The sequence below is a fragment of the Dysidea avara genome, chromosome 5 (genome assembly GCF_963678975.1).
Source record: "Dysidea avara chromosome 5, odDysAvar1.4, whole genome shotgun sequence".
NCBI lineage: Eukaryota > Metazoa > Porifera > Demospongiae > Dictyoceratida > Dysideidae > Dysidea > Dysidea avara.
Genome location: NC_089276.1, coordinates 32670333 through 32814511, shown reverse-complemented (window position 1 = coordinate 32814511; position 144179 = coordinate 32670333). Strand labels below are relative to the sequence as shown.

General features: G+C 37.8%; 10 protein-coding genes and 9 non-coding genes across 21 annotated transcripts; 14 read left to right on the top strand and 5 right to left on the bottom strand.

The window, feature by feature from the left end:
- Positions 1-8410: 8410 nt before the first annotated feature.
- On the bottom strand, positions 8411-14639 carry LOC136255941 (uncharacterized). The gene is made up of 2 exons (XM_066048852.1): positions 14293-14639; positions 8411-10125 (listed from the first exon to the last, which is right to left on the bottom strand). The coding sequence occupies exons 1-2, from the start codon at positions 14316-14318 to the stop codon at positions 8532-8534; spliced, it is 1620 nt and encodes a 539-aa protein (XP_065904924.1). The 5' UTR covers positions 14319-14639; the 3' UTR covers positions 8411-8531.
- A 57-nt stretch (positions 14640-14696) lies between these two features.
- Positions 14697-41465, top strand: LOC136255943 (exosome complex component 10-like). 2 transcript variants are annotated; one of them, XM_066048856.1, is made up of 12 exons: positions 14698-14894; positions 15784-15920; positions 16369-16513; positions 16570-16644; positions 17220-17385; positions 17724-17872; positions 18246-18356; positions 19212-19355; positions 19451-19641; positions 19764-19920; positions 41113-41285; positions 41338-41465. In XM_066048856.1, exons 1-11 carry the CDS (start codon positions 14781-14783, stop codon positions 41167-41169), a joined length of 1446 nt encoding a protein of 481 aa, XP_065904928.1. In that variant the 5' UTR covers positions 14698-14780; the 3' UTR covers positions 41170-41285; positions 41338-41465. The 2 variants fall into 2 exon arrangements, with proteins under 2 accessions (XP_065904927.1, XP_065904928.1); XM_066048855.1 differs by lacking the exons at positions 41113-41285; positions 41338-41465 and adding an exon at positions 25426-25581 and having other exon boundaries at positions 14697-14894.
- Positions 20600-20671, top strand: Trnac-gca (transfer RNA cysteine (anticodon GCA)). The gene has a single exon. It is a non-coding gene; the product is annotated as a tRNA-Cys (tRNA).
- On the top strand, positions 22628-22699 carry Trnac-gca (transfer RNA cysteine (anticodon GCA)). Its single transcript has one exon. It is a non-coding gene; the product is annotated as a tRNA-Cys (tRNA).
- Positions 23823-23894, top strand: Trnac-gca (transfer RNA cysteine (anticodon GCA)). Its single transcript has one exon. It is a non-coding gene; the product is annotated as a tRNA-Cys (tRNA).
- Positions 24848-24919, top strand: Trnac-gca (transfer RNA cysteine (anticodon GCA)). The gene has a single exon. It is a non-coding gene; the product is annotated as a tRNA-Cys (tRNA).
- LOC136255949 (uncharacterized) lies at positions 27034-35136 on the bottom strand. The gene is made up of 5 exons (XM_066048868.1): positions 33716-35136; positions 27972-28127; positions 27732-27911; positions 27551-27680; positions 27034-27493 (listed from the first exon to the last, which is right to left on the bottom strand). Exons 1-5 carry the CDS (start codon positions 33785-33787, stop codon positions 27321-27323), a joined length of 711 nt encoding a protein of 236 aa, XP_065904940.1. The 5' UTR covers positions 33788-35136; the 3' UTR covers positions 27034-27320.
- Positions 41466-61119: 19654 nt separating the features above from the next.
- LOC136255203 (uncharacterized) lies at positions 61120-62058 on the top strand. Its single transcript, XM_066047925.1, has one exon. It carries the CDS (start codon positions 61120-61122, stop codon positions 62056-62058), a length of 939 nt encoding a protein of 312 aa, XP_065903997.1.
- Positions 62059-72038: 9980 nt separating this feature from the next.
- On the bottom strand, positions 72039-76632 carry LOC136255202 (uncharacterized). The gene is made up of 3 exons (XM_066047924.1): positions 75882-76632; positions 74272-75828; positions 72039-73972 (listed from the first exon to the last, which is right to left on the bottom strand). Exons 1-3 carry the CDS (start codon positions 76630-76632, stop codon positions 72039-72041), a joined length of 4242 nt encoding a protein of 1413 aa, XP_065903996.1.
- Positions 76633-106620: 29988 nt separating this feature from the next.
- LOC136255945 (uncharacterized) lies at positions 106621-112512 on the bottom strand. 2 transcript variants are annotated; one of them, XM_066048857.1, is made up of 2 exons: positions 112308-112512; positions 106621-108341 (listed from the first exon to the last, which is right to left on the bottom strand). In XM_066048857.1, the coding sequence occupies exons 1-2, from the start codon at positions 112331-112333 to the stop codon at positions 107369-107371; spliced, it is 999 nt and encodes a 332-aa protein (XP_065904929.1). In that variant the 5' UTR covers positions 112334-112512; the 3' UTR covers positions 106621-107368. The 2 variants fall into 2 exon arrangements, with proteins under 2 accessions (XP_065904929.1, XP_065904930.1); XM_066048858.1 differs by lacking the exon at positions 112308-112512 and adding an exon at positions 109963-110014.
- A 139-nt stretch (positions 112513-112651) lies between these two features.
- On the top strand, positions 112652-140685 carry LOC136255940 (exosome complex component 10-like). The gene is made up of 19 exons (XM_066048851.1): positions 112652-112849; positions 113751-113887; positions 114345-114489; positions 114546-114620; positions 115199-115364; positions 115700-115848; positions 116250-116360; positions 117206-117349; positions 117445-117635; positions 117758-117914; positions 135416-135505; positions 136577-136644; positions 136692-136742; positions 136791-136905; positions 137991-138296; positions 138575-138763; positions 139509-139739; positions 140447-140508; positions 140560-140685. Exons 1-19 carry the CDS (start codon positions 112736-112738, stop codon positions 140591-140593), a joined length of 2535 nt encoding a protein of 844 aa, XP_065904923.1. The 5' UTR covers positions 112652-112735; the 3' UTR covers positions 140594-140685.
- Trnac-gca (transfer RNA cysteine (anticodon GCA)) lies at positions 118583-118654 on the top strand. The gene has a single exon. It is a non-coding gene; the product is annotated as a tRNA-Cys (tRNA).
- LOC136256751 (uncharacterized) lies at positions 118758-121268 on the top strand. The gene is made up of 2 exons (XM_066049768.1): positions 118758-119959; positions 120210-121268. Exon 1 carries the CDS (start codon positions 118921-118923, stop codon positions 119920-119922), a length of 1002 nt encoding a protein of 333 aa, XP_065905840.1. The 5' UTR covers positions 118758-118920; the 3' UTR covers positions 119923-119959; positions 120210-121268.
- On the bottom strand, positions 120464-122478 carry LOC136256750 (uncharacterized). The gene is made up of 6 exons (XM_066049767.1): positions 122257-122478; positions 121692-122206; positions 121407-121637; positions 121119-121347; positions 121015-121068; positions 120464-120956 (listed from the first exon to the last, which is right to left on the bottom strand). The coding sequence occupies exons 2-6, from the start codon at positions 122100-122102 to the stop codon at positions 120658-120660; spliced, it is 1224 nt and encodes a 407-aa protein (XP_065905839.1). The 5' UTR covers positions 122103-122206; positions 122257-122478; the 3' UTR covers positions 120464-120657.
- On the top strand, positions 125725-125796 carry Trnac-gca (transfer RNA cysteine (anticodon GCA)). The gene has a single exon. It is a non-coding gene; the product is annotated as a tRNA-Cys (tRNA).
- Positions 129596-129667, top strand: Trnac-gca (transfer RNA cysteine (anticodon GCA)). Its single transcript has one exon. It is a non-coding gene; the product is annotated as a tRNA-Cys (tRNA).
- Positions 130782-130853, top strand: Trnac-gca (transfer RNA cysteine (anticodon GCA)). The gene has a single exon. It is a non-coding gene; the product is annotated as a tRNA-Cys (tRNA).
- Positions 131817-131888, top strand: Trnac-gca (transfer RNA cysteine (anticodon GCA)). Its single transcript has one exon. It is a non-coding gene; the product is annotated as a tRNA-Cys (tRNA).
- A 1246-nt stretch (positions 140686-141931) lies between the features above and the next one.
- LOC136255950 (uncharacterized) lies at positions 141932-143557 on the top strand. The gene is made up of 4 exons (XM_066048869.1): positions 141932-141995; positions 142778-143011; positions 143329-143380; positions 143429-143557. Exons 1-4 carry the CDS (start codon positions 141936-141938, stop codon positions 143482-143484), a joined length of 402 nt encoding a protein of 133 aa, XP_065904941.1. The 5' UTR covers positions 141932-141935; the 3' UTR covers positions 143485-143557.
- Positions 143558-144179: the final 622 nt, after the last annotated feature.

The following is a 144179-nucleotide window of genomic DNA, read 5'->3' as shown; positions in this document are numbered from 1 at the left end:
TGCAATGTTAGATGTCACTTCAGCCCCCCCTGCAATCAATCCAGCCACTATGAAAAATATGGACGTACCTTACTATACATGATATTCAGTACAGGGAAGCCAAATATGTGCTACTGCAAAAATGGACACCTTGTGCTGTTTGCAAAAAGAAATAGGACACAAAAGAGGAAAACTCCATGATGTATGTATTGTATGTACTGTGGTATTCTAATAGGCATCTGTCATGATCTGTGCATGTGCTTCTTGTACTATTCTTTGTTTGTAATGCTGTGTAATGGGACTGAACATAGCTGAAAACAAAGCATAATGGCCACTTAACTCTTCAGTAGATGATAGTTGGGACGTGTGTTTAGATGCTAAATTAACTTTATGCTATGTCTACATTGTCTAGTGCCATTCCTTCTTTTGATTGATACAGTATGTGCTAGTTCACCAGTCGTAATTATGTTTAAAAAGGGAATTTTAATTTTGATTAGTGTTCATAAAGTAAAAAAAAAGTAGTAAAACAAGGAACAAGGGAGGTCACCTATTCCTGCACATATAGTAGTGAGCACTTATTCCCTACTTCAGTACTATGACTGAATTAGGGATGTGATGTCTACTAGTATATCTACAGATGTATAGGAGACCTCACTTGTTCCTTGTTCCTTGTTTTACTATTTTTTATTTTTATGATTGAGATTATTACTTGCTATATAGTACTACAGTAGTGTATGTAAAATCCTTATTTTTTAACCAAGTAGGAACCCAAGTGATATAGGAGTGAAATTAATGATGATAATGTAGCTATGTGGGAAAATTACCAAATTTTCCTGTGTTTATCTCTAGTTTTATCACTTGGTTCTCTACATCAGTTTTAAATAATAATTTTTAAAATGCACTGTTAACTTTTTGTTATAGCTATGGTGTACACGTGTTACTATTCCATTACTGCAGATTATCGTACATGACTGTTGTGTTAGAGTGTCTGCTTTATTAGAGTGTCTTGATCTCACTGGTGACTTAATTGAGCCTCTGTTCTGAGCGTTATTGACATGCCTTGGTACTGTATACATAGCTGGTAATTTTCAATGTGTTTTAATTTTTAGATATTTCGAAGAGGCCCTTCTATTCGAAAATAAATTCCCACATCCGGTTGTTCTTCAAAAATAAATTCCCACAAGTGAAAGCAACGGTCCAACTTTCGGCGATACGCTTGTATATTCCTCAAATTTAATTAGCTCTGTATTACTGATAATAATGGGTAAACTGTGGCATTACTGTGCCAATAACCAGAAAACAGGTGATCCAGAATGTGAATTGATGCCGTCTGCTCTAGAATCTATGGTAGATAGCTAACTAGATACCATCAAGCATGATCGAGCCAGTATAAATTTGCTTCACTGGAGATTCCCCCAATCTCCTCTCCAGTACACAGGGATGGGGTTATTCTTTCAGTAAGCCAGTTTTGACAAACATTCATGTATCTTCATAATTGTGATTGATGCAAATTTATGTTTTCGTAAATAACCCGCTATACGGTAATAAGACAATTAAGTGGTGTGGTCTGTACACATTGAGTCATTTAGCCTCTCTAGCTTATAACTGTGGACTGGCAGGCAGAGCAAAAAATGGATTTTTGCACAATTTTTGTGATTCAATATTGGTGCTTCTGTACAGGTTTTCTTAAATTGAACAATAAAGTTAATTTAGAAGCACTAAGACTCTTCCATAAAAGCTGGAGAATGTTGATATAGTGGTTTTTAGTGATAACATTTTGGTGAGTGCCCTTTTGTTTTGAGGTGGACCCAATATGTCTTTACTGTATGATTAATACTTTATGTCTTGAACACTCCATTGTATGCTGTAATTGCTTGCTTTTGTGTTATAGTTCTGAATGCATGCATTTGTATTGCAATTTGATGTTTATTTGAATGACTAAAACATACTATGTTTATACAGGGTAAAGACAAAATTTACAAACAATTTGATAACTTGCTACTGTATCACTGTCATCTTCCTACTAACAAACATTATTATTGGTGGTTTAGTATATAACTCGTACTATAGTCCATACAACCAGCAACCGGTAGCTAACAAGGACTACACGTTTAATAATAGACATTATATTAGAGAAGTTGTAATTGAACATACTCCCAAGAAGGCACTGCAAGAGACTGATACCTATGATGACAGTAAACTGCAAGAGATGGTTGGCAATGGAGTAACAGATAACTTTAGTAGCAATAGTAACATTGAAGGTAAAAGTTTAACTCCTAACAAAGATGTGTTGTCTCATAAAGCATCATACGGTTACGTTTTACCTTATCGACTATATGAACAACAGACAGCAGCTGCCAGGAACCTGTGGGGGCTACAGTATTGGGCTAATACTGCTGGAATGAAGGTTGTAGAACCATTTTTTATGAATTATGGGATGTCATTTGAACCAATGGTTGCTGGACTGTCACATCCAGCAAGATTTGGTGACCTCTATGACAGGGATTTCTGGAATGAGCAATCATCAAAGAGAAAAAGTTCAGAGCTAGTGTCTTGGGAAGACTTCATAGCACATGCTTCCAGAGAGACTATTCTTGTAGTTGTTACAACACCAAAATCAAACCGACGTAATTCGGTTAAAGATACTGTAGTCAATGTTATCGATAATCCTAGTAGTAATACTAACTCACAAGAATGTGTTGGAATTGAATTTCCAGGTGAAGCAATGTCGTATTTTAAAAAGGAAGGATTTAAGTTTGTTCGTAAAGTGTATATCATATTTGCTAATTCATCTCCAATGGCTGTGACCACATTTACACAACACATACTTGGCTCCTACCTTCCCAATAGTGTTACAGTTATATTTTCTCATTGGAAGGGCATACGGAGTGGGAGAGTGAATTTAAAAGATGTTAAACTAACCAATGACAACACGGTTGCTGTAGGGCTACTGCCCAGCAGAAGGACAGTTGAAGAGAGTGAACAATATTTGCAAAAATTGAAGCGTGATAGTAGAGTCAAATATGATGGTGGGAAATACTTTGGTGTGATGGTTCGAGTCGAAAAAGTATTCACACATTTTATTGACTACAAAGAATATAGTTCAGAAAAGTTCTGGAATTACTTGACGGACTGTGCATCTACCCTGACAAGTTTAAAACAGTTTCAGGTTCATAATAACTGGGGAAGAATGTTTGCTAGTGATATGGGAAAATTTGGAAGTCTGACAATCCAAAGAATGTCTTCAGGTGCACAAGGAAAAAATATTGCAAAGATCTACAAGACTTTCTTCACTACAGTATTTGGTGAGGACAGTTGGACTATTGAGCAGTTCGAGGGTAGTTTTAACAAATACCTCAACATCAGTGACCCAGTCCATATTGCCTTATGGCGTGCAATAAATAGCCAAAGCCATTTGAGCAGTGAATTTGAATACGAGTTAATTCTGATAAATTTCATTGATCATTTACTGCACAAGTACATTTATGTAATCATTTATGAACAACCAACCTGAAAACCTCTGCAAGACACAAACTGTGTAGCATGCACGAAAACATCCAATATAGCTATTAGGCCACACCAAATGAGAATGTCGTTTCTCAATAATAAATTAGGACTATTGGTTTTATTTTATCAATCTAAAATCACCAGAAACAACAAAGAGGCATTTTTCTATTATGCAGTGGAAACCCTACATATCCAGGCCCTTGATCCCAGTGTTGCCATGTTGTGAATAAAGTTCACAGATTTATGAACTCTTTGTCTTGTTTGTGAACCTGAAATAATGTATGAACCTTTTGGAACTTTTTGTCTTCTTTGCATGTGAACCAAAATAATCTACAGACTTTTTATGAACTTTTGGCAATCTCAGGCTGTGACCATTTATTTTATTTTTATTTTATTTTTTTGCTCTTTAGTGTCTTACTATATAGTATGTACAAGTTCAGATGGATCCTGAAAAACAGCTAAAAATTAAAAGTGATATTTTTTCTCAAGAAAGTTAAACATTTCAGCCTACCAGATGATCGCAAAGGTGTCAACAAAAGACACATATGATTTAGCTCCATTATAAGTTCGGGGAAGGGACATTGTACTTATATGGCTTCCCCTAGGAAATGTTTGGTGAAAATTTTGATTGGCCTCATGAATCTCAGTTGAAGAAGTGGAGAGTTGTGTACAACTGCGGGAAATTTTAACATATGCCTCACTCACGCTATCCAAACCAGAGCAGAAATACTCACATATACAGTGAGAAGGACTTTTTTAAGTGTTTGGGATTAATAAGTTCCATTCCTACTTCAGTTTACCATGTATACTGATCATAAAACTTTACAAACATTGTTCAATCCTAACAAGTCACTTTCAACTATGGTCTCACAATGCATTTAAAGATGGGACATTGTCTATGTATGTGTATAGACCATCCAGGTAAAGCTCATTGTAATGCTGATGCATTAAGCCGTTTACCTCTACCTGACTGTCCTGAGAGCACACCAGTTCCAGCTGAGGTAGTTTTGATGTTAGGAAAGATAGACTCTACACCAATTACAGTTTCCCAGATTCGTACTTGCACATGCAGTGACTCATTGCTGTCGAAGGTCTACCACTACGTCAGTTTGGTTGGTCAACAAGTGTTCCAGCTAAACTACAATCTAAAAGAGATGAATTGTCCACGACTGATTAATATATGTTGTGGGAAGCCGAATGGTTATTCCACCCTCAGAGAGAAAGCCACTGTTGGAGGAACTACATGAAGCTCATCCAGGCACATCTCGAATGAAGAGTAGAGCACGCATCCTGATGTGGTAGCCTATAGTAAGTACACATTGAGTTGGATCCTCAAAAACATTTAATAACTAATGGATACAATTACACATGATCTTGAAATTTGGCTCATTTGTAGTGCTGCTTGGCCCGCTAAAAATCTTTCGTTTAAATTTCTGACATGATATTTACAGCCAATCAAAATTTTCACCATACATGGGAAGCCATAAAAGTACAGTGTTCATTACAACCCTTTTCTGAACTTGTAATGGAGCCAAATTGTTGTTGACTCCTTTGCTGTCACCATTAATCATCTGGTTGGCTGAAATGTTTACTCTCTTCAGAAAAGAATCCACTTGCAAACATTGTTTAATCCTGACAAGTCAATTTCAACTATGGTCTCACAACACATTCAAAGATGGGCATTGACATTGTCTATGTACGCGTATAGTGTCGAGCACTGTCCGGGTAAAGCTCATTGTAATGCTGATGCATTAAGCCGTTTACCTCTACCTGACTGACCTGAGAGCACACCAGTTCCAGCTGAGGTAGTTTTGATGTTAGAAAAAAATAGACTCTACACCAATTACAGTTTCCCAGATTCATACTTGGGCACGCAGTGACTCATTGTTGTCAAAGATCTACTGCTACATTCAATTTGGTTGGCCAACAAGTGTTCCAGCTGAGCTACAATCTTACTTTGTCAAAAGAGTTATTGTCCATGACCATGACTGATCAATGTTTGTTGTGGGGAAGCCGATTGGTTATTCCACCCCCAGGGAGAAAGCCACTGTTGGAGGAAGTACATGAGGCACATCTCAAAAGAAGAGTAGAGCACGCACCCTGAATTGATAAGGACATTGAGCAAAAAGTGAAATATTGTGTGCCATGTCAAGCTAGTAGGCCTGCTTCTCCTTCAGCTCCTCTACAACCATATATGGTCATGGCCGGATAAACCCTGGTCAGATTACATCTTGATAATACAGGAAAACAAAAATGTTCCTATTTGTCATAAATGCACACTTCAAATGGCTAGCTGTATTTCCAGTATCATCATCAACCTCAGAAGTGGCCATGGATAAACTTCCAATCCCGTTAATTTGCTACTCATAGTATTCCACTTCTCTAGTGACAGACAATGCTTCCATTTTCATTAGTGCTGAGATGAAGAAATTTTGGCTGAGTAATGGTATCCACCACATACCATCATTGCCATACCATCCAGCTACTAATGGTCTTGCTGAACATGCCATCCAGACCAGGGCCGCCCAGAGAAATTAAGGGGCCCAGGGCAAAGAGTTAAAGTGGGGCCCTTCACCCAAGTTGTAAGGTGAAGACCAAAAAAAAAAAAAAAAAAAAAAAAGGTCACAACCTGCTGGCAATGACAATAACTACCCATCACCAACCATATCTCCTTATCTATAAGCTTGCTAAACTGCTCCTCTGAAGAATACTGTGACTGCTCTATTAGAGTATTTAGATCTGACTGCTCTATTAGAGTATATCGATCTTTTAAATAGGTATTCAGGGGGCCCTTCATGGAGCCTCCTGGGGCCCCTTTCAGGCTGGGGCCCGGGGCAAAATGCCCCAGTTGCCCCCCCCCCCCCCCCTGTGGGCGGCCCTGATCCAGACTTTTAAAGCACATATGGACTCTGGATCTATTCAATTCTATATAGCATTGCAATGATAGTATATGATTTGTATGTCTGTGAGTCATTTAATTTTGTGTAGTATTGTATAATACTGTTTATCCATTTTTTTGAAAATTAATCCAATAAATGAATGTGTTACAATGTAATACTCTCAATAGCACCTTGATGTATTATTTTGAAATACTTCAAGCGATTAGCCCTATATAGCTATATAATCTCATTCTCTGATTGTCGGTTCTTTGAAAGTACAACCATAGGCAATCAAAAGCCCTGACTCAAATGTAGAATCAATCAAACATTAAATGTGCAAAGCTAGCAAACAAAATTAAATGCCAGATTTTTAGAAAGTAGTTTCTAAAAATTGTTAGTTAAATAATAAGGCATCTGAGGACAATTCTGAGAATTTAGAAGCTCTAAAATCTATTTTTAGTTGGCTATAAGGTGTTAGTAATTAATGATTTAAACTGTAACTGTATAACAAGTTGTGACTAAGCTATAGCTTTGAATGCTCTATTAGAGTAGTTACTTGACTGCTCTATTAGAGTGTCTCAATCGTTTTTAGTACAATAGGAGGTGAAAGTACAGTGTTACTGATTATAATGTAAGTCAACTATATGAAATTGCATGCATGCTTGCAGTACTGAAATACAATGGTATGTATAGCTAGTTGTTTGCTATGATCCATGACCAGGTCTGACTATGACAAATTGTCAATATATATCTACAACAATAATAGAGCTACGTAGTCAGACTGCCACTGTCTAGAGATTTCTGTAAAAACCACAGAAACCCACTTAGATCTGCCATTGATGATAATTGTGTTTATACAAGATATGTTCATATACATCAAAGTACTCACAAGTCTTTCATAATAAAAGCCAGGCACTGCAGTTAGTTGTTATATACTCCTGTTGTGATATCTTTAGACTTATATCAACATTAGTGCTTTTATTGTAAAATGTAAGGCGGAGGCATTTCATGCTGCTCAGTAGACAGGAGACATAGGAGCCGATGAATGATACAACATGTGTAGCAACTTCAATACTCAACAACTGAAACCCACAATACACCTACACAAAGTGAAGGTCCCACCACTTTGCATATCTGATTCCAATACCTGAAACACTTTGTTGCTGTCAAGGCTGGAAACATGCACCAATCCCAAGAAATTATGTACATGTGTGGTAGCCATTACTGATTGGTTTCCAAATTTTCTGTTGCACTCATACTTGAATCTAAGGGGTCTGGGGGCATGCTCCACCAGGAACTGATATTTTTTGAAAATAATGTATTCTGAGGTTGAAACTGGTATAACAACTTTCAACCAAAAAATTATGAAACTATTATGCTGACACTGCCAAGGGACTAGATATTATGTAGCTAGTTGTTTATGGGATGACTTAACAAGAAGTACAAGATTTTCTTTTATAGAGTTTAATGGCAGAATTTTCAGTGTGATAGGTAACAAGCTGAGGTTTAGAAAGTGGCCAGCTCATATAGTGGTCTTTTTGAAAAGTCATTAATGAACCCTTTAAGAAGGTTTATGTTATACATATGCATGTTAATGTTGAGCTGAGGAGACCGCAAAAACATTTAATAACTCATTACACTAGCTCTTGAAATTTGGCTCATTTGTATACTGCTTGACCCACTAAAAATTCATTCAAATATCAAACACAATATTTATGACCAATTTTTCATCATACATTTCCCATAGGATACCATAAACATGCATAGTCTAATATTGGTTTGACCATTTCCTAAACTTGTAGTGGAGCTAAACCACACATCTCTCTTGGCATCTTTACTGCCAAAACTTATCTGGTTGGCTGAAACGTTATCCTCTTGAGAAACTATTTTTTATTTATAGCTGTTTTCCCAGGACTTAGCGTAACGTGCATGCACTATAGCAGTTTTACTTCTAACTTCATAAGCCTTTAATAATCCTATGCATACAGACTACGATGCACCCGTTGATTCACTGAAGAGCTAAGTCCTTTTCTTTGCTTTATTTCATTACCTATACATTTACACCTGTACCTTCTACCAGTGTACACATAACATTTATTGCATGCAATAGTTCATGTGGTATATGAATTAGATAATAAAATTGATGGTCAGATGTTCACAAATGGTTTAGCCTTTCAAATTAAAATTTTCCCCATAATAGCAATGTTTAATAATACAGTGTTCTTTAGCATTAGGGTGAAAATTCTTGTAAAATGATATAGCGACTTGTTGAAATGTTGATCCACCACCAACTAACACTAGACAGTCAGATTTGGCAGCAATGGTGCGTTGTATTTGAGCAATATGGACTGGGTCACTGATGTTGAGGTATTTGTTAAAACTACCCTCGAACTCCTCAATAGTCCAACTGTCCTCACCAAATACTGTAGTGAAGAAAGTCTTGTAGGTCTTTGCAATATTTTTTCCTTGTGCACCTGAAGACATTCTTTGGATTGTCAGACTTCCAAATTTTCCCATATCACTAGCAAACATTCTTCCCCAGTTATTATGAACCTGAAACTGTTTTAAACTTGTCAAGGTAGATGCACAGTCCGTCAAGTAATTCCAGAACTTTTCTGAACTATATTCTTTGTAGTCAATAAAATGTGTGAATACTTTTTCAACTCGAACCATCACACCAAAGTATTTCCCACCATCATATTTGACTCTACTATCAAGCTTCAATTTTTGCAAATATTGTTCACTCTCTTCAACTGTCCTTCTGCTGGGCAGTAGCCCTACAGCAACCGTGTTGTCATTGGTTAGTTTAACATCTTTTAAATTCACTCTCCCACTCCGTATGCCCTTCCAATGAGAAAATATAACTGTAACACTATTGGGAAGGTAGGAGCCAAGTATGTGTTGTGTAAATGTGGTCACAGCCATTGGAGATGAATTAGCAAATATGATACACACTTTACGAACAAACTTAAATCCTTCCTTTTTAAAATATGACATTGCTTCATCTGGAAATTCAATTCCAACACATTCTTGTGAGTTAGTATTACTACTAGGATTATCGATAACATTGACTACAGTATCTTTAACCGAATTACGTCGGTTTGATTTTGGTGTTGTAACAACTACAAGAATAGTCTCTCTGGAAGCATGTGTTATGAAGTCTTCCCAAGACACTAGCTCTGAACTTTTTCTCTTTGATGATTGCTCATTCCAGAAATCCCTGTCATAGAGGTCACCAAATCTTGCTGGATGTGACAGTCCAGCAACCATTGGTTCAAATGACATCCCATAATTTATAAAAAATGGTTCTACAACCTTCATTCCAGCAGTATTAGCCCAATACTGTAGCCCCCACAGGTTCCTGGCAGCTGCTGTCTGTTGTTCATATAGTCGATAAGGTAAAACATAACCGTATGATGCTTTATGAGACAACACATCTTTGTTAGGAGTTAAACTTTTACCTTCAATGTTACTATTGCTACTAAAGTTATCTGTTACTCTATTTCCAACCATCTCTTGCAGTTTACTGTCATCATAGGTATCAGCCTCTTGCAGTGCCTTCTTGGGAGTATGTTCAGTTACAACTTCTCTAACATAATGTCTGTTATTAAATGTGTAGTCCTTGTTAGCTACCGGTTGCTGGTTGTCTGGACTATAGTACGAGTTATACACTAAACCACCAATAATAATGTTTGTTAGTAGGAAGATGACAGTGATACAGTAGCAAGTCATCAAATTGTTTGTAAATTTTGTCTTTACCCTGTATAAACATAGTATGTTTTAGTCATTCAAATAAACATCAAATTGCAATACAAACACATGCATTCAGAACTATAACACAAAAGCAAGCAATTACAGCATACAATGAAGTGTTCAAGACATAAAGTATTAATCATACAGTAAAGACGTATTGGGTCCCCCTCAAAACAAAAAGACACCCACCAAAATGTTACCACTAAAAACCACTATATCAACATTCTCTAGCTTTTATGGAAGAGTCTTAATGCTTCTATTGATTGTTCAATCTAAGAAAACCTGTACAGAAGCACCAATATTGAGTCACAAAAATTGTGCCAAAACCCATTTTTTGCTCTGCTTGCCAGTCCACAGTTATAAGCTAAGAGAGACTAAATGGCTCAATGTGTACAGACCACACCACTTAAATGTCTTATTACGTATAGCAGGTTATTTTCGAAACAGAAAATTTCAAACAAGAAGATTAATCTGAATTTCAAGGATTTTAATTTTGAACAGTGCATATTTTGAAGTCGGGGTGTATTTCAAATAAATGTAAATTCATGTCACAATTATGAAGATACGTGAATGTTTGCCAAAACTGGCTTACTGAAAGAATAACCCCATCCCTGTGTACTGGAGAGAAGATTGGGGGAGTCTTCAGTGGAGCAAATTTATACTGGCTCGATCGTGCTCGATGGTATCTAGCTAGCTATCTACCATAGATTCTAGAGCAGACGGCATCAATTCCCATTCTGGATCACGTGTTTTCTGGTTATTGGCACAGTAATGATACAGTTTACCCATTATCATCAGCAATACTGAGCTAAAACTCGAGGAATACACAAGCGAATCGCCGAAAATTGGACCGTTGCTTTCACTTGTGGGAATTTATTTTTGAAGAACAACCGGATGTGGGAATTTATTTTCGAATAGAAGGGCCTCTTTGAAATATCTAAAAATTAAAACACTTTGAAAATTACCAGCTACATATACGGTATATGCAGAAAACAAGGCATGTCAATAACTCTCAGCAAACTTATAACAGAGGCTCAATTAAGTCACCAGTGAGATCAAGACACTCTAATAAAGCAGTCACCCTAATACAACAGTCATGTACGATAATCTACAGTAATGGAATAGTAACATGTGTACACCAGAGCTATAACAAAAAGTTAACAGTGCATTTTAAAAATTATTATTTAAAACTGATGTAGAGAACCAAGTGATAAAACTAGAGATAAACACAGGAAAATTTGGTAATTTTACCACATAGCTATGTTATCGTCATTCATTTCACTCCTATATCACTTGGGTTCCTACTTCGGTTAAAAAAATACGGATTTTACATACACTACTGTAGTACTAGCAAGTAATAATCTCAATCATAAAAATAAAAAATAGTAAAACAAGGAACAAGGAACAAGGGAGGTCTCCTATACATCTGTAGATATACTAGTGGACATCACATCCCTAATTCATTCATAGTACTGAAGTAGGGAATAAGCGCTCACTACTATATGTGTAGGAATAGGTGACCTCCCTTGTACCTTGTTTTACTACTTTTATGAACCCTAATCAAATTAAAATTCCCTTTTTAAACATAATTACGACTGGTGAACTAGCACATACCGTATCAAAAGAAGGAATGGCACTAGACATAGCATAAAGTTAATTTAGCATCTAAACACACGTCCCAACTATCATCTACTGAAGAGTTAAGTGGCCATTATGCTTTGTTTTCAGCTATGTTCAGTCCCACTACACGGCATTACAAACAAAGAATAGTACAAGAAGCACACAGATCATGACAGATGCCTATTAGAATACTACAGTACATACAATACATACATCATGGAGTTTTCCTCTTTTGTGTCCTATTTCTTTTTGCAAACAGTAAAAGGTGCCCATTTTTGCAGTAGCACATATTTGGCTTCCCTGTACTGAATATCATGTATAGTAAGGTATGTCCATATTTTTCATAGTGACTGGGTTGATTGTAGGGTGGCTAAAGTGACATCTAACAGTGCAAAAACAAACCCATAGCCTTAGCTGTTATCAACTAGTGCTTGCATGAAGGTATCATAGTCAGTCACCAGAAAATTTCACTAAATATATACGATACGTATATATTTTTAACTTTGTAGTAACCAACTTATTGAAAGCATTTAACATACAGTAAGAGTGGGAACTTCAGCTAAGAGAGATAACTATTATTCTTGCCCATCATCCCTATAAAACAATTCAGATAACAGTTAATGCCTGTAAGCACATAATACACTTTGTGTCCCCTTGCATTTAGCTTGGTCTTTATTACAAACAATGTGACAAGACTGAAACTGGGGGAGTCAGTGGGTGGCCCATTGACTTGGATAGTAAGCCCCAGATGTGATCCAGGGATGCACTAAACCTACATTTCAGGCACTATTAATTGGTTGTGTTATAGCAGACAACAGCAAAAGGTAATAAAGCTTTGTTCATAAACACTGTTAAATGAATGCACAAGCTGGGCATGGATGATTTGTAACGTTGTTCACTGTGCAGTGACATTGAAAACTAACAAGAATTGTATATACATGGATAATACGAAAATGTTTACTGTATGGGGGGGGAGGGGTTGATGAGCGTAACTTTCACGGATTTCATGTCTCACTGCCTAAATTTGGTAATCAGCTATTATGAAATCGTCATTATTAAACTTTACACTGAATACAGAAACACCAACACCAGAACAAAATTAATTCAACTAGTTAAGATACATTTGAAGTTGTTACAAGATACTGAACTTACAAATGTTGGACCGTATAATTATCAATAATACAAATAGTTTGGAATTAGCATGCAATTAGGGATCATAGAAATAAAAAGTTATGAAACAAGGGAGGTCACCTACACTTGCGGATATACTAGTGGACATTTAATCCCTATACCCATGTCTGAGTTAGAAACTAATTGTCCATTAGTATATCTGCTGGTATATTACTTTCTATGCCTGATACTTAATATTCTACTGTACTTGTTTGTTCTCTTTTTTGCATAATTGATACTTATGACTGGTGAACCAGTACATGCCACATCAAAAGAAAGAATAGCACCTGACTTCATCTTACTGAACATGTGCCCATTACTGAAAAGTGAAATTGTCATTACACTACATTTTCAGTTACCTGTATGTTGAGCCTGTTACAAAGTGATATACAAGCAAAGGACAATACGCAAAGTGCCTCTGCAGTCAATCCAGAAACTATGGACGATTTCCATTAGAGTAGCCATCATGCACAGCCACAAATCAACACCTTGTACTGTCAGCAAGAACATAAAGGACACAGGTAAGTCCATGATGCATACATTGTAAGTACTGCAGTATTCCAAAGGAACCTGTAGGACTGAAGCAACATCTAACAGTGAAAAAAATCATGCATATAGCCTTATTCATTATTGAGTTACGTATGCTTGTCTGAAGGCATCAGGCAGGCAGGCAGGCAGTTAGTCAGTCAGTAGAAAATTGTGCAAAATATATTGACAGCAGATTAAATTTTTCACCAAGAACACAAAGCTCCATGAATGAACTACCAAATTTCATTATTGGACTTGAGTGGTCTTCTTTTGCTGGCTGCTTATCCCAAACACAGTGGTGATCTGTACAAGTGGTCTGGGGCCCTAATGGAGCTCAAGCCAGCCTAGAGATGGCTGTACAGTTCCGTGGTACTGAATAAGGACCTGCAACCAGATGATTAGTGGTAACAGCAAAGGTGTCAACAACAGACACGTATGGTTTAGCACCATTATAAGTTCGGGAAAGGGCTGTAATGGACACTACACTTTAATGGCTTCACCGTAGGAATGTATGGTGAAAATTTTGATTGGCCATAAATATTACGTCAGACATTTGAACGAAAAGAAATTTAGAAATATATTTAGCGGATCAAGTAGTACTACAAATGAACCAAATTTCAAGATTGTGTGCAATTGCTTCCATGAGTTATTAATTTTTTTGAGGATCCAGCTCAACACGTACATACCCAGAGATCCACAATGTGTGGGCCAGGCTTGGTACATACTGTTTTTGGAGGGTGACCACTGGATTATGAACTTTTATGAACAAATTTATTTTTTCACATGAACATTTGGAGCAATCATCTGGCAACACCGCTTGATCCATGCAGGCTTATTACAAGGACAATGTACTTACGGTATTGTGCGTTCCATTCTCTTCATTGAATGCTTCTGTTTAGATACATCGAGAGACCATCAGAGACGCTTTATGAGGTCACGTCTAGCTTTGTTTAGTAATAATCTATGGTCAGACAGTTGTCAGAGAACATCACTTGCGCGAAAATGTGAGAAGCCCTCGGAGAAGCCGTTGTGTTGCACCATAGATATCTATGGTTGCACGGCTTCTTCTGTTCTTTGACGATGCACTCGACGATGCATGACGATGATCATGAATGTCGTAGAGTAATAGAAACACCGGTTTCTTCAGTATGCTAACATTTTGCGATGGATACAATCTTAATTTCTACATGTAGTTAAAATGGTCTCAAAACAGCTCGCAAAACAGCCACTTCTCAGTCTCAATGTTTAAGCGCCTATAATTTTAATTTTATAGTTTTGGGGTGCTCATTAATTAGACTCACCAAGACTCGTGCAAACGTGAGTGAAGTAGTCCACAACGCTTAAATGGCTGACGAAAGCAAGAAGGCCAGTAGTGACGAAGATGGAAGCGAAGAAAGTGATAATGAAGAAGAAGAAGAGTTTCTGCCTGGTTTTGATACGTTTCAGGATTACTCCAAAGTTAGTCTGAGCATGGCGTTTATTATATGTGGATTTAGCTAATTTGTCACGTGGATGTTTAATGCACATGTCAATGTTAGTACCTACCCCTATTTGCAGAACACAAATTATTCATAATAAAGTGTTCATAATAAACTGAGTTTCTAGAGTCAGAGGTGCTTGTAGAGTTATACAAGACCTTAGCATGTCCAATACTGGAATAGCTATGGCAACCTTGTCGGGGGGGAGACTTTTGTTTTAGATCAAAGAAGAGTTGAAAGCGTCCAATCATAGATACAATAATGCTTACTGAGATTGGAAATGGAAGTATGCTACGTCATCATTTGTGTACAAAATCCCCAATGTTATGTCACAGCCTTTGATGTTATCCATTTCGCCTTGTTGCGTTGGTACAGATAACTCACTTTCTGTACAAGTTTCACTTCAACTACTTTGCTACGAGGTTGTATTACACACTAATGGAGTCGCTAGACTGCAATATACTGAGGTAAAAAGTTTCTGCTGGTTGTAAATTTCATTTTTGTAACTGTCAGTCGAAAGCGCGGGTCAGACTCGATGAAATATGGGCTTGTATCTTTCACCTGTGAGTATTCAAACTAATTTGTATGCTGAGCGCATGTCTCATGGCCATAACTAAGTAGTGCCTACTTTATCTATGGTCCAATGAAGGCTGTGCCTCTACTCTGGAAAGTCTCCGCTCCAGTCCCATTTTGTTAAACCCCCTAACACATGTATTGTCTCGAAGTTTGAATTCCCCTTTGTATAGAAACCCAGCTAATAAAGCCACTGTACACACATCAATATTTTAATTGAATTGCATGTGTTAATTGAATGTTGGTAAACTCCCTCTGGTTGTCTTCCCATAAGTACTGGAAGTGTTCCTTTACAGCAACTGTTGTCAATGGTGGTGAAGGCAACTAGGGAATGTCACTCTTTGCCAGCAGCTGATGAAGACTATGAATATTACTCTAGCTATCCATCCTTCACTGAGTTTACTGCCAAGATGGGACAGCGGATTACTAAAAGGTGATTGAGTGCTCTCTAGCACTTATAGTAGTACTGGGTATAAAGGAGACTTGCAAACTAGAGATATCTGTTATCCGGACATCCGGATAGTAATTTGAAGCTATCAGGATAGCAATGCAGTTAAATTAATCATTTCACCCTATTCATTACTAAAAGCCCAGTTGTCATAATATCACGACTGTAATGTTTGTTCTAATCGAATTATGAATAAAGCGGCCGTGTTCATGATGTCACTATTCATAGGATATCTGGAAATATTTTGTTCAAGATATCCAGACAGAAAATAGCTGTTTGAGCCCTATTGTAAACCTCTGAGTATGACAAATGAATTTTTATCCCTTTCTTTTGTTGGGGGGGGGGGGGTTACATCAGTTGGATACTGGATAGCCTGTATAGTATTGCTATTGATATACAGTACTGTGTTGTTTCTTGTCATTTAATTTTCTAGTATTGCCAGAATTACTAAATACCATCACATTACTGGTCCCTGGCCATCTGGTGGGATCCAATTAGGATCATCAAGTAAATCACATGATCATGGAGATTTGTTTGAAGCTGTGGTGGAGGCCAATGACACTTTACTGGAGCAAGTAGTATGTAAAGGATAAGATTTTGATTGGCTGGTTTAAATCCCTCTCTTCTTTTGCAGGATAATCTATTAGATGAAGCCACAGGAGTAAAGAAGGCTGGCCAAGCACTGTCTGGAACATTGGACAGCAAAAAGGTTTGTTAAAATTATAAGTGCTCTATGTATAAGGTGCATACACAGTACATATGTTGTAGTTGGAAGTGTATGACGTGCAAAATATTGAAGAAGGTGTGTCTCCACTCAAGTACAAGTTACGTAGAGTTGGAGATGACATGTAATATAGCAGGAATCAAATTAAATTTTATTATTAAAATGTCCCATTGTTATCTGTGTATTGTGTGTTGTATACTTCAAATGATTCCTTTTTACCTTTAACGCTGCGACGTGTTGTTTAGTTAGTTAAGGTACAGGTTATGCTAACCTTGGTACAGTGATTGTTGAGTGGTGTTGGAAGCAATGCAGTGCAACTTCTCTTAAAAGGACCTCCATGTAAAGGACACTAGACTTTAACCCTCAGTAAATAAATGACAGTTTCTGATCTTCGTATTACAGTCTATATCTCTACCAATACATTTTTTACCTCTGAAAAAAGGCAACCTGTTTATAATGGTAAAATTGTATCAAATTCAGTTGGTCCAAAAATGTCTGTTATGTAATGTACCTGCATGTAGAAGTCCCTTCGTACTTATTAATATTACTTGTATCCCCAGGTGGAGCAGTCACTACAGAGGGGACATGTTAAAAAAGTCAGCTACATCCATTCCTCCAATATGATGAGACCTCAACTGAAGTGGGCTGACAAGATTGACAACTCCAACACTCCATTCCGACCAATCATCAAGCACAAACCAAATGCCCTGAAGCCACTACCATCAAGTAAACAATACATGTGTTAATATGTATAGTGTGGTGTGTGTCATTACATGATGTAAGTTGTACTTGTTGTGGCTTTTAGTATTGTTGTTGTAAAAGAGGAAGATTGGTCACACATCACAAACGTGTGGCGTTTTGGCTTGTGTGACTGTACAGTGAAACATAGTCCTGGTGATTTAGGGCTTGCCGTGAGGCAGGTGTGGCGGTCTGATGATGCATGACCTTATTCTTTGTCTTTGTGTAGATGATGTACAATATCATGTGTTGGCAACCTATTTAGTTTTTTGTATTGTATTATTTTCAATTGTGGGTTTCAGTATTACTACCCATGTGTCATATAGTTGATGTACAGGATGGTGCCACTATCAGTAGTTTCATTAGTGCCGTGAGAGATAAGGTGACCTCTATTAAGAGTTATGGACACCCATATCGATATGAACTAGAGAAATTTGAGCCAATTACAGAACAGCTGGAGATAAATGACCCACAGGTAACGTGTTGTCATTTGTTTTAACTTCTGCATGTCTTATTTTGTGGGGTTGGTATTTGAGGGTCTCTCACAGTGTTGATAATCAGGACCCTTATTATCCATAGTCCCATTTGTACTAGTCTACATTAATACGTACATATTATTTAGGCCCCTGAAATCACAACACCTTCATTATTGCATGGTCCTTGTTGTAACCTGAAATCAGTACAACATGATACTATGTGTTGAATCAGTATAGAAAATCTTACACTCTAAAATAACAAACTGTGTGTGAAAAGGACACACCATGCACACTGATGAAAATATACATAGTCTTATGTTCACAGTACTGTATGTTTCAATTGTGGTTGTGAGTTTACTGATGATGTAACAGCATCCAGGAGCCCTCAGTGATGTTCCCTTGACCATGGTGACTAGTGTAGAACAGCTACAAGAGCTCAGTAAACTACTGATTGGTGTAAAGGAGTTTGCTGTTGATCTGGAGGTGAGTGTGTTGTTATTATGCATATATATGTAGCTGAGTATATAGCTCCGTACTGCCATCATGAATAAGACAATTTGTGCTGTAGACTTCAGTAATCCACATACGTAGCATAATTACTCCAAGATACCAGTCTTCTAAAGATCAGCTACAGTATAAATTTCATGTATTTTTTTCTTCTTTTTTGCACACGTACAAAAGCTGCCATATAACTCAAAACACGTTGTCTGATTGTCCTGAAATCTGGCAGTAAAGAAGGCAAGACACACACAAGCAAGTCCCAAAGTCTGCTTGTGGTGGCTGGCTTTGGGGCTTTACAAAAGGGACTGACATTGATCGATATCACATGTTACAGCAATTCCTTGGCTTCCACCTTTACCCTGGCTTTCTTGAGTATAATTATGTGCATATGTATTTTTGTGAAGTGACATTCATCTCATGAATTGTGTCTGTACAAAGAGTGTATGTACGTATACATTGGAGTCGGTGTACATATGTTTGGTTGAACAGAGCTCTGAATGAGCATTAAAACCTTTACATATAAACTGGTACAAAACCATTCAGATAATGTATAGTACTGCACAGCTCTAGTCAGTTCACTGTATAAGCCTGTCATTTTAACAATTGTGTGCATCGTTTGGTTTCAGTGATTTTCAGACTGATATGAGTTGTACGTATCTGCTCTTGCTTGTATGTAAATAACTTCAAACTGTGTTAATTGTTTAGGCAGGTAACACTCTTTGTGTTTGTGTCTTTCTGTGTGTGTTAGGACAAGCAAGAGCTCAGAGGGACAGACAATAGCAGTGTTCGTATCTTTTAGTAAACTGTTTTACAGTGTATGTATGCCTTTCCCTACAGCATCACTCCTACCGATCCTTCCTTGGGATAACGTGTCTGATGCAGTTATCTACTCGTAACCATGACTACATAATTGATATCCTGGAGTTGAGGGATCACATGCACATTCTCAATGAATCATTTACTAATCCTCGTATTGTAAAGGTGTGTGTGTAGTGTAGTATTGTGTAAACAGCTAAAGAGCTTAGACTATTATACCAGTTTAGTGCATACAGTAAGTGTTGTCACTCCCACTGCAGGTGCTTCATGGAGCAAACTGGGACATCATATGGTTACAGAGAGACCTCGGACTATATGTGGTGAATATGTTTGATACCCACCAGGCCAGTCGCATGTTACAGCTACCCAAGAACTCGCTGGCCTTCTTGTTAAAATACTGTTGTGATGTTGATGCTGATAAGAGATATCAACTAGCTGATTGGAGGATTAGGTGAGATATGGGAGCAGGGCTTGCAGTTGTAGGAAACCTCATTGTAAATAAGACCACCTCATTGTGAAGTAATGCATGCACACGTGTATATTATAGCACGCTCTACCACTTATTTCACTCAGGCCCCTCCCAGAGGAGATGTTACACTATGCCAGAGAGGACACACACTATCTACTCTACATATATGACCGGATGAGGAACGAGCTGATTAGGCGTAGCAACAATGATAATAACTTGTTAAGGACTGTCATCAGCCGTAGCACTGAAATCTGCCTCAAGGTACAGTTGTGTTCTATTGAATTAGTCTTTCCCCAGTCCATTCCTAAAATCCATTCCTCCTAAATAAAGTACCATGTTCCATATTAAAGTGATCAAATACATGCAGAAGCTCAAATATACGGCAGGTACTTCATCCCAAGCTCTGCAATACATGTCTAAATGCCAGGGTACTTAAACCTAGGCGGTGGATATAAGTATAAACACTGGGTACTACAATTCTATACTGCTTCACCTCGTGTTTCATTGGTGTAAGTGAAGATTCCAAACTGTCGAGTCGATTATAAATTTTCTTTATCCACTGCGCCTTGTGTGCTCTGAGGAATAAACAGTTGGTCACCGAATGATTTATAGGAAGTAAACACCTGGGCTTCTTACAGATAAATACAGTTTGTAGAAAAACTGAGTGGCTATTATTGGCTATTAAATGGCAGTGTCATATTGTATGTACAAACTGTACCAGCCACGTACTGTCCATTTTGTATGTAGTTTGTTTGAATTGTACTGTGTAAATGGAAAACCCATTAACCATACTTGTATACCATTTTCTATTCCACCTAAGACCATTCCTATACCATCCTCCATACTCCAATCAGTCATCACACTCAATACAGTCAAGCAGACATTAGTTAAGGTTTCCTAGCCTACTAATAGTGGATGATTGCTAGTTGTTGTCAGTGTTGGGGGTATAGCTCAGTGGTAGAGCATTTGACTGCAGATCAAGAGGTCCCTAGTTCAAATTTGGGTGCCCCCTAGATGTTCTTTTTTTGTTTTTTGTTTTATTTGCTTTGCTTGTTTTTTGTTTTTGTTTTTTGTTTTTTTTAGATGTGACATGTTAGTACTAGTGTATGACATTTTTGGTTGCGCTATCATGATAATACATACAAAATGATATGAATTGATATTTTAGTAACTTTCATTTCACTGATATGTTTAGAACTCCTGTCTGAACTACATACAGGGTGTAGTGTGTCAAAATGTGTGTAAGATTCCAGAACAACAAATAAATGCTTGACCAGATCTTTGACAGTTGCTGCTCCCCTAAGAATTTTTAGGGAAATGTTTCTGATATGAATTACAGTGCACTACAAAAGCCAACTCTTTGAGGATTATGTAATAGTTATACCACAGCTTCGAGGGATTTGCTGATACATATATATATATATATATATATATATATATATATATATATACTTGAGAGCCGCAGGCCCAAGGGCTATCCCTAGCAGTTGTGGTATAAGTGATATATATATGTATCACTCGGGATACATGCACTCACCTAATACGTAGGTGCAAGAACTAGCAAGCACTCACCCTGTTTGATTTATACACTAGTCTGTTTCAATATCTGGTGATCAATCTTATCATGGGCCAGTAGCCTTCAGAACATTATTTATACGTACTTCATTATGCTTCAGCACACAGTGTTCACAAACTTACAATTAATTGTGGAATCTGCATTCGTAAGTTATGGTACTGCCCAAGCGCAACATCGCACTCACTCGCACACGCAACTTTGCTTGAGATTTTAAACATCGCTAATTAAGGGGCGTGGCAACTGTTTCGTTCTCAAGAATTGCAAACGAAACAGTTGCCACGCCCCTTCATTAGCAATTTTTTAAATCTCAAGCAAAGTTGCGTGTGCAAGTGAGTGCGATGTTGCGCTTGGGCTGTACCATATGACTGTTACTAAGTGCCTGTAGTTTATTATCACTGTACAAATTGATCTTTCTGTTATTTTGCTGTAGCTTTGAAGTTTCGGCTTCTAGGGATAAAACTTTTCCTATGGCTATCTAGGAATTAAAGGATGCACTCATCCGCAAATAAAGTTTTGGTTTGAGTAGAAGAAGTGTTGTAATTGACCTGAAAGACATAATCAAGTACGTGTACAAATATATTGTATAGAAAATTATTGATATACATTGTAGCTCATGATAGAGCGGTAGAGCATTTGACTGCAGATCAAGAGGTCCCTAGTTCAAATCTGGTAGATTTTGTTTTGTTTTTGTTTATTTGTTTCGTTTTCTTCTTTTTTGTTATGAATATGCTTGTTTTAGCATCCTTAGTAACTGTGTTGAAGCATGTATTGAGCCCTTGAACGCATTTACATATGAGTGCACATATGTGCTTAAGATTCCTGTACATTTTTACTCTACTTTCTTGTTCAAAAATCTTCTTTTAAAGATGAACATTCCTTCTTAGGCATGTGAATAATATTCTTACAAAGTAAAACAACATACATGTACATGTAGTGTGTGTAGTGTGCAGTAAAATTTTGTGGTGACGTCGTTAGGTTGACGGACTTCTAATTTTACGAATACTTGCAGACTTTATAAGTGCCAGCTAGGCACACTTAGTCAGTGCTTTTGAATCCTTGTTCGAGATTGTAATTCATTCACTACTGTATCTAGTTCCATCCATGATCACCACATATACAATTGTAGCAGTTGTAGTGGTCTCCACTGGAGCATTCACACATCGTAAAATTAAAAATCTGTTACTTGAATGTACCCACCATAGATTTTGTTAGGTTGTATGACTTGTGTCTATGTATAATGCCAGATACGGAAAATTTATATCCTTGCTGCGTACAAGAATGTATCCGCATATTTGTTGAGCACTTGTCTTCACCATCCAGGCAATAAAGTCTTCAAGTGTTCCTGGCCTACTATGTACTAATAGTGGATAATAGTTAGTTGTTATCAGTGTTGGGGGTATAGCTCAGTGGTAGAGCATTTGACTGCAGATCAAGAGGTCCCTAGTTCAAATCTGGGTGCCCCCTGGGTATGCATTTTTTTAATTTAATTTTTTTTTTTTCACGTTTTGTGTGCAGAGTTACGTAATTTGCTTTGTTTGTTACAACAAAGCTATACTGAAGCATTGAGTACTTTTTAAATGATGTGTAACATACGTACGTACTGTATCAAATAACCATTCGGTCATGTTGCCATTATGACATCTCAGTGTTAGCCCTTAAAACTGCATAATCCAGAGAACTGGATCTAATATATGTGTCTTAGACAAAGCACTGTAACTTTTGAAGCACAGTTTCTATTGCTACACAATTTACACTATTCTACTCATGATGTAATAAGGATTAAAATAGTAACTAAGGTTTTACTTTAACACTAAACTCTCAGCCAAAAACTTACTGTGTAAGCACCTTCCAGCAAATAAAACATGCAAACCATTTACACACCTTTATAAAATGATCTACAACTTGATGGCGGTTGCTCCTACCAACTTTTAGACAAATTTTGCTTGCTTCTCCATTAAATTCTCCATCAGGCCATATACGTATGACTCATGTGATTAAACCCACAATCAAAACTAACATGTGGCAAGAAGATCGATTTGCGGAATTGCGCATAATCCTTCAATGCTTCATAACAAGTACATATGTCTTTGTACTGTAGTTACAGTGTTCATTTAAACTTCTCCAAGTAGCCCAGTGAACAGACTTTCAACCAATTTAGTTTTAGGCTGTAGGAGTCAAGTTACCTTATTAAAAGCTGTAAATACAAATTCCCCAAAAGTTCTGTGTAGGTTTAAGGGTTAACGTACAAACAGTTTGGTTATGGAATCATTTTTTCCTGGACCTGTTGTGCACTGAAACTGGCATATCGCTCTTGTGCTGTTATGTCTATAATTCTTGTCCATGTGTATGAGTGTGCTCAAGATTCCTTCCAGCCACTCCATTAGCAGCATGTTGCTTTATGCAAAGTCTTACCATTATCACCTGGGAGGTTGAGACAATTAAGTGCTTGTTTGGTTGTAAACTGATTCTTCTCCCAAAGTGGGAATGTTTCACTGATACAAATTACAATGTAATGTAAAAGGCTGGTAATGAAGGTGCAAACTCTTTTAGTGGTTATATGAGATAATTGTTAGTTATTATCAGTGTTGGGGGTATAGCTCAGTGGTAGAGCATTTGACTGCAGATCAAGAGGTCCCTAGTTCAAATCTGGGTGCCCCCGGGATGATTTTTTCTGTGTTGTTTTATATGTTTCTTTCGTATACGTGTGTACAGTTCAATTGGTTTGTTTGTTTTTTTGCAACAGTAATATTAATGCTGTGCTAAAGTATGTAGTGTATGCATACGTACCTTTCTGACAACACACATATGTATCAAATTATTGCCTCAAATTATGGCTAGTCTCATATAAAAAACCTGGTCCCATTTAGTAGCCGGGGGTATACAGCATCATAACAAAAATAAATGCTGAGTCGCAAATAAATGTCTAGTGCAGCCATTATTTTTAACAATTCCGGATGGTGTTATAGACGATGAAGTGAAGAACATTTTATAGATTTCCTTTTAAGCTTAAATCTGTGAAATATGCTGCATCAAGGAGAGTCCAAGAGAGTACAACACCAAGGTGTGAAGTTGACTCGTGAATTCTGATGAGGTATATAAACACCAGTCTCGTTTATAGCCCAGGTAAAAAAATGCTTGAAAGAAATAAACTCATGGGCCATAATACAGTGTATCAACATGATGATAGTTGAGTGTGTAGTGTTATACTATTTAACAGTGTCTGGTGTATCTCTAAGCTTATTCACTTCCCACACAGCAATTCAATAATTATTGGAAGTGGTGGATTGGATGTTGGCAATTTCTCCCTCTACACAGTTTGCACTCATCTAGAATTATAGCATGTCAAAAGTTGTGTGTGCATGTGTGCTTAAGATTCCAATCCATTCCGTTGTTTAACATCAAATTTTACTGAAGATATATAGTACCAGTAAAGTGGCTGTGAAGTGGGCACATGTACATAGTGCATGTGCCCACTTCACAAACACTTTTATTTTTCAAATGTGGCTTATCCTGTTTCCCATGGCCCCTTCAATTGAATCTCCACATCATCCAGGAGTGAAGTCTTGTTTCTGGCTTACTATGTACTATAATTGCTAGTTGTTATCAGTGTTGGGGGGTATAGCTTAGTCGTAGAGCATTTGACTGCAGATCAAGAGGTCCCTAGTTCAAATCTAGGTGCCCCCTGGTTTTATGTTGTTTTTTTCTCCTCTTTGTGTCACATACTGGCGATTGTGTTTTAAATCTTTTCCCGTAGCTGTGTATTATACTGCAATGAACTGTGGTGTGTCCCATATAAATGCCAGGTCCTGTTTAGTTGCTAATGATATGGAGCGTTTTGACAGAAATACATACCAGGTATCAAATTGGCACCTAGTGTAGACTATTCTGTACTGTGGAGAATAGTACCAAAGTAAAAAGTATTTATTGGCTTAGTTGTTATCGGTGTTGGGGGTATAGCTCAGTGGTAGAGCATTTGACTACAGATCAAGAGGTCCCTAGTGGTATTTTTGGCCCGAAAAATCCAAACTCCATGATCCCTAACATACAGTACTACCATACTGTATGATAAACTACACATACTTATCTAGTTTCACAAGTGCAAAAGCCTATTAAGTTGTCTCATTGTGTTCACATCATGAACTGGGGAATTTATCAAGGTATAATTTGTGGTCTATATTCACTCATGCTAGGAAGAAAGAAGGCTATTCAAGCTTAGAAATGGTGATGATAAAGTTACATTTTATCACAGCATACAAATAAAAAGCAATCCTTACTCACGTATGATAGTGAAACAAAACAAAATACTCTCCAAGAAAAGGCAAATAAGATGATTTCTGTATCACTGATCACACAAAATACTCAAGTGATTAGTTGGAATTAAACATTGTGTTGTGTATTCAAGGCTCATCATTAGAGCCTGCCAAAAATTCTAGATCTACATACTTCTGGTTCAACGTTGTTAGTCCAGTTTCACTCACTTATATAGTGGTTCTTATACAAACTGATTGTGGGTTTTAGTTTAACAATACAAAACAGTTCATGTACAATATCAACAACAATTAACAATACTTTACACTTTATACAGACCATCTCCATGTTCTCGCATGTATAATAACATAATCTAGTAACCAAGCTAACATCAGTGCAATTCGTGTATGATAGTTAGGTGGTATACCGAAATGATGTAAGTGTGCAGGTAAGTTAAACCATAGATAATATATACCTCCGGACACAGGATAGGAAACAACTGTTTTTCACACCTACAGTTCACGCCTTGCAGATGGAAACCGAACGCCACAATCACTTCGTACAAAATGGATGCTTCACGTGCTGCTGCTACTGGACCAAGTTCTGAACTGATTAGTTCACTACAGAAAGTTATTTCGAGCGTTTTGAATGATGATGGATTTACAATACCGACAGAGGAATGTAAGAGATGCTTAGTGATAGCGAAGTCTCGTGAAGATTTGTTTCATCAAACATCGCCCAGCTGTCGTAGTCACGTGAAATGGTTAGCTGACCAGTTGAATAAACTTATAAATAATGCTAAAAAGCGAGGGTCCAGGGTAATTAATGAAGGAAAGCTCTGGAGCACTTATCACAAGTTGCGTACCTCAGTTTCATTTGAGCAAACATGGGAAAAGTTTTTGGACACACAAGTTGGCAAAGGAACCCTTGTTGTATCAGCATATAACAGACATGGTTTTTGAACTCTGTATCAAGAGCAACATGCCAACTGAAACTACTAGGGTAAGCGAAGAGTCTGATGGCCAGCAAAAGTTAAGCTTTGAAGAGGAGAATGCGTTACGTTATGTGGGTGACTATGTCATAAGAAACTTATTGCAGAAAACCAAGGACAGTGGTGTCCAGCACATTCTTAGTGACTTGAAGGATGATGGTGTCACCATTTCAGAGGGACCAGCACAGGAATGGGTTAACTCTATTAACAGAGGAGGGCTCACAAGGATCACAACTGAAGCATTCAGAGTTTTTTACGCCATTGAAATGTGTGTGAGGAGACACCTGTCAACTGATAACCCTGGGATATTGAGTAACATCCGAGAGGAATTAAGAAACAGTCTGTTGAAAGATGAAGATGTTCTTTTCTATTGGTGCCGTGCCAGGCAGATTAAGGGTGATGATGCAGCTGACAGAAGCTTAGCTTTGATTATTAACTTATGGATAACCATCAGAGCAAACTCGTTCTCCAAGAACGTCATGGAAATGTACAAACAGAGTACACAAAAAGGAACTGGTAAATCTAAATCGTTACGCAGTACTCTGTCTTCATAGCTTGTTGACATTATATGTTTGTTGTTAAAATTTACATTTTATTACATAATTATAATATTTACATTTTATTGGTATAAACAAAACGGTACAATTAACATTTTGTGGTCAATATAAACAAAAGGGGCTGTACATTGTGCAATTGAGATTGGTGTATAGATCACATAATATTACTTTGATGATTGCCTGTGTCTCTTCTTTAAGGGTGCATTCAAATCAACCGACTCAAGATCGTAACTCTTCCGTTTGCACCGACGACAATTTCCAGTAATATCTTTCAGCCAGATGGTATTTATCACACGGATTCCTTTAGTGTTCTTGAGGAACTGGGTAACCGTCGGATTCTCCGTACTCTTACCACACTGCCAAACAAATTCTCGAGAGCATCTTGGCTCAGTTTTTCACTCAGAAAACTGTTGACCCCCTCCATTTCAAATAAATACGGAATAAGTTTCAAGAATGAGGAAACTGCAAGTAAAGCGTGCAGTAAACATGTTGGAATGCATATACAAAGGCATTATCTACCTGTTATCCTAATGCCTTGCTCCGTTATGCTGCTGAGCACCATTTGCTTTTTATCCTCTGGGTCACAATCCTTCCGGTCATTGACATTTCTCTTCCAGTGGTCCAGGTACATTAATAGTTCTCTTAAAAACTGTGTAGGAAAACATGAAAACACTCAAGTATTATTACTAGCAAATCTTACAGTCAATCTAAATTCATTGGGACCATGATATGGCTGTAGAAATGGCTTCCTGCTTCTCTTGCCAGCTGAATATGAGGACACATTAAAACAATTGAAAAACTTGTCAAACTTTGCAATGAAATATGAAGTCTCAAAGCCATCTCCCCCATTGAGTTGTATTGCTTTGGACACCGAATCACTCTAAACCTTCAAGAAACACATGTAAAAAACATGTACACTATATGTATTACAAACCTATACCGCCAAATCAACGTGCATCTTTGAAAAACTGGTAAGCTTGATGTGCTCATAAGTCAATTTCAGCACTAGAGACGGACCTGGTGTTGTTGTCTGAGCACCAGCATTCCTGTAATATAATTCCACCACCAGTTGCCAATCAATCGAATACCCATTGCACTGCAGTAAAACAACATAAGAACAATGCATACAAGCCCATTTTATTCTTACCCAAAGTTTTCCCCTTGCAAAGCAATTCCTTATGGTTTTAACAGGAGTTCATAAGCCCGTAGGGCGAGGAGTATACAACGACCAAATAGCGAAATCTAAATTAACGTAGGCGATCCACTGTCATAGCAACCCTGTATCTAATAATAGTAACTATCTATTTATTTGATATACCGTATACGGGTATATTTGTTTTTTCTTTGCGCGAGAATGGCAGATAAAGAGCCCTGTACGCCTTCTCAGGTGAAACGGCCCTCCTCTCAGATAGATACTCCTAAGATACCAAGGGTTACATGAAATATGGTTGAAATAATTCCGTATAAGGCGATTTTATTTATAGTAGAGCTTGTTGCCATGCCACTACTCCTACGTTAATTTAGATTATGCATTTTGTACTATCGGTATGGTCGTTGTATACTCCTCGCCCTACGGGCTTATGAACTCCTGGTTTTAATAAGGTGAGATGGGTCGGATATGAAAAATATTGGTGGTTTTCCTGGACAAAACACATTCACTGTCTTGTACGTCAATTCTTTCTTAGTACCATGTAGTGAAAACATACGACAGTTGTTACTGGTTCCATCACAGGTGACTGACACTACAGTTAGGCCCAAGCGAGTTAAACGAAAATGCATTGGTGAAATAGTGGAAATAGCTGTGCATCCTTGGTACTAGCAGCTGGGAACTGGGCATAAGCAAACTTCAGACAATTGAAAAGTCTCCTCACCATTATTACTAGCATACATTTTGCCAGTGGTCTTTGCATATTACTGCTGGGGTCCTTGAACTTCTGCTCTGCTGCCACTAGGCTTGCGTCTATTATGCCAGCATAATCTTGAGAATAATAGGTCACCAATTTTGTGAGAATAATTCCGGAATAATCGGACAGTTACAGGCATAATTTTAGAATAATCGGACAGCCACGGGAATACTCGATAGAATTAGGGGGCGTGTCTCTTCTTGCTTACCTAGAAGAAAGAGTTAAACGATATAAAGCTTACAGGAGTGCCGCCTGAAAGGAGCTGAAAAGCCTTTAAAAGATCAATATACTCTAATAGAACGTCCAAATACTCTAATAGAGCAGTGAGATCGTTTCTTGTTAAGGCCACATCAACTTGAATTAATGTTTCTTGGGCGAAAGATAGGTAAACATGGGGTCGGTAGATAGGCAAAATAAAAATAAAAATAGTTTTTTCTAAACTTAAACTAAAGCTAAACATGCCATTCACAGTATATATAACCATGCAAAGAATAATACATACTTTAATGCAGTATTATATATCAACACCCAAAAAAGTAAATAGCTCAAGTTATTTTACAACAAAAAATAAAAATAGCTAAGTTTTTACTTGCAATAACCAAATTCGCTCCACGCTTTACTGATACGGAAGACCAGCAATACATTGATACCATTTCCTTCCACTCACGTGACCAAACACGTAATCTTAAAAGTTAACATAAACATTGTTTCAAGAAATTAAATGGGTCGTTCGGGCCCGAGAAACATGAAATTAAGTTGAAGTGGCCTAACAATAATCTGCAGCCAGAATCAGGAATTTAACTGCATTGATTATCTGCAATTCTGAAACTTGTACATCTTATACCAGTGTATCTTCTTCAAGTTTTTGTGCTTTATTATCTACCTAACTTAGTAGCTATACGGGTCATTCCATACCAAATCAACCAAAAAAAATCCCGACCCCTTCGGATTTTCATGAAATTTGGCATAGACATGGACTCTACTAAGAAACTTTCTCACACCAAAATTTGGCCCATTCTGTTAATCTCCCTTTAAGATATGACCGCTCAAAGTTTATTAGAAAATATTACAGCAGCTTACACAGGTTTAATAAAATGGCCATAACTTTGTCAGTGATTGCCATAGCACATTTCTGTTTAGATATTTGGAATGCTTGTTAAATTCTCTTTCATGTGATATATAAATCATTATAATTACTCAAAGGAAAAGGTCAAACCACAAAAATGTGACTTTTTCCTTTAATCTCAGTTTTTTCAAAAACGGATATTTTAATTGCTTTAATTTTTTGTTCAAATATTCTTCTAATAGCCTTCTTTCATGCCAGTAAGTTTGAAGTTGGGATGACAAGTAGACCATGAGTTATGGCTACATACGTAATTCTTATTGATGTTTACATGCTACAGGGGATAGAACTATGAGCACTACTATAACAATACAAACTTTTAAATTCAATTATAGTATGAAATCTCATCAGAATGTGGTCAAGTTGTAATACACATATAGTTGGAGGCATAGTACACAGGTATAATCGATTAAACAAAAGTATTAATACTCTCTATTGCTGAAGGCACACCAATTATACCCATGTTATGTATATCAATTCAGTTACACTGAAACCTCTCTAATCCAGAATAGCTCCATAATCTGACATTGTTTTGTATACCAAAAATACTTTCTATGTGATACTACCTCAATAATCCCACATCCTTGCTAATCTAACACACTTTTTATCCCAATGAGCGTCGGATTATAGAGGTTTCACTGTATGATAACTGGTGCAAATATCGTCAAAAGTCCATAATAGAGATTGTATACCATAATTATATTGGGAAGATTTGGTGGTAAATTATCTTATGGTACTGTAAGTTTGGTAAGGAAAAGGGTTTAAGTTTGGTAAGGAAAAGGGTTTAAGTTTTCATTACTTCGCCAAACAACTCCCCTGACAAACTTCTCTGCTATTCCGTTCACATGTATAATTTGTTTTGTAAGATCTGTATGCAAAGTTGTTTGACATAACAGCTACATTTCATAAAATCACAAGACAGTTCCAGTGCAAAGAAAAACCCAGAGGGGAATAGTGCACTGTTCCAAAATCTGATAATGTTTTTTAAAATTTTGTAACTCAGTAATAGAATGTGCTATGGCCATGTAATCTGGAGTAGTTACACACAATTGGACACTGATAATGTAAACCAATTTTCTTGAATTTTTGCAAGTTGAATATGAGGTGTAAATTACAGACCAACAACTCCTGATTTTTCATGAAAAATGCATCAAGTCAGTGACAGTTTAAGATATCCTACAGTACACTTACAACATTTAGTGTTTGCCTATGGTATAGCAAAAAATTTACATGGCGTTTTTATTACCGCTTTAGAATAAGTTATGCAAGCAATTACGTGAAAAGTTAAATATGCATCAACTACTACATACTTGCATAGGGATCCAACTTCTTTTCACTAAATATATATATTATTATTGTACATACAAAAGTTACTTAGCATAGCTTATTTGATAGGGTATAGCGTATACGTATACTGCTTAATCTATGCAGACTAAAATTTTATAATTTCATCAATTTTAAAAATATGATAATCTGGTCTAAATTTGGTTCATTAGTTCATGAAAAGCAACACAAAGTGTGTGAAGTGGTAGGATTTGTTGAAAATAAAGTTAAGTATTCTAGTATATCAGTACATGATTCCATTCATTTGTGGACATATATAGTACCACTTTCAGTGTTGTACGGTCAATAAGGATTAATCAGAATATGGTGTCTGATGGTGAACTACTGCACGTATGTCCAGCAATGAATGCAACCCACTGACACTCAAAAGTTTCAGACAATGAAAGTATTCTTTTGCAAATTTATTTGTTTGGTAGAGCTGGGCGATATACTGGTATTGTTAGTAATCTGTGATATTATTTAAGTCATACTGGTTTTGATACTGTCTGTTTTTTTAAATACCGCCATACCGTCTGGGCACTATGGCCTCCCTGTGGGCTTGTTTCATCCCATATTTAGAAGCTAACCAGACATGTGACAATGTTTGTAGGATGTAGTCAGCTAACCAAACTATGTAAACAAGTTTGTTTGTGGTAATTTGTATCTGAGGTTTGCTGACCTACCATGGGTATTTGGTACTTTTTTTGAGGTAAATGGCAGTTACTTTAATACTAATGGCTTTTACATTAATACTGTGATATTTAGTAATACCGTGATACTTTTTATGAAAGGCATACCGTTTGCGGTTTTTCATTACCGCCAACACTATTTTTTGGTTTTGAAATATGCAACGATGCTTTTGTCTGTGCTGATGTCCATAAATATTATGAAATTTTCTGTGTTACTGGTGCAATACATTTTTGATAATTCATGCCGATATACAGAGTAAATATATAATGGTCTTGATCTCACAGACAGTCTATACTCTACCGCCTAAATTGCTATAGTATCTCTGATGACAAGGCAATGCTATTATGCTATATAGTCTGTGTTGTTCCCATCTGGAGTTTTCCTTGTGACTTTATGAAGTATACGTCAGACAGGCACTATACAGAATAATAACAGAAAAGTTTAGCGGAGAAATTGTTTGGAAAATTACCAAATTAAAACCCTCCTATTATGAAGTTTCACAATTTTGTCAAACTATTTTCCTCACCAAACTTAAGCACCAAACCTATGGTACAAAATCTCTATTATGGACTTTTGACAGTATTTCCACCAGTTATCATAACTACATTGATATACATAAAATGGGTATAATTGGTATGCCTTCAGCAATAGAGAGTATTACTACTTCTGTTTAATCTCCAACTATATGTGTATTACAACTTGACCACATTCTGATGAGATTTCATACTATAATTGAATTTAAATGTTTGTATTGTTATAGTAGTGTTCATAGTTCTATCCCCTGTAGCATGTAAACATCAATAAGAATTACGTATGTAGCCATAACTCATGGTCTACTTGTCATCCCAACTTCAAACTTACTGGCATGAAAGAAGGCTATTAGAAGAATATTTGAACAAAAAATAAAAGCAATTAAAATATCTGATTTTGAAAAAACTGAGATTAAAGGAAAAAGTCACATTTTTGTGGTTTGACCTTTTCCTTTGAGTAATTATAATGATTTATATATCACTTGAAAGAGAATTTAATAAACATTCCAAATATCTAAACAGAAATGTGCTGTGGCAATCACTGACGAAGTTATGGCCATTTTATTAAACCTGTGTAAGCTGCTGTAATATTTTCTAATAAACTTTGAGCGGTCATATCTTAAAGGGAGATTAACAGAATGGGCCAAATTTTGGTGTGAGAAAGTTTCTTAGTAGAGTCCATGTCTATGCCAAATTTCATGAAAATCCAAAGGGGTCGGGATTTTTTTTGGTTGATTTGGTATGGAATGACCCATACAGTAGTTACAACGTATTATTATAATACACTAATAAGTAAATACACTTGAATTATTACTGTAGATAGTTATTCTAAGTCTGCTGTAACTATTATGGATAGAAAATGATGTGTAAGGTGGAATGCTTTATATATGGCTATTAATAATTCGGACAAAACTAGTTATAGCAGCATCTTAAAAACTAATCGACTAGCCACAGATATAATATATTGAATGAGAATAATTATGGAATAATAGGCTGGATACAAGAATAACGAAAAGAATGATAGGAGAATTTTTTGGGATATTCTGGAAAGAATAATAGGTACAATTTTGAGCATAATAGGCTCAGGCCTAGCTGCCACCAACAAATTGTTCACCTCTCCCAAATCTGCGTAGCCAGTTAAACAGCCTGTGCTCTTGTCATACACCAACCCTTCTTTAATATACATCTCGTCAATCACAATTCCCACATACTTTGAGAGGTGAGGTGGCTTTTGTTGCTTGATTTGGTCTAACAGCTGCAGATCAGTTGAATGACCAAAGCCTACACCAGCAGGAGCAAAATGTTTGTAATCCCTGAGAGTTCTTTCTGACGGTAATGATAGTTTCTCAGTGTTTTACAGCAGCCACTGGAGCAGTGGTGCAAGTAAAGACACCATCGAATTATTGGTGGATGCCATCGCATGGATCGAGAATCCTTCAGGGAAGCTGCTTGTAGCTGCTGTTGCCAAAAAAATTCTTTAAATTTGCATTCACTAGCATCATCACTTGATAGGCTATGCTTCTTCATAATAGTCAGCTGGTCGTTATACATAGTAGCACCCACTCTAACTCCTTCTTCTTGTATCATGTCACTGACCTTCTTTCGTAATGACTGTATTTCTCGTTCCTTCCTTCTCACTACATCATGCAAATTTTTTATCTTTCTCAGAGCTGGTCAAACATTCGTGACTTGAAGCTTCACATGACTCTGTCCTTAGCTGGGGCTGCTTACAGGTTTTTGCAATTGAATTCGTCGCCTTTGCGATTGAATTCGTCCCGTTTGCAATTGAATTCGTCGGTATTGCAATTGAATTCGTCCCGTTTGCAATTGAATTCGTCGGTTTTGCAATTGAATTCGTCGGTTTTGCAGTTGAATTAGTCGGTTTTGCAATAGAATTCGTCGCGTTTGCATTACAATTCATCATAAACAAAACGGCTCCAAGAAACCAACCCGTTCATTAAGAGATGAACTATTTATGCCTTGGAGAGTTACACTTGAGACACTAGAAGGTAATTGAAGCTGGTAGTACGCGAAGTTGATAGCTGTCTGACAAGTTAATTAACTTGCTCGCGAGTGACCACACCCATCGCGAATGGCGTAGTAGAGTTTGGAATGTTGCTGGATAGGCTGTAGAGGAGAATTATTGCCTTATAAAGAGTTGTTTACTACCGTTGTACTTGAACAAGTTCTTGTAGCAGCTGCTACATCATGTTTTCGTGTTTGTTCCAGCTGCCATTCTTGTTACGGACGAATTTAACTGCAAAAGCGACGAATTCAATTGCAAAAGCGACGAATTCAATTGCAAACGGGACGAATTCAATTGCAAAAGCGACGAATTCAATTGCAAACGGGACGAATTCAATTGCAACAGCGACGAACTCAATTGCAAACGGGACGAATTCAATTGCAAAGTCACCGAATTCAATTGCAAAAACCTGTAAGCAGTCGATTGAGGCTACTTCTGATTATGTTCCTGTATTGTTTGCATACTCCACATCTATTTCCTGAATTCCCATCTGGAAGTTTCCACAAGCATTTCACATGACATATTGTAGAGTGACGCTGATCATAATACGCAACAACTGACGATCCTATTGTGCAAAAAAATTACATAAAAATCATTTATTGCCAACACTTTCCTTGAAGATTTGTAAAAACACCTTGGTGCTTCAGGATTAGTGGATGAACTTAGCATCAGGGTTTCCCTCACACAAGTTCTGAGGTTCGTCCACAACATCTTCAGCTGGTTCATCTTCGGTGATATAACTATCCGTCTGGCATGATGCATCACACATTATGGGCTTCTTGGCAACAGTTTCCTCCTCAGGGCTATAAAGCGGATCATATTAAGTAGACTTGTCCTTGGTTAGTCCAATATCCATAATGTTGACCGGTACCTCCTTGCTGTTGACTGGTAGCTCATCATTGTGGGCTGGTACTTCATCACTGCTGGCTGGTAGCTCATCGTTGTGGGTTAGTACCTTGTTACTGCTGGCTGGTAGCTCATCACTGCTGGCTTGTACTTTATCTGGTATATCCTCATTGCCTAAAGCTTTCTTTGATGACTTTTTTTGCGATGCTCCCTTAGGCACATACTTCAAAAACTTGTGTCCCATTTATTTCAAATCTACAACATACACAAGCTTGTCAGCAAAATTTATACACAAAACTGCACATAGGGATACTTACCCTAGTCAATAACACTGAAAGCTTTTTGCCACCTTACATCCCTAACCAAATATGGGTACACAAACTTTTTTAACTCAGAAAAAGACTCTTTTCTACCTGAATTGAATAAAACATACATAATTAAAAAGTTTACATCGAAACTGTACACAGTTAGCCACCATAACGCTGCAAACCTACTTATAGGCTCCACACTATCACGTGGCGAAAGTTGCAGGTTCACAAGTGTACAAATTTTATACAAGATGGTTACAAAACCATCCCTATAATAAAATAACCTTAACAAAAGTGTTACCTGGCAGTTATTAGGCAAGTAAAACCTCTGTAAACATCGATTCAGAGCAATAAGAGCAACAGAACTCCACCACAAGGAAATAAATAAATTTGCGCAACCGTCTTATTTCAGGAAACTATTTCCGTGTTACGGTTATCGACACCTATCGAAGGTGTCGATAGCCATGGCGAGGAGTGTATATCACAATCCATTGTGCTGCCATTTCCAATCCTGTGTCCAGAGGTATATATTATCTATGATTTATCCAACAACCATAAACAATTGTCCATGGTGTTCCTATAGAGAGATAAAAGGATCTATATCTTTAGTAGCACTAAGGACCTTACAAAATTACCAATTCATGTGGGTTGGTCCTACCCACCTTCCCCTCCTTTAAGGTTGTAAAGACTAAAACCCACAATAATTTTGTAAATGTACTATTATATAAGTAGTGACATATAACAATACTGCCCGAGAGCGTGGGTGTACATATCAGGCAAATCACGAGGGCACGTGATACAACTGATATGTACCATGTAGGCTAATAGCCTACTGTGGTGGGCGACTAATCACCCAAGCCAATACGAGGCAGCCCGCTGGATTTATTATATAGAGAGTCTTGTAAAATTCGATTATGGGTCAGCAGCAAGTAACATTGCAGTTATGTTTGTTAACATAAATGGGAAAATCCTATGAATATCACGGAAACACTCAATTTTGTGATTTAACAAGTGTTTCAAAGTGCTACATCGTTTAACTACTGTTTACAATGTTTTCTAAACATCCAGAAGGGTAAGCTTCGCTGTAGAGTGGTTACCTCGTGATATACGAAAAGTGGGCGTGGTACGTAATCAAACACGCGGACACGCGATTGCAAATTAACCATGACACTAGTTCTCACCTTAAACTTCTGTTTGTCAACTCATAGGGTGGTAAGGGTGTCGAATTGCCTTCGTATGAGTGCTGTAGAATGCAAAATCGGGTTCATGGTTTTCATCACGTGAGTAATAATAAACTCCCACAATCGAATACTGCCAGGATTCTTATAAAAACAAACAACGTTACCTCATCAGATATATCAAGGCCATGGTACATTTAATGTATCATGGCCAGCCATGGTTTATTTTAAATGTACCATAGCCAGCCATGGTTTAACTTAAATGTACCATGGCCAGCCAGGGTTTATAAGATATGTACCCTGGAATTTGGCTTTGAAGTTAGGTGGTTTCATGGTACATATAACAATACTTTATGTGTTTAGCAGTTCCTAGAAAAAGATTATGCATTGGATCAATGAGAATTTTTGGCAGGCTCCAATGAGCCTTGAGTATACAATACAATGTTTAATTCAAACTAGTCCCACACTAGTAAGTGTTTTGTGTGATCAAATGCAATAAGGCAAGCTATTGATTGGCTTAACTCAGATTATAAAATGATAGCTTTGTATTTGACACTTGAGATATTAAATGGTGTGATTTCCTAAGCCTTGTAAGTAATTTCAGGACTGTGTCCCTGTGACATATCTTAAGTATCTAATGCAGCTATCAATGTTTTGTCCCACTACAGGTAGAAGTGGGGGTTAGGTGGAGATTGGAGGGTGGGGGGGAGGGGATTGACTGTTAGCCTTGCCCCAAGCAGTGGGGACATTTGACCAAAGCCGATATATAGTTTAGCTTTAACACTCTCCCTACCATTCCCATGGTCTTTCACTGGGGGATCAGTGTGGGGATTCGACAGGGAAAATGGTGCCAGGTAGTGGAGATTAGAACTTTTAATTGTTCTAATCTCCACCTATCCTCCACCTTTGTCCATTTTCATAGTAGTGGGGCAAACATTTGATACGTAGGTGCATAATAGTGTTGGGTGATATCACATATTTAATAATCTAGATATTTGCTACCAAATAATCTAGATTTTCGATTTAATCTCGATATTTGTAACATTTTGTGAATGATTGTTGTACCAGATAAAAACAGTAAAAGGACATAAAGTCTTATAAATTATTAGTTAAAAAGGTTAACATGTTGACCTTCTCAGGGTTTAGTAAGGATCGTTTATCAGTAACAATGTTTCCTAAACGCTAAATAATCATTCAAATGGACAGCTGGTGGCACAAATGCACAAATATTTCCTTGCTAACACTGATGGTAGGGAAGGAAGCAAAATTTCTCCTCCACCACTTTAATGGGTTTGAATCTGCATCTGGCTTTGGGGACTGCATCAATTTCCTTCTTCACCTTGTCTTCCAAACTAGTCCTACTGCCAGTGTCAGCACTTCTGCTTTCTGTGGTTTGTTTAAGGATACTCCCCAGGGTAACCTTTTTCTTCTTTGCTGGAGGCTCATGTGTCCCATGTGTGGCAATTGTTAAGTCTACTCTAGCATCTCCATCTTCTCTTTCTTTCGTAGCTATTGCCATAGCTTCAACAGTTATGCTATTCTTGATTGTACCCAAGTCTTTACTGTCAATGAAATTGGTTTTGAAACGTGGGTCTACAAAGCCTGCCATATCAAGTAGTTTGTTAACCTCGGGATCAGTATACTTGTCTTCTAAGTAAGCCATGACTTTAGACTTGATATCCTTTGTAAGCTGAACATCTTCTTCTTTGACAGATAGAATATCTGTACAGAAATGATCTAGTATTGGTTTAATGGCTGACACTGTGACATGCTTTTCAGCAGATAATACATCAGTAAAGTTCTTTAAACCTGACAAAGCATTGTTAACACCATTCAAAACTTCTTTGTCTTGCCAGGTAGTTAATGGCATGTATTTTTGTCTTTGCTAAGTACTTGTCGAATAACATCTTCTTGTTCTATTACACACTCCACCATCATTTGGTTAGATCCCCACCTTGTTAGACAATTAGTAACAAGTGTATGCTCTGGCAGGTTCAAGCTTGTTTGAATGGCAGATAAGTCTTGTTTTTTTAAAGCTGTGAGAAAAGGCTGAGGCTATTTTTTTACATAATCCGAATGCTCTTGCCATGTGATCATCCCCTTTTGTTGAATTTGTCACTGCTAAATTCAGATTGTGTCCGAAACAGGAGAGATGTGTCCAATTCAGTATGCTAACTGCGGAAAGGATATTGGATCCATTATCAGTGGTGATGCAAACTTGCTTGGTTTCATTCAGTTCCCATGATTTTAGTGTTTCACATAAGCCCTCAGACAAGTTTTCACCTGTATGTGATTCAGGGAAGTAGAGAGTTTGAAGGCATTTACTTTGAATTTGCAGGTCTCATTGATGTAGTGAACAGTGACTCCATAGAAGCTTTCTCTTTATCATCATGGGACTCAGTTGTTGACTCATTCTGAAGATCTCTTACTGACTTGAAAATGATAGGGTGGTGTAATTTGAGATGCTGAAATAAATTAGTAGTGTTGGAGCCCTTAGTTGCTACTGTATTATAACACTTCTTGCAGACAGGTTTCTGTAGATCCTTGGGCTTACCATCACCACCAGGAACAAAACCAAAATAAGACCAGACAGGTGATTTAGTTTTACCTGGCTTTGAAATTAAATTAACAGGATTACTAATAGATGTGGTAGTACTGTCTCTGTCACGCTCTGGCCATTTTACCTGCTACATGCTATTGCACCTGACTCTCACTCGCTACTGGCTTTTACACCTGCCTGCTGCTGTACACAACACAACAGCTCATTAATTGAAACACAATGTGAAAACCACTAGTAGACAAATTAAGTTGGCTGCACTAATCAAAAAATCGATGTTGGCTACATAACAAGATGTATATTCAATTAGTGACAAATATCTAGATTAATTCAGTAATCCATTAATCGCCCAACACTAGTGCATAACACCTCAGTGAACCATGTTGTGTGCTATACCATCAGTTATCAAGTAACACTTCAAGAGTTAGTATGTTACCAAATGAGATTTAGCGTAGTGCTGTTGTATTTCTCAATGTCTGTCATTATTTAAAAACTAAAACCCACAATCAATGTATACATGTAAAGGTATATATGTGACTGTCTCAGCAAAAACCTGACTTGTTCACACAATTTAAAAAAAATAAACAGTTTCCAAGGAATGGACCACCAAAGTTTGAACCTTCTGTGGTGTGTAGCTTTGGAATTATAGCGATAAGCAGTAGGAAGAGCAAGGTAATCGATTTGTACAGTGACTATACTGAAAATAAACTACAGGCGCTTACATTCGCAGCCATAACTTCTGTTTGGATTAGTCTACAACGTTGCAATTTGGCTTTGAGAGTTCACCATGGATCAGTACATCAACCAAGGTGTAGTATTAGCCCTGTAGATACTTGCGCATAAAGATAGATATGAAGGCAGTTTTGTAGAAGAAACGATGACAATCTTGTTTACATTCACCACATCGTAAACAAACGCATGTGACACGCACACTATTGGAGCTAGAGAAACGAAACAAAGATTTTTGAACTCTCCATGAACAGTCGAATAAAATGGTATATAGTTTTAAACAATTTGAGTCTTCCTTCTTCAAGTACTGGCCCGATTAAAACTTGCGTAGTTTTTTTGTAGCATGCATAATTTTACGAATTATTTTTAAGTTTCGATTTTCTCAATACATGCTTGTGCGAACAAGTCAGGTTTTTGCTGAGACGGTCACATATAAGAGCTATTCCAAAAAAAAAAATTTTTTTTCACATTCATAATATTGTAAGGCTACCAATGAGCCTACTATTCTTAATACAATGTTATAGTTGGTAAGTGGACACTCAAGTTATCTAAACCTCCATGTTCTCAGGCAATGGTTAAAATGTTCAGATAAGTGAATTGTTTGCATAACTGAAGCCCATACATAGATATTTGTTGACATCCTCTAATAGAGCAGTCATTTATTGAACGTCAACACTTAGGCAATACATTTTGGTGATACAACGACCTCAGCCGTCAATCACTTTGCTAGCAATACTTTTTGATTAGAACTACGCATGCTTCAGATTTAGTCAATGATCAACTACTAATAGGATTGTTGTCAACCTGTGTAATATCTAGTGATGTGTACTGTGTTCTTTGTGTTTACTGTGTGTGGTGTAATAATAGGTGACTAAGTTGATTGGACGTACTGGCTCCCAGGGGCATGTACACAAGTCAGAGTAGAGTTTCTTGATGACTCAAACTGTGCCATTATCCACTATGTGAAGGGACCAGTTTGTTAGGGTGATATGTTGTGTTTACTGGAGTCTAAAAGAGAAGCTAGAAGATCACGCTAGATGGTAAGAAGCAGTGTCCTGTCAGTTCTACATTAATATCATCTTATTGTTCTAGGAGAGATCCAACACATTGCTACAATAAGGACACAAGTTTTCATACAAATTATACAATATTTGTGTAATTTTGTCATTAATATGTCAAACTTGTCAGATTAAAAAGAAATAATAAGATATTATATATTATATTTTGTTTTGTCTTACACTACCAATACACTTACAGTGGTTTGTTCCTGGGGAACACTGGCTATCTGAACTTCAGCTTGAAATTTTAGACATATTTATTGTTCCAAATGTAATAGTCGAATAGAGTTTAGTTGTACAACTGGGGGGGTGGAGGATGGTAGGTTATGGAGCAGGGGATGTCACAAACTAAAGGTTCTTCATATTTATAGTCCCTAGAGGTGCACTGATATCAATATCATTATTGGTACCGATATCATTATCGGTAAAAAGTTGACTTTAGCAGATGTGAGCAGATAATGCACATAAGTACTATAATTGTCCGAAGTATTCTATAGTTGACTTGGTAGCACAATGATTAAAGCATGAGTCTCAAATTGCAAAGGTTTTCAAGATGGTCAGGGTTCAAAACCTCAGTTGGTCACACTTTCTTACATACCTTTTTATCAACCTTTTCACAATTCTTTTTTTTTTTCTTTACATAGGTTTTAGTGACCACCTTTTAAGCTTTTTGCCTCATTTTATTGTAGTGTCCATACTGAAAACCTTTTATATTCAGATATCGGTGTAGAGCATTATTATCTAAATCATATTGCTTCCTATTAGGGATCTGTGACATACAAAGGACTATTTCATTTACAAACTATTTCTAGCAGGTTAAATCAAATGTGCTGATGTGAATACAAGCTCGCCAAGCGCTAAAGTCTTGTATAAAATTTTGGGGTGTGGACACGTACTACTCCTTCTGATCTGTAACTGACTAACTGTTCCATACATATGAAGCCGCTGAAAGGCTTTGGTGTAGCAAATGGATATGCCACGTGATTCCTTGGATTTGTACAACAGACTGTCTCAGTCCTTCCCGAAATTATGGCATACATAATTACCTCACTCGCCGAAGCTCGCTGCATCGATCAACTGACGGGAGAGCTATTTCCTAATCCTCTTTCTTCTGAAGTGTAGCTAAGCCTATTGATTGCTGAAGCCATAGATAGTATAGTAAAACCATTAACTTTTGCCATTATGCTGTAGCGATTACTATTATAAGGGCAGGCCACAGTCGTCTTAAAATAGATAAGTCACGCCCATAATAATTACAAGTCCATATATAGTATAACATACTTCCTTTGTCACAGTTAGCTACGCCCAGTCTCTGAAAGAAAACTGAAGTTCCCTTCTTGTAGAATTCTAGATCGTTCACTTGCTAGTGACACAAGACTTACTAGTATACAGTCAGTGGATTTAGCGACAGTTTAAATGGCCGAAGAAAACAAGGATCCCGGCGGTAAGTGGCTCTCCTCATATGGTCGTGGTTGTGTACCGTTGAAATAATTATATTGGCAGATAGTATTAAAGACTGCATCAACCTTATATACAGCAGTTAGCTATAGCTGTTTATTGAACTAATGACAGGCCGGCGATCATGCCGATGATTAGTCTGGCGCCGCCCGCCTCTTCGCAAAAAGTAAGGGTCTGGTGAAATACAAATACCTAATCATTTCAAAAGGAATTCAATTAGACAGCGTACGTATTGCTTGTTACGTCGGATGATTGCACTTCAATTCGAACAAAAGCATTGTGTTGCCAAGGCGATTTCTGTGTGAACGTCATTGGCATGCACTAATTGGCTAGCGCCGAATCTGGGCGCTAGAAATGATTTAGTATCTGTATTTCACCAGACCCTTACTTTTTGCGAAGGGGCGGGCGGCGCCAGACTAGCCGATGATATGCGTGTGCTCGACTAAGTGGGTAGGGCTGTGTTGAGGACAAAACCTCAATAATGAATGTTTAAGCGCCTCTCTAAATAATACGTTTTACTATCCCCATCTTAGCTATCGATTAGATATTATAAACGACTGCTCCTATCCGAAGGGTCTGGGGACTCGACAATAGAAAGGCTGTGTTTGGGTAGGTTCGAGGGTAGGTGAGTGTAGATTGTCCCTTGACCACTTTCATAAGAGGTGCGTTGTCAGTAGTCTCGTCCCCGCAGACCCATTCTCAGGGGTGGCGCTTATCGATTAGAGATTATAAGCGCTACCCCGGAGAATGGGTCTGCGAGGACGAGACTACGGTGTCAGTGCTGGAATAGCCACAGATGATTTCATTCCTTTCTTAAAGGCATAGTTTCAGACTCGTCATCCCACTGTAGCCAATTGTCACTATTATTATTATTATTAGCACTTTACAGCTCGCTTTACAGTGACCAGCACTGAAGGTCTGACAGCAACATGTGCTACAGCCTTAAGATTACCTAACCTAATTTCAGGGACTTAGACCTAATGACTTGACTTACTGACTGACTGACTGAAAAGGTGTAACAGAAAAGGGGCTAAAGTAAGAAAGAAAAAAATCCCTCCAACTCCAGGATTCGAACTGCAGGTCACCCAATGTCTAGTCGGGGCCACACTCAGTCTTCCTCCAGGAGGGATGGATTTTCTTCCTTAAACCTAAAGTATTTATTATTAGCACTTTACAGTGACCACCACTGAAGGTCTGACAGCAACATGTGCTGCAGCCTTAGGATTACCTAACCTAATTTCAGGGACTTAGACCTAATGACTGACTGACTGACTGAAAAGGTGTAACAGAAAAGAGGCCAGAGTAAGGAAAAAAATCCCTCCAACCCCAGGATTCGAACTGCAGGTCACCCAATGTCTAGTCGGGGCCACACTCAGTCTTCCTCCAGGAGGGATGGATTTTCGTAAACTAGTTTGTAATGATCAAAATAGTTGTTGCTTTCTTCACACCTGTTATGAACATGGTTAAAGGACAATCAACGCTCACCTACCCAAGCACAGAACTTTTCTATTGTAGAGTCCGATCCCCAGGCTCTTCGGATAGGAGCAGGTGTTTATTTAATATCTCTAATCGATAAGCACTTTGCAGAGAAATCTGCCACCTGGAGTCTTGCTTGATGCATAAATAGGTATCAATTAAAGTGCGTGCATATAGTATAGTGATCAAATCTGCTGAAGTCTGAATTCTTCAAATTTTTCTTACGTCAAAATTTCGTGGCATATGGTATCGATTAGATATTATAAACGACTGCTCCTATCCAAAGAGTCTGGGGACTCGACAATAGAAAAGCTCTGTATTTGGGTAGGTTCGAGGGTAGGCGAGTGTAGATTGTCCCTTGACCTCTTTCATAAGAGGTACGGTATCAGTAGTCTCGTCCGGGGTGGCGCTTATAATCTTTAATCGATAAGTGCCACCCCGGAGAATGGGTCTACGAGGACGAGACTTACGGTGTCAGTGCCAGAATAGCCACAGATGACTTCATTCCTTTCTTAAAGGCATAGCTTCAGACTCGTCATCCCACTGCAGCCAATTGTCATAAACTAGTTTGTAATGATCAAAATAGTTGTTGCTCTCTTCACACCTGTTATGAACATGATGGAGTCTTGCTTGATGCATAAATAAGTATCAATTAAAGTGCGTGCATACAGTATAGTGTTACTATGCATAATATATAGTGATTATCCTCCACTAGACTGTAGGCTGATTTCATTTCATTTTGTTTCCTGTTTCGATTCCAGTGTTTTTAATTATCCAGTTAGATGGAGTCAATATTAGTGTTAATTAAAATTAAAACTATTCGTGAGTGCCATAATTGTCTGACCACATTGTGTAAACATGGCTTCATGCTGTTGATAACCCATGGTTTACAATCTATATAGACATTGCAGCTACACAGCAACTGACTTTGTTGTTGTGCATCAGATTAGCTACGTATTCTACAGTCTACAGAGTCATACAGACTAACTGTATGTTATAGTTGAAGCACCATCGCACGTGTGTACGAAAAATGCAGCATGAGGTGGCATGTCAAGAGGCTAATACAGCATGAGGCAAAGCCGAGTGCTGTATTTGCCTCGAGACATCCCTCGAGTGCTGTATTTTTTGTACACACAAGCATAGGCGGTGCTTTAAGTGTTATATTGTACTTCCTGGTCGTCTGGCTCAGAGTGATTTTCTCTAGTACTCAAACTGCTGTGATTTTTGGTGATCAGGATATCAGTAAGTGTTTATATAATCTATTTCTAGTTGTAGAATGAACTAATAGGATTAGTTAGGCTGGTTTTAGCAATTTACAGTGTCATGCACGTGATCAATCATGCTGCCTTAGTGGAGTTGTGCTTAAATATCTTCGTGATCAGACGATCAGTAAGTGTTTACACAGTCTATTTCTAGCCGTTGAACGAACTGGTAGGATTAGTTTGGCTGTTTTAGCGATTTACAGTGTGTTGTTTTCATGGCATTCCATAAATAGGTCTCCGCTTAACTGTATTTGCCCAATTAAGTGCATAACTGTACTGTATGACTCATACAGTACAGTTATGCAGCTAATAAGTAGTGTATGGACAATACAATACACCACATCACTTTGATCCTCCCATGCAAGTACAATATTGTGAAATTATGTATTTGTAGACGCCACATATTGTGTAGGAGGCCATATGCATTCATACATATCCATGGCATAGATTTCTTCACTGTACACAGGTATACGCAATGGATACATTACTAACACAAACTCTGTGCAACCTATATTACATATCTCTTTTCTGACATTATATCATTTATACTACTATGCACCAGTAAGCCAATCATTATTCTCATTATAATATTGTAGTCAATGCACCCCTGCATGTGATTCTTCACTATAGTGTATGCTAATGTGACAACAATGACTAAGAAACTAGAGTCCTGACACATGTTGTAAGACAAGTTAGACAACAGCTGCTCAAAATTAGGAATGAGTGTGATGTATACTCTTGTCCACAGCCAAAATCAGTCAGGTAAATACTCTAATAATGCAGTCAACTGTGTCTGATAACAAGAAAGCTTACACTAAGCCACTAATATAAATTATCTACAACAATTGTCAATAAAATGAATCCATTGCTGAATTAATAAAAAGTACACAAACTAGATAATAAAAATTGAAAAATTTAAAAGGGGAGTAGAGATCGCTGAAGTAGTCATGAAACAAGAAGGGATTGCTGAGGTGGTAATATTTAAACCATATCCTTATTTTGACACTCCGGCATGAATTTTAGTTACATGCTTTGTCATTTTGAGACAAGTCAAAATAAGGATTTGTGGTTTAAATATTACCACCCCAGCGATCCCTTCTTGTTTCATGGCTTTTTCAGCAATCCCTATTCCCCTTTTAAATTTTTTATTCATCTAGTTATAATACTAATCCCTTTTCCATATAGCATCATTTGTGAACAGAGCTGATCCCCATCTATGTACTCGGACTAATACAAGGGTATGGTATAGCTATGATCACTTGGTTAATTGTGAAGTCATGGTTGTTGCTGCACATATTAATTGCACGCTACAAAACAAAACCTATCTCATGATCAAATTCCCCACCATTGAGCATTATTCATTATTCTGCATCAAATGGGCATACAATAAATCCCATATTATTCTCACAGCACTGTAGCAATGATTTTTGGATTTTGGGGGCCAAATAACTAAACCACAGACTAAAAACCACACATGAAAACAACCTTCAGCATGCTCCCATTAATAGGATTCTTGGCTACATGACACACGATCGTGTGCCTTGATTTTATTGTAGCATTGAAGCATAAAATGTGTAGTGTAATATTCTGTGTTCCAATCCAGTCTCTGTATATATAATTGATATCATAGTACCTAAACTTCAATAAATACTAGGGATGCAACAATACAGGTAAATACCATATTGTGTGTTGTCTTAAAAAATATTGCAATATATTGCTGTATTGCAATATTTGGATTAGGGCCTTTGGTGATGTTGAAGTGCTATATTTGTGTAAATAACTCATGGTTTTCAGCTTCATAAGATACGGCAGATAGCATTAGTGTAATGTGGTGTATACCCACCAGCCAAAAGCTGCTTATAATGGCCAACAGTTATTAAATAGGTATTACAGTACAAGTACAGAAGGCAGTACTACAACCAGTACTGTTTGTTTAGGATATGTGGCCTCTAAAACATCAACAATTACATTCCGGTAGCTTTGATGCCCACCCTTCAGCAGTGAAATCTGCCACCTGGAGTCTTGCTTGATGCATAAACAGGCAGTGCGTGCATATATTATAGTGTAACTGTACATAATATAGTGATTGTCCATCACTAGACTGTAGGCTGATTTCGTTTTGTTTCATTTCATTTCCCATTTCGATTCCAGTTTTTATACCTATCCAATTACAACCCTGCAACAATATTATGCAATATATCGATATGTTTCATCACACATATTGTATTGATAGAAAATATTGATATATTGATACATTGTTGCACCCCTAATAAATACCATACTATTCATGGACGTCCTCACAAAAAATAGAAACCAGCCTCACAACAACTTCATGGTACCATATAGTAAAAAAACTTTGGCGGTAAAAAAGTGTGACAAAACCCCTCTGTTGAAAAAGTTGGCAGAAAAAACTGGTGATTGAAATAATATTCACCAAAGTTTTTACTGTACGGTACGTAAGGATAACGACAAGGTGTCAACTCATCAGTAGTGTAATAGGTAGCTAGCATTGTACATTGTTTTTGTAGCAGTACTTTTGTAGTTACTGATCTATTGACGTGCTAGCAAATACGTGCTTCACTTAGTCTGGCATGGCTGCCCCTTCGCAAACAGGAAGGTGAAGGGGCGGCCGCACCAGACTATGCTTTGCTATCTCCTGCGATGACCTTATTTACTTTTTCAGTGAATTCCAGTAGCAGAGGTTATCATGTATATCAAAGTATTGGGCTAAATCTATCGCGAGATAATGAACTAGCTGACTTGCTAATGAGAAGCCGGTTGGAAATGCTATCCCAAGGGAGTGCTCAGTAACAAACTGTGGGACACATTCCTAGGAAGATCTCCAAAGTCAGCTCGATCTTTATTGCGTGGTGGGGCTAAGAGCTGACCTTCATCTCAAGTTCTAGTTTAATACTTAATGTGCTCATATCTAAAATAATTGGCAAAAAAACTTTGGCAAATTGAACGCTATTCACCAAATTCGCCAAAAATTTTTGCCGCCAAAGTTTTCTTACTATACTGTATGTTGGTAGTATTGTTGGTTAGGTATAACCAAGCCCAAAAGTGTACAACCTGAAATGCTTCCAATAGGTTACTACAAATATTTTATTCTGTAGAATTTCTATATACTATTTGACTGCCCCACTGACTGCCTAGCTGATGTCTTCAGACAAGTATTATTCGATAACGGATAAGGCTATCAGTTTGATTTTTCACTGTTTGACATCTCTTCAACCCAACAGATGCTTTTGGCATACCACAGTGCATTCAATCCATGGGCTTACTTGCATTCTCCTTTGTGTTCCATTGACAGCTGACAGCGCAAGGTGTCAAATCATGGTAGCACATAATGGCTTCCCTAGATTTGTACTAGAAGTCACCCATACCTTTGTAGTGGCTAAATTGATTGCAGAGGTGCTTCTCAAACTATTCTTCATTTGTAATGCTGTGTAACTAACTGAACACAGCTGAAAACTAAGTATAATGGCTACTTCATATTTCAGATGGTAATATAGCATACCGTATGATAGTACCGTATGTTACAATTAGGGATCATGAAGGCTTAGGCTTTTGTGGCTAAAAAATATCACCCCAAAACCATCCTTACAATACCTTGGTGCCTTGGCAGCAGTGATTAGGTATAAACAAGGCTGAAAGTGCCTTCAGTGCGTCATGAAACACTTCCAAAAAGTTGCTATAATTTATATTTATATATTAAATGAATTTTCTACTGACTGACTGATACCTTCGGACAAGCGTAACTTGAAAACAGCTAAGGCTACAGGCTTGAATTTTTCAGTATTCGACGTTGCTTTTAGCCGACAGGTGTCTTTTGGCATACCACAGTACATACAATGCATGCTTCAAGGACTTAACTGTGTCCTCCTTTGTGTCCCATTTATCTTTGCTGACAGCACAAGGTGTTGATTCACAGTAGTGCCATGTAATGGCTTCCCTACGTTTGTGGGGAATCGTCTGAGTTTTTTGTTGTGACTGGATTGCAAAGGTCCCCTTGTGGTGTTCTTCATTTACAAGTTTAAGGAAAACTTAGGAATTTTAAGTTCGATTAGGGATCATAGAAAAAAAGCAGGGAAACAAGGGAGGTCACCTGCACCTACAGATATACTTGTCTCAGACTGATAGACATTACTTATCTAGTTGCAGACTTGTGTGATTCTAATATATTAGGTTGGTACAGGGCGCGAACACATGTTGCAGCTTGTTATTTCGTCTCCTCTATTTGGGACCTTTCAGCGGTCATTCAGTGTTATCTAGCCACTATATCTCACATTGGTACTGTGACGAAACATAGAGATAGAAAACATCCAACTTCTCCGGACCAGACAACGTACTACCAAATCCAGTGTGACTAAACTTCTAGGGAAAGTTGATGGCATCCTTTCCGCCGATCTTGAAGGCGTCAACTCACAATCGGTCAAGGAAGCAGCGAAGCTGATGGCCGATACTACACTTTGCCACCTCAAGGCTAAGCAAGACCAGCTGGTCAAGCTGAACAATGCAATCGCTGAAAAGTTCAATGATGAGACAGAGTTGGAAGAGGACATTTTGAAAGCTGATGCGTACCAATTTGATTTAGACGAGTGCATAGCCTTTCTCACCAAGTTTCTACGGAAAGCTAGCCAAACGCCACCTGCTAAGCCTACTGATGTTCACACCATACTACCAACCTCACCGCCGCCCACGGACTCCTGAGCTGTACATTCTGATACTCAGCTCCCAGTGACAACTGATTCACCAACCTCATTGCCAGTTGTGAAGCCAACAGAGGATACCGTGAGTAAATCACCTATGCCATTATTAGTTGCAGATACACACCATAACGTCAGCCGACTCCCAAAACTGACCCTGCCTACCTTTAGTGGGGATCCAATTCAATGGCAGACGTTTTGGGATTCATTTGACGCTGCTGTACACTCAAATGTTGGTCTTAATGATGTGCAAAAGTTTAATTACTTGCGAGCACAACTGCATGGGGATGCTGCTCGTGTTATTGCTGGGTTTACCCTCACTGAAAGTAATTACACACAATCACTTGAGTTGTTGAAGGATAAATTTGGGCAGCCATATAAGATTATCAATGCCCACATGGAGGCATCACTCAACCTCACAAAGCCATCTAACAACTTGGCTAGTTTACAGGGCTTTTATGACACCATAGAAAGCACATGAGGTCACTATCAGCACTTGGCAAGTCTCCTGGATCTTATGGTATGCTATTGACCTCATCCATACTTAGTAAACTACCTGTTGAAACCAAATGGCATATGGCACACGAACACTACGAGACAGAATGGTCCATTAAGGATGTGTTGGCTGCCATTCACAAGTAAGTCCAAATTTTTGAAATGAGTTATCAGCATGGCGGTAAGCCCAGCAATTACGACAGCTTCCCACCACCCACCAGTTCCTTTCACACAGCTACACACAAGGGCCACCACCATTGTGATGGTAGGCAGAGGAAGGAACCTGTATGTGTCTTCTGTAAGGGAGGCCACAAGGCTGGTGTATGTAACAGTGTAACAGACCCTAAGGAGAGGTTAGCAATTGTGAAGCAAGACAATTTGTGCTTCAACTGTCTTGCCAGGCATAAGGTGACACAATGCACCTCGAAGTTCACATGTAGAGAGTGCAAGAAGCGACACCACACCAGCCTTTGCCATGCCTTCCTTACAGAAACCACACAACCACAACCTGACCAACAGACCTCAGCATTACCTAATGCACAAGCACCTGCAACTGACAATGTTGCATTCACCACAATGACACCTGCTCCTCTCTCAACATTATATACCAGTGTATGCTTATTGAAGACAGCCATTGCTGAAGTGTCATCAGCAACCACCACTACAGAAGGCAACATTCTGTTTGATGAGGGAGCGCAGCACTCTTTCATCACACAAGTACTGGCTGATGAACTGTGTCTTCATCCAACCCACCGTGAGACTATCTCAGTATCGTCCTTGGGAGGGCAGGCGTCCTCGTCCAGAAGCCTTGAGGTAGCAACACTCTTTGTACACACCCTGAACTCAGCTCATATCCCAATTTCAGTCCTCATTGTTCAGCAGTTGGCTGCCCCCATCCGAAACTCAGTGCGTACCCACCTGAGTGAAGTTCCATATCTGAAGGGCCTCACATTGGCTCATCCAGTAACCGGGGATGAGTACTTCCAAATCTCAATTCTCATTGGGGCTGACTACTACTGGCGTTTCGCACAAGATGAGGTAATTCGGGATGATGGTCCCACAGCAATTCAATCATGACTAGGCTACCTATTGTCTGGCCCACTCCCCTTACCCCAACTCATTAATTCAACTAACTTACACATAGCTATACTATCATGTACCCAGAAACCAGTGACCTATTCCAATTCTGGAATCCAGAGTCTGCAAGCTTGTCACCCACTGCAGACAATCCAGATAACAATATTCTCCTCCAGCAATACATGAAAAGCCATATCACCATACGATCAGATGGTTCCTATAGCTTGCGCTTTCCCTGGAGAGAGGATCACCCTTCTCTCCCATCTAATTATTTCATCTGCTCAAAACGAACTATATCCCTAGCACATCAATTGTCCAAAACACCAGAGCTACTGAAAGCATATGGAATCATCATTAAAGATCAAGAGCAACGAGGCTTCATAGAAAGAGTAGAGAGTGGCAGCCACACACATAATGAACACTACATTCCTCATCACCCAGTCAGAAAAGACTCGGCCACCATACCCATCCAAATAGTGTACGACTGCAGTTGCAAACAGCCTCGCAACAGTCCTAGCCCAAATGACTGCCTTTCAGCAGGCCACCCATTCCTCACAGATCTTTGCACCATTCTTCTCCGTTTCCAGCTACATACAATTGCGCTTTCAGCTGACATTGAGAAAGCCTTTCTCCATGTGTATTTAGACGAATCAGACAGGGACAGTACACATTTTTTTATGGCTGTCGGATCCTACTGACGAGAACAGCCCCTTTGTGATCTATAGATTCCGAGTTGTGCTATTTGGAACTACTAGTTCTCCTTTGATGCTTTTACACCACACTTAGCTTCCACCTAATTCAGAATTCCTCAGCAATATCACAGGATCTACTTCACAATCTTTACGTAGACAACATTGTGTCTGGTTGCCCTAGTAAGGAAGCTGCACACAAATATTTTATTGAGTCTCGTTCAGTATTTGGTAGTGCAGGTTTCAACCTACGCTCCTGGTCCTCGAACTGTGATCGCCTTCAGCAGGTAGCATCACAGCACAAGGTTGCTGAACCAAGCAACCCAGTCAAAGTACTAGGAATGTACTGGAACACTGAGAGTGATATGCTCTATGTCTCCCCCTACCAAGACACAACATTTCCACCTACAACGACTAAGCCAGAGGTTCTCAAGTGGTCATCAAGCATTTTTGATCCATTGGGACTACTATCGCCTGTCACGATCTCCGCAAAGCTCTTCCTACAACAGCTATGGCAAGAGCATTTAGAGTGGGACGCTACACTTGACCCCAGTCTTTGCATTCAATGGATCACAATTGCTGCGAACATTGCACAAGCCACAAGTTTGTCCTTCTCCCGCAAGTACAATATTGTTTTTCCAGTACCTCAGGGTGTTTCTACCAATCTACATATCTTTGTTGATGCAAGTCTAAAGGTTTACGGTGCAGTTGCATACATCCAACAAGGGCAAGCTCCAGCCTCAATACCGATGTCCAAGACTAGAGCTGCACCGTTGAAGCAGCTGTCGCTTCCCAAGTTGGAATTGAATGCAGCTGTACTTGCAGCCATGCTAGGCCACTTCATTATGAAATCCCTGACTATCAATCTGACTATTCACTTGTGGTCAGATAGCCAGATCATTCTGTATTGGATTGCCAGCCAGAAAACGTTGAAACCATATGTAAACCACAGAGTTGCTGAGATTCACTCGATCTCCAAGAATTGGCAATATTGTCCATCTACAGACAACCCAGCAGACTTCATCACTAGAGGGATCACCTTTCAACAGCTCAGCTCATCAACTGTTTGGCTGCATGGACTGTCATGGTTGCCATCTTCAACATCTTGGCCAACCTGGGATCCAACAGGGGTCCTTTTGTCTCAAATGGAGGAAGTTGACCTAGAGGAGTCGATCGCGTAATTTTGACACAGGTTGGGTTTTGTGTCATATCTCCATGGTCTTTATCCCGATTCCTTTCAAACCACAAAAAGGCACTCCTACGATGGTTGCTCCATCTACATATCAATGTTCAACTGATTCCTCCAAGGGGTTTACCCTGTAGGCGTGACAGACCTTCGACCTTATTTTACGCAAATAATTGGTCATAACTCCGTGAATGTTCATCGGATTCCTACCAAAGTTGGTACGGAGATCCACCTTAATGAGCCCTTTATGTGTGCCAAATTTCAGCCCAATCCGAGCACGCATTCGTGTTTTATGGCAGATTTTTCGAAGTGTGCAAAATGAAGAAGATAAAAAAAAAAAAAGAAATTAAAACGAAATTTTGTTCGCTTGTATCTAGTAAATGGCTAAAGCGATTTTCTACAAATTTGGTATGTAGACTCCCCTAACTGGCCGGCACTTCTCTAGCAAATTTGCTTCCAATTGGATTAGGGATCACAGAGCTGCATTTTCTTTCTTCCTGTTAATATACTCACGGTGTGGCGCGCCGGCTTCTTGGGCCGCACGACACACTAGCGTACCATCTTTACTCAGTTGAATGTTGCAGCACCTTTTACAGTAGCCACACTTGAGTACTGCCACAATCACTTTTGAAAATAATAGCTTCAGTCTTTTTTTCAATCATCAAGTGGTGGTCAAATTTGAATAAATGCTACATCAATTTTTGAGCTAAGGTAATAAAAGCTACAGTGTTTAACCAAGTAGATATGGTATATGTAGCAGGCAACAGTGTTGACTATTCATGCTATATAATATCGGTTTTATAGGTGTTAGTATCCCCTCTGATTCTAAGGATTCAAGTGACGAAGCAGGTTAGCTACACTTTCTGTAAGCTGTTTAGACTGTTTTCTAAAGGTGTACGTATATATATACAAAGGTACTGTATATGTGACCTGATCTGCAAAAAGGGGTCTTATAGCCTCCATTTGTGTGTACTTGGCATCCCATAACATCACTTGTGAAAATGATACCACCCTGAAATTTGGTCATTAAATACCCCTAACATGGCACTATTGCTTGATGTAATTTGAAAATGATATGTTAAATGCATCAGGAGTTGCAATCAATCAAACTTGAGAATTTGGAAAGGCTATAAGACACCTTTTCGCAGATCCGGTCACATATTATGCTTCTAAATGTCTGCTTGTAAGTGATTACAGGCTACTCTGTATAGTTTTTAAAATTTCTATTGTATATATCTTACTCTGACTTTCATGTGATATGGTGCTACACTTTTGTTAGATTACTATACACCAGATGAAGATTTTAGTGACTATGACAAAAATGCTGATAAAGTTGATGACAATGCCTTGCCATCACATCATCGTGAGTCTCTCTAATCAGTACAATTATATTGATCTATATGTACAAGTTAAGGCGAAATTATAAATTTTAGGGATCATAGAAAAAAAAAGTAAGGGAGGTCGCTTACACCTGCAGATATACTAGTGAACATTTAATCCCAGACCTAATCCAGTCTATACCCAAGACCAAGACTGAATTAGGGATAAAATGTTTACTAGTATATTTGCAGGTGTAGGCAACCTCCCTTGTTTCCCTACTTTTTTTCTATGATCCCTAATCGAACTTAAATTTTCTAATTTTCCTTAATTTGTTTGTTTACTTTTTTTGTAACATTATCATGACTGGTGAATCCATGTATAATGCATCAAAAGGAAGGATGGCACCAGAATTAATGTTTTCATCTGAACACGCATCACAGCTATCAAAAACTGCTTAGAAACCATTATGCTTCACTTTCAGCTATGTTCAGCCCGTTACACAGCGTTACAAACAAAGAACAGTGTTAGAATTGTCTCTGCAATCAATGCAGTCACCACGGAAAATACAGACAATTCCTGTTTACAAATGTACTGTAGGGAAACCATGCATCGTGCTACCATGAATCGACACCTTCGGCTGTCAGCAAAAAGAAATGGGACTCAAAGGAGGACAAAGGTGAGTCCATGATGCGTGCATTGTACATACAGCAGTATTCCAATAGGCATGTCTAGGGATAAAGTGATGTCAAACAGTGACAAAATCAAGCCCATAGCCTTAGCCATTATCGAATTACACTGCCTGCCTGAAGGCATCAGGCAGGCAGACAGGCAGACAGGCAGGCAGGCAGGCAGACAGGCAGGCAGGCAGGCAGGCAAGCAGGCAGGCAGGCAGTGAGAAAATTCCACTGAATATTTTTTTAATTTTGTGAGAATTTATTAGAAAAACCTTTAGGATTGTACTGAAGGCACTTTTGGGCATGGTTATGCCTAACCAATACTGCCAAGGTGCCAGGATGGAGTTGTGAAGCTGGTTTTTGGGTGATTTTTTTGGCTAGGAAAACCCAAATCTCCATGATCCCTAATATACAGTACTACCATACTGTATGATAATGGCTGTGTAATGTACTAACATTGCTGAAAACAAAGTGTTAATGACCATTTCTATACTTCACTATTTCAGTAATTGCATAGATAGAGCAAGCCCAAAAGTACCGTACTTTAAGTGTGGACTGAAACACTTCCATTAAGTTAGATTCGGTGGAATTTTCTGCTGACTGACTAACTTCCTGATTCCTTCAGAGAAACGTAACTCAAAAATGGCTAAGGCTACAGGCTTGGTGTCCTCCTTTATGTTCCATTTATCTTTGCTGACATTGCTAGGTGTCAATTCGTGGTAGCTACTGTGCATGATGGTTTCCCTATGTTGAAATCATCCGTATTTTCTGTAGTGGCTAGATCGATTGCAGAGGCACTTCTAATACTGTTTTTCGTTTGTAACACTGTGTAATGGGCTGAAATTAGGTAAAAGCAACTACTTTACTTGCGAGACTGTAATTGATAGTTGGGGCGCGCAAATTGTCCGTATTATTCATGCTGGCTGTAGAGACGCTTTTCCTACTTGTAGCGCTATATAACAAGCTGAACATAGCTGACAGCAAAATGTAATGGACACTTCACTTTCAAGTCAGTAATCGATAACCAGGGTGCACATTCAGACGAAAACTATCTCTGGCGCCATCCTTTCTTTTGATGCAGTATGTGCGGGTTCACCAGTCATAATAATGTTACAAAAATGTAAACAAACAAGTACAAGAAAAATAGAAATTTTAAGTTTGATTAGGGATCATAGAAAAAAGGTTTGGAAACAAGGGAGGTTGCCTGCACCTTCAGATATATTAGTGAGTGGTTTCCCAACTTTTTTTTCTATGATCCCTAATCAAACTTAAAATTCCTCATTTTTCTTGTACATGCTTGTTTTTATGGCTACAATCTCTATTTGTGACCAAATTTGATAAAACAAGGCTTCCACACACATCCAATTTTCTGACTTTAACCAGCTGTAACTTGACTACTCAGCAAGCTATTGTTCTAAACATTTCACAAGGTCCTTCCATAGCATAGTACAATACCAGGTCAAAATTTAAAACTAATGGCATGCTGCTACATTGAGTTATGGTACTTAAAAGTCATAAAAGTGTATGCGTGTGGAAGCCTTGTTTTGTCAAATTCGGTCACATTTTAACTTTAAATTTTCCTTCTGCTTGTCAAAATAAGCATTTGCTGATGTATACTATGAATCGTTGCATGGTGACAAGTTTGTATGTATTGGAAGCACTATGTAGTATCTTGTCTGTATAACCACCCTTCTCCAAACCTTTTTGGAGTGTGTATTTGTCTTTATACAGTGATTTTTTACCTGTAGTTGTGCCAGCATCTGCAGCAAGAGTCTTAGTGGAGGGTGCAGTTGTGATAGATCAGATCAAAAACAGTAAGTGGTATGAAGCATTACTATTCAAAATGGACACCTCAAAAAGTAATCAAGGCATACTCTAGTATGTTGTGTAGCCCAAGAGGTTGGGACATGCCACCACCAATGTGTTATCTTTCAGTACGGTAGTACTGTATAGTAGGGATCTTCGCAAAATGATGTACACACCCAAATGCTGCTTATAAAAACCATCATCTTATGGTACTGTCCAACGTCACACTCGCTTGCACGTGCAACTTTGCTCGAGATTTTAAAAATTGCTAATTAAGGGGAGTGGCAACTGTTTTGCCTGCAATTCTTTTGAGCAAAACAGCTACCATGCTGTCTCATGAGTGAAATAGTTGCCACACACCCTAATTAACAATTTTTAAAATCTCGAGCAAGTTGCGCTTGCGAGCGAGTACGACGTTGCGCTTGGGCACTACCGTACATGACATATGGCAGAGTCTTTACTAATGCCAGATATAGCATAGAACCTTTACATAAGATTATTTTTAAAATGCCTGATACCATTGGGGACAGATCTGGGTATTATTAAGTGGGCAGTAGTGGTATTCACTCATCAAGTGTGTAGAGCTGTGAAACTGGACAGAATATCATAACTGGTTACTAGGCAAATCATAACTGCCGGTTATCTGGTTAACTGAACTTAACAAAATTTTCTCCAATTTTTATGCTGGACTTAATTTTTAAGCTACATGTACCTTAAAATTTATAGTTGATTATACTTGTAGTGGCCAAAGTAATAAGCAGCAAGTCATTATACGTAAAGCTGAATCCTACAACTAATGTGATATCAATGTTGAATAATGAAAATGAGTTTCCAAACCATACATTTTTGAGTGAAAATATTAGGGATCAGTTATCCGGTTATGAGAAAAAATAACCGATGAATGAATTTATAAAAATAACTGGTCAATTAATTGATTAACCGGTTAAGTGTCACAGCTCTACAAATGTGTCTAGCACACTCTGTATGTGAAGCATGCGCTAACTATATAGAGGGGTAAAGGGCATGCTCTCACAGAATTATTGGCATTCTGAAATTGAATTTGGTAACACTTTTGATTGAATAAACACATTATCACTGCAAGAATTACTGCATGGTGTTATTATTTGTGACCAGCTGAGCAAAAGCTGGTCTTTTTCATACATTCCTTGAATTGCTTCTCTGTTATCTAGAATAACAGGAGTGGACAGCCAAATTTACAGTGTTTTGTAATGAATAGTCTTGGAGTTATAGTGCTAGAAGAATAAATTCAATTTGTACAGAAACAATACGGCAAATACATAGCGCTTATAACTTGTGACTGAAACAAGCTACAAAGACGGGACTGTTCACCACGAATTGGCGTATTAATCAAAGTATAGCATTTTCCCTGTAAATCTCCATGCAGACAAAAAAGATGGCCATTTCAACAATTAAATGACGAGAATATATTTTATTTTTATGACATCATAAATAAGCATCCATGCCTCATGTGCCGTACACTTTGCAAACATGAAACCACAAGTTTCTTGCTCCCCATGAACAGACAAATCTGATGGTGTATAGGGTTTATTGATCTGAGTTTTGTTTTAGTACATACCAAAGCAATTATAATTTTTATGTAGTACTCATATTTTATAGCAAAGCAAAATATTTTCCAGGTTTTGTTCAGCGGGTCGCATTAATTTTATTATCCATCTCTAGCAGTGGCAATTCCAAACGTTGACATGCAGAGAACAAGGCAAACTAACTGAATGTCTTCCACAGGCAAATTTTGACATTTTAGCATAACAATTATTCTGGAACATGGCAATTGTAGCTTCATGCAGTCTAGCTATAGCAGCTAGCTAGTAATAACAAAATAATCACTAGTATTTTTCACTGATCCTTTCATAAATGCAGGTGAAACCTTTAGGAGTAGTAGAAATCAGTTGTAATATCTTCAAAGCTTCGAAACAGTTATTATTTTAGAGGCACTTATTGCTTATAAAGAAGCTGCCTGCTGACCCTGACAAGGATGGTGCCAGAATGGTATTAAATATACATAGATGCATAGATACATATATACATACATATATGGTATACATATGTAGTGAGCGTGATTGATGCACTCGGCTGCTAGCCTAGAAACTAGGTATCTTATGTCATTCTTACTGTAATGTAGTATATAAGGACATGTAACTATTGTACATTACTTTTGCTTTTATGATTGAGTGTAAGACTGTGCTTGTGAATATGTAGCTGTTACATTGGTATCAGAGGATGGCAGTGACTACAGCATCCATGATTGGTGTCCCGATGCCATTCACCAAAGGCAACTAAGTTGAATGGTTTCAGAGATACAATATTTGTTGTACTGCTAATTGATGGGAGGACAAGGCTGCCAATGACTTTAGAAGAGAAGCACTAGCAGTGTGGCTAGAGTTGAACGAAGCTGAACAGAAAAGCTATAAGGAGCATAAAAGCCAAGACCATCAAGCAAATGGGGCCAATGCGATTTACATCAATGGACAATTTTCACCATTGCCTCCTGTTTCCAGGAGGATATCTCTCTCTGGGTTTTGTACATGAATTAAAATTCCTGCTGGACCATGCCATGCTGGAAACAGATGCTACTATGCAGAAGCAACTTTTGACTCACCAATTTTTTAACCGGTATCCCTGTGGAGGTCAATAAACAGTTACGTGCCATGGGCAAAATCAATGACCTTAGCAAGCTTATTCAATGAGCTAAATTAATAAAAACTTAAGATTGTGGTGAGAAACTGACCACAGCAGTAGCATTAAAGTAGCAGAGTGGCACCATCGAAGCCCTACAGCAGAAGGTCACCACCCTGACTGAACAGCCAGTCTCCTCTGTTTTCGGTACAATCAACCTGGACATGTGCAGTGCAATTGCCCTAATAAAAAGTAGTAGTAGTGGTAGTAGTAGTAGTAGTAGTAGTAGTAGTAGTGGTAGTAGTAGTAGTAGTAGTAGTGGTAGTAGTAGTAGTAGTAGTAGTAGTAGTAGTAGTAGTAGTAGTAGTAGTAGTAGTGGTAGTGGTAGTAGTAGTAGTAGTAGTGGTAGTAGTAGTTTAAATTGTTTGCTCGGAATGATGAGAGTCTTTATAAGTTGGTGGATACAGTCCAGAGGTTTTCAGACGCTATCCAAATGAGTTTTGGAATTTCAAAGTGTGCGAAGTTGACCATCAAGAGGGGAAAGAGTGTTCAGACTGGCTCAATGCCTATAATGAGTGGCCCTGAGATTTCTGAGTTGGAGACTGCTGGTTTGTATCGCTACTTGGGTTTTCCTGAAGGAGGTGGGATTGATCATGCCCACTCTAAGGATGTTGTACTTAGTGAGTTTAAAAGTAGACTTAATCTGATCTGGAGTAGTTTTCTACATGCACGTTTTAAGGTGCAAGCTACTAACTCTTTTTGTATACCAGTGCTATCATATGGCTTTGGGATTGTTGACTGGACTATGGCTGAGATTACACAGTTTGATATTTTGGTACGTAAGATGATGGTAACATCTAGAAGTCTGCATCCTCGCTCTGCTGTGGAATGACTCTATCTTCCTCATTGTTTGGGTGGTAGGGGTTTGTCAAATGTTGAGGATCTTTATCGTCGCCGTGTCATTCTGCTGACACATCATTTGAGAACATCTGATGATGCTTTAGTTAAAATGTGCCATCTGCTAGATGTGTCGTTGCCATCACGCAAATCAGTCTGCTCAAGGGCGGATGCTTATGTCGCAGCATTATCTGTTGATATTGATCTAACTCAGGCTACAGATGATGAAATAAAGAATTTAGTCTGTGATCGTCAGAAAGTGTCTTGTTGGGAGACTTTGAAGAATAAGCCATTACATGGTAAGTTTATTAACTGGTGTGGTTCCAACCCTGTGGATCTATCTAGAAGTTTTCGTTGGCTTTGTGAGTTTTTACATAGTGAATCAGAAAGCACCATCTTTGCTATTCAGGACCAGGTTGTGAGGACTAGGGTGTATGAGGCAAAAATAATGAATCTGTCAGTACCAACTTTGATGTGTCGCTTATGTAGCAGTCATGAGGAAACTATTCAACATCTGATGGCAGGGTGCCCAATGCTAGCACCAACAAGTTATATCCATCGCCATAACTTAGTGGCATCGGTGATTCACTGGCATCTATGTCAAACTTTTGGCATTGGTGAAATTGCCAATAATTGGTACTCTCACCAACCATTGCCAGTGGTTGAGTATGCCAGCATCAAGATGTTGTGGAACTTTGACATCATCACCGTGTCCCACATCCCGAGCAATCGTCCAGACCTGGTAGTGTTTTTGAAGGAGAATCCAGAGAAGATTTTATTAATAGAGGTCTCTTGCCCGGCTGACATTAATGTACTGGATATAGAAAATGAGAAGATCACAAAATATCAAAGATTAGCTGGAGAGATGTCAAGAACTTACTGTCAGCCGGCAGTGATTATTCCTGTTGTGTTTGGAGTGTCTGGAGTGGTTTCAAATAGACATTTGGAGAAGATTCTAGCCTTTACCCAATTAACTTTTGCTAACTTACAAAAGGCAGCCATATTGGGAACAGTTAATGTTCTTAATAATATCAATTTACGTGTGGTGTAACTTAGGCTTTGCTTGTTTCACCATTATTGTCTGTACAATGGTACATGTTAAATTTTATCAAATCTGTAGTAGCAGTAGGTATCAAACCCTTGTCCGAGAGATTTCCGAGTGTTATGGTCAACCTGTTGATCTTGTTCCTGTTGTGATTGGCCATTCTGGTGTGTATCAGCTAACCAACAAACTCATTTGAAGCGAATACCTGACTATAACGAAACATTGTTTAATAACCTCCAAAAGGCAGCTATTCTTGGGACTGTTAATATCTTAACATCTATTAACTTTGGTTGTACTTAAGCGTATGCCTGTATTACCAATATTATTCTGTACTATTGTACATGTGTGTCATTATTGTTCAATGAAAAAAGTAGTAGTAGTAGTAGTAGCAGGGGTGTGCTGACCATTTGTTGTTGACTAATCGTGTTTATCACCAGGTGCGTAGGGACTGTCGTTCCTTGTCAGTCGCATGGATCGACTATAAGAAGGCTTTTGACTCTGTGCCTCATAATTGGATCTTAGAGTGTTTGAGTTTGTTCCAGTTCCCATCAATATTGATTGCTTGAGACAGTTAATTCCTTTGTGGCGTACTACTTTGTTTTTGCAACTTCCTAACTCTGCTCCTGCAGAGCTATCCACTGTCTCTGTCAAGTGTGGCATATTTCAGGGGGATACTCTTAGCCCCTTGTTATTTTGCCTGGCTCTGAATCCTCTTAGCTATTTGCTGGACCACCTGGATGGGTACAGAGTTTCAATTGATATGTGTTTGATGCATCTACTTTATATGGATGATCTAAAGCTTTTTGCTAGAAACGATATTGACTTACAGAAATTGATGAATCTAGTGCTGACGTTCTCTAATGCTATCAGAATGTCATTTGGCATTTCCAAATGTGCTAAACTGACTATGAAAAGAGGTAGGGTAGTACAACCTGGACCATTACCTTTAGCTGATTGTTTGGAAATCCCAGAGGTGGGTGTTTCTGGGGTGTATCGCTACTTGGGTTTTCCTGAGGTTGGTGGAATGGATCACCAGCATTGCAAGAAGGTTGTTCTTTTTGAGTTTGAACACAGACTTCGTTTGATATGGGGTAGTCTTCTGTATGGACACTTCAAGGTGCAGGCTACAAACTCCTTCTGTGTGCCTTTGTTGTCTTATGGTTTTGGCATAGTGGAATGGACTGCTGAAGAGTTGAGGAGAATGGATATTTTAGCTAGAAAAGTTATGAGAGAGGCTTGTAGCTGAAGGTGCCTCTGTTACCATCAGTAAGCTGAAGGGTGTTGTTTGTAGCCAACAGCAAAAGTTTCACTGTGACAAACTTTGTAGTAAGCCATTGTATGGCAAGTTCTATTCCTGGTGTTGCTCCAGTGATGTGGAAACATCCCGGAGCTTCTACTGGCTTAGTCAGTCAGTGCATAGTGAGACTGAGAGCGCAATTATGGCTGTTCAGGATCAGGTGCTGTCCACGAGGGTGTATCAGGCAAAAATCATGAAGTTAAATGTCCCTACCCTCATGTGTAGATTGTGTTCCAATCATGAAGAGACCATTCAGCACTTGCTGGCTGGCTGCCCAGTGCTGGCTCCTTCTAGTTATCTGAATAGGCATAATATGGTAGCACGGGCTCTCCACTGGCATCTGTGCTCTGCCTTTGGTTTGCCTGCTGCTGCAAGTTGGCATTCTCATGAGCCCTTACCAGTGGTGGAGAATGAGCAAGCTAAGATCTTAATGGATTTTAGTATTCAGACATTAACAACAGTTGGGAGTAACCGTCCAGATATAGTGGTGTTCTTAAAGGAGGGCACTACTGGTATACTATTATTGGAAATCTCATGCCCAGTGGACATGAACATCTTATGAAGGAAGAAGAGAAGATCACTAATATCAGGCACTTGTCCAACAGATGAGACAAATATATAACCAACTTGTGCAAGTAATACCTATTGTTTTTGGAGTTACGGGGATGGCCTCGAAGAATCAGAGGATGTATTTGAAGAAGATCCCAGCATATGAAGACAGACTTTTTGCCTCCTTGCAGATGGCCGTTATACTGGGAACAACATCTATTCTTCGAGGACTGAGTATATGATTATCCTAGGCTGTATGCCTAATATATATCATATTAACTACTGTACTTTTGTGTGTACATGTGAAATTTTATGAAAATTCGTAGTAGTAGCTAGTAGTAGTAGTAGTAGTAGCTATTAGTAGTAGTAAAGTTGACACATCTAACATAGTAGTAGAAGCATTGTGGTCACAAGGTGTGCTGTAATAAAGGGGGAACTTCGTAATAATATTATGTGTGTTGTTGTAATGATGGGCTCAGGGTCATCAATTAATCATGGAAAATTTTGCTAAAAACTTTAAGCAAACTCAGACACCTCCTAATGGCCTTAAGTTAGTACCAGTTGCTGGAGAACCCATACCAGTTATTGGACAAGATATAGCACCTATTCATGTTGGTGATTTACTAGTTTTATTGTCGTTCATTCCTTAATTACACCTGCAATATTGGGTTTAGACTTCTTACACAAACATGGGATAGTCCTTGACTTTACAACAACACCAGTAACCATACACAATCAGACTCAACAGGATGATGTACCCACAGAATTCCAGCCAATGTTAGATGCACCAAAAAGTGTTTCAAGAAACGTTTGTGCTGTTACATCAATTGATAAATCAGTTGAAGATACTATTGATAACTGTGCATTTCCTCTGTTTCATGCAGTAGACACATGATGTGTCCCATTTCCAAGACCCTGATTTCACTAAGGTTCTTGAAAAGTATAAAACAATTGTTCCAAAACATCCCTGGCAAAACAGACATGGCAGAACATTTTATTGCAACAGAGGACAACCCTGTAAAGATCCTCCTACACAGAATCCTTGCAAATTATCCCACATAAGTTGAACGTCAGTTATTATCCATACTACAACTGGGTTTTATCAAAGTGAGTTCTAGCCCATGCATAGCACCCACTGTGTTTGTATGCAAGAAGTCTGGTGAAATTCGACTTTGTGTTGACTATAGAGAACTTAACAAGAAGACAGTCAAAGATGCATACTCTCTTCCTCGTCCAGATGAAGTGCAAGATTGTTTGATGGAGTCTGCTATTTTATCAATGTTTTACTTGAAGAGCGGGTACTGGCAGTTTCCTGTGCATCGCCCAAAACAGCTTTTTGCCCAGGCTCTGGGTTTGTCCTATATGAACAAATACATGAAAAAATTTGGAATTTTCAACTAGAGTAGGACCATAGCACATCGATAAAAAGTACTGAAACAAGTTCAAGTAGTCCATGATATTAAATCACAGTAAAACAATAAGAAGTGTTATATCTCTACTGTGCTCAAGATACCATAATGGAAATGCACAGTAGGGATATAACACTTCTTATTGTTTTACTGTGGTTTAATATCATGGACTACTTCAAATTGTTTCAGTACTTTTATCGACGTGCTATGGTCCCTACTCTAGTTGAAAATTCCAAATTTTTTCGTGTACTTGTTTGTTAACTATTTTTGTAAATAATTTTATTATGACTGGTGAACCCACGCATACCGCATCTGAAATGGGCGCCCCGCGCCCCAGCTATATCAATTATCATCTGAAAAGTGAAGTATCCATTACGCTTTGTTGTCAGCTATGTTCAACTCGTTACACAGCAATACGAATAAAGAACTTCTCCGGAAGAACCTCTACAATCTACGCATACCAAAAGAAATGGTGCGGCCCCCCAATTTTATTAATTATCATCTGAAAAGTGAAGTATCCATTACGCTTCGCTGTCGGCTATGCTCAACCCGTTACACAGCAATACGAATCAAGAACAGCTTGAAAAGTGCCTTTGCAATCAAAATAGCCACTATGAAAAATACGGACGATTTCTGTTTCGAAGGGAAGCCATCACGTGCTTTAGCTGTTATCGAGTTATGCTTGTCTGAAGGCATCAGTCAGTTATTTACTTACTTACTTACTTACTCATCAGTAGAAAATTCCTTTAAATAAATTTTTTTTTAAATTCCGTAGCAACTTGTTGAAAGCATTTCGAGTCGATCTGAAAGCTTGTTTGGGCTTAGTTTTACCTCACTAATACTGCCTCGTCGTCGTCAGGGAAAATTGAGGCTGGTTTTTGGGTGATTTTATTTTGTGGGCCACGCCTACTGCTTTGTGGTCCCTACTATACAGTTACTATCATACTGTATGATTCTGTAGTATGCCATTTGGTCTTTGTGGTTCCCTTGCTTCCTTGCAGAGACAAATGAATACTGTCCGTGCAGACCTCCCATTAAAACCACATACCTGGATCAGGGGCAGCCCTAAACAGCGGTGCAGTACCACTTTACTTTGCTCAAAATTCTTTTGATGTGGTAAAAGGAATGTGTATAATTAACAAATTGGCTTTGATGTTAATAGAAAACTGCCAGTTTTACTGCTCTACTTTATTTTTCTGGGGAAGGCTCTGCTGAATGATTTACTTGTTCATTCACTAAGCAAGGATGGACATGTACAACATCTAGACATTCTCTTTCACAAGGTGTCTGCAGCTGGGCAAACCTTCCATAGAAGCGAGGGTCTCTCAGCAGATTGTTATCAACCTTAGCTCGGGGACGAGCTTTCAGCTAGAGGGAGCAAATGTAATAAACATCACCATGATTGACTAACATACACTTTATAATGTAATAGTATATTAAAATTATAAATTTAAAAATGAAGTAGAGAATCAAGTAGTAAAAAGTAGTGAACAACAGATGAACAATAGTTATTACAGCATAGCTCAGTAGAAAATCCCTACTTTGGCATGGTATAGCATTTATTTTGTTTCCAATGCTAAAGTAGGGATTTCCCACTGAGCTATGCTGTAATAGCTGCTATCGTTCATCTCTTGTTTCACTACTTTTTACTGCTTGAATCCCTACTTCATTTTTAAATTAATTTAATTTTTGTTAAAGCATACAACTAGCAGTGTTGGGAGTAACGCATTACTTATGTAATGCGTTACGTATTATTATTACTTTTGTGGTAACAAAGTAATATAACGAAATACGTTATAAAAACAGGTAATATAACACAAGCTACTTTACTTACAAATGTAACGCGTTACCTAAGTAATATAGTTACTGTAATGAGTCTAATATTATGTAATATTATTACTACAAGTAACGAAGTTACTAATCTCGTTAGTTATCCCCTGAGTAACGCCTAGCCACAACGAGGTAACGAGGCCTACTGAATGAAGCTTATTCACCAGCTTCTTACTTATAACCAAAATTTGCATATTGTCCAACAACGCAATCATGTCATGTGATAAGGTGGTAGTTTCACACGTGACAGCTTAAGGCTATGGACACAAAGTAATATAACATGTAATATTATTACAGTTACTTTATTTTATGGGTAACATGTAACTGTAACTAAATAGTTCAGTTGCAAGTAATATGTAATATGTAACTAGTTACTTTTACAAAGTAACTTGCCCAACACTGACAACTAGCTATAAACATCTGACTGTTCTATTAGGGTGACTGCTGTATTAGAGTATCTCGAGTCAGTCTTAAAGATGTGCGCTTGCCAAAATGGGGCATGGTCATCGTGATTTTGATTGATTGTTAGAGTCAGCCTTCCAACTTGAAGGTGTGTGGTCACTGACTAGCTATTCCGTCACCTAGTGTAAAAGCGGTGTGTCATCATGGTTTCAATCGATAGATTGATAAAGCGTAGAATAAAGAATGGGCGTACTTGATCATGTGACCTATCGTGAAGACACAGGTAGCTATCTAGTAACAGTACCTCTATACAGTAGCATAGTCTAAGCACCTTAAATAATCTTGTGATGTCAATTACGCTGCTTAAAGAAAGTGTTTATACAGAAAATTAACGCCTCGATATGGTTTTGTTGTATGAAGAATAGACTTGCGTCGATTATGCCAGCATAATTTTTGGCATAATAGGGGATGAAAAGCATAAAGCATGAATGCTGGCATAATGGAGCATAATTAGGAGCATAATGGGAAAATTTCCACCACAACAAGTATAACTTCTGCTATAACAGTCACTAAGTCAAGGTATAACCTGTTTTGGATGGTGAAATAATTCCTAGCAACGAGTAGAAAAATGCACTGCTATCTTACTACAGGCTTACATGTGCACTTGATGGAATAGATGCTTTTCATTGTGGGTTTGACTTTTATAGGACATACGTAGTCACGTGCCACCAAGGCATGAAAAAGCAGTTTAGCTGATCTTCAATCAATGAATTTGGTATTATATATCATGTCTCATCGTCTGATTTTGTGATATGATGAATATGATTATTGGAAGCTCGATTGGAAGACAATACAATAGAAGCTCTGATGAAGTTAGTGTTGAGTCAGTATAACTAGCTAGTGAGTCTACTGGGATTAATATCAAACCAGGAAGATATGTCAAGACTCTCTAATAGAGCAGTCAAACACTCTAATAGAACAGTCACCGAATGCAACATAGAGAATGAGAACCATTTAAGTGTTTATCCAATGTAGGAGGCTAATATGTTTTTTGCAAATGCAAGTCACATGTATACTGAGCAGTTGCTGTCCTTTGAATACCAGTTGCTAGAACTCAGTAGTTCAATCAGAAACCACACGGCAAATATTTTATACACAGTAATTCACTATTTGCATACAAGACTACAAAGATAATGCTAGACAATAAAAATAAAATGTCATGCCTATAGCTTCTAACAAACTAACCCCTGCTCTAAAATGCCTACTAACTATGAAACACATCCCCTTTTCAAGCTAGTGTTATTATTTGTATGTTGCAGTTGAAGTGAAACTTCTCCATTTACATGAAAAACTCTGTACAAAAAAAATAAAATAAAAATTAAAGCATAATGTATTTCTGAACATAAAAATAAGCATAATAGGCAGAAAATTTGGGAAATATCAAAAAGCATAATAGGCAAATTTTGGAGCAAAACAGGCAAATTGTGGAGCATAATAGACTCAAGCCTAACAAAGAAGACAAGCAGCCTGATTGAAGATGAAAGAAGAGACAAGGCGCAGAGGACCTACACTCATCAAAACCCCAAAAGGCACATCCTACTGGTGAGTTTGTTATTGTGGCGTAAAATAGTGGCTGTGCACTGCTTCGTTTGGCCTGTAGCCTTGCGACTGTGGTCAGTGAGGCAGTGAGGCTAAAATTCGAGTTTTGGTGTTTATTAAAAAAATTATATCCGGCCACCTGTAAGTGTTTTGTTGCATTTAATGCTGTTTTATGTATTATACGGACTAGTACTATTCCATAAAGGTGATTTTGGTCATGTAAAATGTCTCTAGGGTGATTTTTAAAGGCAGAATTTTGAGCGGCGCATGAAAGTTTCACTGCAATCCCAACTTAAATGGTGCTACCATACCATTTGATACTGATGATGTAATTATTATGATGTAATCTTATGTCACTCTTACTGTAATGTAGTATATAAGGACATGTAACTATTGTACATTGCTTTTGCTTTTATGATTGAGTGTAAGACTGCTTGTGAATATATAGCTGTTATATCATATCTAATCAAAAACAGTCAAGCTGTAAAAAAAGGAGTGTGGCCCTTGAAAAGGCTATGGTGAAAAAAGATGCGAAATCCAAGGTGGCGGCCAAGAAATGGCTGTGATGGTAGGTTAATGGTAAAAATTTTAATAACGACAATTCAGGTGAATTTTGTGCCAATTGACCAAGCGGCACCAAATTCACCTGAATTGTTGTTATTAAAATTTTTACCATTAACCTACCATCACAGCCATTTCTTGGCCGCCACCTTGGATTTCACATCTTTTTTCACCATAGCCTTTTCAAGGGCCACACTCCTTTTTTTACAGCTTGGCTGTTTTTGATTAGATTTCACTTCTTTTTGTATTTGTATACCCCAAAGCTGGCCTATGGCCAGCTTTGGAGCTTTTTAACCTATATATTTTTCTTTACCACAGGAAAAAGAAAAAGATGAAGCAGATTTTATAAACACTTTAACTCATTCTGATTTTATCAGTAAATGTACAAATTATATATATAATGCATATATCAAGAGTTCATAATATAAAAAGAGAGCATATATTTATTACATGTCAATTAATCCCCACAGGATAAATTGCAGCTGATCTCTCTACTGGGTGACTTGAAATGTAGCTGAAATCTCTACAGGGTGATCTGCTTGTACGTAGATGAACTCATTACAGGATTCTCTCTACAGGGTGACTTGACTCTAGCTGAACTCTCTGCAGGGTTGTCTGTTTGTAGTTGAATTCTCTACAGGGTGATTTGTTTGCAGCTGAACTCTCTACAAGGTAACTTCTTCTACCTGATCTGTCTACAGGGTGACTTGTTTCTAGCTGGTCTCTCTACAGGACGATTTGTTTGTAGCTGAATTCTCTACAGGGTGATGTGTTTGCTGCTGAACTCTCTACATGGTGGTTGCTTTGTAGCTGAACTCTCTAAAAGGTAACTTCTTCTAGCTGATCTTGCTACAGGGTGATTTGTTTGTAGCTGAATTCTCTACAGGGTGATTTATTTGCAGCTGAACTCTCTACAAGGTGACTTCTACTAGCTGAATTCTCTACAGAGTGATTGATTTTTTTGCAGCTGAACTCTCTACATGGTGGTTGCTTTGTAGCTGAACTCTCTAATAGGTGACTTCTTCTAGCTGAACTCTCTACAGGGTGATATTTTCATAGCTGAACTCTACAGGATGATTTGTTTGCAGCTGAACTCTCTACATGATGATTTCTTTGTAGCTGAGCTCTCTGCAGGGTGATTTGTTTGTAGCTGAAATCCCTACAAGGTAACTTCTTCTAGCTGATCTATCTACAGGGCGATTTGCTTGTAGCTGAGTTCTCTACAGGGTGTTTGTTTGCAGCTGAACTCTCTACATGGTAGTTTCTTTGTAGCTGAACTCTCTACAATGTGACTTCTTCTAGCTGAACTCTCTACAGGGTGACTTGTTTCTAGCTGATCTCTCTACAGGGTGACTTGTTTCTAGCTGAACTCTCTTGTTTGCAGCTGAACACTCTACATGGTGGTTTCTTTGTAGCTGAACTCTCTACAAGGTAACTTCTTCAAGCTGATCTTTCTACATGGTGATTTGTTTGTAGCTGAATTCTCTACAGGGTGATTTATTTGCAGCTGAACTCTCTACAAGGTGACTTCTTCTAGCTGAACTCTCTACAGAGTGATTGATTTTTTTTGCAGCTGAACTCTCTACATGGTGGTTTCTTTGTAACTGAACTCTCTACAGGGTGATTTGTTGGTAGCTGAACTCTCTACAGGGTGATCTGTTCGTAGCTGAACTCCCTACAAGGTAACTTCTTCTAGCTGATCTTTCTACAGGGCAATTTGTCCGTAGCTGAGTTCTCTACAGGGTGATTTGTTTGCAGCTGAACTCTCTACATGGTATAGTTTCTTTGTAGCTGAACTCTCTACAATGTGACTTCTTCTAGTTGAACTCTCTACAGGATGACTTGTTTCTAGCTGCTGATCTCTCTACAGGGTGACTTGTTTCTGGCTGAACTCTCTACAGGGGATTTGTTTGCAGCTGAACTTTCTACATGGTGGTTTCTTTATAGCTGAACTCTCTACAAGGTGACTTCTTCTAGCTGATCTCTCTGCAGGGTGATTTGTTTGTAGCTGAACTCTCTACAGATGATTTGTTTGTAGCTGAACTTTCTACAAGGTGATACTGTTAGGTGACAACGATGGCGAGAGAAGCAATACAGCAACGTGTTAACAAGTGATCGTTAATTGGACTCTAATTACAACCAACCACGCATGCGCAAATAGTACACTGTAACACACCCCCCCACAAAGCTCCCCCCTTAGACATGCAGCTTACAACCACAACTACAAAAACAAGGGTGTAAAACCAGGTACAGTGTGCAAAAGTGAAAAACAACAACAACAAAAAACTGAAAGTGTTCAAATAGCCTAAAATCACAAATAATGTACAAGAATGATATAGTCACATAGCTCTAGACAAGGCATCAGCCACAACATTGTTCTTCCCTTTGACATGACGAATCTCTAACTGGAACTCTTGAAGGAACAAACTCCAACGTAACAACTTCCGATTACGATCTTTCGTACGCTGGATGTAGACTAATGGATTATGGTCAGTAAAAACCAGCACTGGTGCTACTGTCGAGCTCAAGTAGACCTCAAAGTGTTGAAGGGAGAGAATCAGGGCCAAAGTTTCCTTTTCACTTGTACAGTAGCTACGTTGGTGACAATTGAACTTCCTTGAAAAGAAACAAACGGGGTGATCTTGACCTTCTACATCTTCCTGCAACAACACCGCTCCCAATCCAATGTCACTAGCATCCACATAGAGTTTGAACTGTTTGTCAAAATCAGGGACCAATAAAACAGGTTCTGAACGTAAAATCAACTTTATTCTCTCAAAAGCATCTTGACACCTGTCTGTCCAAACAAAGTTCACTCCAGCCTTCAGAAGTGCAGTCAAAGGTTCAGCAATCGATGAGAAGTGATGACAAAATTTCCGGTAATAACCAGCCATTCCCAGAAACCTCATTAAGTCTTTCTTATCAGCAGGTACTGGAAATCTGGTAATAGCTTCAATCTTAGCAGACACTGGGGCAACCTGACCTTGTCCTACAACATGACCCAGAAATGTTACTTTAGCATGACAAAACTCGCTCTTCATTAAATTGACAGTCAGCTTTGCCTCCTGCAACCGATGGAGAAAACTACGTAATTGATCAACGTGCTGCTCCCAAGAATGGCTAAACACCACGACATCATCTAGATAAGCCGCACAACCATCTAGACCAGATATAACATGATTAATCATTCGTTGGAAGGTTGCAGGTGCATTTCGCATTCCAAAGGGCATAACTGTATACTGGTACAAGCCATCAGGCGTTGCAAAAGCAGATATTGCCTTAGCTCGCTCACTTAGTGGAACTTGCCAGTATCCCTTGAGCACATCAAATTTGCTCACAAATTGTGAACTACCAATACGATCAATACAGTCCTCAATCCTCGGCAAAGGAAAACAATCAGATTTAGTCACATTGTTAACTTTCCTAAAGTCAGTACAGAATCTCCAAGTCCCATCAGCCTTAGGTACTAACACACATGGGGAACTCCATGGACTTTGGCTAGGCTCCACGATTCCATGCTCCATCATGTATGCCACCTCCTTACGTATGTAGTCACGTTTAACAGGGTTCACACGATAGGGGTGCTGTTTGATAGGCACCGCTTCACCCACATCCACATCATGTACAGCTGCTGTGGTTATTCCTGGGGCGTCGGGGAAAATTGCCATAAACTCTTGTAAGAGGGACTCTATCTGTGTCTTCTCAGGAGGTGACAGGTGTTTCAACTTCTCATCCAGGTTAGTCAATATCTCAGAGTTACTCAACCTCATCACACATTTGTCCTCTCCATTGGTGTCAGGCTCTATCACTTGCTCCTGTTGAATTACTGTAGTTAATGCTGTAGGTTTCTCCTCTGAATCAGATTGACAATGGTAACGTTTCAGCATATTAATGTGACAGAGATGCCTGGATTTTCTCCTTCCTGGAGTACTAATAATATAGTTAACATCATTACTCTTCTCCAGCACAGTGTAGGGACCACAGTATCTAGCTTCCAGTGGACTACCATGTACAGGTAACAATGCCAGCACACGATCACCAGGCTGAAAAGATCGTTCCCTTGCTTTCTGGTCGTACCAGGTTTTCATACCAGTCTGAGCAATCTTCAGGTTTTCCTGAGCAAACGTATTCGCCTTCTGTAGTCTATAACGAACATCACAAATGTGACTAAGAACACTCTCAGGTTGGTCTTCCTCCTTCAACAACGTCTCTTTCAGTAACTTCAAAGGACCCCTTGGAGTATGTCCAAAGACCAACTCAAAAGGACTAAATCCTAAAGATACTTGTACGGATTCTCTCACCGCAAATTTATTAATACTTTACAGCACAAGTGCTGAAGGTCTGTAGGACACCTGATCCTACAGCCTGCTCAAAGACTTTAGCTACTTAGACTTTAACTACTTAAGGTGTGTTTGAAAAGTTGGAGAAATAACAAGAGGGGAATTCCCTCATCCCAATCTTTCCCTTCTTGGAAACAATACGCTCTAATCATAGACTTCAGAGTCTGGTGGAATCTTTCCAGGGCTCCCTGAGATTGAGGGTGATAAGCTGACGATGTCAGCTGACTAATACCTAACTGGAACATCACCTCCTGAAAAAGTCCGGACATGAAATTGGAGCCTTGGTCCGATTGCACAGCACGGGGGAGACCAAAGAGCGTAAAAAACTTGACTAGTGCCCTCACAATCTGGGGGGTCTTAATATTTCGCAGTGGAATTGCCTCTGGAAACCTAGTAGAGCCACACATAATAGTTAGGAGATATTGGTTACCCTTCTTAGTCTTTGGGAGAGGACCCACACAATCTATGATCACATGAGAGAAGGGTTCCTTAGCTACTGGAATTGGCTTCAGTGGGGCAACCTTGGGTTTCTGGTTGGCCTTTCCTACCACTTGACAGGTGTGGCAGCTCTTACAAAACTTCTTAACATCTCTACTTATGCCTGGCCAGTAAAAATGATTGAGAACCCGGCGATGTGTCTTACTCACTCCCAGATGACCAGCCATGGGCGTGTCATGAGCCAGACTCAATACAGTACTACGATACTTCTGGGGCACCACAATCTGATAAATCATACTCCACTCATGTGAGGCTGGTACCGTGGGAGGCCTCCATTTCCTCATAAGCACACCATCCTTCATGAAGTAACCCCTGGGTACAGTATCTACTTTGTGCTCATCAAGTGCATACTGGCAAAGTTGCTGTATCTCTGGGTCATCAGACTGCTCCCGCAAAAGCTCTTGGCGTGTAAAGGTAAGCAGGGACACATCTTCTGTACTTGCCTGATTAACAGGTTGCTTCTCAACATTACAAGAATGTTCATCATCTACCACGTTTTCTTCAACAGTGGAGAATTCACCATGTGAGTTATCAACGTCTGCTTCAGTCACTTGCCTTCTAGCCATAGCTCTAGTAACTACTCCCACAGACATGGAAGAGACAGTCATTGTATCAGTGGCAGTCACCCGTTGGCCAGCTAAGTCATTACCTAGGATCAGAGATACACCTCTTACAGGGAGGGAAGGTCTGACTCCCACAATAACAGGACCATCTACCAGATTACACTTTAAGTGAACACTATGTAATGGTACACTCACGTGACCCAGCTCCACTCCTTGTAAGGTTACTTCCTGTCCTACAGCAGAATCATCAGAAAAAGGCAAGGTACTTTCTAAAATCAATGACTGAACTGCTCCAGTGTCCCTGAGAATTGTAATTGGGATACTCTTCCCTGAACCTAGCAGTGCTACCACACCAGATGAAATAAATGGAGCATATTCCTTAGGAATTGCTGTACCAACATTGGCTGGTGATGCTACAGTCATTGGTTTAGCATGCTTCCTCTGCAAGGCCCTACACTCAGCCTTAACGTGCCCACAACGCTTACAATAATAGCACACTGGGCCAGTTGGCAAACCAGGCTGGTTGTCTGGAGGGACTGTACTTCCTTTAGGATTTAACATTTTAGGTGATGGATTGTCTGACAGCAGCTTTCGGTCCACAACTGCAGGTACTCGACCTGTATTGTCTCCAGATGTTGGTGGCACTCTCTTAAAGGTACTCTTGTGCGTTAGGGCATAATCGTCTGCCCAGATGGCTGCTTGGTGTAAATCATCAGCTTTCCTCTCATCTAGATGCGTTTTGATGTCAGAGGGTAGACAGTTCTTAACAACATTAACTGACGAAGCTTGGGAAACTCTTGATTAACATCTTTGGAACTACACCAACGATCAAAAAGGTTTTCCTTGGACCTAGCAAACTCCACATAGGTTTGCTGCTCTCCTTTGCGACACCCACGAAATTGCTGGCGATAAGCCTCAGGAACCAGCTCATAAGCCTTCAGGATAGCTTCTTTGACCACCTCATAATTTGAACTTTGGTCTACCGACAGAGCAGAGTAAACCTCACGAGCCTTACCAATTAAGGTACTTTGGAGAAGAAGAGTCCAGACTTCCTTGGGCCATTCTAAACTGGATGCCACCTTTTCAAAGTGTAGAAAGTACTTATCTACTTCAGAGTCCTGGAAGGAAGGCACGAATCGAATATGTTTGCTCATGTCAAACTTTTCTGATTTTCCAGTGGTGCTAGCACTAGCGCCTGCTAATTCTAGTTCTTTAATTTTCAATTGAATGGACAATTCACGTTCTTTCAACTCTAATTCCTTTATTCTCAGCTGGCTCTCACGCTCCCGTTCCCTTTCTTGATACTCTAGCCTTTTCAGCTCCAGATCAGTGGGTGTATCCTCCTCTTCTTCCGAGACAATTTCTTCCTCTACCAAATACTTAGTTATGATTTTTCTAATGTCTGCTTTACGAGATCCAGAAGGAATTTCTAATTTGTAGTGAGTGGCCAATGATACAAGTTCAGTTTTCTTTAATGACGTGAGGGTAGCCAATCGAGGGCTCGCTGTAAAATCCTTGACTTGAAAAGACATAGTAACTGCGAGGTAGCTCAAGATCACAATGATCAATAACAATATCTCAAATAACTTAAACAAATTGTTCCAAATGTTGCTCACTGCACGAAGCTTCTCTATCACCAGACGACGAACAATGTACCCTAGTAAACACAAAAAGGGTGCAACAACAACAGAAATCGCCGACACACAAGTATCACCTGATCGGGTACCATTAAACCCGGTACCAAGGAATTTGAGTTTGTGCGAAATTAATCTTCCGCAAGATCGGTAGCTTTCCTCCACTGCTACGAACGAAGACAAAAGTTGTAGCAAATCACAGCGGCGTCGACTCCCGGACAAGCCCCCAAATGTTAGGTGACAACGATGGCGAGAGAAGCAATACAGCAACGTGTTAACAAGTGATCGTTAATTGGACTCTAATTACAACCAACCATGCATGCGCAAATAGTACACTGTAACAATACTTCTAGCTGATCTCTCTACAGGATGACTTGTTCCTAACTGAACTCTCAACAGGGTGATCTGTTCATAGCTGAACTTTCTACTGGGTGATTTGTTTGCAGCTTAACTCTCTACATGGTGATTTCTTTGTAGCTGAACTCTCTACAAAGTAACTTCTTCTAGCTGATCTTTTTACAGGGCATGTTTGTTTGTAGCTGAGTTGTGATTGGTTTGCAGCTGAACTCTCTACATGATGGTTTCTTTGTAGCTGAACTCTCTACAAGGTGATTTCTTCTAGCTGATACAGGGTGACTTGTTTCTAGATGAACTCTCTACAGGGTGACTTGCATGTAGCTGAATTGTCTATCAGATTAACTGTTTGTAGCTGAATTCCGTACAGAATATCCTGCAATGTAATATAATTCTGTAATGGAGTAAGTTATAAACGTAGCTGAATGCTCTATTAGGGTGACTGTTCTATTAGAGTATCTCTATCTCGCATTTGCTACACGTAGTTGCGTTTCGAATCATAACTCAGTGGTTTGTAATCCGATTCTTCTGTACTACTGCAAGGACTTTCTATGATGATTATTCCAGCTATACACTGATTTTCAGCTCATTGCTCTAAGCAGTTTGCCTGATAGACACGAAAACTAATAGTATTTTTATTCATAAAAATCGATCGCGTAATTTTGACACAGGTCAGGTTTTGTGTCATATCTCCGTGGTCTTTATCCCGATTCCTTTCAAACCACAAAAGGGCACTTCTACAATGGTTGCTCCATCTACATAGCAATTTTCAACGGATTCCTCAAAGGAGTTTATCCTGTAGGCGTGACAGACCTTCGACCTTATTTTACACAAATAATCAGTCATAACTCCGTGAATGTTCATCGGATTCCTACCAAAGTTGGTACAGAGATCCGCCTTAATGAGCCCTTTAAGTGTGCCAAATTTCAACCCGATCCGAGCACGCATTCATGTTTTATGGCGGATTTTGCAAAATGTGCGAAATGAAGAAGTAGAAGAAGAAAAAAACGAAGAAATTAAAACGAAATTTTGTTCGCTCGTATCTCGGAAATGGCTGGAGCGATTTTCTTCAAATTTGGTGTGTAGATTCCCCTTGCTGGCTGGCACCTCTCTAGCAAATTTGGTTCCAATCGGATAAGGGATCACAGAGCTACATAGGTGTGAAAATTGCGTTTTCTTTCTTCCTGTTAATATACTCACGGGTGGCACGCCGGCTTCTTGGGCCGCACGACACACTACCGTGTGTCTTGATTCTTCAGCAGTGAAACCGTAGTTAATTTTTCATATAGACACTTTCTGTATTTATGTGCCACAAAATTATTTGAAGTGCTCAAACTGCTGTAAGAGGTATTACTAGCTAGTAGACACCAGACTCATACAGAGACTGTAATACAAATTCTAATAGAACAGTCACCTGTTTATATCATAGCTATATGCTATAACAAAAAAGAATCAAACAAACTAGTGTATTTACAATTATCAATGTATAAATGAAATAGGGGTTCAAGTGATAAAAATTAGTGAAGCAAGAGATATGTATGAAAGATGGTATTACAACAGAGTCCTGTGGAAAATTTGCCACTTTTGTTCAATGCCAAAGTAGGGATTTCCCCCAGGTCTACATAGTCTATAATACTGTAGTTCATTGTACAGTACAACAGTACTGTATAGTAGGGACCACAAAAGTGTGGGCGTGTCCCATGAAAAAATATTACCAAAAAGCCAGCCTCACTTTTCCTTGACACGATGAAGCGGTATTGGTTAGGTAAAACTAAGCCCAAATAAGTCTTCAGATTGACCCAAAATTCTTTCAACAAGTTGCTATGGAATTTGTTTTAAAAATAATTTATTAAACTGAATTTTCTACTGACTGACTGACTAAGTAACTGACTGACTGATGCTTTGGACAAGCGTAATAGTAACGGCTAAGGCTATGGACTTGATTTTTCACTGTTCAATGTTGCTTTGGCCCGAGAAATGCCTTTTGGCATACTGCAGTATGTACAATGCAGACTTACCAGTGTTCTCCTTTGTGTCCCATTCATCTTTGCTGACAGCGAAAAGTGTTGATTTGGTGGTAGTACATGATGGCTTCCTTTCATAGTGGAAATCGTCTGTATTTTTCATAGTGGCTACTTTGATTGCAGAGGTGATTTTTGAACAGTTCTTGATTCGTAATGCTGTGTAACAGGTTGAACATAGCTGACAATGAAGCATAATAGATACATCACTTTTCAGGCAATAATTGACTCTAGGGTGCATGGCACCATTTCTTTCTTTTGATGTGGTATGCGTGGGTTCACCAGTCATAATATATATATCTATTTTACAAAAAAATTAACAAACAAGTACACAAAAATTTAGAAATTTTCAACTAGAGTAGGGACCATAGCACATCGATAAAAAGTACTGAAACAAGCTGAAGTATATAGTGCACAATATTAAATCACAGTAAGCGTTTTATCCCTATTGTACTCAAGGTACCATAATGGAAATGCACAGTACGGATATAACATTTGTGACTGGATCTGCGAAAACCGTTCTTATCACTCAAGACAGGAAGTTTGATGTTTTTTTCACACAAACGCAAAGCTTAATTAATGCACTATCAAATTTCACTGTCACAGTCAACCCGAGTAAAGTGGTCTGCTTTTGCTGGCTACTTTTTTAAAGCACAGCGGCGAGCCTTACGAGTGGTCAGGAGCCTTGACGGAGCCCTGGCCAACCAGAAGATGGCTGTGTGTGGCTGTACAGCTCTGTGGTGTTGGACAATGACCTGTGCTGTAAATTTCCTTTCATTTTAGCCAGTTCTGAGCCCTGAATGGCCCATAGCTTGGCCTAATTCATCCCATCACGTTCCTTTTCAATTTTTGAACTCCATCTTGCCCGCCTTCCAGGGCCCCACCTCCCACCCTTCTGGATCTTGCCTGATACAGACAACCTTGGTTTAAAAACTATCTAAAATCGCAGGAAATTTAGCTGTTGTCTACTTCTTCAGTGGATGATCTGGAAGGTAAGAAATTGCTGTAAAATGTGTGAAAATTTGGTATGTGTAGCTACCACCACTGGCCAGCTACAACACTCTGAATATTTAAAACCGACGTTCCTCGATACTTTTAAATGGGCGATAAAAATGGTTTTCCCAGAGACAGTCACATTTCTTATTCTTTTACTGTGATTTAATATCGTGCACAACTACAGTTTGTTTCAGTACAATGTAAAACAACTACAGTTTGTTTCAGTAAATGCAGCTTTTGTGCTATGGTCCCTAATCTAGTTAAAAATTCCTAATTTTTTGTGCACTTGTAAATTACTTACTCTAAAGCTGCATTTTTAAAACTACTTTAATGCCTCAACTTAAAATACTATTTCACTGTTGCTAAGACCAATTGGTTACTAAACGATCCTGTATGATAGGCATTAAAAGTTGTAAATGATATGTGGCAGACTTATTACAATATATTTTTCAATAATAACTACTGCTTTTTAAAATGTGACATTATTGCAACCATTTCTTGGCTGTCACTTGATTTGACATGGCCTTTGTTTTGCATTGTGGAAAGCAAATTTGGCTGTTTGAAATATGTAGGTACAAACTATTTACATTAAGTTTTGTTTTTCATTTGTAGAGGATGATACTCCAACAATGAAAGACCTTAACAGATATGTTGCTAAAAGGAAATATGCCATTGATTGGAAAGATATTGGAGCTGAGTTGGGCCTAGATGATCATGTGTTAGACGTCATTGAGAATGATCACCGTAATCAAACTCGGACTTGTTTTAAAAAGGCTCTCAACCAGTGGTTAAGGTTATTCCCTACCAAAGCTACTTGGAGAACTCTAGAAGTTGCTCTTACTAATGTGACCAGGCAGAGTCTTGAACTTGATCCAGTTGATGATGTGTATGGTGAGAATTTGTATATTTTATCCAAACCAAAGCAGCCAATCTATTAATAAACAGTATGGCCCCAAAAACACCAGGATGAAAAAGCTGTGAATCCAAAATGGTGGCCAAGAAATGGCTGTAATGGTAGGTTAATTGCAAAAAATTTCAGATAAATTTGGTGCCAAGAGCAGTATGTTTTCTTTTTAAATTTTTGCCTTTAACCTACTATCACAGCCTTTTCCACTATCGTGGATTTCACATATTTTTCACCCTGGTGTTTTTGGTAAAGCCGCACCCCATTTCACAGCTTTGCTGTATTGGTTTAGGTATCACTTCTTTTCATATTTGTGTACTCCAAAGCCAACCTATGACAACTGGCTCTGGAGCTTCTTTCCTTATCTTTGTTCTTTAGTACAGAAAGGAGGAAGAGATCAAGGGCTGAACTTTTGCTTGTGGATAATATTTCCAATTCAACTATTTTTGCTTATAATTTGTTTTAAAAATTACTGTATAAAATTATCCCTTGAATTCTCTTCATACATTGACTTGTTTGTAGCTGAACTCTCTACAGGGTGACTGAACTCTGACTTCAAATGTAACTAAACTCTCTGCAGAGATAGCTGAATTTTTCTCTATAAGGTGACTTATAATGTAGATGAAATTGCTACAGGGTGAATTGTACGTCTTTAGCTGAACTCAGTAATTTTTTTGTAGCTGAATTCTCTATAAGATGACTTGTAATGTATTTGAACTTTCTACAGGGTGAATTGTTTGTAGCCAAACTATCTGCTCGATGACTTTTAACCTGAGCTCTGTGTGTAGAGTGACTTGTAACCTACGTATCTAACTTGTAATGTAGCTGACCTAATGTGGATTGCTTGTCACGGTTACATGTTGTAGCTGAACCCTCTAATGTAGCTGGACTTTCTACAAGGTGAATTGCGACTGAATTTGACAAAACCAGGCTTCGACGCACAAAGCTTTGTTAGGAGATATGACGATTTTTAAAGTAATCATTGTGTAATAACTTCCCAGTGCCTACAGCTGTGCAAACAAATTTTGCACCAATTATTCATCTATTTACTAGCTATCACTGAGTGGGTGTATAAATTTCTGATACCCAAAATTTTAGGGCTGCACCGATTCCACTTTTTACCGATACTTCAAATACCAAGTACTTAGCTGGAAAGTATGTGCAAGTACAAGTACCTTAAAGTAGCTACTTCATAGTGCACACATTTATTATATATTGCATTTCATGGTATTCTTGTACACGTTTTCAGTATGGTTCATGTTTATAATGAAGTAGCCAATCAGATTCACAAAGAAGGAAGTCACTGAAATGTAAACCAGTGGATATTCCAGTATTCTTCTGGAGAAGTGTAGATAATAATATCATAATGGTGCTTACAAAAATATATATACTGAAAGTCACTTTTACCTGATTGCTCTATTAGAGTTATTGACTGTTCTATTAGAGTATATCGATCTTTTTCTTGGTATAGTGTTTTCACACATAGGTTTCAGCATAGATCAGTAATTTTGCTGGTAGCTATTGGTGTTATACTTGATGCTTTTAGGCGTCCACTGTGCTAGTAAAATAAGCAAGTACAAACAAATGCCGGTTATTTTATTCTCGCTCGTGATAAGAATCGGTATTTGCAACAATATAATGGCCGATTCTGATACTTCATGAAAACAGCAGTATCGGCCCGATACCGATACTAGAATCGGTGGAGCCCTACAAAATTTGTCCTGTTTTGGGCAGCTTTTTTCAAGCAGGTAATAATATCACAGGTGGTAGTAATAGGGGTGGAGGGTGGGGGTGGTGGGTGGGCTTAATATAGGGGTATAAAATGAAGTAAGAAGACGAATGGAATCCAGAGGCCAAGTTTGGACTCTCCATGGCACTCAATGGCCCCCAAATCACTCCAAATTGACTGAGAACACTATTGGTGAGCTCTCTGTGAAGTCCGAGCTCACTACACACCATTATCACAAAGCCATGGCCATTTAATGGCACCAATCTCCCACTCGTGGCTTTGACAGGGTCAGAAGAAAGCTGTTACAGAAACCAGACTTGCCAGTCCTGAAGGCAGTACAGTGTGGAATATGATACCAGCAATCCATTTCTGGTAAAAACATAAGTTTGATTTTGTGTGTGTGGAAGCCTTGTTATATGAAATCCGTTCACAATTGTAACTTAGTTGAACATTTTGTGGAGTGATTAGGACTTGTAGCTTAACTGATGTCTCTACTGGGTGACTTTTATCATAACGGAACCTTTTATAGGGTGGCTTGTAACTTAGTTGAACTTTCTAGCTACTGAATGGTTTTTGAGCTTGCCTGAACTCTCTACAGGGTGACTTGTAATGGAGCTGACTTTTCTACAGAGTGACTTGTACTGTATAGGTGAACTTTCTACAGGGTGGCATGTAATTTTACTGAACTCCCTAATGGGCAGTTTTAAACTTGGCTGAAATCTCTATACAGCAAACTCTCTACAGGGTGATTTAATTTTAGGTGAACTCTATACAAGTTAAATTGTTTGTTGCTTAACTTCCACATAGTAACTTATAACATAGTTGAATTCTCTACAAGGTGACTTGTAAGTTGAACATAGCTGAACACTTTAATAAAGTTATTTATTTCTTAGGTGACTGCTTTATTAGGTTTACTACATCATTAAAGTATCTTGATCAACACATAGTTGGTTTTCATTACTATAACTCATTGGCTTTAAGGCAGTACTGAACTAATTAAGTCCAGCCACACAAAACTATCTGTTGCAATCCACATGCTTCATGAGCTATTATAGGATGACCCATAACTTTGCTAGTGTGCACTTTCCTTTTACTGATAACAACATGGAAAGTAGTGAAAATGCACACCTGTAGACTGCAACAACTCCATAAAGCCCAATTTGCAAAAACTCAAAGAATACTATTGTAGAGTAACACTTACCCAAAATTTTGACACAGTCTGTGGCGCATAATTTTGAAGTTATTAAGCAAGAAAGGAAACTGTGTGGCTAATCAGAGCACACTCCATATAACACTAATCATGTGATAGCAGCTAGTGCCATTCGCCAGTGAATTAATTGGAGTTGTGACAAGCTAATACGTGAATAATGTTAGTTGTATCAACAACATTAGTTGGGCGGTCTGGCAGAGCTAGTTAGTCCACTAAGACGCTTTGCTGTGGTCTATGGATTTCCGAATTTGTTCATGCATTACCACAAACATGCTGTCCAATTAACTTTGTACGGCTGCCCTTAATAGGTTCAGTGCTACCTTAAGTCCAATACTTCTAAACCATTAAGGGCCTTTATAAGATGTGATTAATCTATCTATGTGTGCACCAATTTACAGCACATTCCCTGAGCAGGTTGTTTGGTAGCATGGCAAGTAATCATTTTTATTAGCAAATCTTGATCACATAATTGTTACACCTCATCTGTGTTGTATCATACATACAGTAGTACTGTATAGTAGGGATCATGCAGAAATGGACTTTTCCAGCCAAAAATATCACCCTAAAACCAACTTGAATTTCCCTTCATGCTAACTTGGCAGTATTGGCTAGGCACAACCAAGTCCAAAAATGTCTTCAGACAAATCCCAAATCCTTCCAAAAAGTTTCTATGGAATTTTAAATTTTTTATAATTAACAGAATTTTATTCTGAATAACTGATGCCTTCAGTCTCAACAATGGATATAGCTACAGGCTTGATTTCTTCACTGTTTGACGTCACTTCATCACGAGATGTGCCTTTTCACTAGCCGCAGTATGTACAGTACACACATCATGGACTTTCCTTTGTCCCCAGTTCAACAACGCAAGGTGTTCATTTATAGTTTATATGTGATAGCACATTAGTGGCTTCCTGCTAATAAATTTATTTTAAAATGCGCTGCTTGACTTTCTGTGCAGGTTGGTACATTTGTTTCTCTTGTGTTTGAGTTCACTGATTGTTCCAGATGATGGGTATAGGATAAGAACTCATTTTTAGCAAAGTAGAACAGGCCTGTGCTGATTAGTTGGCACGGTTTAATTGCTTGCATTTCTTAGCACACTGCTTTGTTGTGAAGTATTCATTCTATCAAGAGTCCATAATGAACACTGTCAATTGTTTGTCTCTCATGTGTTAGAGTTCAACTGATTGTTCCAGATGACAGGTGGATAAAAGCTCATTCTTAACAAAGTAGAACAGCATGTGCTGATTAGCTGCCACAGTTTAATCTATTGCGTTTCTTAATGCACTACTTTGCTGTGTAAGTTGTTTGTACTAAGGTGTTTCATTCTATGAATACTGTTAATTGTTTGTTTCTAGTGTGCTTAAGTTAACAACTATAGCCATAGATCCAACAATACCAATTAACTTTAATTTTAAAAGAAGCTGATTATGAAATACACTATCGAATTTCTTTTGAAAGTTATATCATTTTGTTGTGGAGTATTTATAATGCTATCCGCACAAAAAACAGCCAAGCTGTGAAAAAATGGTGCGGCCTTAAAATACCTGGGTGAAAAAAGTTGTGAAATCAAAGGTGGCAGCCAAGAAATGGCTGCAATGATGTTAATGCTAAAAAAAATTAATAATGGCTGTGTGTATTGTTAAAATTTATTAGCATTGACATCATTGCAGCCATTTCTTGGCCGCCACCTTTGATTTCACAACTTTTTTCACCCAGGTATTTTAAGGCCACATCATTTTCCACAGCTTGGCTGTTTTTGTGTGGATTTCACTCCTTTTTGTGCCTTATAAGGCCCCAAAACCAGCCTATGGCTGACTTTGAGGTTTGTTTTCACTCACATTTCTTCTTTTCTATGTAGCTACAATGATGATTATTGAAGACAGACTTATAAATGTATTTCATTGCATGATTTAATTCAATTTTGATAATATTATTGTAATACTCTAATAGAATGCACATTTTTTTAGGACTTCTAATAGAACATACACAGAATGTTCTAGAACAATCTATTACTTCTATTGGTAGATCTATGAAATTACAAACGTTTGACTATGAGCAGATTTTAACTAGAAATTTCATTTATAAAGCAGAAATTAAGTGAGGTGATCAGCCAAGGTAGCAGTGGTTCAGTGGTTAAGGATGCAGGTGTTAGGTATGGAGGTCCCTGGTTCGAACTCTGTGGTTTTTTTCGACATTTTTTTGCACACCTTTATTACCCCGCGGTGACTGTTCTATTAGAGTGTCTTGATCCCACGATTTTACACATGCTTAGTTTTTGCTTTATAACGTTGTCGCTGTAACTCTATTGCTATTCAAACTATCAAATGGCACTGCTATGATGATCAGTCTATCTATACACCAATTTTCAAGTTATTTCTGTACTTGGTTTACCCTGTAGCCGTAACAGAAGTTTGATCTTTTTTTACGTGAATAAATACTCATAACTCCTTGAATATTACTCAGATTCACAACACTTAGCACGTGAATCCACCATCACACGCTCTTCATTTGTGCCAAAGATCGTGGCAATCGAGTTACACATTTGCATTTTATAGCAATTTTTGCAAAGTGTGCGAAAAGAAATCGAAGCCCCCGTAGCCCCCGTATGGCATAAGAAGAAGAAAAAAACAAAGAAATTAAAATGAAATTTTGAATACCCATATCTCACAAATGGCTGTTGCGAATTTAATCAAATTTTCTGTGTGGTGTACCCTACCTGGGGGACAGCTATAATGTAAAAATGGTGTGCTTTGGAGAAGGTGCCATGGAGGTATGCACACATGAAAAAGCTGTTTTCTTTCTTCCTATAAAACTACTCACGGTGTGGTCGCTGGCTTTCTTGGCCGCACGACACACTACCGTGTGTCTTGATTAAAAACAATTAAAAGTTGTTGGATAACCAAACTGTTTTTCAGGAAACCAAATTGTGAACGAGAAAGGTTTTTGTGGACGTGTCCTATAATTTTGTCATAAATCAGTTGCTCATCACTTTTGATGAACTGCATAATAATATCGGCTGATATCAACTGATGTTTTGTCACCGGACTTGAAAACCAGGACAATGCAATTTATGCACCATTCTTTAAGGTAAAGTATGTTGTCGAAAATAGTAAGGTTTGTAAACCGATATAGCACAGCCCTTCAGGGCTTTAGGTCCAATATCATCTATTCCCACAGCTCTACAGGGGTTAAGTGAGTTAAGAGCTTGAAATGTGTCATGTTCAAAGATAGTTATGGAGACAATTTGCTAGTCAATGTTGGTGTCCATTGCATTGTCTACAGGTGGAACACTACTACTGAAGTGGTAATATTTGAAGTGGTTACTCTACACTGTACAAGGGAGTAGATACCTGTAGCTGCACTTATGTATAAAAAATAATCGTGACCACATTCTTAAACAATCAAAACATGCCACCACGCCCTCTCATGATAACAAGGTTATCAGAGCATGGTGACCACACCCCTTAATGATCAGCTGCAGAATACAAGACATGGAACCATGCCACTCAATCTGTTGTGTAGCTCACTCACGACAAGCATTGAGATCAACATTCACAGCCACACTTGTATATCATAGCTATGCTACAACAAATTTAATGTTAACATCAACATTCACAGCCACACTTGTATATCATAGCTATGCTACAACAAATTTAATGTTAACATACTAGTACAATTGAAAAATTATTAATGTAAAAAGGAAGTAGAATTTCAGCAGTGACATAGCTACATTGAGGCAACCAAAACAGCTGCTTTGGCGAAAGTGAGGAACATTTATTTAAAGATAATTTAGTCCTGCAAAAAAACTCCAATGGAGCAATTCCACCTTCCACTCTAACAGAGCAATCAGGTTTGCTTTGCACTTTTATCCAGTGAAATGAGTTGATGTTGTGCTACTTCTACAAACTAGCTGCCATGTAGCTAGTTAACTCATCTGAAATTAACCAACTATGTATTTCCAAGAGTTAATACTAGTAGGAGGGAGAGTATCCAATGCTCAATAGGCATGTTTAAAATGAGGGTGTAGAACGGATGGCTTCTGGCCAGACGTGTTAACAAAATCAAAGGGTAAATGAGCACTTATGAGGCCATGGATATGCAGTATAAATACTAAACTGCAGCTGTGACGTCTGTGGGTGTCTCGTGACCCAAAAATAATGGAAACAAATTCAAGGAAAAGGAGCCACAAAACATCGAATGAAATTGCCGAAGTGAAGCAACCAAAAAAGAAACGACAGAGAAAAGTAATGAATAAGAAAACCAGAGAAACGTTACAAGGTTCTTTGAATTTGATTGATACTAACATTCTTGGTCTTGAAGCCGTTGCTTGAATAGGAGAAGAGTTTGACTCGGATAGTACACACTTAAGTATGGTAGATAAATTGTGTTCGGTGAAGCAGTTACTCCAAGAATTAGCAGAGTTTTATTGTGATACATTCGTGGAATTGCATGTTAAATGGAAAAAAGTGGAGAATTACCAGCTTCAGTTTCAACCTAAGTGGTTGTCATATTGTAGTGCGTTTCTGCTAGAAGAGCAGTACTCTTTAGCAGTTACCGATTTTGATGACAGTGCCCATCCATTGTTAATGGAGCTCAGACAGAAATGGATAGACTTTTTCAAGGAACGCTGTATGTCTGTTGCAGCTGGTAAGCCAGTAATGATGTCCTTTTTGTTGGCTGTGTATAATTCACTCCTGGAACACGTGGCATTATTTCAAACAAACCAAACTAAAGGAACAGGCAGTAGCACTGTAGTTCCCACTGCTGAAGATAGTGTTTACTATCATTTTGGAGGAGGAGCTCTTTGTGAGATGCTTCATCATCGTTACAAACAAATACGTACTGCAAGTAACAAAAACTTGATGCCTATTGAAATTAGTATGTTACAAGCCATAAACACAAAGGATGAATCGGATATTCCCAAGTATTTGCAATACCAAGACCGTGGTTTCATGTACTTTCCGCACAAGATGTTTATACCATTGCTACAAAAACTAGACACAGATTTAAGAAGTTTGTAAATATAGAAAGTTTTAATAAACATGGAAATAATTTGATCAAGGTATGCCATAATTGTTGTCTACTGTAGCCATATCGTTTTGTTTATTAGACTGCTCATGATGAACTGAAATGGCCAATGTACAAGGAAATGTTTGTTACAGCATTGGAACAAAGGATACCTGACTGCATCCTTGACAGTGAATGTGCAACAACATATTTGAAGAATTGACAAGGAATAAAGCTTTGTAACACAAGGATCCAGAAGGTCCTGTCAGCTATGAAGCAAGAGTTTGCTGCAAAGAGGCCCTGCAAAGAAAGGAATGGCATCCACAGTAGATGTAACTTGCATACTAGTTTGTTGAGTGATCATACTAAATTGTCTAGTAAAGTAGATAAATAAAACAATGTATGTTAATAGATGTATTAAATGGAAATAAAACAAAAACACAACAAACAATTTTACAAGGGAAAATAGAATTTTACAAACATTTGGAAAAACAATTGATCAGCTAATGTGGTGCCATACTTGAAGGGTATTTCCATACAGCTTAGTGTCTGGTCCCGGTATCCAGTCCCACTGTGATGTCCAGCTGCACTCTGCTTCACCAAGTGTGCACATCTACAGGCATCCAGCTTTCCACCAGCACTATGTTTAAACTGGCTAAACAAACTTTCTACTGCCAAACCTGAAATCCTCAGTGGTGCAGTAAAGTAGCCAGGCTATCTTTCAAAAAGATATTCACAGAAAACTTTGAATCCATAGACATCTATACGCAGGAGATCCCATGCTGTACAGTAACTTTATATAGATTAAAATAATTTTATGTAACTACTTACTTTGCCAGGAGAGAAATTCCTTCTGTGTGTTAGAAGTATGAGCAAAACTTGCATCTGTTAAGCATTTAACAAGCTAAAAGAACACATTCCCACTTGAGATGTTTTTCAACACTGCTGAATCCATCCCACAAACTTTTTCATGGCACAGGAATCTCCTTTCAAATATCAGATTACGTGCCACTAAATATTTATAGGTCTCAATAGTAGTGGCCACATCAGAAGGTGGGGGATCTTGATGGATGTAAGAGTACAACCCTGTCAACACCTGTTCTTGCTGTGGAACATAAAATATGTAACAACTACATATGCATGTCTACACAAGGCAAACCTTAGTTGGGGAGACATTCAGCTTAGTCCATGCATCCCTTAGTACATGTACATCTTTCATGCATGGAACCGTATGTGTTTGTTGTTTTCTAGCTCGATTAACATACCGATTGTACATGTCAATAATAGTAGACCATCCAAAGGAATTATTCTCTTTTCCTTGCTGAAACTGTTTAGTTCCCCCACTCTTCGATGAAAAAAGAGGATTTATCATGTTCTTGAGCTACAGTGTACACAAAAAAGTGAAATACCAAATGTTATTCTAATACTACATTACCTGGTGTGTTGGGAAAATCATCCAAAAGATTAGATCTGGTGGACTGTATAGGTTGATGAACCATGGCTTGATCTCAAACCTATCTGTGGCACAGTCATCTAGCAAAGAATACGCGCCATTCACTCCATGAGTAGACTTGATGGTAGTGAGATTTACAGCACAGCCATCACACATTAGCAAGCTAGTTTTGAGCCCATGACGTTGGAACAATCTGATGGTCTCCATTACACAAGTAAGAACAAACTTGCAGTTGACTGACTCAGCATGAGTGAAGTATGAATGTCATAGCTACTGGTCAAGTTGCACCACAAAATACTGTAGAATATAAGTTGTTTGTGCTGTAGCTTGTGGAGTCTGCAGGAGTTGTAAACATCAGTCAGAGATGACATATCTTTACTGGTCATGGCTAACCCTGTCAAAGTTTGGCTCCTAGAGTTCCACATTAGTTGGCATGCCACTTTGACTTCATAAAACACTAGCACGCCATCTGACGTAGGAGAATGTTTGCCCATCTTCTCACATTCTGCCTTAAACAGCACATGCTGGGCAACCTGGTCTGCAATGCATTTGCTGTTGGTACCAGGATCATGTAGAAATGCACCAGTATTTATTTATTTATTTATTATCAATTTTTCCAAAGAAGGGTTCCGCAAAAGGCTAGTTAGCCTGTACTAGTATAAAATTATAACAAAGATCGAGATGGCAGCTGTAATATATCAAAACTCTTTAATGCTTCATAAGCTGCTGGACTTCTAGTAAATATTGCCAGAGCTAGATTAACAACAGTCACAGTAGACATACACACCAAATACTATAAGAAAGTTTAACCATCCGGACTGTAATCATACTCCATTGATTGCTGCATTTCCCAGTAACTACATAGGTGAATAAAATACATTTAACACTTACAATACTCTTAGGCTACAAACAGCAACAGGCAACATTTCTCAATAGTGCAAAGAAATCTTAATATTTTCTTACCATTTCTAACCTGATCTTTCTGAAACTGTTCCATGTTTTGCCTTTTATCTGTCATTTTCTTAAGCTTACCACCGACACCATGAATCTCCCCTTCCTCAAGGATCTTCTGTAGCAACACCATCAATAAAATTTACTACATCACACATTTGTGTGTGCTGTTCATCAGTTAGTGTAAACTCTGTCTTCTCATACTTTGCTAGCTTCTTCTTGGTAACTCCACATTTTATCGAAGCATTCTGTTTCCTTTTCAGTTGGCTGCCAGAGACAATTACGTCAGCCTAGCCCTTGAAGAAGCAGCTGGCCTTTTAATCGTTCTAGAAATACTTTCTTTAGCAGTATGATTTAACTGCCATTCAAGGTTTGAGCAAAGTCTCTTACAAGCTGAGCATGTAGCTTCAGTACTGTTCTTAGCTGCTAAAAAACATTCATCAGCAGTTCAAACCACATCTTGCAGTCTACAGAATCTATGTGGTGAAATGGAGCTTCTGTATGGCAAATGCTTTTGATGTCAAATCTTATTGCATCGAAATAGTGCTCATGATAGTAGGATCACTCTATTCCAGGGAAAAATTTGTGAGTTGATGCTGCACTAAATCTTTCCAACAATTCATGAACCTCTGATTCATTCTACAAAATGCCATTCTCCAGATCTCGCATCAGGATGTGTACTTTATAGCTGCCATCTTCTTGAAGAGTTATTCTCACTCTGGACACATAGCCAAATGGTGGATGGTTAGCAAGGTGGCGTTGGGTAACAATCAACATCTGTTTCTTACTGTTGAGCACGTATCCACAGGAGAACTGCAGCTCTGGAAACTTTAGTACTTCAACAGCACATACCCATTCCAATTGAAGTGAGCTCAATTTTTGAACAGGAATTTACTGAAATGCTTCCACTGATGAAGTCTGTCAAAAGTGAGGCTTCCAGCAATCTTTGTGGACACACCAATAGCTCATCTCGATGCCCTTCACTTCTCAAGGAAACACGTACCAGATTAGACATTGGAGCACATGCCACAAATTTGGCTTGTATTGTATCGAATCAGTCCAGTCAACTAAAACAAAAATAGCTTCATGTTAACACATTGGAAACATACAAAAAAGTACGACAGTATCTGGATTGCTCTAAGTGCTCATTTTACACATGCATATTGAGCGTTGGATACTCTCCCTCCCACTATTGTTAGCTCTTGGTATTACTATGTTATTATTTCAGCAAATAGATTTTTGATTTTGCAATAACACAGTAGTTAATTACAGAAGTACCTTTTAAACTGTTTGATAGTTTTGACTATCATGTTTTTTCCAAAAAACTCTATCAACAAAGCCTTAAAGTTGCTCTTCATTTTGTTCATGTACGTAGGGAACATTCCCCTTTCAACTCACTGTAATAGGCTATTCCTGGTAGTCTACAAGGCCTACACTTTTGTTTTTCAGTTGTTAAATGCTTGCAAAACCCTAAGGGAAGGTACGTAATTCACAAAGTCTGAGGAAAGTTGTCGCGCCCGTATTTCAGAATGCTGGAAAGAATCACCTCAGAGCAAAGTATACCTGTGCGAAAGTTTAATACAGACTTCATTATGCTTTAGCTTCTTACGTGCAAGCTGCTTTTACTATTTAACAACTTTGCTCATGTGGGTGTGTTTGTATATGGACATACATAGGTAGATAGGTAGGCACGTGCACACACGCACACATACACACTTTTATGAAAACAGTTTCAGTACATCAGGAATGCATCCATAGCCAGTCTTCAGCTGGCTGTGGGCATGCACCTGGTTTAAAAAGTAGTGAAATGAGAGAAATCATGATGAATGATGGGATTACAACATAACATAGTTTTTTCCCCACAAAGCTATGCAGTAATGCCATCATTGATTGTGATATCATTACTTTTATTCACTAAAACCTTATTCAATTATTTTTACTTTGATTAGTTATTGCAGTTTCAAGTACAACTTATCTGAGACCCCAAAAGTAAGTGCTTTTGGCCACATTTCTTTGTACTGCTAGTGCAGAGATAGATATTTGTACACCTAATATACATTACATGCACTTGAATAGACATGTAACTTACATTTACTCATATTTAAACAGGTGTTGTGTTAGATACAGAAGCAGAGAAGATATGTGGCAACACTAAAGGGAGATTAGATACGTTTGATCAAGTAACAGATGAGCTTCGTAAAGAATATACAGAAATAAGAAAAATAAATGAAGATGATGAATGGCCACCTAATCAACCAAGAATAATTGTCAATGTTGCTTTAATACACTACAAAGGTAGGCGAACAAAGCAAGAATTAATTGAAATATCTAACCGCCACAAAGATGGCACTGTCAGAGTTGATAATTTAGTAACTGAGTCTTTAAACAAGCATGCTAGATGTAGTTCACAAGACAAGCAAGCAGATTCTTCATGTACTACAGATACACATTCTAGAATCACAAAGAACATTGATGATATTTTTGCTGCTGATCATAATGAGTTTGCAGGGGCTGCTGTTGACTCTAGTATGCCACCTAAGCGTATTCTAATTGAGGGTGCACCTGGAATAGGAAAAACTGTTTTAGCTAAAGAAATAGCTTACGTGTGGGCTAAAAAACGTTTGCTAGAAAATGTATCAGTGCTGTTCTTATTGTTCCTTCGAGATCCTGAATTAAGAGTTGTGAAAACTGAGATCCAGCTAGTCCAATACTTACTAAAAACTGCAGATTGCCAAACATATTATGAAGGACAAATTGAAAAGGTGATTACAAAGCTTCAAAGCATGAAAGTATGTATAGTAATGGATGGTTATGATGAATACCCTACCAGTTTGCGTGAAACATCATTTATTGCAAACCTTTTTAAAGGTAAGATATTTCCTAATTCTATATTGGTGGTTACTTCACGACCACATGCTACTATGCACTTACATGACAAAGTTGATCGAAGGATTGAAATTCTTGGATTTGCTAAAAAAGAGCGTGATGAGTACATTATAAACTCACTGAAAGAATCACCTGATAAGCAAGAGCATTTAATGGACTACCTCAAGTGCCATCCAATTATTAATGGTTTGATATATGTTCCCCTTCACTTAGCAGTACTTCTCTACTTGTTTAAAGTTCAAAGTAAATTACCTGAAACACTGACAGAAATGAATGAATCTTTCATTCTACATACAATATATCGCAGTTTAACCAAAAAAATATTAATACTGCCTGATTGTATTTGTACAGCATTTAATAGGTTAGAAGAGCTACCTAAACCTGTGTATGACATCATTTGCAAATTATCAGAATTAGCTTATGGTGGAATACACAACAATCAATTAATTTTTACATATAAAGAGATTAAAAATTATTGCCCTAAAATTGATGATGTACCAAGAGCCCTTAATGGATTTGGGCTATTACAAGTTGTACAGCACTTTGCACACAATGGACCAGGTAAAGATGCTTCCTTTAACTTTTTGCATTACACCATGCAAGAATTTTTAGCTGCTTTTTATTTAACTAAACTTGAAGATCAACAACAATTGGCATTGTTAAAAAATACATTTTGGGAAAGTAGATATAGTTTTATGTGGATGATGTATGTCGGAATTAATGGAGTATCATCAGAGGCATTTTCTCAATTTTTATACAGGACTCATTCAAGAACTGAGAAGTCTTTATCAAAACACATAATAACAGATAAGCCAAAATGCTTACATTTGTTTCAGTGCTTTATGGAATCAAATAGTGAAAAGGTACCTGAAGAAATTTCTACATTATTTCATAATGGCGAAATTAATTTTCGGAATCTAAGATTACATCCACACCACATTTCATCACTTCTATCTTATATTTCCAAATATGACATACAAGTACAGACATTAGTTCTAAGGGACTGTTGTATTGGTGATATCGGTATGAGCATTATAGAACAGTTTTTCATTATGCATCCAGAAAAGGCTTCAAATATAGAAACAGTTGACTTGTTTGGTAATAATTCTGTTTTGTTATTTAATGTCTACTGCTCCATGTTTCAGCCTCACGGCCCCAAGGTATTGAACTGGTCTTCTCTTGGTCAAGTAGATATTAAAGAGATTTTAATATTTTTCTCCAACTGCCCTACCGTAGTGGAGTCACTAAACATATCTGGGAACCATTTGAAAGATGACGTGGTCAAGCAAATAGTTAACATTTTATGCAATAGTAGTACATTAAAAACACTTGATATCTCAAACAATGGCATTTCCACTACTGGAGCAATTGACATCAGCGAGTCTTTAAAACACAATACTACACTTCAGCACTTTAAAATGTCGTGGGGTACTTATTGCATAAATACAAAGCTTTCATTGCTTGATTTTTCCGATGCATGCCTTAAAGACGTTGGTTCACAAATAATAGCAAATATTTTAAGCTATAACAAAACTGTAGTTTATCTTAATCTATCACAAAACAACTTGACAGACAGTTGTGCAGAGTACATGGGTGAGTGTGTTGAAAAGAATTGCTGTTTGAAAATAATTGATATGTCCAGAAATTTTATCTCCAGCAAAGGATTAACAAGGATAGTATCTTCCCTACAAAAAAATCAACATTTACAAAAGTTTGAAATTTCTCACAATTTTATATGTGATCATGGAGCTACAGCTATTGGTGAGTGTCTCAAGAAAAGTGAAGTATTACAAGAGCTAAACATGTCTGCGAATGAGGTTTCCATTGTAGGAATTAAACACATTCTTCAAAACATTCACAGTAACTCTTCATTACATGCACTTTATTTAGATCACAATAATGTTTCTAAGTCTGGATTTACAGAGGTGACCAATGTATACAGAACTGTTCCACATACTTTTAAGCTATATGTTTCATTTAATCAACTACATTTCAACAATAAAACTTATGTTATTAAAGCAACTGGTATATGTTTAAATGCCAATACTGAACACGAACTTCCAAAAGTGGATAGTTATAGTGAAAAAACGTTGGACCTCTCAAACAGAAATGAAGAGTACAGAGCAGATGTTGTATGTTGTTGTCTTGTAGATAATAAAGATGTTAAAGAACTTGATTTATCATTTGGTGGGTTTACTTGCACTGGAATAAAAAAGATTTTGGACACACTCAATACAAATTCATTGTTGGAATCTCTTGACATTTCATACTGCAACTTATCAGATGATGGAGTAATCACAATTAGTGAGAGTCTCAAATACAACACAACCTTGCAAAACCTTGCAATTTCATGGAATAATAGTCATATTATTCTGGATGGTACTGCCCAAACATGCAATAAGAGTAAGACAGGCTTTGGTAACACGGGAGCAATCCTTGTTTCAGCATTTTTGCAAAATAACAACACCACAGTTAAGGAACTTCATTTATCACAGAATGATATATCTAATAATGGAGCTATGGCAATAGGTGAATGCCTTCAACACAATAATATTCTGCAATATCTTGATATATCAAGAAATAAAATAACTAGTCAGGGAGCAATAGAGATTGGTAAAGCCATGGAAGTTAACACAGTACTTCAAATGCTTGACATTTCTCACAACACCATTCCTAGTAGTGGAATATTGACATTCAGCAAGTATCTTAAGATGAATAAGTCACTTCTAATGCTAAAGATATCATGCGGTAATAAGCATGTTGCTCTGGAAGCTGCAGTCTTGTCATACAGAATTTGTAACCAAGATGACATAGAGGTAATTCTAACATTATCTTTTTTTCATAACCACGCTAAACTGCAAACACTTGACATTTCACACAACAACATATCTGATGATGGAGCTATAGCTATCAGTGACTATCTTAAAACCAACAATGCATTACAAATTCTTAATTTGTCCAAAAATAACATAACTAGTGTTGGAGCCAAAAGGATTAGTGAAGTCATTAAATCAAGCATGATATTACAAACACTGGACATTTCACACAACAACATATCTGATGAAGGAGCTATAGCCATTAATGACTGTGTCAAACACAACAATACCCTTCAAGATCTTAGCATGTCACACAATAACATAACTAGCATAGGAGCAATAAAGTTAAGTGAAACTATTACAATTAACTCAACACTACAACTATTGGACATCTCATACAACAACATATCAAATGATGGAGCTATAGCTATCATCAAGGCTGTCACAAATAAGATATATTTAAGTATTGATGAGTCAGAAAGTAGTGAAGGAGTAAGGAAACTAGATGAAACAAACATGTTGAATTCTTCAGTGCAAAATGTCAAGATATCATGCAACAACATTAAAAATGTTGAAATAAGTAGGTGTCTTAAGACAAACAAAGTATTGCTGAAACTCTCAATACCTTGCAATAAAAATTACTTTCTTGATTCAAGTTGCAATTCATACAGTGTGTGTGACAAAGAGCTTGGTGACACAGGAATAATTCTTAGTTTAGCATTCTTACAGCATAACATCACAATACAAAAGATTGATGTTGCAGGCAACAACATATCTGATGATGGAGCTATAGCTATTAGTGACTATCTTAAAACCAACAACACATTACAAAGTCTTAATCTAGCTAAAAATAACATAACTAGTTTTGGAGCCAAAAGGATTAGTGAAGTCATTAAATCAAGCATGATATTACAAACACTGGACATTTCACACAACAGAATATCAGATGATGGAGCTATAACCATCATTATAGCTGTTACAAACAACAAAACACCTTTGAGTATTGATGTATCAGAAAATAGTAGAAAATTGGATGAAGTGAACATGTTGAATTCATCACTACAAAAGCTTAACATATCACACAACAACATCAGTGATGTTGGAGTAACAGAAATCAGTAAGTGTCTCAAGATGAATATAACATTGCAAGAACTCACAATTTCTTGGGGAAGATCATTGCAAAAATATTCATTGTTTTATCACTATCAACATGAGGAACATGATGATCATTTTCTTAACCTTAATAATAGTTCCCACTCATACGATATGTATGGTAAATGCTTAGGTGATACTGGAATTATTCTAATTTTATCTTTCTTACAAAACAACCACAACACAATACAAGAGCTCCATGTTGCAAACAACAACATATCTGATGATGGAGCTATAGCTATCAGTGAGTATCTTAAAACCAACAACACATTACAAAGTCTTAATCTGGCTGAAAATAACATAACTAGTGTTGGAGCCAAAAGGATTAGTGAAGTCATTAAATCAAACATGATATTACAAACACTGGACATTTCACACAACAACATATCTGATGATGGAGCTATAGCTATCAGTGAGTATCTTAAAACCAATAACACATTACAAAGTCTTAATCTAGCTGAAAATAACATAACTAGTGTTGGAGCCAAAAGGATTAGTGAAGTCATTAAATCAAACATGATATTACAAACACTGGACATTTCACAAAACAACATATCTGATGATGGAGTTATAACCATCATTATAGCTGTTACAAACAACAAAACACCTTTGAGTATTGATGTATCAGAAAATAGTAGAAAATTGGATGAAGTGAACATGTTGAATTCATCACTACAAAAGCTCAACATATCACACAACAACATCAGTGATGTTGGAGTAACAGAAATCAGTAAGTGTCTCAAGATGAACACAACATTGCAAGAACTCACAATTTCTTGGAGAAGATCATTGCAAACGTATTCATTGTTTTATCAACATCAACATGATGATCATTTTCTTAACCTTAATAATAGTTCCCACTCATACAATATGTATGGTAAATGCTTAGGTGATACTGGAATTATTCTAATTTTATCTTTCTTACAAAACAACCACAACACAATACAAGAGCTCCATGTTGCAAACAACAACATATCTGATGATGGAGCTATAGCTATCAGTGAGTATCTTAAAACCAACAACACATTACAAAGTCTTAATCTAGCTGAAAATAACATAACTAGTGTTGGAGCCAAAAGGATTAGTGAAGTCATTAAATCAAGCATGATATTACAAACACTGGACATTTCACACAACAACATATCTGATGATGGAGCTATAGCTATCAGTGAGTATCTTAAAACCAACAACACATTACAAAGTCTTAATCTGGCTACAAATAACATAACTAGTGTTGGAACCAAAAGGATTAGTGAGGTCATTAAATCAAACAAGATATTACAAACACTGGACATTTCAAATAACATCATATTTGATGATGCAGCTATAGCTATCAGTGAGTATCTTAAAACCAACAACACATTACAAAGTCTTAATCTAGCTGAAAATAACATAACTAGTGTTGGAGCCAAAAGAATTAGTGAAGTCATTAAATCAAACATGATATTACAAACACTGGACATTTCACACAACAACATATCTGATGATGGAGCTATAGCTATCAGTAACTATCTTAAAACCAACAACACATTACAAAGTCTTAATCTAGCTGAAAATAACATAACTAGTGTTGGAGCCAAAAGAATTAGTGAAGTCATTAAATCAAGCATGATATTACAAACACTGGACATTTCACACAACAACATATCTGATGATGGAGCTATAACTATCATTAAAGCTGTTACAAACAAAACATCTTTAAGTATTAATGTATCAGAAAATAGTAGAAAACTGGATGAAGTGAACATGTTGAATTCATCACTACAAAAGCTCAACATATCACACAACAACATCAGTGATGTTGGAGTAACAGAAATCAGTAAGTGTCTCAAGATGAACACAACATTGCAAGAACTCACAATTTCTTGGAGAACATTGCAAAAATATTTATTGTTTAATCGATATCAACATGAGGAACATAAGGATCATTTTCTTAACCTTAATAATAGTTCCCAATCATACAATATGTGTGGTAAATACTTTGGTGATACTGGAATTATTCTAATTTTAGCTTTCTTACAAAACAACCACAACACAATACAAGAGCTCCATGTTGCAAACAACAACATGTCTGATGATGGCACTATAGCTATCAGTGAGTATCTTAAAACCAACAACACATTACAAAGTCTTAATCTAGCTGAAAATAACATAACTAGTGTTGGAGCCAAAACGATTAGTGAAGTCATTAAATCAAACATGATATTACAAACACTGGACATTTCACAAAACAACATATCTGATGATGGAGCTATAGCTATCAGTGAGTATCTTAAAACCAACAACACATTACAAAGTCTTAATCTAGCTAAAAATAACATAACTAGTGTTGGAGCCAAAAGAATTAGTGAAGTCATTAAATCAAGCATGATATTACAAACACTGGACATTTCACAAAACAACATATCTGATGATGGAGTTATAACCATCATTATAGCTGTTACAAACAACAAAACACCTTTGAGTATTGATGTATCAGAAAATAGTAGAAAATTGGATGAAGTGAACATGTTGAATTCATCACTACAAAAGCTCAACATATCACACAACAACATCAGTGATGTTGGAGTAACAGAAATCAGTAAGTGTCTCAAGATGAACACAACATTGCAAGAACTCACAATTTCTTGGAGAAGATCATTGCAAACGTATTCATTGTTTTATCAACATCAACATGATGATCATTTTCTTAACCTTAATAATAGTTCCCACTCATACAATATGTATGGTAAATGCTTAGGTGATACTGGAATTATTCTAATTTTATCTTTCTTACAAAACAACCACAACACAATACAAGAGCTCCATGTTGCAAACAACAACATATCTGATGATGGAGCTATAGCTATCAGTGAGTATCTTAAAACCAACAACACATTACAAAGTCTTAATCTAGCTGAAAATAACATAACTAGTGTTGGAGCCAAAAGGATTAGTGAAGTCATTAAATCAAGCATGATATTACAAACACTGGACATTTCACACAACAACATATCTGATGATGGAGCTATAGCTATCAGTGAGTATCTTAAAACCAACAACACATTACAAAGTCTTAATCTAGCTGAAAATAACATAACTAGTGTTGGAGCCAAAAGGATTAGTGAAGTCATTAAATCAAACATGATATTACAAACACTGGACATTTCACAAAACAACATATCTGATGATGGAGCTATAGCTATCAGTGAGTATCTTAAAACCAACAACACATTACAAAGTCTTAATCTGGCTGAAAATAACATAACTAGTGTTGGAGCCAAAAGGATTAGTGAAGTCATTAAATCAAGCATGATATTACAAACACTGGACATTTCACACAACAACATATCTGATGATGGAGCTATAGCTATCAGTGAGTATCTTAAAACCAACAACACATTACAAAGTCTTAATCTGGCTACAAATAACATAACTAGTGTTGGAACCAAAAGGATTAGTGAGGTCATTAAATCAAACAAGATATTACAAACACTGGACATTTCACAAAACAACATATCTGATGATGGAGCTATAGCTATCAGTGAGTATCTTAAAACCAACAACACATTACAAAGTCTTAATCTGGCTAAAAATAACATAACTAGTGTTGGAGCCAAAAGAATTAGTGAAGTCATTAAATCAAACATGATATTACAAACACTGGACATTTCACACAACAACATATCTGATGATGGAGCTATAGCTATCAGTAACTATCTTAAAACCAACAACACATTACAAAGTCTTAATCTAGCTGAAAATAACATAACTAGTGTTGGAGCCAAAAGAATTAGTGAAGTCATTAAATCAAGCATGATATTACAAACACTGGACATTTCACACAACAACATATCTGATGATGGAGCTATAACTATCATTAAAGCTGTTACAAACAAAACATCTTTAAGTATTAATGTATCAGAAAATAGTAGAAAACTGGATGAAGTGAACATGTTGAATTCATCACTACAAAAGCTCAACATATCACACAACAACATCAGGGATGTTGGAGTAACAGAAATCAGTAAGTGTCTCAAGATGAACACAACATTGCAAGAACTCACAATTTCTTGGAGTACATTGCAAAAATATTTATTGTTTAATCGATATCAACATGGGGAACATAAGGATCATTTTCTTAACCTTAATAATAGTTCCCAATCATACAATATGTGTGGTAAATACTTTGGTGATACTGGAATTATTCTAATTTTAGCTTTCTTACAAAACAACCACAACACAATACAAGAGCTCCATGTTGCAAACAACAACATGTCTGATGATGGCACTATAGCTATCAGTGAGTATCTTAAAACCAACAACACATTACAAAGTCTTAATCTAGCTAAAAATAACATAACTAGTGTTGGAGCCAAAAGAATTAGTGAAGTCATTAAATCAAGCATGATATTACAAACACTGGACATTTCACACAACAACATATCTGATGATGGAGCTATAGCTATCAGTTACTATCTTAAAACCAACAACACATTACAAAGTCTTAATCTGGCTAAAAATAACATAACTAGTGTTGGAGCCAAAAGAATTAGTGAAGTCATTAAATCAAGCATGATATTACAAACACTGGACATTTCACAAAACAACATATCTGATGATGGAGTTATAACCATCATTATAGCTGTTACAAACAACAAAACACCTTTGAGTATTGATGTATCAGAAAATAGTAGAAAACTGGATGAAGTGAACATGTTGAATTCATCACTACAAAAGCTCAACATATCATACAACAACATCAGTGATGTTGGAGTAACAGAAATCAATAAGTGTCTCAAGATGAACACAACATTGCAAGAACTCACAATTTCTTGGAGAAGATCATTGCAAACATATTCATGGTTTTGTCAACATCAACATGATGATCATTTTCTTAACCTTAATAATAGTTCCCACTCATACAATATGTATAGTAAACACTTTGGTGATACTGGAATAATTCTAATTTTAGCTTTCTTACAAAACAACCACAACACAATACAAGAGCTCCATGTTGCAAACAACAACTTATCTGATGATGGAGCTATAGCTATCAGTGAGTATCTTAAAACCAACAACACATTACAAAGTCTTAATCTGGCTGAAAATAGCATAACTAGTGTTGGAGCCAAAAGGATTAGTGAAGTGATTAAATCAAGCATGATATTGCAAACACTGGACATTTCACACAACAACATATCTGATGATGGAGCTATAGCTATCAGTGAGTATCTTAAAACCAACAACACATTACAAAGTCTTAATCTAGCTAAAAATAACATAACTAGTGTTGGAGCCAAAAGGATTAGTGAAGCCATCAAAATTAATACAGTACTACAAACCTTTGATATTTCAGGTAACAGAATATCTGATGATGGAGTAGTAGCAATCAGTAGTTGTATCAAGGAAAACTATACCTTAAGACACTTTGTTATTTCAGATGATGATATTAGTAGCAATATAATGGAGAAGGTTAGGGAAGACATTGGTAGTCGATTGAATGCAAAGTCAAGGTTTAATTATGATTCCATCCGAGTTAAACCACGACTTAGTTATGCACACAATTGGAGCGAAATTGGGATGCACATGAACATTGAGCTGGATTCTAGCAATGCATGGGCATCTAAAAAAGTTGTGCAATTTATCGATCCAATCTTCAGTGTTGGAGCCAAAAGGAGTAGTGAAGTCATTAAATCAAACATGATATTACAAACACTGGACATTTCACACAACACAATATCTGATGATGGAGCTATAGCTATCAGTGAGTATCTTAAAACCAACAACACATTACAAAGTCTTAATCTGGCTGAAAATAACATTACAAATAATACACTGAATTTTGCCAATGCAAAAACACATGTTAAAAGTGTGCAGTTTACTAATGGAAGAAAGTGTTTCAAGTCAAAACAGTCAAAGCGATTTAGTAACCCAAAACATCCATACAAATCACATACTAAGCACTAATAAGTAGACATCAATCGAAAATTTGTTCAGAATATTTAATGTTTTACTTTCATGTGTAATTTAGTATTTTGTAGACACATAGTTAATACTGTTCGTTGTTAATGAAGCTGTTATAAATATTTGTGTGTTTTGGATAAGGGCAAAAGAGTAATGTGTCATTGGTAAATGGTGCACACATCACATGGCAAAAAATGGAGCTATGAGCATGATTTTAAAACATGCAACAGCTACATAATGCTGTATGCTGAGCATTACAAGTAGGCTAAGTTTCAGAGTAATGTATGAATAAAACAAGTGATGTGTCATGTTGTTCAGAAAATGTTTTCTTTTGTGTGTAGCTGATTTTGGACAAACTTTTAATAAAAGTATTAATAAATATACATACCAACTGAGTTGACTGCAGCTACAGAATATTAATGGGCGTAGTTTCCTTGAATATATATTATTATAGAGAGAGAGAGAACCATCATAGATGATGAAGATAATGTATGACATACGTACATATTTATATACTATTAGGTGTGTCCGCAGGTGCTTGTGACCACAATATGGTAAAACCATAGGGTGGGTGTAGCAAGGAGAGAAATTACAGTAAAATAAGTAACAAAAACAAACATTAGAAGTGTACATATACGCGTAGTGGTGTATTGAGATCATTTAAGGACATGTTGTAATGCTATTGTTTTATAAGCGCGGGTAGCTATCCTATTTATGTAAGGAAGCCATACCAAGGCTTTATTTTCAATATCAACACTTCCCTTATAAAGGAGTGTATTTTGATGCCACATAACTATTTGAAGTGCTTTTTGTTTTTACTTAAAATCCATTAAATTGAAGATTTTAAGTAATAGTTGGAATTATGCCAATGAGGTTCACATCTGATTAAACATGATGCCTGTTTACAAATTAGATAGCTACAAACCTAATGGGCATGTTAACTGTTATATGCTATGGAAATACATAATGGGGCATAAATGGTTCAATGCCACAGGTGCACAATTGTAACATGGAAGGAACTGAGTATATACTGTGTCCAAGAAACAATTTACTCTCTGTCTTAACTTTAATTCATTGGTAGACAGTTTTGTAACGTGGTATATCAATGCCACTGTTTCCTATTTCTACAAGTAGCTGAACTGATACTTATTGATGAGTAGTGTAGCAAATTGTGTCACAGTACTGGAAACACAGTACATGTACGTGGTATATATGTATATAGTTGTATGACAGATGCTCAATATAATAAAGTTGCCAGTCAGCTAAATCTAAAACCACAGAAACCCACCTAGCTTCTTATAATATTAGAGGAGTTAATCAACTCTTGCTTTTATTGTAAAATGTAAGGCGGAGGCATTTCACACTACTCGGTAGTTGTATCGTGGGCTTCAGTTGTTTGGCCATGTGAGTATTGAAGTTGCTACACGTGTTGTATCATTTGTCAGCTCCTATGTCTCCTGTATACCTACACAAAGTGAAGGTCCCACCATCCTAAGCAATTTGGATATTTGATTCAACACCTCAAACACTTTGTTGATATATGTCAAGGCTGGAAACATGCACCAATCCTGAGGAATCACAGCAATTAACCATTATTACAGGTGGTTTAGTATCAAGGTGGCTCCAGGAATTTGGTGACTGGTTTCCACATTTTCTGTTGCACTCATGTTTGAATCTAAGGGGTCTGGGGGCATGCTTTATGAACTGATATTTATTGAAAATTATATATGTATTCTGAGGTTGACAACTTTCATCCAAAAAATCATGAGGCTATAATATGCTGACACTGCCAAGGGGATTAGATATTATGTAGTTGTTTATGGAACTGCAGCTTATCAAAAAGTACAATATTTCCTTTTATAGAATTTAATGGAAGAATTTTCAATGTGGTTGGTAACAATCTGGAGGTCTAGAAAGTGGCCAGCTCATACAGTGGTCTTTTTGAAGTCTTTAATGAACACTTTTAGAAGGTTTATAATACCATTATATGCATGTTAATGTCGAGCCCTCATAAACATGTACATGCAAGGATGGATTTCACTATAGGTGGCTCAGTTTGTAGTACTGCTTGACCCGCTAATAAAAATTCAAATCTCCAACATAATATTTATGACCAATCATGATCAGTTTTCACCATCATTACTGTAGGAAGCTACAATACATTTCCTGTAGGAAGCCATAAACATGTATAGCCTATTAGTTGTTTGACCATTTCCCAAACTTGCAGTGGAGCTAAACCACACATCTTCCCTGACATCTTTACTGCAAAACTTATCTGGTTGGCTGAAATGTTATCCTTTTGAGACATATACTTTTCTGTTTTTAGTTGTTTTCTCAGGACTCAGTTTAACATCCATGTACTATAGCAGTTTTACTTTTAACTTCATAAGCCTTTAGTAATCCTATGCATACAAACTACCATGCACCAGTTGATTCACTGAAGAGCTAAGTCCTTTTCTTTGCTTTATTTCATTGCCTATACATTTACACCTGTACCTTCTACCAGTGTACACATAACATTTATTGCATGCATTAGCTCATGTGGTATATGAATTAGATAATAAAATTGATGGTCAGATGTACACAAATGGTTTAGCCTTTCAAACCAAAATTTTCCCCATAATAGCAATGTTTAATAATACAGTGTTCTTTAGCATTAGGGTGAAAATTCTTGTAAAATGATATAGCGACTTGTTGAAATGTTGATCCACCACCAACTAACACTAGACAGTCAGATTTGGCAGCAATGGTGCGTTGTATTTGAGCAATATGGACTGGGTCACTGATGTTGAGGTATTTGTTAAAACTACCCTCGAACTGCTCAATAGTCCAACTGTCCTCACCAAATACTGTAGTGAAGAAAGTCTTGTAGGTCTTTGCAATATTTTTTCCTTGTGCACCTGAAGACATTCTTTGGATTGTCAGACTTCCAAATTTTCCCATATCACTAGCAAACATTCTTCCCCAGTTATTATGAACATGAAACTGTTTTAAACTTGTCAGGGTAGATGCACAGTCCGTCAAGTAATTCCAGAACTTTTCTGAACTATATTCTTTGTAGTCAATAAAATGTGTGAATACTTTTTCAACTCGGACCATCACACCAAAGTATTTCCCACCATCATATTTGACTCTACTATCACGCTTCAATTTTTGCAACTATTGTTCACTCTCCTCAACTGTCCTTCTGCTGGGCAGTAGTCCTATAACAACCGTGCTGTCATAACATCTTTTAAATTCACTCTCCCACTCCGTATGCCCTTCCAATGAGAAAATATAACTGTAACACTATTGGGAAGGTAGGAGCCAAGTATGTGTTGTGTAAATGTGGTCACAGCCATTGGAGATGAATTAGCAAATACGATACACACTTTACGAACAAACTTAAATCCTTCCTTTTTAAAATATGACATTGCTTCACCTGGAAATTCAATTCCAACACATTCTTGTGAGTTAGTATTACTACTAGGATTATCGATAACATTGACTACAGTACCTTTAACTGAATTACGTCGGTTTGATTTTGGTGTTGTAACAACTACAAGAATAGTCTCTCTGGACGCATGTGCTATGAAGTCTTCCCAAGACACTAGCTCTGAACTTTTTCTCTTTGATGATTGCTCATTCCAGAAATCCCTGTCATAGAGGTCACCAAATCTTGCTGGGTGTGAGAGTCCAGCAACCATTGGTTCAAATGACATCCCATAATTCATAAAAAATGGTTCTACAACCTTCATTCCAGCAGTATTAGCCCAATACTGTAGCCCCCACAGGTTCCTGGCAGCTGCTGTCTGTTGTTCATATAGTCGATAAGGTAAAACGTAACCGTATGATGCTTTATTGGACAGCACATCTTTGTTAGGAGTTAAACTTTTACCTACAATGTTACTATTGCTACTAAAGTTATCTGTTACTCCATTGCCAACTGTCTCTTGCAGTTTACTGTCATCATAGGTATCAGCCTCTTGTGGTGCCTTCTTGGGAGTATGTTCAGTTACAACTTCTCTAATATAATGTCTATTATTAAATGTGTAGTCCTTGTTAGCTACCGGTTGCTGGTTGTATGGACTATAGTACGAGTTATACACTAAACCACCAATAATGATGTTTGTTAGTAGGAAGATGACAGTGATACAGTAGCAAGTCATCAAATTGTTTGTAAATTTTGTCTTTACCCTGTATAAACATAGTATGTTTTAGTCATTCAGATAAACAACAAATTGCAATACAAATACATGCATTCAGAACTATAACACAAAAGCAAGCAATTACAGCATACAATGGAGTGTTCAAGACATAAAGTATTAATCATACAGTAAAGACATATTGGGTCCCCCTCAAAACAAAAGGGCACTCACCAAAATGTTATCACTAAAAACCACTATATCAACATTCTCCAGCTTTTATGGAAGAGTCTTAGTACTTCTAAATTAACTTTACTGTTCAATTTAAGAAAACCTGTACAGAAGCACCAATATTGAATCACAAATTGTGCAAAAATCCATTTTTTGCTCTGCCTGCCAGTCCACAGTTATAAGCTAGAGAGGCTAAATGACTCAATGTGTACAGACCACACCACTTAATTGTCTTATTACCGTATAGCGGGTTATTTTAGAAAACATAAATTTGCATCAATCACAATTATGAAGATACGTGAATGTTTGCCAAAACTGGCTTACTGAAAGAATAACCCCATCCCTGTGTACTGGAGAGGAGATTGGGGGAATCTCCAGTGGAGCAAATTTATACTGGCTCAATCGTGCTTGATGGTATCTAGTTAGCTATCTACCATAGATTCTAGAGCAGACGGCATCAATTCACAATCTGGATCACCTGTTTTCTGGTTATTGGCACAGTAATGCCATAGTTTACCCATTACCATCAGTAATACTGAGCTAAAACTTGAGGAATACACAAACGAATCGCCGAAAGTTGGACCGTTGCTTTCACTTGTGGGAATTTATTTTTGAAGAACAACCGGATGTGGGAATTTATTTTCGAATAGAAGGGCCTCTTTGAAATATCCAAAAATAAAAAAATTGAGCTATATGGTACATGCAGAAAACAAGGCATGTCAATAACGCTCAGCAAACTTATAACAGAGGCTCAATTAAGTCACCAGTGAGATCAAGACACTCTAATAAAGCAGTCATCCTAATACAACAGTCACGTATGATAGTCTGCAGTAATGGAATAGTAACACGTGTACACCAGAGCTATAACAAAAAGTTAACAGTGCATTTTATAAAATTATTATTTAAAACTGATGCAAAGAACCAAGTGATAAAACTAGAGATAAACGCAGGAAAATTTGGTAATTTTCCCACATAGCTACGTTATAATACCATCATCATTCATTTCACTCCTATATCACTTGGGTTCCTACTTTGGTTTAAAAAATAAGGATTTTACGTACACTACTGTAGTACTAGCAAGTAATAATCTCAATCATAAAAACAAAAGTAGTAAAACAAGTGAGGTCTCCTATACATCTGTAGATATACTAGTGGACATCACATCCCTAATTCATTCATAGTACTGAAGTAGGGAATAAGTGCTCACTACTATACGTGCAGGAATAGGCGACCTCCCTTGTTCCTTGTTTTACTACTTGTTTTAATTTTCTGAACCCTAATCAAAATTAAAATTCCCTTTTTAAACATAATTACGACTGGTGAACTAGCACATACCGTATCAAAAGAAGGAATGGCACTAGACATAGCATAAAGTTAATTTAGCATCTAAACACACGTCCCAACTATCAACTACTGAATACCACAGTACATACAATACATACATCATGGAGTTTTCCTCTTTTGTGTCCTATTTCTTTTTGCAAACAGCACAAGGCGTCCATTTTTGCAGTAGCACGTATTTGGCTTCCCTGTACTGAATATCATGAATTGTAAGGTACGTCCATATTTTTCATAGTGACTGGATTGACTGCAGGGGGGGGCTGAAGTGACATCTAACAGTGCATAAATAAACCCATAGCCTTAGCTGTTATCAAGTAGTGCTTGCATGAAAGTATCATAGTCAGTCACCAGAAAATTTCACTAAATACATACGATACGTATATATTTTTTAACTTTGTAGCAACTAACTTATAATTGAAAGCAACAGTAACAGTGGGAACTTCAGCTAAGAGAGATAACTATTATTCTTGCCCATCATTTCTATAAAACAATTCAGATAACAGCTAATGTCTGTAAGCACATAATGCACTTGGTGTCACCTCACATTTAGCTTGGTCTTTATTATAAACAATGCAACAAAAGACTGAAACTGGGGGGTCAGCAGGTGGCCCATTGACTTGGATAGTAAGCCCCAGATGTGATCCAGGGATGCACTAAACCTACATTTCAGGCACTATTAATTGGTTGTGTTATAGCAGGCAACAGCAAAAGGTAATAAAGCTTTGTTCATAAACACTGTTAAATGAATGCACAAGCTGTACATGGCTTCAACTCGATGATTTGTAACATTGTTCACTGTGCAGTGACATTGAAAACTAACAAGAATTGTATATACATGGATAATACGAAAATGTTTACTGTATGGGGGGGGGGAGGGGTTGATGAGCGTAACTTTCACGGATTTCATGTCTCACTGCCTAAATTTGGTAATCAGCTATTATGAAATCGTCATCATTAAACTTTACACTGAACACAGAAACACCAACACCAGAACAAAATTAATTCAACTAGTTAAGATGCATTTGAAGTTGTTACAAGATACTGAACTTACAAATGTTGGACTGTATACTTATCAATAATACAAATAGTTTGGAATTAGCATGCAATTAGAAATAAAAAGTTATGAAACAAGGAGGTCACCTACACTTACAGATATACTAGTGGACATTTAATCCCTATACCCATGTCTGAGTTAGGGATTAATTGTCCATTAGTATATCTGCTGGTATACTACTTTCTATGCCTGATACTTAATATTCTACTGTACTTGTTTGTTCTCTTTTGCATAATTGATACTTATGACTGGTGAACCAGTACATGCCACATCAAAAGAAAGAATAGCACCTGACTTCATCTTACTGAACATGTGCCCATTACTGAAAAAGTGAAATTGTCATTACACTACATTTTCAGTTACCTATATGTTGAGCCTGTTACAAAGTGATATACAAGCGAAGGACAATACGCAAAGTGCCTCTGCAGTCAATCCAGTCACTACAGAAACTATGGATGATTTCCATTAGAGTAGCCATCATGCACGGCCACAAATCAACACCTTGCACTGTCAGCAAGAACACAAAGGACACAGGTAAGTCCATGATGCATACATTGTAAGTACTGCAGTATTCCAAAGGAACCTGTAGGACTGAAGCAACATCTAACAGTGAAAAAATCATGCATATAGCCTTATTCATTATTGAGTTACGTATGCTTGTCTGAAGGCATCAGGCAGGCAGGCAGTTAGTCAGTCAGTAGAAAATTGTGCAAAATATATTGACAGCAGATTAAATTTTTCACCAAGAACACAAAGCTCCATGAATGAACTACCAAATTTCATTATTGGACTTGAATAGTCTTCTTTTGCTGGCTGCTTATCCCAAACACAGTGGTGATCTGTACGAGTGGTCTGGGGCCCTAATGGAGTTCAAGCCAGCCTAGAGATGGCTGTACAGTTCCATGGTGCTGAATAAAGACCTGTAACCAGATGATTAGTGATAACAGCAAAGGTGTCAACAACAGACACGTATGGTTTAGCACCATTAGAAGTTCGGGAAAGGGCTGTAATGGACACTACACTTTTATGGCTTCGCCATAGGAATGTATGGTGAAAATTTTGATTGGCCATAAATATTACGTCAGACATTTGAATGAAAAGAAATTTAGAAATATATTTAGCGGATCAAGTAGTACTACAAATGAACCAAATTTCAAGATTGTGTGCAATTGTTTCCATGAGTTATTAATTTTTTTGAGGATCCAGCTCAACACGTACATACCCAGAGATCCACAATGTGTGGGCCAGGCTTGGTACATACTGTTTTTGGAGGGTGACCACTGGATTATGAACTTTTATGAACAAATTTATTTTTTCACATGAACATTTGGAGCAATCATCTGGCAACACCGCTTGATCCATGCAGGCTTATTACAAGGACAATGTACTTACGGTATTGTGCGTTCCATACTCTTCATTGAATGCTTCTGTTTAGATACATCGAGAAACCATCAGAGACGCTTTATGAGGTCACGTCTAGCTTTGTTTAGTAATAATCTATGGTCAGACAGTTGTCAGAGAACATCACTTGCGCGAAAATGTGAGAAGCCCTCGGAGAAGCCGTTGTGTTGCACGGCTTCTTCTGTTCTTTGACGATGCATGACGATGACCATGAATGTCGTAGAGTAATAGAAGTATGCTAACATTTTGCGATGGATACAATCTTAATTTCTACATGTAGTTAAAATGGTCTCAAAACAGCCACTTCTCAGTCTCAATGTTTAAGCGCCTATAATTTTAATTGTATAGTTTTGGGGTGCTCATTAATTAGACTCACCAAGACTCGTGCAAACGTGAGTGAAGTAGTCCACAACGCTTAAATGGCTGACGAAAGCAAGAAGGCCAGTAGTGACGAAGATGGAAGCGAAGAAAGTGATAATGAAGAAGAAGAAGAGTTTCTGCCTGGTTTTGATACGTTTCAGGATTACTCCAAAGTTAGTCTGAGCATGGCGTTTATTATATGTGAATTAAGCTAATTTGTCACGTGGATGTTTAATGCACAAGTCAATGTTAGTCCCTACCCCTATTTGCAGAACACAAATTATTCATAATAAAGTGTTCATAATAAACTGAGTTTCTAGGGTCAGAGGTGCTTGTAGAGTTATACAAGACCTTAGCATGTCCAATACTGGAATAGCTATGGCAACCTTGTCGGAAGGGTGGGGGGGAGACTTTTGTTTTAGATCAAAGAAGAGTTGAAAGCGTCCAATCATAGATACAATAATGCTTACCGAGATTGGAAATGGAAGTATGCTACGTCATCATTTGTGTACAAAATCCCCAATGTTATGTCACAGCCTTTGATGTTATCCATTTCGCCTTGTTGCGTTGGTACAGATAACTCACTTTCTGTACAAGTTTCACTTCAACTACTTTGCTACGAGGTTGTATTACACACTAATGGAGTCGCTAGACTGCAATATACTGAGGTAAAAAGTTTCTGCTGGTTGTAAATTTTATTTTTGTAACTGTCAGTTGAAAGCGTGGGTCAGACTTGATGAAATATGGGCTTGTATCTTTCACCTGTGAGTATTCAAACTAATTTGTATGCTGAGCGCATGTCTCATGGCCATAACTAAGTAGTGCCTACTTTATCTATGGTCCAATGAAGGCTGTGCCTCTACTCTGGAAAGTCTCCACTCCAGTCCCATTTTGTTAAACCCCCTAACACATGTATTGTCTCGAAAAGTTTGAATTCCCCTTTGTATAGAAACCCAGCTAATAAAGCCACTGTACACACATCATCAATATTTTAATCGAATGCATGTGTTAATTGAATGTTGGTAATCTCCCTCTGATTGTCTTCCCATAAGTACTGGAAGTGTTCCTTTACAGCAACTGTTGTCACTGGTGGTGAAGGCAACTAGGGAATGTCACTCTTTGCCAGCAGCTGATGAAGACTATGAATATTACTCTAGCTATCCATCCTTCACTGAGTTTACTGCCAAGATGGGGCAGCGGATTACTAAAAGGTGATTGAGTGCTCTCTAGCACTTATAGTAGTACTGGGTATAAAGGAGACTTGCAAACTAGAGATATCTGTTATCTGGACATCCGGATAGTAATTTGAAGCCATCAGGATAGCAATACAGTTAAATTAATCATTTCACCCTATTCACTACTAAAAGCCCAGTTGTCATAATATCACCAGTGTAATGTTTGTTCTAATCGAATTATGAATAAAGCGGCCGTGTTCGTGATACAGTGATTGGTGACGTCACTATTCATAGGATATCTGGAAATATATTGTTCAAGATATCCAGACAGAAAATAGCTGTTTGAGCCCTATTGTAAACCTCTGAGTATGACAAATGAATTTTTATCCCTTTCTTTTGTTGGGGGGGTTACATCAGTTGGATACTGGATAGCCTGTATAGTATTGCTATTGATGTACAGTACTGTGTTGTTTCTTGTCATTTAATTTTCTAGTATTGCCAGAATTACTAAATACCATCACATTACTGGTCCCTGGCCATCTGGTGGGATCCAATTAGGATCATCAAGTAAATCACATGATCATGGAGATTTGTTTGAAGCTGTGGTGGAGGCCAATGACACTTTACTGGAGCAAGTAGTACGTAAAGGATAAGATTTTGATTGGCTGGTTTAAACCCCTCTCTTCTTTTGCAGGATAATCTATTAGATGAAGCCACAGGAGTAAAGAAGGCTGGCCAAGCACTGTCTGGAACATTGGACAGCAAAAAGGTTTGTTAAAATTATAAGTGTTCTATGTATAAGGTGCATGCACACACAGTACATATGTTGTAGTTGGAAGTGTATGACATGCAAAATATTGAAGAAGGTGTGTCTCCACTCAAGTACAAGTTACGTAGAGTTGGAGATGACGTGTAATATAGCAGGAATCAAATTAAATTTTATTATTAGAAATGTCCCATTGTTATCTGTGTATTGTGTGTTGTATACGTCAAATGATTCCTTTTTACCTTTAACGCTGCGACGTGTTGTTTAGTTAGTTAAGGTACAGGTTATGCTAACCTTGGTACAGTGATTGTTGAGTGGTGTTGGAAGCAATGCAGTGCAATTTCTCTTAAAAGGACCTCCATGTAAAGGACACTGTAGACTTTAACCCTCAGAAAATAAATGACAGTTTCTGATCTTCGTACTACAGTCTATATCTCTACCAATACATTTTTTACCTCTGAAAAAAGACAACCTGTTTATAATGGTAAAATTGTATCAAATTCAGTTGGTCCAAAAATGTCTGTTATGTACTGTACCTGTAGAAGTCCCTTCGTACTCATTAATATTACTTGTATCCCCAGGTGGAGCAGTCACTACAAAGGGGACATGTTAAAAAAGTCAGCTACATCCATTCCTCCAATATGATGAGACCTCAACTGAAGTGGGCTGACAAGATTGACAACTCCAACACTCCATTCCGACCAATCATCAAGCACAAACCAAATGCCCTGAAGCCACTACCATCAAGTAAACAATACATGTGTTTATATGTATAGCGTGGTGTGTGTCATTACATGATGTAAGTTGTACTTGTTGTGGCTTTTAGTATTGTTGTAAAAGAGAAAGATTGGTCACACATCACAAACGTGTGGCTTTTTGGCTTGTGTGACTGTACAGTGAAACATAGTCCTGGTGATTTAGGGCTTGCCGTGAGGCAGGTGTGAGGGTCTGATGATGCATGACCTTATTCTTTGTCTTTGTGTATATGATGTACAATATCATGTGTTGGCAACCTATTTCAGTTTTTGTATTGTATTATTTTCAATTGTGGGTTTCAGTATTACTACCCATGTGTCATATAGTTGACGTACAGGATGGTGCAACTATCAGTAGTTTCATTAGTGCCGTGAGAGATAAGGTGACCTCTAGTAAGAGTTTTGGACACCCATATCGATATGAACTAGAGAAATTTGAGCCAATCACAGAACAGCTGGATATAAAAGACCCACAGGTAATGTGTTGTCATTTGTTTTAACTTCTGCATGTCTTATTTTGTGGGGTTGGTATTTGAGGGTCTCTCACAGTGTTGATAATCAGGACCCTTATTATCCATAGTCCCATTTGTACTAGTCTACATTAATACGTATTATTTAGGCCCCTGAAATTACAACACTTTCATAATTGCATGGTCCTTGTTGTATTAGTTAAAACCTGAAATCAGTACAACATGATACTATGTGTTGAATCAGTATAGAAAATCTTACACTCTAAAATAACAAACTGTGTGTGAAAAGGACACACTGAAACGGAGACATGCACACTGACACCTTGTCCATGAAAAATATACATAGTCTTATGTTCACAGTACTGTTTGTTTCAATTGTGGTTGTGAGTTTACTGATGATGTAACAGCATCCAGGAGCCCTCAGTGATGTTCTCTTGACGATGGTGACTAGTGTAGAACAGCTACAAGAGCTCAGTAAACTGCTGACTGGTGTGAAGGAGTTTGCTGTTGATCTGGAGGTGAGTGTGTTGTTATCGGGAAAGAATGTTTTTATGCATATATATGTAGCTGAGTATATAGCTCCATACTGCCATCATGAATAAAGACATTTTTTGCTATAGAAATGCCCTCCACCTTCAGTAATCCACATACGTAGCATAATTACTCCAAGATACTGTACCAGTCTTCTAAAGATCAGCTACAGTATAAATTTCATATATTTTTTTCTTCTTTTTTTGCACACGTACAAAAGCTGCCATATAACTCAAAACATGTTGTCTGATTGTCTTGAAATCTGGCAGTAAAGAAAACAAGAAACATACGTACAAGCAAGTCCCAAAGTCTGTTTGTGATGGCCAGCTTTGGGGCTTTACAAAAGGGACTGATATTGATCTTTATCACATGTTGCAGAAATTCCTTGGCTTCCACCTTCACCCTGGCTTTCTTGAGTATAATTATGTGCATACATATTTTTGTGAAGTGACATTCATCTCATGAATTGCGTCTACAAAGAGTGTATGTACATATACATTGGAGTCGGTATACATATGTTTGGTTGAACAGAGCTCTGAATGAGCATTAAAACCTTTACATATAAACTGGTACAAAGCCATTCAGATAATGTACACTACTGCACAGCTCTAGTCAGTTCATTGATTTTCAGACTGATATGAGTTGTACGTATCAGCTCTTGCTTGTACGTAAATGGCTTCAAACTCTGTTAACTGTTTAGGCAGGTAACACTCTGTGTGTTTGTGTCTTTCTGTGTGTGTTAGGACAAGCAAGAGCTCAGAGGGACAGACAATAGCAGTTTTCATATCTTTTAGTGAACTGTTTTACAGTGTATGTATGCCTTTCCCTACAGCATCACTCCTACCGATCCTTCCTTGGGATAACGTGTCTGATGCAGCTATCTACTCGTAACCATGACTACATAATTGATATCCTGGAGTTGAGGGATCACATGCACATTCTCAATGAATCATTTACTAATCCTCGTATTGTAAAGGTGTGTGTGTAGTGTAGTATTGTGTAAACAGCTAAAGAGCTTAGACCACTATACCAGTTTAGTGTATACAGTAAGTGTTGTCACTCCCACTGCAGGTGCTTCATGGAGCAGACTGGGACATCATATGGTTACAGAGAGACCTCGGACTATATGTGGTGAATATGTTTGATACCCACCAGGCCAGTCGCATGTTACAGCTACCCAAGAACTCGCTGGCCTTCTTGTTAAAATACTGTTGTGATGTTGATGCTGATAAGAGATATCAACTAGCTGATTGGAGGATTAGGTGAGATATGGGGGCAGGGCTCACAGTTGTAGGAAATCTCATTGTAAATAAGACCACCTCATTGTGAAGTAATGCATGCACACGTGTATATTATAGCATGCTCTACCACTTATTTCACTCAGGCCCCTCCCAGAGGAGATGTTATGCTATGCCAGAGAGGACACACACTATCTACTCTACATATATGACCGGATGAGGAACGAGCTGATTAGGCGTAGCAATGATGATAATAACTTGTTAAGGACTGTCATCAGCCGTAGCACTGAAATCTGCCTCAAGGTACAGTTGTGTTCTATTGAATCAGTCTTTCCCCAGTCCATTCCTAAAATCCATTCCTCCTAAATAAAGTACCATGTTCCATATTAAAGCGATCAAATACATGCAGAAGCTCAAATATACGGCAGGTACTTCATCCCAAGCTCTGCAATACATGTCTAAATGCCAGGGTATAGGTGGCGGATATAAGTATAAACACTGGGTACTACAATTCTATACTGCTTCACCTAGTGTTTCATTGGTATAAGTGAAGATTCCAAACTGTCGAGTCGATTATAAATTTTCTTTATCCACTGCGCCTTGTGTGCTCTGAGGAATAAACAGTTGGTCACCGAATGATTTATAGGAATTAAACACCTGGGCTTCTTACAGATAAATACAGTTTGTAGAAAAACTGAGTGGCTATTATTGGCTATTAAATGGCAGTGTCATATTGTATGTACAAACTGTACCAGCCATGTACTCATTTTGTATGTAGTTTGTTTGAATTGTACTGTGTAAATGGAAAACCCATTAACCATACTTGTATACCATTTTCTATTCCACCTAAGACCATTCCTATACCATCCTCCATACTCCAATCAGTCATCACACTCAATACAGTCAAGCAGACATTAGTTAAGGTTTCCTAGCCTACTAATAGTGGATAATTGCTAGTTGTTGTCAGTGTTGGGGGTATAGCTCAGTGGTAGAGCATTTGACTGCAGATCAAGAGGTCCCTAGTTCAAATCTGGGTGCCCCCTGGGTGTTTTTTTTTTGTTGTTGTTGTTGTTTTTGTTTTGCTTGTTTTTTTTTTTTGTTTTTTTTTTATTTTTATTTTTTATTTTTTTAGATGTGACATGTTAGTACTAGCAAGAGTTAATAATAGTAGAGAGGAGAGTGTCTAACGCTCTATAGGGCTGTATAAAATGATTGCGTGCAAGCGAAGGGCTTCTCAAGCGACGTGTTAATGCGTTAAATTATTACTTCGGGCCCGCGCGATTTCCATGCTAAAAAGAACGTATCGATAATGGTTCACGTGAGTGGTGAAGGTTACGTATGTGTTGTAAATATGGCGTCGGGTCGAAGATCTCGGTCGAAGTTGCCGGGTAGTGGCGAACCCTTGGGCAGTACAAGTGGCAAACGGAGCGGTCAGTCCCTAGTTGTGGAGAAAGAATCGTCGTCGTCGCAATCTGAAGTGGGGAAAGCAAAGCGTCGCAAAGTAACCGCCAAAATTATTCCCAAAAAGAAGCGCCAAGATCTCGTAAAGTTCCTGAAATCTACTGACTTAAACGCTTTGCGAATTGAAATGCATACCGCAGTGGAAGAGTTGTTTGGGGACAGCAAATTCCGGGAATTTATTAATGAATTGTTCGAGGAAGACGAACCCATTATGGAGATTGCAAGGCAGCATCGTGACAGTTTTGCTGCTTTGTATGGAGAATGCAAGCAACAAAAGAATTCTTCTATGCAATTTCAGCTGCAGTATCAGTATCACTGTAGTGCTTATCTTCTGGAGGAAAAATACACTCTAGCTGCCATCAAGTTAGATGAGTCAACTTGTGCCACATTGGTTGCTGCAAGGAAAACATGGTTGGAGTTCTGCAAGAATTGTAATTTCCCTGTGCCTGGAAGTAACCCTGTAATAATGGCAATATCGTCTAGAGCTTACAGCTATCTCCTTGATCAAGTATCCATTTATCAAGCGAGTTTGACTGATCAAACACCTTCGGACACAGCTGAGAGCCTGCCAGTGGGTGAAGATGGTGATGACGTGTGTTACCGCTTCGGTGGTGCAGCGATATGTGCTATGCTAAAAACCAGATACAAAGAGATGAAGAATTGTTTGAGGACAGACAGAAATGGAATATCAATTCAAATTTGCATGCTACAAGCCATGAATCTGAAGGACAAATCTTGCATTCCTGATTACTTGAAATACCGTGACAGAGGATATATGTATTTTCCTCATGGTAGTTTAATACCATTTTTCTGTGCTCTTGACACTGTCGTGAAAAAATCAGTCCAATGAAGAAGGGTTTTGTAAACATGGAGATGGTTTGATACAGGTATAAATGAGAGTTTGGTACACACATTGTTAACTTGCATTGCTAGGTGCATGTTTATGTGGCATTTGACAACTCTTTATTCAGTATTTTAGATATCGTACAGTGCAAAATTTTGGCTAATTTGCCCCCTCCGAAAATCTTGAATCCCTCGTGAAGGAACTTAATTCAACAGTTTCCCAACCTTCGCCAAAATTTCCCCACCAAAATTTTGCACCATACGGTAGATGGGTTACTAATGTATGTCTTCTAGGTTGCACATACTGAACTAAAGGCAGCTACAAATTTAAAGCAACAGTTTACGGAGTCACTAAAAATTGCTACTTCCTAATGTCACACTTGATGCAGAAAGCGAGGATACTATCACTGTCATCTACGATAAACTCACCAGGAAGTTATGTAACACTAGGATACAAGAGTTTCTTTCTTCCACCAAACAAAATTTGGCTGCTAAAAAGGGACTGGCATCCACTGTTGACGTAAACTTATGAACAAAACTGTTGACAAATCACACACAGGTTTCAACTATAAGACAGCAATAATGTACATGTGTATTGTTGTGTGTGTTGTAGTTTAAAAATAATGTGTTCTGTAATGATCATTCCCAATGTACGTACATTCATAAAGCTACGTATGTTACAATATATAACAATCACCCCTCTGTACATGAATTCTAGCAAAAAAATTGCCGTTGTCATGGATTAATTTCCATACTTCTTCTTTTTGAGGGGTAGCTCCAAATGTGTTAATGTCTGGTCACGATATCCAACTCCACTGTGGTGACCTGTTGCACATTGTTGTACAAGATGTGCACATCTTGCTGTAACGTAATTGCAGGCATCTAATTTTCCTCTGGCATTGTATTTGTACTGGCTGAAAAGGCTTTCTACAGCAGAGCCTGATATCCTCAAAGGTGACACAAAATATCCCGGGTACTTGTCTAAAAAGTATTTGCAGAAGGCTTTGAATCCGTACATGTCTATCCATAACAGGTCCCATGCTATACACAAAAATACATCTGTCAGGCACACGTACAAATGTATGTATATAGTGCTCACTTTGCCAGGAGAGGAAAGCCTTTTGCTCAGCAGAAATATGTGGAAAATTGGGATCTGAAAGGGAAATGATAAATATAGTCAAGTTTTCTACTAATGTGAACAACCTTCAGTTAATAGTGTGGATAGCCAAGATGTAAAATACTCATATCCCTTGTCAATGCTTTGTAATACAGGAGAGTCCAAAGAGGTGATTTTATCATGAGAAAGAAAACCAGCCTCAAAGAGCTGGTTGCATGCCTGCAGGTATTCCAGTGTCTCCGATATACTATCTTTATCTGGTGGTGGTGGCTGCTGGTGAGTGTACTGGTACAATTCGCTCAGGACCTGCTCTTGCTGAAAATGGGAAGTATTTAAATAAATCAACTTGGACTTTCTCCTATACAGCACTGTACCTGCATAATCTTGGCTGGTGACACATTTAGCTTCGTCCAAGCATCCCTCACACAATAAACTTCTTTCAAGCGCGGTACCATCCTGGTTAGCTGCTGCTTGGCTCTGTTGACTTCACGCTTGTACATATCAATGATGGAGTCCCAGCCAAAAGTACAATATTGTGCCCCACGCTTAAATTGTTTTGTACCATCACTCTTTGATGAGAAGAGGGCATTAATCATATTTTTTAGCTACGCAAAAACAGTGTACAGTTTATAAGTGGTAATGAATGAGCCTGTACGTACCTGGTGAGTAGGGCATATCATCCAGTAAATCAGAGCAGGAGGGCAATATGGGTTGATCATCCAGGGTTCTACTTCGTATTTGTCCCCAGTTGCATCACTCAACACTGAGTATGCACCAGAACACCCATGGGTAGTCTTGATGGTGGTTAAATTTGCAGCACAGCCATCACAAACCAGTAAGCTTGTTTGAAGCCCATGCATCTGGAATAGCTTTACTGTTTCCAGCACACAAGCCAAAATATAGTTCCCATCTACCGTCTCCGAGCATGTAAAGTATGGCCCGACTATGTCATAGCTGCTGGTTAAATCCCTCCATAAAAACTGGAGGATGTAAGAAGTTTGTTTAGGAGTCTGTGGCTCTAGCAGCATCCTGTAAATGTCATTTAATGACGAAAGATCTTCTTGAGTCATAGCTAATCCTGACAGCTTCTGGTTGCGGGAGTTCCAAACCAATTGGCATGCGACCTTGACCTCATCGAATATCAGCACACCATCACCGTGTGGTGTGTGCTTACCTAGTATGAGTACAATTTATTAATTGTGCATTGATTGATGCTTGTGTTACCTTGTTTGCGACATTCCTCCTTAAATAAGACATATTGTGCAACCTGGTCAGCAATACACTGGCTGCTGGCACCTGGCTCGTGTAGAAAAGATCCAGTGTAAGACTGCAATGTAGACTTTGATGGCAGCTGTAGCACTCCAAAGCTTTTCAAAGCTTCGTATGCTGCAGGGCTTCTGGTGTACACAGCCAATGCTATACCAATTTTAACACTAAGGACTGGACAATAACAAAATACTTCTTATCAACTCTGATAGTAATCATATTCCATTGGTTGCTCCGCTTGCCAGTTTCTATAAATTAAAAATATATATATAAAATAGCAAATATCATAATATTATGTTGATAACACACTATTTCTGGCTTGGTCTTCGCTGAACTGCTCCGACTGCTCCCTTCTGTCAGTTGCCCATATCTCCCTTATCTGGGCTCCAACTCCATGTGCATCTCCTTCAGCCAAAACCTTCTCCAATTCATCTTTGCTCATTTCTTCTATTCTGTTCACAACAGTACTCATTTCTTCGTGCTGTTCTTCAGACAACGTAACTTCAGTGGCCTGGTACTTTGATAGCTTACGCTTGTCACTATTCCGCTCCATTAAAACATTCCGCTTTCGCTTCAACTGGCTTGCAGGTGACATGTATGTTAATTTTGCTTTGGATGATGCTGCTTGCCGCTTTATTTTTCTAGAGGGACTTTCAGATGCGGTACGTTTTCTCTGCCAATCCAAGTTCAACTTCAACTTTCTGCAGGCAGGGCACAATACTTCCTTAGAAAATTTCTCTGATAGAGGTGCATTTGCTGGCAACGTGAAGCAAAGCTTACAGTTCACAGTCAACCCGTTTAAAGGGAGCGGTGCACTGCCGAACAGACTTCAAATGGTAACGGATTACTCTGTGATAGTGCTCTTCGTATTGATTAAAGTCAATTCCTGGACAGAACTTGTACAGGGATTGATCAGAAAACATCTCACACAAGTTGTACACATCTGCATCACTGTGTACCGTACCAGACAGAAATGGTAAGCCGAGTATGTTTACTGTGTAATCATTTCCAGTAAACACAATATGTATTCTTGATGTATGACCGAATGGAGGATGACAGTGGAGCTCACGTTGGGTTATAGTTAGTGTCTGAGCTTTATCACTTCCAGTATGTCCGAGAACAAATGCCAATTCTGGAAAACGACCTTCGCTAGCTCTACAAATTGTTTCCAATTGAAGCGCTCCACTGGGAATGGTCTGGGACATCGATGCTTGGGATTCTTCTGCTTGCACATCAGATTCCTTCGAGTTAGTAGTAGCGGTATCGTGAACAGGCGTCGAGGAGAAGCTTAACCGTGAGTGCCGTTCGAACATGCGATGCGGAGTTTCCTGATTTGCCATGCTTGAAACCGAATACCACTACCAGCAGCTGTCAAAGTATCGATTCGAAGTCGTGCGGCATCGTCGGTGTGAGACATAGAAAGTGTCGATTAACTCCATTTGACACATCTAGGGTATACGACAAAAGACGGAAATATGCGGAGGTGAAGCCTTTCGCTTGCACGCAATCATTTTATACAGCCCTATAGAGCGTTAGACACTCTCCTCTCTACTATTATTAACTCTTGGTACTAGTGTATGACATTTTTGGTTGCGCTATCATGATAATACATACAAAATGATATGAATTGATATTTAGTAACTTTCATTTCACTGATATGTTTAGAGCTCCTGTCTGAACTACATACAGGGTGTAGTGTGTCAAAATGTGTGTAAGATTCCAGGACAACAAATAAATGCTTGACCAGATCTTTGACAGTTGCTGCTCCCCTAAGAATTTTTAGGGAAATGTTTCTGATATGAATTACAGTGTACTACAAAAGCTGGTAGTGAAGCCAACTCTTTGAGGATTATGTAATAGTTATACCACAGCTTCGAGGGATTTGCTGATACATATATATATACTTGAGGGCCGCAGGCCCAAGGGCTATCCTGAGCAGTTGTGGTATAAGTGATATATATATATATGTATCACTCGGGGTACATGCACTCACCTAATACGTAGGTGCAAGAACTAACAAGCACTCACTCCGTTTGATTTATATACTAGTCTGTTTCAGTATCTGGTGATCAATCTTAGCATGGGCCAGTAGCCTTCAGAACATTATTTATACTTCATTATGCTTCAGCACACAGTGTTCACAACTTACAATTAATTGTGGGATCTGCATTCGTAAGTTATGGTACTGCCCAAGCGCAACATCGCACTCGCTTGCACACGCAACTTTGCGTGAGATTTTAAGCATCGCTAATTAAGGGGCGTGGCAACTGTTTCGCTTGGGCAACTGTTTCGTTCACAAGAATTGCAAGCGAAACAGTTGCCACGCCCCTTCATTAGCAATTTTTTTAATCTCAAGCAAAGTTGCGTGTGCAAGTGAGTGCGATGTTGCGTTTGGGCTGTACCGTATGACTGTTACTAAGTGCCTGTAGTTTATTATCACTGTACAAATTGATCTTTCTGTTATTTTGCTGTAGCTTTGAAGTTCTCGGCTTCTAGGGATAAAACTTTTCCTATGGCTATCTAGGAATTGAAAGATGCACTCATCCGCAGATAAAGTTTCGGTTTGAGTAGAAGAAGTATTGTAATTGACCTGAAAGACATAATCAAGTACATGTACAGATATATTGTATAGAAAATTATTGATAGACATTATAGCTCAGTGGTAGAGCATTTGACTGCAGATCAAGAGGTCCCTAGTTCAAATCTGGTAGATTTTGTTTTGTTTTTGTTTATTTGTTTCGTTTTCTTCTTTTTTGTTATGAATATGCTTGTTTTAGCATCCTTAGTAACTGTGTTGAAGCATGTATTGAGCCCTTGAACGCATTTACATATGAGTGCACATATGTGCTTAAGATTCCTGTACATTTTTACTCTACTTTCTTGTTCAAAAATCTTCTTTTAAAGATGAACATTCCTTCTTAGGCATGTGAATAATATTCTTACAAAGTAAAACAACATACATGTACATGTAGTGTGTGTAGTATGCAGTAAAATTTTGTGGTGACGTCGTTAGGTTGACGGACTTCTAATTTTACGAATACTTGCAGACTTTATAAGTGCCAGCTAGGCACACTTAGCCAGTGCTTTTGAAACCTTGTTCGAGATTGTAATTCATTCACTACTGTATCTAGTTCCATCCATGATCACCACATATGCAATTGTAGCAGTTGTAGTGGTTTCCACTGGAACATTCACACATCGTAAAATTAAAAATCTGTTACTTGAATGTACCCACCATAGATTTTGTTAGGTTGTATGACTTGTGTCTATGTATAATGCCAGATACGGAAAATTTATATCCTTGCTGCGTACAAGAATGTATCCGCATATTTGCTGAGCACTTGTCTTCACCATCCAGGTAATAAAGTCTTCAAGTGTTCCTGGCCTACTGTGTACTAATAGTGGATAATAGTTGTTATCAGTGTTGGGGGTATAGCTCAGTGGTAGAGCATTTGACTGCAGATCAAGAGGTCCCTAGTTCAAATCTGGGTGCCCCCTGGATGTTTTTTTTTTTTTTTTTTTTTTAGATGTGACATGTTAGTACTAATGTATGACATTTTTGGTTGCGCTATCATGATAATATATACAAAATGATATTCAGTAATTTCATTTCACTGATATGTTTAGAACTCCTGTCTGAGCTACATACAGGGTGTGGTGTGTCAAAACGTATGTAAGATTCCAGAACAACAAATAAATGCTTGGCCAGATCTTTGACAGTTACTGCTCCCCTTAGGGAAATGTTTCTGATATGAATTACAGTGTATTACTAAAGCTGGTAGTGAAGCCAACTCTTTGAGGATTTTGTAATAGTTATACCATAGCTGCAGGGGATTTGCTGATATGTATATTTATGCAGTTCAAGAGGTCCCTAGTTCAAATCTGGGTGCCCCCTATATTTTGTTTTGTTTTTGTCTTTTTGTTAGTTGCCTGTACATATTTGTATGCTTGTTTTAGCGTCCTTAGTAGCTTTGTTGAAGCATGCATTGAGCCTTTGAACACATACTGTATGTATGTATGTACCGTATATGACCGTATAGAAGCCCGGGCGTTTATTTCCTATAAGTCATTGTTGACCCGGCGTTTAAATGAGACCGGCGTTAATTTGGACCCGGGCATTTATTTCTTACTAGCCACTTGTTGAGAATGACAGGTGCCAGTACAAGTACCTACGAAATACAAAATCCATAGCCCATCACATACATAAACCCATTTGGACTCCTCTGCTGGGTGAAACATTGGAATTCGGGCGGAAAGATGACAATGACCACGATAAATACGCTATGGCCATCACCAGAAGAGAAGGCATAGTCGAACAAGACAAGACATCATAAGACTGGTGATGAGACATCACCGTATAGTTAGCAGCTGACACGAGTTTAGAAACCCTTTCAGTGTATATCATTAGCACCCCAGCGTTTAAATGAGCCCCGGCGTTTATTATGACAGTCCCCTAGCTGTACCCGGCGTATATTTGAGCCCGGCTTTAATACGGTCATATACGGTATGTGCTTAAGATTCCTGTCCATTAATGTTCCTTTTGTACTCTCTTTTCTTGTTCAAAATCTCCATGTTAAAGATAAACTTTCCTGTTTAGGGATGTGAATAATATTCTTACAAAGTAAAGCAACATACTGTACATAGTGTACAGTAAAATTTTATGGTGACGTTGTTAGGTTGATGGTCTTCTAATTTTACGAACACATGCAGACTTTTATAAGTGTTAGCTTGGCACACTTAGCCAGTGCTTTGAAACCTTGTTTGAGAGCACTACGGTATATAGTTCCATCCATGATCACAATTGTAGCAATTGTAGTGGTTTCCACTGGAGCATTCACACATCATAAAAATTAAAAATCTGTTACTTGAATGCACCCACCATAGATTTTGTTATCTTATTCTGTGGTTGTATGACTTGTATCTATGATGTCAGTTGCAGAAAATTTATATCCTTGCTGCGTACAAGAATACATATGGGTAATTCTGTTGTGTTGGACGTATAATTCATACAACAAATTGACCTGTAGACAGTTACAGAAAGGATATTATATTTTTACACAATGGGGCTTCAAGGCAAAAGCTCGACCTAGAGTACATATTGATTCAGTTAGTTTTAATTTTTGTAATACAGGGGAGGGGTTAGGGTTGATGAACAGCAGTGATGGACGTACACAGAAAAATATGAAATTGTCGAATAGCAAACTTCAAATGTTAAACACTGTGACTGCAGATATATGTTAAAGCCAATGCATAGTAGTAGTATTTTAATTAGTGCATAAACGAATGTACTGCATTCGTTCAATGGTTCGAAGGGTGCATCATTCAAATTACATAAGCGAAGTTTGAATTTTGTGCATGCACAACCTGGTCATAGTAGCGAGCAAAAGACCTTATGACTCCAAGTGCTCATCATGCCATGAATAATTTTGCCGTGGACAGTTATGCTTAGAGAGTAAAGGAAGGTGATTGTATTAGGTGTCTGACAAATTAATTAGTTCGCACCACAAGTGGCCACACCCACAACTGATCACGAAGTGCAGTTGGGACAAGCTATAGAGGAAGAATATTGAGTTGTGTACTATTGTAAGGTCTTATAGTAGCAGCTACGTCTTGTTTTGTGACGGATAGACGGACGTAAAATCTGTGTTAGACGTACAGTACACGTGAGATATACGTAATTGTAATTCTAAGCATAGTCAGATGTAGCATGTACTTGTAATTATAAACATATTACAAATTATATATAATGCAACTATTTTTGTCTTACAAGCACCAACTATTCTCAATTTCCGTCAATATTTAGTGGACTAATGTTGCGCAGAGCATTTTCTCCTAGTCTAAACCATTTTACCATCCAGATTTCCAGCTTTGGCCATTTTCAAACCTGTTTATCTGTTTACTTTAATATCACCATCTTCTGTACTGGTTGTCTATCAAGGGAACTCAACTGATTACTTCCCTTCTGATTTGGTGCCTGACATCTTCGAATGGAGCAGTAGCAACGTTGAAAACCTGTTTGAAAAATACTTAAACCGTATCTGCCCCAAACATTTGAAGTGCAACAAACTCTATGTGCTGTATGTAGCGAAGCCATCACCACCTTTAACATAGTGTCCATATAGAAAACCTGATTGCAGTTGATTTTGGAGAACTTGACAAAGTTTACACAGTCCTAGTGGTGAATACTTTAATGTGTTAGCAATGTGATTGTTCAGATCAAAACATTTCTTCACATTGTCTTGTTCTCTGGCACTCTAACCCCATCAACCATACACTTTCATGAGATGTCACATTTCATGAAGTGTCGTAAAAAGGCTCAGTCTAATGGATTGAGAATTCATGTTCAATAGAAAGAGAAATATTTTACTATGTATATCTCTTGAACACAGTTATGATTTTAAGAGGTACGAAGTTTGTTTTCAGACTGGTAAACTACATGACAGCAATTATACTGTGCTATATCTGCTCTAGATCACTTGAAATCAGCAATGTAATAAAAGTGATATCTTGCTAATCCAAGCTTTAATAAAAATGCATGTACGTAGGGTGATGCTTGTAATACTGTTTACCTTTATGTTGTGAAGTTGATGAGAAACAACCTTGCAAAATGGATTTGTTATAGCCTTTAATGACTCTAATTTAAGTACCTGTACAGACATGTGGAACCAAAAAATTCTTTTCGCTCTTTAGCTCATTAAAATTCCCTTTGCTTTCTGCTATGTTATGTTTTTAACAGACACGAAGAGCTTTGATCTTTCAATTAAGAGTGGACAATATGCCTAATGGGAAGCTAAAAGTAAAATTTCAAAAAATGTTGTATAGTATTACAGAGATATTGTTAAAAGATGCAATATTTTGTGACGGACGTACAGTAACAATGACATTCCAACTTTGCAAGCCATAAAACGTATACTTGGATAGGTGATTAAATTTTTGGTGATGGAACTCCTTAACTATTGTACAACTGATCTACACACACTATAATGGTAATAAAAAAATTGTTATTCCTGACTGTGGGAGGCATATGTTCTAAAATAGCACAAAGTGCCAGTAAAGTGTGATATTGCTGTTGACCATATTTGGTTATATAGGGAACATCATGTATCTATTTTCAAAATGGCACGGTAGGATTTACTCTAAATACACTTTTAATTTTGAGGTCTTGGTTGACATTTTCATGGAATTGCCCTTGTGCTCCGCTGAAACACTTTTCTTCACCATCCAGGTAATAAAGTCTTCAAGTGTTCCTGGCCTACTGTGTACTAATAATGGATAATAGTTAGTTGTTATCAGTGTTGGGGGTATAGCTCAGTGGTAGAGCATTTGACTGCAGATCAAGAGGTCCCTAGTTCAAATCTGGGTGCCCCCTGGGTATGCATTTTTTTAATTTAATTTTTTTTCACGTTTTGTGTGCAGAGTTACGTAATTTGCTTTGTTTGTTACAACAAAGCTATACTGAAGCATTGAGTACTTTTTAAATGATGTGTAACATACGTACTGTATCAAATAACCATTCGGTCATGTTGCCATTATGACATCTCAGTGTTAGCCCTTAAAACTGCTTAATCCAGAAAACTGGATCTAATATGCATGTCTTAGACAAAGCACTGTAATTTTGAAGCATAGTTCCTATTGCTACACAATTTACACTATTCTACTCATGATGTAATAAGGATTAAAATAGTAACTAAGGTTTTACTTTAACACTAAACTCTCAGCCAAAAACTTACTGTGTAAGTACCTTCCAGCAAATAAAACATGCAAACCCTTTACACACCTTTATAAAATGATCCACAACTTGATGGCGGTTGCTCCTACCAACTTTTAGACAAATGTTGCTTGCTTCTCCATTAAATTCTCCATCAGGCCATATACGTATGACTCATGTGATTAAACCCACAATCAAAACTAACATGTGGCAAGAAGTTGATTTGTGGAATTGCGCATAATCCTTCAATGCTTCACAACAAGTACATATGTCTTTGTACTGTAGTTACAGTGTTCATTTAAACTTCTCCAAGTAGCCCAGTGAACAGACTTTCAACCAATTTAGTTTTAGGCTGTAGGAGTCAAGTTACCTTATTAAAAGCTGTAAATACAAATTCCCCAAAAGTTCTGTGTGGGTTTAAGGGTTAACGTACAAACAGTTTGGTTATGGAATCATTTTTTCCTGGACCTGTTGTGCACTGAAACTGGCATATCGCTCTTGTGCTGTTATGTCTATAATTCTTGTCCATGTGTATGAGTGTGCTCAAGATTCCTTCCAGCCACTCCATTAGCAGCATGTTGCTTTATGCAAAGTCTTACCGTTATCACCTTGGGAGGTTGAGACAATTAAGTGCTTGTTTGGTTGTAAACTGATTCTTCTCCCTAAGTGGGAATGTTTCACTGATACAAATTGCAATGTAATGTAAAAGGCTGGTAATGAAGGTGCAAACTCTTTTAGTTGTTATATGAGATAATTGTTAGTTGTTATCAGTGTTGGGGGTATAGTGCAGTGGTAGAGCATTTGACTGCAGATCAAGAGGTCCCTAGTTCAAATCTGGGTGCCCCCGGGATGATTTTTTCTGTGTTGTTTTATATGTTTCTTTTGTATACGTGTGTACAGTTCAATTGGTTTGTTTGTTTTTTTGCAACAGTAATATTAATGCTGTGCTAAAGTATGTAGTGTATGCATACGTACCTTTCTGACAACACACATATGTATCAAATTATTGCCTCGAATTATGGCTAGTCTCATGTAAAAAACCTGGTCCCATTTAGTAGCCAGGGGTATACAGCATCATAACAAAAATAAATGCTGGGTCGCAAATAAACGTCTAGTGCAGCCATTTTGTTAACAATTCCGGGTGGTGTTATAAACGATGAAGTGAAGAATGTTTTATAAAGTTCCTTTTAAGCTTAAATCTGTGAAATATGCTACATCAAGGAGAGTCCAAGAGAGTACAACACCAAGGTGTGAAGTTGACTCATAATGCTGATGAGGTATATACGTAAATACCAGTCTCGTTTAGTAGCCCAGGTAAAAAATTGCTTGAAAGAAATAAACCCCTTGGCCTTAATACGATGTATCAACATGATGATAGTTGAGTGTGTAGTGTTATACTATTTAACAGTGTCTGGTGTATCTCTAAGCTTACTCACTTCCCACACAGCAATTCAATAATTATTGGAGGTGGTGGATTAGATGTTGGAAATTTCTCCCTCTACACAGTTTGCACTCATCTAGAGCTATAGCATGTCAAAAGTTATGTGTGCGTGTGATCTTAAGATTCCAATCCATTCCATTGTTTAACATCAAATTTTACTGAAGATATATAGTACCAGTAAAATGGTTGTGAAGTGGGCACATGTATGTAGTGCAAGTGCCCACTTCACAACCATTTTTATTTTTCAAATGTGGCTTATCCTGTTTCCCATGGTCCCTTCAATTGAATCTCCACATCATCCAGGAGTGAAGTCTTGTTTCTGGCTTACTATGTACTAATAGTGGATAATTGTTAGTTGTTCTCAGTGTTGGGGGTATAGCTCAGTGGTAGAGCATTTGACTGCAGATCAAGAGGTCCCTAGTTCAAATCTGGGTGCCCCCTGGTTTTTTTTTCTCCTCTTTTTGTCACATGCTGGTGATTAATTTCTATTGTGTTTTAAATCTTTTCCTGTAGCTGTGTATTGTACTGCAATGAACTATGGTGTGTCCCATATAAATGCCAGGTCCTGTTTAGTTGCTGGTGATATCAAGCATTTTGACAGCAACACATACTAGGTGTCAAATTGGCACCTAGCGTAGACTATTCTGTACTGTATTACAAATGAGGAGAATAGTATCAAAGCAAAAAGCATTTATTGACTTAGTTGTTATTGATGTTGGGGGTATAGCCCAGTGGTAGAACATTTGACTGCAGATCAAGAGGTCCCTAGTGGTATTTTTGGCCAGAAAACCCAAACTCCATGATAACATACAGTACTACCATACTGTATGATAAACTACACATACTTATCTAGTTTCACAAGTGCAAAAGCCTATGAAGTTGTCTCATTGTGTTCACATCATGAACTGGGGAATTTATCAAGGTATAATTTGTGGTCTATATTCACTCATGCTAGGAAGAAAGAAGGCTATTCAAGCTTAGAAATGGTGATGATAAAGTTAGCTACATTTTATCACAGCATACAAATATACAAGTAATCCTTACTCACGTATGATAGTGAAACAAAACAAAAATACTCTCCAAGAAAAGGCAAATAAGATGATTTGTGTATCACTGATCACACAAAATACTCAAGTGATTAGTTTGAATTAAACATTGTATTGTGTATTCAAGGCTCATGATTGGAGCCTGCCAAAAATTCTACATATATGTTACTACATTCATTTGACTGTTGGTCAAGTTTTACTCACTACTTATATAGTAGTTCTTATACAAACTGATTGTGGGTTTTAGTTTAACAATACAAAACAGAATTCATGTACAATATTCATGGGTGTTAACAACAGTTAACAATACTTTATACAGACCATCTCCATGTTCTTGCATGTATAATAACAGAATCTAGTAACCAAGCTAACATCAGTGCAATTCGTGTACGCAAAGTCCATGAGAGTTAGATGGCATACCGAAATGATGTGAGTGTGCAGGTAAGTTGAACAGCAGAAACTAAGTTGAGGTGTTGTACTATTGATGTTAACTATACAAAGTCCTATCAATAAAATAGTAACAATATCACACTTTGCACTGAAATATATATGGTAAGGATCTAACACTTACTCAAAATGTCTGCAGGCACACTGCTGGAACAGCATACATAGACATCATTTTGTTGCAACTAAGTGATTCGTATTCTCACATATGCATGGAAGCCCACCTAGCTGTAACATCAAAGGGTACCTGGTGTTTCCTGAAGAAGCAAATGCCCATCTCATTTTGAGTCGTTGTGGAACTTTAAATTCCACGACCAGTCTTCATGAGACCTGAACAACCCTCCTGTGGGTTATCAGGAGGATTTTCCTGCACAAGACTCAAGCACCTGAGTGGACCACAGGCATCCTAGTACTGGTTCGCTGGGTGGCAATAGCTGTGTTTTGTGTGGCATAGGCTTTACTGAATGGTTTCCAGTCTCTATACTTATATCTTGCCTGTTATCGTCAACTTGTTAAGAGCAACGTATTACTCAGTAACATTTATTGCTAGTACAGTCAAAAGAAACACAAGAAAAGTCATTGTTGCACAATGAGAGGGAAAATGGTGCATAACATGAAAAGTTACACAGTGGAAAAAGAAAGTCATACCTGCGCTATTGGAGGACTCTGCTACTCTATCAGTATATTGTAACTACCTACTTAACTTCAGTGATAAAAAGCTAAACATGTACAATGGACTGAAGTGTTTGTTGGTAGTACCATCCAAAATGTAACACTAAAACATTGTCTAAGGTAAATGAAGGTAACTCTGTGAATATTTTGCATTCGCATTCATAACTTATGATCAACGAAACTGATTGCAACTAAATTTGTTCAAAATAGATGTCAAAGTGAAGATCTTTATCAAGTTGATACTTGTTGCAGATTCATAGCCTATTCCATTGGCCATTTATATTGGCTGCAAATTCATATAATTTAATAGTCTTTACTTTACATTCATTATCTACAGTCATTGGTTTGTAATTCAATATTTATACTTACTTAGCGAACAGCATAAACAGTTTTTGTGCTATCAATTCTGGCTGGCCCCTAATTGTTTTTTTTTAACCAGGCACACGCCTCGGCTGTGGGCACATGCCTGGTTTACTGAAATTGTTTTCATGAAAACATGTGTGTGTGTGTGTGTGTACCTACCTACCTATGTTTGTTTGTCCGTACGCACCCACGTGAACAAAAACATTTAAAATGATAAAAAGCAGCCAGCATGTAAGAATTGCAAGCTCTGTATTAAGCTTCCACACACATAAATTTTGCTCTGAGGTGGTTTCTTCTCGCCGGTCTGAAATACGGGTATGACGACTCCTCATATACTTCTTGAACAGTCTTCCCTTATAGTTTTATAGACATTTAACAACTTTAAAACAACATTGAAGGCTTCTTAGGCTACCAGAGGTAGTGTATCCTTTGGGCCGAAAGGGGGGCATTACCCGTACTTACACAAACGAAAATGAAGGGCAGCCTTGAGGCTTTCTCTATACAATTCGTACTAGAAAACACGATGGACACACTAGTTCTGTGCATAATTTGTGATTTAAAGTGGTTTTATTATAGTTACGCTTCCTTAGCAGTGCATAGCAACATAATTACCGAATTACAAAGTAATTCATGAAATACGAAATACACTGAATTACAGAATTTACAAATTCTAATTATCTAGCTGAATTACTAATACCTATAACATGAGTATACATGGCTGATTAATTTAGTTAGAATGGGATAGTATTAATTGCATGGGCGCCTGGTTTTCAGTAGTAGCACGACATCAACTTGTTCCTATTTCTTCTTTTTAGATTTTATACAGCACACAGCATCTTTTTACAATTTTCATTTGAGACATAGTCTGGTACATGTACACATTTCATACAATCACTGGTTATTGTATATGTGACCGTCTCAGCAAAAACTCGACTTGTTTGCACACCTTCCAAAATTTTATTTTCTCAGCATTATCTGCAGTATCCAAGGAATGGATCACCAAAGTTTCAACCTTCTGTGGTGAGTAGTTTTGGAATTATAGTGCTAGACAGTAGGAGGTAAGATAATCGATTTGTACAGCAACTATAGTATGTACGCGTTGAGCTGAATCCTCAAAAACATTTAATAACTCATGGATGCAATTACACACGATCTTGAAATTTGGCTCATTAAAAAGGCTTTTCGAACTCTCCATGAGCAGGCAAATAAGATGGTGTATAGTTTGAGTCATCTTTCTTTGAGTAATGACCTTGTTTAATTTTTTTGTAGCATGCGTAATTTTATGAGTTTTTTTTAGAAAATTCAATTTTCTCAGTATGCATGCTTGTGCGAGCAAGTTGAGTTTTTGCTAAGACAGTCACATACAGTATAATAATCTCAATAGTATCCTCCCCACTATTGTTTACTCTTGATAATTTTGTGCGTTGTCTTGTCTCATTGTAGGAATACGAGAAACCGAAATTCTGTGAAGACACTACCCACCTACAGCTCTACCACAAGCACAAACACAGGAGGCCATTCAACTCACAACAGGTACATCCTCCTCATTCTCCATTTCTACATTAAGCTCTAGAAGTGTTTAGTCTCATATTACTAGATTTTCTTTTGTGTATGGGAGGGAAAGTCCTTACACTTGAAAGAAATGCAAGAAACCAAGCGGCTGCTTTTACCATTTAATGGTTTTGCTCGCATGGGTGCGCACAGACAAACATAGATGCATAGGTAGATGGGTACACATAACACACATGCACAACACACACATGCACACGCAAATACGTGCTCATGCGCGTGCACTAGGGCTGAAACGGATAGCAACTTTTACTATCCGGATATCCTAAACAAAACCTATCCGGATATCCTACGGATAGTGACATCATCACATGCTATAGAAACATTTTATAGTTGATTGTAAACATCCTTGTTTTACTAGTACTAGAAGCAAACAAACATTAACATGATAGCAAAAGGTTTGTGGTAATGTTACAGTGTTACTTTGCACTGTCTGTAACAAGATTGGCAGCTGGAGAAAACATGAATACAAGATGTAGCAGTTGCTACAAGACCTTTTCCAGGTACAACTAGTCGTAAAGAACTCTTTATAAGGCAATAACTATTCTGTTACAACTTCTTCAGCAACATTCACAGCCTCGCTTATTTAGCGATGCGATGTGATGGGCGTGGTCACGAGCAAGCTGATTAACTTACCAGGCTGCTGTTAACTTCACATGATGTAGCTTAGCTAACTCTCCATGATGAAAATTAATTCATCTAGTGATGAGAAGTTGGACAGATAAATGGCTTTAAGTTATTACTATCCGCTTGGCTTCAAAGTACTATCCGGATAGTAAATTATTATCTGGATATCCGGATCATACGGATATCTGTTTCAGCTCTAGCGTGCACACACACACAAACACTCACACACAGTTGCACACATTTTTACGCTTGCACCAATGTGAGTTACATGCTTCCCAACAAAGGGTCCATATTAGTGTACAGTTAGATGTTATTAATGTTGGTTCTTGTTTCCTCATGCTGCCTTATAATTGGCATAATTATTATTGTGTTAGTCAGTAAACTCCCTCGATGCATACTTTTCTGTAGATTCACTGTCTCAAATTGTTATGTAAATGGCGGGATACAATTGCCAGGAGAGAAGATGAAAGTTATGGGTGAGTAATGACAAGATTTAATCCTTTTTAATGCTCACCTGGTACAGGTTTACATTACCCAACCACATGATGTTTCAGATAGCTGAGATATTACCACGGTAACATGATGTCTTGTTTATTGTCCCTGTCATTTGTTAGTTGTCTAGGGAACCACAAGGAGTCCTTGCTTGTTGTAATCCCACCCCAACATTAGTGAAACAATATATAAATGATGTCCATCGTCTTGTGTTGGAGTCAAGGCAGCAACCGTTATTTAAGGATGTGAGTATGTGTTTGTGTAGTACTGTATGTGTGCATGCCTGCATGATAAGGTTACAGTTTGAAAGGGACATAATACAAAAATACAATAATGCAACTACATGTGTTTTATATTTTGTATTGGGGGCTTATGAAAGGTTAAGCCACTGTACAGCATTACTAATTGTGATGTCCTATTAACTAGTGATTACAAGGTTAAACAGTTGTTGGTCACTAAGGCCAATGGAGTAGGTAATTTGTACCTGGTCCAACTCTGTCATCTAGGAAGAATCACTACACAGTGTGCAAAACACATTCCACAATTTGAAGCGCGATTCTTGTCATGTCTGGATAACGAGATGGTTCACATTACAGAGTATTGACTGCTAGAGTACTGCACCCACTACTCTATTAGGGTGTGTATCTCAGTATTTTACGAACTCTCAATAATTCAGTTAGTTAAAAATTACCAGCTGTAGCATTTCCTTCTCCTCTGGTGGTGGTGGTGGAATAGGCCCGGTAGATCTGACCAATTACCTCTAAAAGATTGATATGTACTCTAATAGAGCAGTCAGCAGTCAGTGACTGGATCTGCAAGAACACCACATACTGTATTCACACACACATTTTTCAAATTCCATTTTCATCACATTTTCTTCTACCTAGCCAAAGACATGGTCAACCATAGACTCTCTCCCTAGAAGCCAAGAGCTTTAGAAACTAGAGCACTACAAAGTGCTAACAATAGAAGATTGTTTTGTACAGTGATTATATGAATACAGGCACTAAATTAAATGGTCATACAAATGCAGCCTTATACAGAATGAAAGATCATCTTCATAAACAAGTGAATCCATTAGTGGGTAAGCAACATATTCCTTACAGGTCCTTCCTACAACCAGGGCTAAACTGTGTGAAAATAATCAAGAGTAAACCACACATCTACCACGAGTAAACTAATGGTCATACAGTACCTTGTGTCTGCTTTGAAACACTGAAATGATGCAAAGATTTCCTTGCTTTGGACCAAGGTTTTTGCCATTACAATAAGATTTGTGCAAACATATGGGATTCTTGCAATTCAGGTCATGTATGTTTTACTATTTTAGCCACGTATTCCCCATGTTGAAGTCCCTTCACTTGCTGCCACGCCAAAGATGACCACACGCTCTCAAGATGTAAAGGCCACACCCACCCACACAATTCCTGTTCATAAACCAACTCCTCAAGGACCACCAGTTGCTATGGGAACAGCCCTAAATAATGCCCTGAGTGGGGACATTGGATTTGAATGTGTCTACTATGAGGCATTGAAGAGCAGACTAGCAGAGATTGAGAGTGGCTTCTTGAGACCTAACAAGGAAATGGCTGTGGTCAGCAAGGTTGTGATTAGTCCTGCTATCAGAAAATCAATGGTATGTGATTATGTACATGTACACTGTATCACTCTGTATGTGTAGTGTTTGTGTGTGTATCTGGCATTCTATACATTGTGTATGTGTGGTGTATATCAGATGTCCCAGTGCTTGACTGATTCACTGGATAGGCGTGACGGTATCTGAAAACTTTGCTCTGTGTGTGTAGTGTTTTGTGTAATTGTACGTATATTCCCACTTCTGTGTGATGGCAACTGTGTCCGAATCACTGCAGTTATGTGTTGTTGGGTTTGGTTTATATGATTTTTTTTGTGTAGAATTGGTCTGTCAATCTGGACTCATTAAATGATCATGTGACTGAACAAACAAGAAGTTCCCCCACTGCTGATGATGACATCACTCTGGAAGACGCACCTACTGACGAGGAACATAGTGATGTCAGCCATGCCTCTGGCACAACTAAACCACAAAAAAGGAAGAAAAAGAACCAGTCACTAAGAGAAATGGTAACATCTACATTGTACAGTACTAGGTATATGTAGTACAGTACTAGAAATATATTTTTCACCTTTTCAAACACACTTTATGTAACAACTCTAAACAGGCTGTAGGACCAGTGTCCTACAGACCTTCAACACTTGTGCTGTAAAGCCTTAATAAATAAATAAATAATAAAATACAGTAGTAAGTCATTTCATCATCAGGCTGACCAAAACATTTTAGTCTAACGAATTTACTCAGTGGGAAATTGTTAGAAGCTTACAAAAATTTGTTCTTTCAAAAACAGCCAATTTATTTTGATCATAAATTATTTCTAACACTATTGTATAAACATATGGTAGATTTCAGGACATGTTTTAATAAATTTGCCGCACATGTAATTAGTTGTTATATTTGTCTGTTTTAAAAAAATAGCCTGCTACTTATGTGCTGTGAGTCGGTGCAGCCAGGACTATTAACCCGCAGAAGGCTGTACAGTACCATGTGCCACAGGCGAAGGTGTGGGTACTCCTGAACCTTCACCCTTTTGTGAGACATGGAGAGTTGGCATTTGCTTCCCCGGTTAACCAGGTACCACAGCTGAGTGATTTAATTCCTTTTCCACATTTGTTGTTTGAAAGTGATTCTATCTCCAAGTCTTCATGTTGAAGTTTACACATGCTATGTATATGCACACGCACACTCACACATGCACACACATACACAAAATACATCTCTATTATATGGTGTTATTTATAATCATTCTATTAGGAGTTATCACAGCGGAAGAAAGACAACCCACAATCAGAAGGCTCTACTACACCAGCAGGTCCACCAGCCAAGAAGCCTCGTTACAACAATGTCACATCATCTTACACATTCACACCTCATGATTATAGCCTGACAAGCTTCAGTGATATCACTGGATCACATGATCCACCTGCTGAACCGTTTAATCCTTACTCCACACAACAACAATATGGTCACAAGAAACAACAAAAGGTGATGTCTAGTTTGCTAATATGGTTCTGTTTTGTAAAAACTTGTGCTGTATTTTCTGTTTTATAATAGTACCTTCATTTTCAAAGTGTACTGGTAAAATTACATGTTCAAATTTACCCCCCTCTATAAATGATACTCATTCATTTTATGTACAACACTCTGTTTAGTTAATGTATTAGAGCATAGAGAGTATGCACACCTACTGACTGCACTGTAAGTACAATAGGACCTTGATTGTCCAAACAGTAGTGGTGACTGTTTTATTAGAGTATTTTGTCAACTGGTGTAGTAGTTGAACACAGCTCTGTATATAAATGTATGGGCTTCATTTATCCAAACTAATTCACTTATCTGAACACTTTTACAATTGAACTGGCACACACACAGGTGTTTGGATAATTGAGATCACACTGTAATCTAAAGGAACAGTCACGTGTATTGTTTGGTTAATCAAGATGTGGTTTAGTTAATAGAGACCATTTTGTATATGTAGTTTATTTGGCAGCTTTTGTATTGAGGCACCGTTTGATTTGGTGAGCAGGTTGCCTGTTAAGCATGGAGCATTAGAGTAACAGAGATAATTGTGGGATTTTAATTTGGCAGATATGCTTAATTTCACATATTAATTTGAACTGTGTAACTATATGGCAGGGATAACTGATGTATCAGGTCATGTTTTAATGTTTTAAAACTTATTCTACTTGTAGGGGCACACTCCATTTCCCCGGACACACCAGAAAACAGGAAACAAAAGTTTTACTTACAAGAGGTAGCTGACAATTGTTATTGTAATCTCCTTAATGTGTTGTTCTAATTGTAGCACACCTCAACAGTTCAAGAAGCCTCAGAGATAACAATTCAATAGTTTCTATGTAGTCATTGGGTATTCCAATAATCTGTGATTTGTTTGTAATTTCATTATCTAATAAGATAAATTTTAAGGTATTATGTGCAAATAACACTTCGGTTGCATGCATAGGTGTGACTACAACTACCTTAACCATAAAATTGGTAGCATGAAATGATGTTTACCTTTTTAGTTAATCATTCGCAAGCCTATGAAGTCAACATGCAGTTTGCATTCCTTGTGACAATTTTCTTACTATCTACTGCACATATCAGAGTGATTTTTGTGCCAAATGAAGTTCTGGACTAAAATCAACTCTAAATGAAGCCTGTTTATTGTATATACACCCTGTAACTCCTTTGTGTGGAGCCAAAACAATGCTATTATATGGAGTATCAAATATCATGCATAGTGTACCAATTTTGAGGCAATATAATTGAGTAACACTAAATGTGTGCAAAAAGGAGAATTTATATTAAGCCCCAGCTGAAGTGAGCTTCTTAAGAAGAAACTTTGGCTGCCTATATTTTGGGAATGGCTGGAGTGATTTCACGATCAATCAAATTTGGATCATGGCTTAGCTAACTTGCAGTACCTGGCGGACAGCTATAATGCAAAAATGGTGTGCTTTAGAAAAGATACAACAAAGCTACATGAAAATGGTTTTCTGTCAATATATCTGGTTTGGTGTACTGGCCTTCTTGGCCGCACTAACTATATCAGGTGAAAAATAGTGTGCGACAAAAAGGGTTGGTTTCTAGGAAACAAAATTAAAGTGGAAATAATACACTAATTATTCTATTTACAATTCTTCTCAAATGTCATGTTCAATTAATTTTATAATAATTTTTTTATGCTCTTCAGAATATCATCTGCCATCAAATTCCAAAATTATTCCAGTACATTATTTTCCCTCATCCCTACACACAAACAAAATTGTGGCCAGTTAGGATTCAAACCTCAGTGCCTCATGCTTTGGTAAGCACACGCTGTAACCAACCTCCAAGCTTAAACAACATACAGTGTAGCTAATAGTTATATTGCCTGCGACACTATAGGTGGGATAACTTACTTCTTACAGCTTACAAATACACATAGATTAAAAGTGTGTTTACCGGGCTACTTGGAGAAGATTAAATGAACACTGTAACTACAGTGGCTTACTTGTTATGAAGTGATGAACCTAGGCTATGGGTAAACACCTCGAACAGGCTCTGCCTTCTGTGTACACCCTCCAGTGCCTAACTGGTAAAGTAGATAATAACAATAACAACAGTGACGAGTCTCGTCTCGTCTCCATGTTTCAAAATTCTTGCTATGTGCTTAATTTTGATTGTGGGTTTACTCACATGAGTCGCATATGGCCTGATAGAAAATTTTATGATGGATCGATTGGAAGTTGTTGCAAGGTGATAGGAGCAATTACCATCGAGTTATCGACCATTTTGTAAAGGGTTTGCATGTTTCCTTACCAAAAAGTTATTTTCACGGCAAGTTTTGGCCTCATTATTTAGCGTTAGGGTAAAACCCTAGGTATTATTTTAATCCTTGTTACATCACAAGTAGAATGATGTAAATTGCATAGCCATTGGATGGACGCTTCGAAAGTTACTTCATTTTGTGTAAGGCATGCATATTTATTTAGCTTAAATCCAGTTTTCTGGATTATGCAAGTTTAATGGTTAAGTGACTTAAGTCAAACAAATTTATTCAATGGGAAGGCCATTGCCTTACAAGCTTACATTTCAAAAACAATTTTGACACTTAATTATTTCGTCAAAGCATACGCATGCTATATATACACATACGTACATTATTATTATTATTGATTGTTGTGCAGACCTCAAAAGAGTATGGTGCACAAAAAAGGGTACAATTGCTACTGTCAATTACAAAAGAAAAACAAACTTATATAATTATACAATATTTACTATACACAAGACCATATATACACATTAATAAATTATTAAACAGTTAGCTACTAGTCCAGCTAGGCTGTGCTTGAATTGGTCAATCTCTGTTAAATCAATCACGTGTTGGGGTACAAATATTGATTGCAGAGGGGAAAAAAGAAAATTTATAACAGTCAATTCTAGTCATTGGGGTTAAAAATGCATGCATGCATACAGTACACCACACACGCATGCATGCACTCATACAACACCCATCTCTACAGTAATCATTTTATTAGGAGTTAACACAGCGGAAGAAAGACAACCCACAATCAGAAGGCTCTACTACACCAGCAGGTCCACCAGCCAAGAAGCCCCGTTACAACAATGTCACATCATCTGACACGTTCACACCTCATGATTATACCCTGACAAGCTTCAGTGATATCACTGGATCACATGATCCACCTGCTGAACCATTTAATCCTTACTCCACACAACAACAATATGGTCACAAGAAACAACAACAAAAGGTGATGTCTAGCTTATTAATATGGTAAAAACTTGTGCTCTATGTGATATTAGAGACCTCATTAAATATCACAAAATATGTATACCATGTTCTAGTTTCTGTAATTGGAAACTTTTTGTGCTGAGGGACTGTTTGATTTGGTGAACAGGTTGTCTGTTAAGCATGGAGCGTTAGAGTAACAAAGATATTGGTGAGATTTTGATTTGGCTAATTTCACATATAAATTTGTAACATTTAAACTGTATATATGGTATGGATAACTGATATGTTTTTGGTATCAGGAATGTTTTAATGTTTTAAAACTTATTCTACTTGTAGGGGCACACTCCATTTTCCCGGACACACCAGAAAACAGTTTTACTTACAAGAGGTTGCTGACACTTATTAATGTAATCTCCTTAATGTGTTCTAATTGTAGTGCACCTCATCAGTTCAAGAAGCCTCAGAGATAACTGTTTAGTAGATTTTATTTAGTCATTGGATATTCCAATAATCTGTGATTTGTTTGTAATTATTTCATTATCTAATAAGATGAATTTTAAGGTCTAATGTGCAAATATCACTTCGGTTGCAAACATGTGACTACAACTATCTTAACTATATAACTACTGGGTGTGGAGCCAAAGTTGTACAGTGCATTTCTTTTCAAACCACAATAGATCAATAATTAATCTATGTGCACCACAATTAAGCAGTTCGCCCTGTAGCTGTAACAGAACATCTTTTTTTTTTTGTTAAGCAATTAACCATGAATAGAGTCAAATTTCATATACATAAAGTGCACCAATTTTTGAGGCAATCGAGTAAAGGGTTGCATTTATAGCAATTTTGTAATGTGTGCAAAAATGAGAATTTATGTAAATTCTAAGCCTCAGTGAGCTTCTTAAGAAGAAAAAATCAAAACTTTGGCTGCCCATATTTTGGGATTGGCTGGAGTAATTTCAATAAATTGGAGTGTAGCTTCCCCTACCTGATGTAGAACTAAAGGAAACTTGTTGAAGGTTGTTAGTTTAAGGAGGCTCATTAGACAAGGAAAAAATGGCACAAGAGACTACCTCATCTGGTATATGTAGGTAGCTAATATGACTGTAAACACAAAATGACTATATCACATCCCATGACTTATGCTTCATTATCAGCACTAGTTATGATTGTGGCTAATACAAGAT

Bases quoted from the DNA above. Each gene is read 5' to 3' on its own strand.
- LOC136255943 (XM_066048855.1), top strand. From the start codon at position 14,781: ATGGCTGACGAAAGCAAGAAGGCCAGTAGTGACGAAGATGGAAGCGAA. The intron at 14,895-15,783 runs GTTAGTCTGAGC...GTTCCTTTACAG, and splicing joins CGTTTCAGGATTACTCCAAA to CAACTGTTGTCAATGGTGGT. The intron at 17,873-18,245 runs GTAACGTGTTGT...ATGATGTAACAG, and splicing joins TGGAGATAAATGACCCACAG to CATCCAGGAGCCCTCAGTGA.
- LOC136255941 (XM_066048852.1), bottom strand. From the start codon at position 14,318: ATGAAGAGAATGGAACGCACAATACC. The intron at 10,126-14,292 runs GTAAGTACATTG...ATGTTTATACAG, and splicing joins AGAATGGAACGCACAATACC to GGTAAAGACAAAATTTACAA.
- LOC136255949 (XM_066048868.1), bottom strand. From the start codon at position 33,787: ATGTATATTAAAGAAGGGTTGGTGTATGACAAGAGCACAGGCTGTTTA. The intron at 27,912-27,971 runs GTATAGGTTTGT...TTGAAGGTTTAG, and splicing joins AGATGCACGTTGATTTGGCG to AGTGATTCGGTGTCCAAAGC. The intron at 27,494-27,550 runs GTAGATAATGCC...CTTTACTTGCAG, and splicing joins GCAAGGCATTAGGATAACAG to TTTCCTCATTCTTGAAACTT.
- LOC136255940 (XM_066048851.1), top strand. From the start codon at position 112,736: ATGGCTGACGAAAGCAAGAAGGCCAGTAGTGACGAAGATGGAAGCGAA. The intron at 114,621-115,198 runs GTTTGTTAAAAT...TTGTATCCCCAG, and splicing joins GAACATTGGACAGCAAAAAG to GTGGAGCAGTCACTACAAAG. The intron at 136,645-136,691 runs GTGAGTAATGAC...CACCTGGTACAG, and splicing joins AGAGAAGATGAAAGTTATGG to GTTTACATTACCCAACCACA.
- LOC136255950 (XM_066048869.1), top strand. From the start codon at position 141,936: ATGAGTCGCATATGGCCTGATAGAAAATTTTATGATGGATCGATTGGA. The intron at 141,996-142,777 runs GTGATAGGAGCA...TCATTTTATTAG, and splicing joins CGATTGGAAGTTGTTGCAAG to GAGTTAACACAGCGGAAGAA. The intron at 143,381-143,428 runs GTTGCTGACACT...TTCTAATTGTAG, and splicing joins AACAGTTTTACTTACAAGAG to TGCACCTCATCAGTTCAAGA.
- LOC136255945 (XM_066048857.1), bottom strand. From the start codon at position 112,333: ATGAAGAGTATGGAACGCACAATACC. The intron at 108,342-112,307 runs GTAAGTACATTG...ATGTTTATACAG, and splicing joins AGTATGGAACGCACAATACC to GGTAAAGACAAAATTTACAA.
- LOC136256750 (XM_066049767.1), bottom strand. From the start codon at position 122,102: ATGACTCAAGAAGATCTTTCGTCATTAAATGACATTTACAGGATGCTG. The intron at 121,638-121,691 runs GTACGTACAGGC...GTTTTTGCGTAG, and splicing joins TGATATGCCCTACTCACCAG to CTAAAAAATATGATTAATGC. The intron at 121,069-121,118 runs GTTGTTCACATT...TTTCCCTTTCAG, and splicing joins ATCCACACTATTAACTGAAG to ATCCCAATTTTCCACATATT.
- LOC136255202 (XM_066047924.1), bottom strand. From the start codon at position 76,632: ATGTCTTTTCAAGTCAAGGATTTTACAGCGAGCCCTCGATTGGCTACC. The intron at 75,829-75,881 runs GTCAGTTAATGT...AAACGCATCTAG, and splicing joins TCAAGAGTTTCCCAAGCTTC to ATGAGAGGAAAGCTGATGAT. The intron at 73,973-74,271 runs GTATTAGTCAGC...AAGTATCTTTAG, and splicing joins GGAGGTGATGTTCCAGTTAG to GATTTAGTCCTTTTGAGTTG.
- LOC136256751 (XM_066049768.1), top strand. From the start codon at position 118,921: ATGGTTCACGTGAGTGGTGAAGGTTACGTATGTGTTGTAAATATGGCG.
- LOC136255203 (XM_066047925.1), top strand. From the start codon at position 61,120: ATGTGCCATCTGCTAGATGTGTCGTTGCCATCACGCAAATCAGTCTGC.